This window comes from Marmota monax, unplaced genomic scaffold, assembly GCF_021218885.2.
Source record: "Marmota monax isolate L192 unplaced genomic scaffold, Marmota_monax_Labrador192_F-V1.1 WCK01_AAM20220418_F8-fsc00023, whole genome shotgun sequence".
NCBI lineage: Eukaryota > Metazoa > Chordata > Mammalia > Rodentia > Sciuridae > Marmota > Marmota monax.
The window spans coordinates 21697822-21837196 of NW_026692907.1; the positions used below are offsets into that span (position 1 = coordinate 21697822).

The 139375-nt window shown below is 32.8% G+C and overlaps 1 protein-coding gene across 1 annotated transcript; it reads right to left on the reverse strand.

Annotated features, from left to right (window-relative positions):
• Positions 1-24179: 24179 nt before the first annotated feature.
• On the reverse strand, positions 24180-120837 carry LOC124096884 (leucine-rich repeat and IQ domain-containing protein 3-like). The gene is made up of 4 exons (XM_046450917.2): positions 120237-120837; positions 92200-92329; positions 32711-33434; positions 24180-25417 (listed from the first exon to the last, which is right to left on the reverse strand). Exons 1-4 carry the CDS (start codon positions 120456-120458, stop codon positions 25261-25263), a joined length of 1233 nt encoding a protein of 410 aa, XP_046306873.2. The 5' UTR covers positions 120459-120837; the 3' UTR covers positions 24180-25260.
• Between the last annotated feature and the right edge of the window lie 18538 nt (positions 120838-139375).

The window sequence follows — 139375 nt, forward strand, 5'->3', positions numbered from 1 at the left end:
ATGCAAACTAAACCTGCATATTCATGAAAACACGTGCACATGTATAGAGACAAGCACACACAGAGGCACATTTTATGTTTTAGCTTTTGTTTTTCAGATAGTAAGATGACATTGCAATAGAGACTTTTACCGTGTATCAGATAAAGAAGGCTAGTTTCTACAAAGCTGCACATTCTGGTACACAGGCCATCCATTTTTATGAGGCTTGGTTCAAAAGCTGTACATTGTACTTTAGGAAAATAAGCTAAACTATTTATGCCTGTGCTGATGGATTTTTTTTTAAGCTAAAACTGTTTCTTTAAGAAAACCAATGTCATCTGTATGATTACCAGGTAGAATGCCTCTTTCCAAAGTACTTTACTGTGTGTCATGAGAGTTGTAGAATGGGAGGGATCTTGAATGCCCTGTTGGACTAGGAGGATGACAGCAGGAGGGGAGAAAGCAGACCAGGAAGAGTCTGGCTAAAAATTATGCATGCAGGTAGTCTGTTGAAAGTCTTTCTAAAGCAATGATAAAGTACTTCATTCTTTATTTAACTCTCATAATCACTCTTTTTCTTTATCTAAAGAACCACACTTTTAGAAGTAAAACTCTATAAAAAAAAGTTAGCTTTCAAGTTTTTTTTCTCCCTTCTAAACGTAGGGGGAAAAAAAGAGAGTAGGAGGTTTTTGAAATTACTATAAATGGGGCTTTTAATCTAAAGATTGATTCCTTACCAGTTGAGGAACAGTCGAGAGAGTTATTCAAAGAATAATGCAGGAGGAAGTTTCTTTCTTGAAATTCTAGTGGCACTGAATGTTTATGTCTAAGTTTCATTAAACTGTAAAAGTTATTCATCAATTTTTGACTCTACACAAAACATGAAATTTTAATAAATTCAATTAAAGATTTAAAGGGTAATCTTTTGTTTTTGAAACCACTTCAAGGGCTAAATACCATACACAGAAAATTTTAAATATCCCTTTTCCTTGACTTGTCAAGAACTGGGGATAATAAAATCAACAAAATACAGTGAATAAACAGTCAAATAGGTAAAGAAAAGTATAATTCAATTGCTGTAATGTATGTAGTAAGTACTCTCATGGGAATATGCACAGAAGCATCATGAGGAAATACTCAGAGGGCACAACCTATGAACTCCAGGAGATCAGTGGGAAGTTCTCCAAGCAAAAAGGGAATGAGGGCACATGAGAAAGGAATCTGAGAACTGTGAAGAGTCTGATAGTAGAATAGAGAGTTTGAGAGGTTTGAAGGAAAAAAAAATAGAAAGGTAGGAAGTGGCAAGATCATAAGAGTTTCTTTTCTGGTAAGTGAATAGGGTATTGACTTTAACCTACAGCAGTGGGGATACTATCAAAGAGTAGATTTGTATTCTAGAAGGATATGCAGAAGAGATTTGAGGAAAAATAATAATAGCTGAACTAGATTTTGTTACTGGATATTCAGAGTAGAAGAGTTTGGAGAACCATACAATAAGAGGATGGATAATATATGATTATCTAAGGAATGAAACACCGAGGTTAGAGATTATGCACATAAATCAGGTTCTGAAAAGAAAAATCCTGAATTTATTTTGTAGTATATTGAATTTGAGTGTAATGTGGGACATGCAAGTGAACATGTGTTGTGGATTGTAACAAATGTATCCAGAGCTCAAGGGATGCTGTTAGGACTTGCTACTTACTATACATGTGATATCAAAAACTGAAGCCCTGATCTGGAAATATGTACAGATTTAAAAGTAGGCTGTATGGGGAAGAATGATGGAGCTGTCATTTTAGGCTGCCATAGCAGAAATGCAACAGTTCTGAAGACTGAAAAGCCCCCATCAAGGTGCTGGCAGATTTGGTGTCTGGTGAGGGTCTGCTTCCTTGTTCATAGATGGCTATCTCCTTGCTGTGTCCTCACATGACAGAAGGCGTGATGGAAGTACCTGGGGCTTCTTTTATAAGGCTAGAAATCTCATTCATGAGGTCTCCTCCTTTCTGACCTTATCATCTCCCAAAGATCTCATCTCTAAATGCTATCACATTTGGAATTAGATTTTTTACATATGAATTTTGTGGGCATACAAAAATTCATTCTACAAACATAACACTAAGATTTAAGGAAAAGAATAACAGGGGCCAAAAAAATGTCAGAAGGGCAATGAAAAATAAAAAGAGCAGCATGTGATATCATGGAAATTAAGGTGGGAAATGTGTCTAAGAGAGGAAAATTAATAAGATCAAATACATCTCAGAATTCTGGATAAAGAAGGGCAAAAGAAGTTTCATTTAGCAAGTAGGAGGTTATTAGTTGTTTTGTTGAAGGTGTTTTTACTGCTGTGCCATAAGATAGAATGGCAGTCTGACTTAACAGGGTCTACAGGTAAAACATAAGATAGACTGTTTGTATACCTGAGATTGGAATGACCTGAGAAACTGTGCATTTAGCTGAGAAGAAATCAGTCAAGATAACAAATGAGATAGAAAACTACACAAAAGAGGGAATAATTCAAGAATTTCAATATGTGCATTTATAGTGGAAATGGAAAAAATAATAGTTTTGTTCTTGTTCTTTTGTGATATAGGTGCTAAGAAAAATCTCATTTAGTTACTAACTAAATCACATCCAAGAGAGAAAGCAGTACATTTTCTTTGAGGATCACCTTGCTGTTTAGGACACTGCCTGAAAAAAAACATTGAAAAAAGTTGTTAAAACATTTCCTGAACATAAGGATTTTATAACCTAACTGTGGTGATTAAGCAGATAGATGTGTAGAATGAAAATAGGGTAAGGTGAGTGCCACAGGCTGTATACTCAGCATTAAAACTGACCCTAAATTTAATGTATATTTAGATAACAGTGTCTGATGCATTTCCTTCCAGTCTTCCCTATAGTAGAGAAAAACCACAGTTAAGAAAATGATTAATAATAATAGCAAACATATATCTAGAACACATTATTGCCCTAGCACTGCTATGAGTGCATTATAATTCACTAACTTCTAAAAATTTGTGATTAATATTGTTATACTCATTTGGCAGATGATAAAGATATAAGTCTACTGTATGAACTTCAGAAAAATATTTCACATATGAAATGTAAGTTTTATTGAGATGAATGAAATATATTACAATTCTTATTCTTGCATTCAACTGAGACCATTGCCAGTGAGAAAATTAAAGGTATAGATAGCTTATGGCCAAGTGGTTTCCTAAAGCCAAAGAAAGCCCCAAATACTATTTATACTATTTCTACTGACATATACATCCTATGATAAAGTTTAGTTTATAGATTAGGCAGAATAAGAGCTTGACAATAATAATTAATAATGAAATAGTAAAATTATAAGAATATATGATAATAAAATTTATTTGAATGGTATGTCTTTCAAAATAGTTTATTATAGGGTTATAGATGTAGCTCATTATATTTGATAAAGGGGCTAAAAGCATGCAATGGAGGAAGGATAGCATCTTCAACAAATGGTGCTGGGAAAACTGGAAATCCATATGCAACAAAATGAAACTGAATCCCTTTCTCTAGCCATGCACAAAAGTTAATTCAAAATGGATCAAGGAGCTTGATATCAAATCAGAGACACGCTGTCTGATAGAAGAAAAAGTTGGCTACGATCTACATACTGTGGGGTCGGGCTCCAAATTCCTCAATAGGACACCCATAGCACAAAAGTTAATAACTAGAATCAACAAATGGGACTTACTCAAACTAAAAAGTTTTTTCTCAGCAAAAGATACAATAAGAGAGGTAAATAGAGAGCCTACATCCTGGGAACAAATCTTTACTCCTCACACTTCAGATAGAGCCCTAATATCCAGAGTATACAAAGAACTCAAAAAATTAGACAATAAGAGAACAAACAACCCAATCAACAAATGGGCCAAGGACCTGAACAGACACTTCTCAGAGGAGGACATACAATCAATCAACAAGTACATGAAAAAATGCTCACCATCTCTAGCAGTCAGAGAAATGCAAATCAAAACCACCCTAAGATACCATCTCACTCCAGTTAGATTGGCAGCCATTATGAAGTCAAACAACAACAAGTGCTGGCGAGGATGTGGGGAAAAGGGTACACTTGTACATTGCTGGTGGGACTGCAAATTGGTGCAGCCAATTTGGAAAGCAGTATGGAGATTTCTTGGAAAGCTGGGAATGGAGCCACCATTTGACCCAGCTATTGCCCTTCTCGGTCTATTCCCTAAAGACCTAAAAAGAGCATGCTACAGGGACACTGCTACATCGATGTTCATAGCAGCACAATTCACAATAGCTAGACTGTGGAACCAACCTAGATGCCCTTCAATGGATGAATGGATAAAAAAATGTGGCATTTATACACAATGGAGTATTACTCTGCATTAAAAAATGACAAAATCATAGAATTTACAGGGAAATGGATGGCATTAGAGCAGATTATGCTAAGTGAAGCTAGCCAATCCCTAAAAAACAAATGCCAAATGTCTTCTTTGATATAAGGAGAGTAACTAAGAACAGAGTAGGGTCGAAGAGCATGAGAAGAAGATTAACATTAAACAGGGATGAGAGGTGGGAGGGAAAGGGAGAGAGAAGGGAAAATGCATGGAAATGGAAGGAGACCCTCAGAGTTATACAAAAGTACATACAAGAGGAAGTGAGGGGAAGGGGAAAAATAATATAAGGGGGACAAACGAATGTCAGTAGAGGGAGCAGAGAGAGAAGAGGGGAGGGGAGGGGAGGGGAGGGGGGATAGTAGAGGATAGGAAAGGCAGCAGAATACAACAGACACTAGTATGGCAATATGTAAATCAATGGATGTGTAACTGATGTGATTCTGCAATCTGTATATGGGGTAAAAATGGGAGCTCATAACCCACTTGAATCAAATTGTGAAATATGATATACCAAGAACTATGTAATGTTTTGAACAGCCAACAATAAAAAATTAAAAAAAAATAAAAAAAATAAACACAACTAAACACACACACACACACACACAAAATAGATGTAGCTCAGTGTTTCCCTAGTATGTGTGAGGCCCTGGGTATAATCCCCAGTAACTTGTAATAATAATAACAGTAACAGCAAAATAATAACTTATTGTACTTTTATCTTCTTGCTTAAAGGAAACAATCACTTCTAAGTAAAGCAAGAGTTATAAGAACACAAACATTGCTGTACTGAAATTCCATGTAAATCCCTGTGATAACTGAGATAGCTACTAGGTAACTAATGGATGAGTAGTAAATATATCATAGACACACTGAAAAAGGGGTGATTCCCACACCTGGCAGGATATAGCAGGTAGGCATAAGATTTTATTATGCTACTCAGAATGGCATCCAATTTAAAACTTATATGAGTTTTTTGTTACTGGAATTTTACATTTAATATTTTGGACTGCAGTTGATCCTGAATAACTGAAACCCCAGAAAGTAAAATTGTAGACAGCAGAAGCTCAGAAAAGACAATGCCACAGAATGATCATCTCTTGGACTGTAATCACCAGAAGTTTGTTACTGCCACTATTGAACTCAACATCATAGTAAATGACTCAATTGTTCTTAGTGTTGGTGTTGCTCCTTTACAATTAAAAGTGCTATCAGAAACAGATGACTGATTCTATATGCCAGAAATTTGGATGAAAATTATTTGATTCCTCTAAAGGTTTGTTAGGACATGGATCATTGGTCTAAACATGACTTGGCCAAAGAATATTATCTCCAAAGAGGACATTCAGATGATTTGAAAAATAAAATATAGCAAAAGAAAAAGAATCTGAAAAACTCCACTTACATTTTTTTTTCTGATACTACTGCCTCTCACTACCCCTAAGAGGCATTTCAATCTTAGCATAAATATTCTTTTCACAAACATAAAAACCATACATCTATCTTCCTAATAGAAATAATTCAAAGTCTCATTAGTTACTACATCCAACTGGAACCTAATATCACTGAGTGATATATATTAGTATTTAATTCAGTTACAAATTTACACTAATATCATATAGATAAGAAATGGAAACTGGAGAGGAAGGAACAGGAGATGTTTCAAGATAGCAGAATAGAGCAGGTCACTTTCCTGGCTACTCCATGGTGTGAAACCAAAAAAGCAATCAGGCAACTTCTCAGCAAGGTGGGTGTATAAAAAATAAAGGGGGGAGGGTTACTTGAATTTAATGCTGAACAATCAAATTAGATCAGGGATTCAGGAGGTTGGATATAATACAATAAGAAGAAATCTCCAGCACCACAAAAACCATTGCTGCAGCTGGAGGCACCAGCCAGAGCAGTCCCTCCATGAGTACAGTGGAGAGATAAGAAAATTAAATGAACCTGAATTTTTATGGGGTATGAGGTGTGTCTAGGTACAGGGAGTTTAGATATGAATGACACTGATCAAGTAAACTGAAAGACACACTGCACAATAGCCTTGTGTGAGAATGAGACCGTGGAGTGCAAAGGTCAAAAGAAGGAGCCATTTTTCAGCAGCAGCATGTGAACCAGCAAGCAGCTGAGGGAACTGAGTCCTAGGAAACCCGAGTGTGGCCTGAAATGAAGGCCTGACAAACCCACACTGCAAAACATAGAATGTGCCTAAATATACAGGAGAAAATCAAACATGGGGAGAGGTTTACACAGGGGGCAACTGTTCATGACAACCCACCTGTCTGTCCCCCTTCCCCTCCAATCTGGCTGCCTTCAGGACCAGTTGAGAGAGATGTACCTGGCCAGGAATTAAAAAGGACAGGGGCAGAAAACACTGAGTTTGGAGACTGCACCATGATCAAATGGGGTTCACAGAGGGATGCTTGGTTCAACATACAGAAATCAATAAATGTAATTCAAATCACATCAATAGACTTAAAGAAAAGAATCATAATCATCTCAATAGATGCAGAAAAACCATTTGACAAAATACAGCATGAATTCATGTTCAAAACACTAGAAAAATTAGGGATATAGAAACATACTCCAACATTGTAAAAGCTATATATACTAAACCCAAGGTCAACATCATTCTCAATGGAGAAAAATTGAAAGCATTCCCTCAAAAAAACTGGAATAAGACAAGGATGCTCTCTTTCATCACTTCTATTCAACGTCATCCTTGATACTCTAGCCAGAGCAATTAGACAGAAGAAAGAAATTAAAGGAATATGCATAGGAAAAGAAGAGCTCAAACTGTCCCTATTTGCTAATGACATGATTCTATATTTAGAAGACCCCAAAATTCCAATAAAATAATTTTAGAACTCATAAAAGAATTCAGCAAAGTAGCAGGATATAGAATTTACACTCATAAATCAATTTCATTCCTATACATCAGTGATGAATCATCTGAGAGAGAAATTAGGAAAACTATCCCATTCACAATAGCCTCAAAAAGGAAGTTAAATATTTGAGAACCAATATAACAAAAGAGATGAAAGATCTCTACAATGAATATTACAGAACATTAAAGAAAAAAATTAAAGAAGACCTTAGAAGATGGAAAGAACTCCCATCTTCTTGAACAGGCAGAATTAATATTGTCAAAATGGCCATACTACAAAAAGCACTATACATATTTAATAAAATTCCTATTAAAACTCCAATGATATTCTTCATAGACATAGAAGAAGCAGGCATAAAATTCATTTGGAAATATAAGAGACTTAGAAAAGTCAAAGCAATCCTCAGTAAGAAAATTAAAGCAGGAGGTTTCACAAAACAACATCTTAAATTATACTTCAGAGTTATAGTATCAAAAATTGCATGATATTGGCACCAACACAGACATGTAGATCAATGGTATAGAAAGAAAGCACAGAGAAAAACCCACACAAATATAGTCATTTCATACTAGTCAAAGGCTTTACAAACAAACATTGCAGAAAAGACAGCCTCTTCAACAAATGGTGCTGGGAAAACTGGAAATCCATCTATAATGAAATAAAATTAGGCCTCTATCTCTCACTATACACAAAGCTTAACTCAAAGTGAATCAAGGACCTAAGCATTGGACCAGAGACCCTGTGCCTACTAGAAAAAAAGTAGGCCCAACTGTCCATCATGTTGGCTTAGGAACCAAATTCCTCAATAAGACACCTAAAGCACAAGAAGTAAAACTCAAGAATCAATAAATGGTATGATATCAAATTAAAAAGCTTTTTTAGAGCAAGGGAAACAATCAAGAACCTAAAGAGAGAGCCTACAGAATGGGAGAAAATTTTTGCCACATGTACCTCAGTAGAGCATTAATCTCCAGGATATACAAAGAACTCTAGTTTAGTCCACTTTGTTGTTGTTGTTGTTGCTGTGACTAAAAGATCAGAACAACTGTAGGGGAGGGAACGTTCATTTGAGGGCTCATGGAGGGCTCATGGTTTCACAGGTTTTAGTCCATAGAAGGTCAGCTCCATTCCTCAGGGCTCAAGGTGAGGCAGAACATCATGGTGGAAGAGTGTGGCAGAGGGAAGCAGTTCACATGAAGATCAGAAAGAGGAGAGAGAGAGAGTCTCCACTCTCAAGACACAAAATATATACCCTATAGCCAGGCCCTAATTCCCACCTCCTCCAGCCACACCCTACCACTTCAGTTACCACTCTGTTAATCCCTATAAGGGGATTAATTTACTAATTGGGTTAAGGTTTTTACAACCCAATCCTTTATCTTCTGAACCTTCTTGCATTGTCTCACACATGAGCTTTTGGGGAATACCTCACATCCCAAAACTTATACACAAAAAATAACCCAATCAATATCTAGTCAAAGGTACTGAACAGACACTTCACAGAAGAAGAAATATGATCAGTTAGCAAATATATAAAAAAATTTCAACATCTCTAGCAATTAGAGAAATGTAAATTAAAACTACACTGAGATTATATCTCACTGAAATCAGAACATCAATTATCAAGAATACAAGTAACAATGAATGTTGGTAAGGATGTGGGGGAAAAGGTACACTCATACACTGCTGGTTTGCCTGCAAATTGGTATAATCCCTATGGAAAGCAGTATGAAGATTCCTCAGAAGATTTGGAATGGAACCACCATTTGAGCCAGTTAACCCACTCTTCTGTTTATACCCAAAGGACTTAAAATCAGCATACTATAGGGACCCAGGCACATCAATGTTCATAGCAGCTCAATTCATAATAGATAAGATATGAAACCAGCCTAGGTGCCCTTCAACAGATAAATGGATAAAGAAATATGGTACATATACATAATGGAATATTAATCAGTCATAAAAAAAATGAAATTATGGCATTTGTTGGTGAATTGGATGGAACTGGAGACTATCATGCTAAATCAAGTAAGATACCTCCCCCAAAAAGCCAAATGTTATCTCTGATATGTGTATGACGATTCATAATAGGCAACAAGGAGGGGAAGAGGTCTGGTTCATGGTATTGGACAGGGTGGAGTTGGGGGGAGTGAAGGGGGATGGGAATAGAAAAAAACAGTAGAATAAACCAGAAATAACTTTTCCATTTTCATATATGCATACATGGCCAGTGTAACTCTACATCATGTACAACCACCAAAAAAATGGGAAGTTATACTCCATATATATATGACAGGTAAAAATATTTTCTACTTTCATGTATACATAAAAAGAACAAATAAAAAAATTATACAAACATATTTATGATACAACATGAAGGCTAAATAAATGAGGCTGTAATCTTTATTTCTATGTATATTAATAAGGCCTTAGTTAAAATATTTAACTTCTTCCTCTACCACCCACTACTCATTGTCTTCAGCCAAAACTTCACTAGGATCATAAATTTTACCTTGTAATGTTTACTCAAATAATCATTCCTGAAAAACACTAGCTCTTTCTTGTACAGTGCTACACATACTTTCCTATTAACTTAAATCCTAGACCTGGAAGTTTGAGAAGATATTTCAGAAATGGCTGGAGCTCTCTATCTCTACTACTCCGTGTTCTTATTGCATCTCGACCATTTTACTTCCTTGATAGTCAGAAATATATTGGGAAAAGAAAGCCTGAAAATTCTCAGATTAAAGTATGGGCAGGAATTTAGAGTTTATGAAACATGAGGCAAATTGAGATTACACTATAGAAAGAATCTCCTAAGAAGTTGTGGTATTGCTGCCATAAAGAGATAGTAGCTGCTGCTTCTGGAATGTTGATGTTACACTGGCAGTGAATAATTCATCAACTATCCCTCTCTAAGCAATACTTCTTCAAAATTGAGAGTTCTGAGCAAGAATAAATACTCAGGCAAGTGTCCTAACATTAGCTGACAGAATAGGAAATATTTCAGCCCTTTAGTCTCTATTGTGGAAGATGAATGTCTTTCTTCCTTAAAAGTCTGCAAAGCTTACCAATACTTTTCCTTTTCAAATAGAGAAATCTCACTTGCCTAAAATAAGGAGAGAAGAAAGTTGAATCCCTTCCTACTCCACTGTTGCATCCTGGTTCAAACTCAAGATTCATACCAGCATAAAAATAGGATCTGTCTTTCACGATATTTTTGTGATGCTATTTGTACTATCTAGAATTATGCTAAGTCACCTTGTACATATTTATCCATTATATTAGTTATAATAAAGAAATTGGCATAAATATGTATGTTTGGATATCAAAGATGGTGAATATATTAGCCTAGTTTATTTTATATATGAGAGTTAGAGTTATGAGTGGAGCCAAAGACAAGACCCCAGTTAAAAGTTGTGTGTCAGGGACCCAGAGACAGGACTAGGTAGAGGAACAGGGGGGGGGGGGCGGAAATTAGTGAACAGGACAACAGACATACGTGCACACTAAATCTGAAAAGAAACAAGTTATTCACAAGGGTGTCCAAATTTGCTTTACAGTGGACTTCTCAGAATCCTGAAAAGCCAGAACAGAGTGGCATGAGATTTTCTCAGTAGTGAATTTTTTTAGAAAAGTAAAGAAGAGCTATAAACTAAGAATGTTGTACCTTGCAAAACTATCTTTCAGAAATGGAGAGATAAAGCTACTCCCTGACAAAAACTGGGGGAATATGTCTCCACCAGATCTATCCTATGCCAGGCCCAGTGGCAAATGCCTGTAATCCCAGTGGCTCAGGTGGCTGAGGAAGAAGGATCTTGAGTTCAAAGCCAGCCTCAGCATAAGCAAGGCTCTAAGCAATGTAGTAAAACCCTGTCTCAAACCAAAATACAAAATAGGGCTGAAGATGTGGTTCAGTAGTCAAGTGCCCCTGAGTTCAATCCCTGGTACCCCCCCCCCCCAAAAAAAAAAAAAACCCAAGAAAAGAAATGCTAAAGGGGATTCTTGAAACTTAAATAAAGAAATGCTAGTGAGTATGAAGAAGACATAGGTATGAAACTTGTGGTAAGAGTAAATACGTGGACAAATTCAGAATACTCACACGCAATGCACAATATTATTATTATGAAGAATAGAATAAAAAATAATTAAAAATTAATATTATTCTGAAATGTTAAGAGACAGGTAATATAGACAGATATACAATGAGATATTAAAAATTCAAGATGTGGCCTGTAATCCCAGCAATGTAGAAGACTGAGGCAGGATGTTTAGGGGGGGGAATCAAAATATGACAAGCAGTGGGATAAAAATATAAATTTTAAAATATTTTTGGTACTGATTATTGAACCCAGGGGTGATTTACCACTGAGCTACATCTAAAACCTTTTTTGCCTTTTATTTTGGAAAAGGTTCTCATTACATCTCCCAGGCTCACCTGATCCTCCTGTCTCAACCTACCTAGTCACTGGGACTAGAGGCATATGCCAACTGTACCTGAAACACAAGTCTGAATTTTTTGAGTGTTTTTTCTCTTTATTGTTTTGTTTCTTTTCTTTCCCATCTTTAAAATAAATAATAATTTGGTATCATACTAGAATAATATTTTATAAACAAAAGATATTTTCATAAAACTAATTATAAATACTTGGCACAATTTACAACAGACAGCTTAAACATAATAAGCAAGGATTTAAAACACACTATAAGACCAAATAAGTTAACTACAAAAGATGACTCTAATAGAAGGATACAAAAGCCTGCATCTTCAAAATGATAAACAAAATAAGCAAACTTCTTGCTAGACTAAGTAAAAAAAATGATTGAGGACTGACATAAATAAAATCAGAGATGAAAAAAATAATAACCAATGACATAGGAATACAAAATGATCGATAGAGATTATTGTGAATAAATATATGCCAACAAATTTGATAACTTAGAGGAAATGGACAAATACCTAAACACATATACTTTACCAAAAATTATATCATGAAGAAATACAAAACCTGAGCAGACTGATAGGTAACATGATTAAATCAGCAGGAAACAGTCTCCATCAATGAAAAATCCTGGGTCAGATGTCTTTACTGCGCAAGTCTATCAAAGATTTAAAAACCTAGGACAAGTTCATCTTAAATTCTCCCAAATATTTGGACAGGAAGGAATTCACTCAAACTCTTTCTGTCATTATTCTTATACCAAAACCAGAAAACAAACACACACACACAAAAATACACTCACACACATGAAATAAACCTACAGGCCAATATTCTTGAAGAACATAACAAAATATATTCAACAAAATCCAAGAGTATGTTAAAAGATTATTCATTACAAAAAAGGAAACAGGTGTGTGAAGAGAGAACCCATAAAATGAGAGAAAATCTTTGCCAGCTACTCTTCCAGTAGAAAGCTGATATCCAGAAATACATAGAAGTCAAAAAACTTAACACCAAAATAAATAAATAAATAAATAAATAACACAATCAATAATTTGGCAAGTGAACTAAACAGACATTTCTCAAAAGAAGAAATGTAAATGGCCAACAAATATATATTTTAAAAGTTCAATATTTTTAGCAACCAAAGAAATGAAAATCAAAGCTACACTGAGATTTCATCTCACTCCATTTAGATTAGTAATCATCAAAACTATAAATAATACTAAAGGCTGATGAGGACGTGAAGACAAATGTACACTTATGCATTGTTGGTTGGACTGAAAATTAGTACAATCACTTTGGAAAGCAGTATGGAGGTTTTTCATAAAGACTAGAAATGGAATGACCATATGACCCACTTATCCCACTCCACAGTATTTTAAAAATTTTTATTCTACTTTGTTATATATGACAGCAGAATGCATTACAATTCTTATTAAACATATAGAGCACAATTTTTCATATCTCTGCTTATACACAAAGTATATTCACACCATTTGTGTCTTCTTCACACATGTACTTAGGGTAGTGATGTCCATCTCATTCCACCATCTTTTTTTTCTTACCCAATTTCCCCATCCCTTTCCTCCCTCCCCTTTGCCCTATCTAGAGTTTGCCTAATCTTTCCATGCTCCCCCTTCCAACCCTAATATGAATCAGCCTCCTTACAACAGAGAAAACATTCAGGATTTGTTTTTTGGGGATTAGCTAACTTCACTTAGCATCATATTCTCCGATTCCATCCATTTACCTGCAAAGGCCATGATTTTGTTCTCTTTTATTGCTGAGTAATATTCCACAGTGTATATATACCATATTTTCCTTATCCATTCATCTACTGAAGGGCATCTAGGTTGGTTCCAAAGTTCAGCTATTGTGAATTGTGCTGCTATAAACATTGATGTGGCTGTGTCCCTGTAGTATGCTATTTTTAAGTCCTTTGGGTATAGACTGAGGAGAGGGATAGCTGGGTCAAATGGTGGTTCCATTCCCAATTTTCCAAGAAATCTCTATATTGCTTTCCATATTGGCTGCACCAGTTTGCAGTCCCACAGCAGTGTATGAGTGTGCTTTTTCCCCACACCCTCGCCAACACTTACTGTTGTTTGTATTCTTAATAGCTGTCATTCTGATTGAAGTGAGATGAAATCTTAGAGTAGTTTTGATTTTTGTTTCTCTAATTGCTAGAGATGTTGAAATTTTTTTCATATATTTATTTATTGATTGATTGTATATCACCTTCTGAGAAGGGTCTGTTCATGTCCTTGGCCCATTTATTGATTATTTATTTTTTTTGAAGTTTAGCATTCTGTGTTCTTTATATACCCTAGAGATTAGTGCTCTATCTGATGTGTGTGTGTGTGGTAAAAATTTGCTCACAATCTATAGGTTCTCTATTTACTTCATTGATTGTTTCTTTTGCTGAGAAGAAGCTTTTTGGTTTAAATCCATCGTATTTATTGATTCTTGATTTTAATTCTTGAGCTATAGGAGTCTTATTAAGGAAGTGGGATCCTAATCTGATATGATGGAAATTGGGGTCTACTTTTTCTTTTATTGGACGTAGAGTCTCTGGTATAATTCCTAGGTCCTTTATTGAGTTTTGTGCATGGTGAGAGATAGGGGTTTAATTTCATTTTGTTGCATATGTATTTCCAGTTTTCCTAACACCATTTGTTGAATAGGCTATCTTTTCTTCAATGTATGTTTTAGGAACCTTTGTATAATATAAGATAACTGTAATTATGTGGGTTAGTCTCTGTGTCCTCTATTCTGCACCACTTATCAAAATGTCTACTTTGGTGCCAACATCATGCTGTTTTTGTTACTATTGCTCTGTAGTACAGTTTAAGGTCTGGTATAGTAATGCCACCTGCTTCACTCTTCTTGCTAAGGATTGTTTTTTGCTATTCTGGGTCTCTTATTTTTCCAGATGAATTTCATGACTGCTTTTTCTATTTCTATGTGGAATGTCATTGGGATTTTGATGGAATTGCATTACATCTGTATAGTGCTTTTGGTAGTGTGATCTTTTTGCCAATATTAGTTCTTCCTATCCAAGAACAAGGGAGATCTTTCCATCTTCTAAGGACTTCTTTAATTTCTTTCTTTAGTGTTCTGCAGTTTTTATTGTTAGAGGCCTTTCACCTCTTTTGTTAGGTTGATTTTCAAGGTTTTTTGTATGTTATTTTAAATGAGGTAGTTGTCCTCATTTTTCTCTCAGAGGATTTGTCACTGATATACAGAAATGCTTTTGATTTATGGGTGTTGATTTTATATCCTGCTACTCTGCTTAATTCATTCACTAGTTCTAAAAGTATTCTGGTGGAATTTTATGAGTCTTCTAAGTATAGAATCATATCATTGGCAAATAGTGCTAATTTCAGTTTTTCTTATCCATCTGTATCCCTTTAATTTCTGTCTAATTGCTCTAGCCAGTGTTTCAAGAAGTACATTAAATGGAAGAGGGTGAAAGAGGGCATCCCCATCTTGTTCTATCATTCTCCATTTAGAATGATGTTGGCCTAGGGCTTAGCATAGGTAGGTTTTACAATGTTGAGATATGTTCCTGTTATCTCCCACTTTTTCTATTGTTTTGAACGTGAAGGCGTGCTGTATTTTGTTGAATCTCATTCTGTGGCTATTGAGATGATCATGTGGTTCTTATCTTTAAGTCTATTGATGTGATGAATTACATTTTTGGTTTCTATATGTTGAGCAACCTTGCATCCCTGGGATGAATACCACTTGATCATGGTGCACTATCTTTTTGATATATTTTTGTATTTGATTTCCCAGAATTTTATTAAGAATTTTTGCATCTATGTTCATTAGAGATATTGGTCTGAAGTTTTATTTCTTTGACATGTCTTTTATTTTGTAATCAGGATGATATTGGCCAAAGAGAATGAGTTTGGAAGTGCTCCCTCTTTTTTCTATTTCCTGAAGTAAATTGAAGAGTATTAGTATTAGTTCTTCTTTAAAGGTCTTGTAGAACTCGGCTGTGTATCCATCTGGTCCTTGGCTTTTCTTGATTGGTAGGCTTCTGATGGCATCTTCTATTTCATGGCTTGAATTTGTACTGTTTAAGTTGTGTATATCATCCTGATTCCGTTTGGAAAAATAATGACTCTAGAAATTTGTCAGTGCCTTTGATATTTTCTATTTTATTTGAGTACAAGTTTTCAAAATAATTTCTAATTATCTTCTATATTTCTATAGTGTATGTTGTGATAATATTTCCTTTTTCATCACGTATGTTAGTAATATGAGTTTTCTCCTTCTTTTCATTAGAATGACTAAGGGTCTCTCAATTTTATTTATTTTTCAAAGAACCAACTTATTATTTGTCAAATTTTTCAATTGCTTTTTTTTTGTGTGTGTGTGTGTCCATTTCATTGGTTTCAACTCTGATTTCAATTATTTTATGTCTTCTACTGCTTTTGGTGTTAATTTGTTCTTATTTTTCTAGGGCTTTGAGATGTAATGTTAGGTCATTTATTTGTTGATTTTTTCTTCTTTTAAGGAATGAACTCCATGCAATTAACTTCCTCTTAGTACTATTCTTCATAGTGGCCCAGAGATTTTGATACATTGTATCTTTGTTCTCATTCACTCTCAGTATTTTTAATCTCCTCTTAGTAGCATAATATTTAGTCTTCAGTTTTTGGAGTACATATTATTTTTTAATTTTTTCATTGATTTCTAATTTCATTCCATTATGATCTGATAGAATGCAAGGTAGTACTCTACTTTTTTATATTTGTTAATAGTTGCTTTGTGGCATAATATATGGTCTATTTTAGAGAATAAAGTGTATTCATTCCTTGAAGGATGGAATATTCTATGTAAGTCTAAGTGATGTATTGTATTATTGAGTCTTATAGTTTCTTTGTTCAGCTTTGGTTTGGACGATCTCTCCAGTGGTGAAAGAGGTGTGTTAATGTAGCCAGAATTATTGTGTTGTAGGCTATTTGACTCTTGAACCTGAGAAGAGTTTGTTTGATGAACATAGACACTCCATTGTTTGGGGCATATAAATTTATTGTTGTTATGTCTTGTTGATGAATTGTTCCCTTAAGCAGTAAGAAATTTCCTTCTTTATACCTTTTGACTAACTTTGGCTTGAAGTCTACTTTATTTGATATGAGGATGAAGACCCCTGCTTGTTTCCACAGTCCATGAGAGTGGTATTAATTATCCCAACCTTTCACCTTCAGACTGTGGACGTGTTTTCCTATGAGGTGAGTCTACTGGAGGGAACATATCATTAGGTCTCTTTCAAAAAAAAAATCCTATCTGCTAGTCTATGTTTTTAGATTGGTGAGTTTAGGCCAGTAACCTTCAGGTTTATTATTGAGACATGATTTTTATTCCCAGTCATTTTTTTTTTTTTGGTATTTAACTTGACTTGGTTTCTCCTTTGATTAATGTTTTCCTTTCGTGTAATGCTTCCCTTTGCGGATTTTCATTTTTGTTTTTCAATTCCTCTTCATGGAATATTTTGACAAGGATGTTCTGTAGTGCAGGCTTTCAAGTTGTAAATTATTTTAACTTTTGTTTATCATGGAGGTTTTTATTTCACCATCAAATCTAAATATTAATTTTGCTAGATATTAGATTCTTAGTTGGCATCCATTTTCTTTCAGAGTTTGATATATGTTCTTCCAGAATCTTCTAGCTTTCAGGGTCTGGGTTGAAAAATCCACATATAACCTAACTGATTTCCCCCTATATGTAATCTGATTGCTTTTTCTCATGGCTTTTAATATTCTCTCCTCATTCTGTATGTTAGGCATTTTCATTATAATGTGCATTTGTGTGTATCTGTTGTAATTTTGTACATTTGGCATCCTGGAAGCTTCCTGAATCTGGTTTTCCAATTAATTCTTCATGTTTGGAAAATTTTCTGATATTATTTCTTTGAATGGATTGCTCATTCCTTTGGTTTGGAACTCTATTCCATTCTCTATCCCAATAACTCTTAAATGTGGCCTTTTTATGTTGTCCCACATTTCTTCAATGTTCTGCTCATGATTCCTTACAATTTTCACTATGTTGTCTACATTATCTTTAAGATTATATATTTTGTCTTCATTGTCTGAGGTGCTGTCTCCCAAGTGATCTAATCCGTTGGTGAGGCTTTCAATTGGGTTTTTAATTTGGTTTATTGTTTCTTTCATTTCATGGATTTCTGGCTTTTTTTTTTTTGAACCTCTATCTCCTTATTGAACTTTTGCTTCCTGTATTTGTTTATGTAGCCTTTTGTCAAAATGATCTTTTGCTGCCTATATTTGCTCTCTTATATCATCCATTAATTCATAGAACACTTTAATCATGTACATCCTAAACTCCTTCTCTGTTATTTCTTTTGCTCTGCTTGCCATGGATTTTAATAATGTGGTATCTTTATATGTTTGGGGGCACTTTCTTCCCTTGTTTCTTCATATTACATGTGTCTTCCCTTCTATCACCATGGATCCGAGAGAGGCATTACCATTTTTACCCTATAGGCTTATAGTGCTTTTGTAGGGATCCAATACCTCTCCTTTGAGGTGAAGGACAATGTTATCATATCTCCATATAAACAGTATACACCCTAAAAACAAATATTTGATATTAAGATGTTTATAATTAGGTCACAATGTACAGAAATGGTGAATTCAATTATTATCTACAATATACTCAGTAGGTTTGTAAAAGGGCCTACAGTTTCTGATGGTGGACAAAGAACTGGGGGTGAGGAGTAGGATGATATGCTTAGGAGGTCGGAGGTGAGGATACAGAGTTGTTATATCTTAGGAAGTGTAAAAGAGAAAATCTAAAGAGGAAGATTAGTATCAGGAGAAGGGAGAGGAAGTCATGTTTGGTAGACAAGTAAGAGGGAAGACAGTAGAGTACATAAAACACACATATATATTAAGAAAAATAAAAAATGTTAAAATAGTAGAAATTGGTGGGATAATAGAAACAATATATAACACAGCTGTAATATACTACTCAGATGTCCCTGTCCTCATGAAAATCCTAATTCATGCAAAGTACTTGGTTTCACATATGTTTGGGGATGTGAGGGTGGAAGAATAGAGAGGGAGAAAGAGAGAAAATAATCTTGAAGAAACAGGATGGCAATCCATGTCTTTCCTGCTTCTCTTCTCATCCAATAGGTGGGGATATCTGTTGTTAGCTGTATCTCCGCCCTCGGGATGGTGAAGGTAACCAGGGTGTCACTGTGCCAGGGTTGTGGCTGCTGGGGAGAGGGGGGGAGTTAGAAACTAAGTACCTGGCAAGTTGGAGACACAAAACTGGGAGTTGCCCCCACTAAAGACGGTTATAAAGGTGGCCCAAGGTGGAGACACCTGCTTTCAGTGGTGGGCTGTTGGGTTGGATGGGGGGAGTTGAGCAATGGCATTGGAGGATGAGTTCAAATACGAGCTCTGGGGTTGCAGTGTGGGGCTTTCGGTTGACTTCAGAGCCTGTGTGAAGTTCTTGGGTGCAGGCGGGCTACTGCACATAGGGGACTATCTCTGTTGTTGCAGAGTCCCCAAGATGGCGGCAAACAGGGGAGCCCCACGAGGGTAGATGGGGGTCCACACGGGAGTAGTGGGTGGGAAGCTGCCAGGTGACTTGCATGGGAGTGGCATTGGTGATTTCTGCTCGGGTGGGTAGCCAAAAGTTCTGCACAGGTATTGATGGTCCCGCTTGGGTACCTGATAGTCCTATGTGGGTGAGTAGTTGTGAGACCTACTCTGATGCTGAGGCCTGGAGCACTGGAGGGGACAGTGGCCATGATTCCCATGCAGGAGCAGTAATTTTGCTCACAGAGAAGCACTATTCTCACAACTTGAGTTCCAGGTCACAGAGCAACACAGAATGCTGCCTCCCTCTGGCCCGCCATCTTGGATCTCCTCACTTCACAGTATTTATCCAAAAGAACTAAAATCATCATAGTAAAGTGCTACATGCAGGCTGGGTTTTCCTCAATATATGACCAGATAAAAATATGGCATATATATACATACACACACACACACAATGGAGTTTTACTCAATCATAAAGAGTGAAATGATGCCATTGCTGGTAAATGGATAGAACTGGAGAATATCATGATGAATGAAGTAAGGAAGATTCAGAAAGAGTCATTTTTTTATTATATGCATAAGCTAGAGATAAATAAAGAATTAAGAAAAGGTTAGAGGTCTCAAAAAATAAAAGGAAGAACAGTGGAGTATAGAAAGGAAAATGAGGAGGAGGGAGAGAGGATGGGAAAGGGGAGAAACAGCAGAATGAAAGTAACAAAACTATGTCATGTATGCGTATGAATATATCACAATGAATTCTACTTGAATGTATAATTAACTATAGTGCACAAGTTTTAAAAATGACAATAAAAACAAAAATCAATCAAATCCTGTTTTTAAATGGGTAGTAAAACTAGAGAATTCTCAAAAGATGTACAAATGGCAAACAGATTACATGATAAAATGCTGAACATACTAATCATCAGGAAATGCAAACCAAACAAAACACCATGAAATACCACCTCAACCTAGTAGATATTTTAGGTTTGCGTTGGTATTTTTCTGTAATTTCAAGACCCATTACTCTTGACAGATAAATAAGTGATTTTAGAAAACATTATCTTCAAAGAAGAATACAAAGCCAAAGATATCAAAACACCAGGAAAGTTTTAAAACCAAGGGTCATTTCTTAATAACTGGAAAAATATCTACTGCCTTCCTACCTAGGTATCATTATCATAACTGAATTTTTCTTAACATAACATAGTAATGCCCAATATGTTTTATATAGTTATGTCATTTACAAATGAAGAAGATCTTCATTGATTTTCCCAAAGTCTTACAATTAGTAAAGTGGCAAAGAATTCAAACCCATTTCTTTTTAAAAGCCTACACTTTAAAGCATTGCTTTCTATTACCACAAACTACACAATTTGGACTAATATACTGATCACTGGACACCATATAAGATTTACTTTTGGTTCAAAGGACAGAAAAGGAAGATAATGTTGATAATTAACTTGTTTTAATTTCTTTCTGAGATGCTGTTCCTGTAATCGCTGAAAGCTGGTTCAGTATTGCAGTGGCTACTGCTTCACCTAAGTACACTCTAGGAAGGGGTAAAGAACACTTTTCTAGTACCGATATCTCATTCTTCAAAGAAAGAGGGGTCACACACAGTATGTATTCTATCTGGTTCTAATATTTTTTTTTCAATAACTTTATTTTTTATTCTAACCTGCCGCTATTTCATTCTTTTAACTTTGGCTTCAGGATGGCACTTTGTTTCGTAAACCCATTTTGTCCAGGTAATTATATATTTCTTTCATGATGAGTTATTTTAAAATACTTCAGTATTATTATTATTATGTGTAAATAAAATTATATTAATCTACAGCTACACTTGAGGGGACTTTTATTAGTATAAGAAAAATTTTAGTAGTCATTTATTTGAGAAATTTGTTATATTTTAAGGTTTACATAAGATTGGAAGAGGGAACGCATCACCATTCAGAAATAAAATTTAAAAATATGCAAGTTCATCTATCAATAAACAGAATTAGAACTATTACCCATGTATCAAATCTGGCTGGTACTCTATTTTGTAAATAAAATTTTATTGCAACATCAGTTTGACCGATATTTCTATTGTTTAAACCTCAATCATGTGCTTCAATTAATTGCAAGAGAGGCTGTGAAATATAATTAGTTGCATCTTATAGAAAGTGAAAATAAAGTTGTTGAAAAGGTAGTCACTTTCCACCATAGAGAACTTTTATAGTTAGATTTAATTAGGTATAATATTTAATAAGATGTGATAGAGTAATAAAATACTCAAAGATATCTTCTAAGTGAATCCATGTAGATGGTTATATATCTAGGAGTGCTGGGAAATACAGAAGGAAAAGCAAGATTTTGGAGAATAAGATAATAGTATGAATATATAAATGAATTCCACTTTAATGTACAACTTAAAAAATGTCAGCTTCAAAGTAGAGGTGTTTGGCATGCATTTTGGTACTATAGGATGCATATCAGGACTGAGATACAATCCAGAGGTACAGGGTTTGGATTATTCAAAACAAACAGTAAGTGACAGTAAATTTCATGAAGTTGACTTGAGACATTACATAAATAAGAGAGTTATAAACATTAAAAGCATAGTAAGTAACATATTTGACTCAGGAGAAGTAATAGAGACAAAGAAACAAATAAAATATCCTTTGCCTTCAAGAAGCTCACAGTTGGCTGGCAATAGTCCAAAAATACTGTTGATTGCCTGTTGTGTGGTAAAAGCTATAAAAGATTCATGGCATGGAATGGAAGCATAGAGGAAGGGAGCAACAAACGCTCAGCAAATGTATGGATTAAATAATGTGTTCCAGATACATCACACAAATAAGCTCACTATTCCTTGGTGGTTCCCCTTCAGTCTCACATAAATAGTTAATTAATCCTCATATAATTACAGAGAGGATGATTTCTGCTTCCACTCTGCACACTTAACCTTTATTAAATGCTTACTTTGTTGAAAATACTGTGATGCTTTAATTATATGGGATTATCTTCAATTAACTCTCATAATAATGCTATCTGAAATGGATCATTATTTTCATTAAAGCCCCGAAACATATTCATTATTTCAAAACTGGAATAGAAAACTGGATTAGGTAAACTTGCTTTAGTAAAGTTAATATCTGTTATACTTTCTACCACCCCACCATCCCCATGATATCTCCCTTTGTTCTTTTTGAAGAATACTTAGAAATACCAATATGACTTGCTCAATAGTTATATGCTAATTAACAGGAAAATGAGAGCTGGTGTTATAGATTTAAATAGCTATTATTCCAATCAAAATCCCGATGGCATTCCTCATAGAAATAGAAAAAGCAATCATGAAATTCATCTGAAAAAATAAGAGACCCAGAATAGCTAAGCAATCCTTAATAGGAAGAGTGAATCAGGTGGCATCACTATACCAGACCTTAAACTATACTACAGAGCAATAGTAACAAAAACAGCATGGTAGTGGCACCAAAACAGGTTGGTAGACGAATGATACAGAATAGAGGACACAGAGAATAACCCACAAAATTACAATTATCTTATATTAGACAAAGCTACCAAAACATGCATTGGAGAAAAGATAGCCTCTTCAACAAATGGTGCTAGGAAAACTGAAAATCCATATGCAACAAAATGAAATTAAACCCCTATCTCTCACCATGTACAAAATTCAATTCAAAATGTATCAAGGACTTAGGAATACAACCAGAGACCCTGCATCTAATACAAGAAAAAATAGGCCCTAATCTCCATCATGTGGAATTAGGCTCCAACTTCCTTAATGAGACTCCTATAGTGCAAGAATTAAAACCAAGAATCAATAAATGGGATGGACTCAAACTAAAAATTTCTTCTCAGCAAAAGAAGCAATCTGTGAGTTGAACAGAAAGCCTACATCTTGGGAGCAAATTTTCACCCCCCCCCCACATCAAATAGAGCACTAATTTCTAGGGTATATAAAGAACTCAAAAAGCTAAATACCAAAAAGCAAATAACCCAATCAATAAATGGGCCAAGAACATGAAGAGACACTTCTCAGAATAAGATATAAAATCAATCACAAATATATGAAAAAAATGTTCATCATCTCTAGCAATTAGAGAAATGCAAATAAAAACTACTCTGAGATACCATCTCACTCCAGTCAGAATGGCAGCTATTATGAAGACAAACAACAATAAGTGTTGGAGAAGATGTGGGCAAAAACGCACACTGATACATTGCTGGTGGGACTGCAAATTGGTGCAGCCAATATAAAAAGCAGTATGGAGATTCCTTGGAAATCTGGGAATGGAACTACCATTTGATCCAGCTATCCCTCTCCTCGGACTATACCCAAAGGACTTAAAAATAGCATACTACAGGGACACAGCCACATCAATGTTTACAGCAGCACAATTCACAATAGCTAAACTGTGGAGCCAACCTAGATATTCCTCAGTGGATGAATGGATAAAAAAAATATGTAGCATATATACACAATGGAATTTTACTCAGCAATAAAAGAGAATAAAATCATGGCATTTGAAAGTAAATGAATGGCACTGGAGAAGATAATGCTAAGTGAAGTTAGCCAATCCCAAAAAAACAAATGCTGAATGTTTTCTCTGATTTAAGGAGGCTGACTCATAGTAGGGTAGGGAGGGAGAGCATGGGAGGAATAGATGAATTCTAGATAGGGAAGAGGGGTGGAAGGGAAAGGGAGGGGGCAGGGGATTAGCAAGGATGGAAGAATGTGATACAAAGTACATGTATGAAGACATGAATTGATGTGAACATACTTTATAAACAAACAGAGGTATGAAAATTGTTCCATATGTGTAATAAGAATTGTGATGCATTCTGCTGTCATGAATTTAATAAAACCAATAAAATAAATAAATAGACACTTGTTATTTTACTGAAAATTAAGAAAATACTACCAGCATTTGATAGCAGTCCAGCATAGAAGCATGAATGAATAAGCTCTGGAAATTGATAAAATTAGAGAATTTTTAAAGCTATGCAGGCTTAAAATATATGTATCTAACTGATTAATATAAAACAGAAATTCTGAGTGTTATTACTTATATTGTAATGAGTGATGTCACAATTATAGTGGTGTATTTATCTTCCTTAGATAAGTGAAAACACATTAAAAATTGATAAAAATTTTAAAAAGGATTTTTATATTTTTAATGTTTTTCTAGTTTTCTACCATCAGTATTAAGCAGACTTAAAATTAATTTATGTCATTCTACGTACTTTATGATCTCAATTACTTAATTATATGTATTCTTTCCTGTTTCTCTTTCTACCTTTATTTCTCTTCCATGCCTCCACATATATGCAAAAAAAAGTCAAACACATCAAAAGTACACCAAAATCTTACAACCTCCAAAAAAGGCAATAAGATTATTTACTTTACATCATTTATATTTTCTAAATATTTATGAAAGTACGAATCACTGATACAATGCTGAAAACCCTACTTTGAAAAAAATAAATCCAGAAATTGTTTTAATAAAATAAACAGGAAATATAGTTAAATGTATGAAATTAAGTAATGAAAGAAGTCAAATAAGCAATATCTTAATAAAAGTCAGCAGTAGGGGCAAAAATTACTATGCTAACCACCTTGCCAGAGAAACTGAAAATACCTTACATATTGCTACACTCAGAAAGAATATAAAAGAGAATATATACAGCATCTTTTCAATATTGCCTGTAGTAATGAAAATCTGTTTTAATTGTTCCTTGGGAATCTGGATATATAAGAAAACTTTTAGTGCTGCTAAGTCAACTTGATTTAAATTATGATCAATACAAGAAACACTCTATTCTTTATATTTTTAAAAGATTTACATATAAATCCATCTTGTGACACAGAGCATTTCTTTCAGAGTATCATTTCAAAGTCCATTAGGTAAAAGTAATGGACTAAACTTAAGATGATCATAGAATGTGATCTGCCATTGGTTCATTTTGACATTCCATTGGGAATATTAAAGACAAAATTTGTTTTCACAAGTGCAACTCTAGATTTAGCTTCTTGATATCTCTCAACATCTTTTTGAAAAGTAAGCATATCCATAACAAACTTTTCTGCACAGTGTTTTCTGTATATTTCTTGAGCCCTAAAAGGAAAAAGAAAAGATTATAAAATGTGATGGTTTTAGGTTATTAAAATAGTAATAATTAGATTGTTACTTAGGTTATTAAAACAGTAACTATTAGATTGTCACTAATGATAATTAGATGGCTTCAAAACAGACATAATCAAATGGGAAAAAGAACTCCTTTTAGAGCTTGGTGCAGTGATGCAAGCCTGTAATCCCAGGGGCTCAGGAAGCTGAGGCAGGAGGATCGAAAATTGAAGGCCAGCCTTAGCAACTTAGGAAGACCCCATCTGAAAATTAAAAATATAAAAGGGCTGGGATGTATAGTTCAGTGGTTAAATTCCAAGTTCTCTCTACCCAAGTTTCTTCATCTTTTACAAAGGGATAATCCAACTCATAGAGATTAGAAGAGGATTAAATGAGTTTTTACATTAAAAGTTTATATAAGAATTCCTGACATTTAAAAATTATGCTTTCTGGATGAATAATAGTGGTTTTCATCAGACTAAGAAATGTAGGAAGAGCAAAAAGATGGGAAAATTTAGTTTTGTTTTGTTAACATTGACCTTCAAGAACCTTGCTATCCATGTCATGACTTCCAAGGAGCTGAATATAGAGAAACAATGGATTGTTATAAGAGTATAAGGCAGTAAAATCATTCTTTCGGGGTTTAAAATCCAGCACTGAAACTTAAGTATTGTGTAATTTGAATGAGTTATTTAAACTTTCTGCCTCTTTTCTTCATCTTTTTGAAGTTAGGCAATCCAATTCATATGTTTAGTAAGAAACAAGTAAACTAATATACATAAAATCCTTAAAGGAGTTCCTGTAATTTAATAATTATTCAATGAAAGGTAGTTGCTACTATTTTGACTCGGGAGTTCAAGTAGTCATATGTGGATGCATAGTAGAGTAAAATTAATGGCCAAAAAAATTTTACGCATAAAATTAAGGGTACTAGTTAAGAAAAATATTAAAATAGCTACCTTAGCAGATAAAAACTATTTGGAAAATGTAAAAACAGAATCTAGAATAATTGAAGAGTGAGAAACACAAAATAATCAATTATTTTTATATATACCATAATCAAACAATTGGAAAATGAAATCAAGAAAAAAACTTCACTTAAAATATGATCAGAAAAACATAAGGTACTTAAACATAAGTTTGATAAAAGTTAGGCAAGACCTATACTTGAAAATAATAAAATATTGCTGAGAGAAATCAAAGAAGACCTAAGTGAATGAAGTGTTATGCCGTGTACAAGAATTGGTATAAGCTGTCAATTCTCTTCCAAATTAATACATAGAGTCAATAAAATTTCAATTTATATGCAAAGATTATTTGGGGTAGAAATGAATTATCATTCAAATTTGTTTTGAATATACATTAGATTTAATTTACTTATTTTTAATGATTAATTTTAATTTTTTTAAATTTGTTAAAAAATTTATAGAAATTCAAAGGTCCTCAGACAATCAAAGCAATCTTATGGAAAGGAGAACAAAGTTGGAATTTCTGTTTCACATCCATAAATAGGTTGACTTATAATAACAATCTTATATTATCTCATAGTTCTCATGAGTCAGAAGTCCAGGCATGGCATGTCTCATTTTTTTCTCATGTTTTTTTTTTTTTGTTTGTTTGTTTGTTTGTTTCTCCCTCCATCTTTAAGTTACCAATCTCATGTCAATTCCTTCTCATGTAATCCCTTTGACTTTCTTTTTTGCCCTGAATTTAAAGGCTAATGTAAATACATTGGGTCCACCAGGATAATCCAGTATAATCTATTTAATATGGACTAATTAACATTCTTAATTATATGTGCAGGGTTCCTTTTACTATCACATTTACAGGTGTGGTATCTCAACTTATTCATAGCCCTGGAGATAAGAGCAGGACATCCATCTTCTTGGGGGCCGTAATTCTGATTAATGGAGAGATATTCATTCTATAATTTTACAGATTACTAAGAATATAAGTAGAAAGATTATTAGCTTCTAACAGAAATTGGAAAGCTAATCCTGAAATAGTAGGGAAAAAAGTAGATATATCCATAATATACAGAATTTTATAGATATGGATATACTAAATTGAATGAATTCAAGCTGGAAGGTCTAAATTTTTTTGGAAAATAAATTTCTTTGTGATAAATTGGCTTGCTGAGAAGTAGATCATAAGTGGTGTTGGACAGAGTGATGGTTTCAAATTGCTCTCATAGCTAGTGGGTAAAGAACAAGCTACTACTAGGGATGTGGCTCAAGCGGTAGCGCTTGCCTGGCATGCGTGTGGCCCAGGTTTGATCCTCAGAACCACATACAAACAAAGATGTTGTGTCCGCCAAAAAATTAAAAAATAATTATTAAAAAATTCTCTCTCTCTCTCTCTCTCTCTTAAAAAAAAGCTACTGAGGGAGCAGCTAAAGTCAGAGGTCATAAAATTAACATTGGCATAAATGTACAGGTCAGTTATTTCCTCTTCCCATTTTGGTCTAACTTCAAGAAATAAAAATAGACAATTGGATTGTTCCCACATAGGAGTTGATGATATATATATATATATATATATATATATATATATATATACATATATATAGAAAGATAGATAATATTCACACATATATATTTAAAACTATATATTTGAAAATGTGTGTTGTGAAAGTAAAGGAAAAAATTGAAAAGATAGATTTTAGTCACAGATAAATAAGTATATCAAAATCTAAAATTTCAGAAGTGGGGCAGTTCCAAATGATGGGAGAGTCTTTTTGTGTCTATAGATATGAGTTTATTAATGTAAAGTACAATAAGGATTGTTGGAATCCAAAATGGTTAACATTAGGTTTGGTAATTTTTGATGTTAGGTAATTGTTGATTTTAGGTAATTTGAAAGTTTACCATGATTTTGGCAGTGGCTGGTTGGAGAAAAGCTTTATGATTCAGGATAAACTTCTTTAATTCACACTTAGGTACTCCTGTGGATATTTTATCAACTTACTAAATTAGAATTTTCTTTTTCCCTGTTGTTTTTTCCCCCTTTATTTCACATTGCAGGATCAAGGAGCTACATTCCTAATAACAACTTCACTAATTATTGAGATTCATTTAGACTTTCTAAGTCAAGTGATTGATACTGATACATTAATGAAGAATCAACAGCAAAAAATGTATCAGGATTGGAAAACTTCTGATGTCTCTAGACAAATTTTATTTTTTATTTTTTTTGTGTCACAGTTCCTTTCTGTTTATTAATACTCAATTTTTGTTTTTTAAGAAAAACAGTAAAACTCAAAATTTGGTGAGTGTTGGGAGGGAGAATACTACTGACATAAACAACACTTTCAAGGATATCTTTTCAGACTTAGAAGATAATTCAGTTAAGATTCATTACAAAGCTCATTTGATTCTGCATCTTTTTTGAATTAAGTATGATTAGATATGCAATTTACTGTGATTAAAAATTAAGCTTATTAAATTTATCCAATGTTAATTTGCACTAGACATATTTTGATATAGCAAACTAGATTTCATTGTATTTTCCAAGATACATTTTTAATACAAATTATAAATTATTTTCAAAAATTACACACACACACACACACACACACACCATACATTAAAAGATTTTAAATTTGGAGAGATAAAAACATAAAATACAACTCTACAAGTTATAATTAGTAAGGCAAATGTTTCTTGTTTATACAAATATAAATAAATTTTGTGTGGCATGAATATTTCCCAGTGGGAATGAATATATATATATATATATATATATATATATATATATATATATATATATATATATATATCAGCATTCTTATTTACACATACACACACGTGAATATATATATGCACACTTCTTGCATTTTCATTTTAACTGGTTGTAACTTTTTACTGTTTCTTCTTCATTATTCTGTTAAATAAATTTTTGCATGTGCTAATTTTATATATGTATGAGTCGTGTTTTTATTCTCTTAAATATATCCTTTGACAACTACTAAAATTTAAATTTGCTATACATAGATTAAAATATTTTGAATCAATATTAATTCTCAGAGCTTCTACAACTCAAAAATTTAAATAAAAATAAAAAAGTCTTTATGGCAAAACAATTTACCTTTTTTTTTATTTGTTTGAAACAGATTTGTCAAAAATCTCTTCTGGGATCACCTTCCAATCTATTTCTTGAAAAGAAGGTTTTGTGGTAAAATGCATATTTAAAATGTATTCTGCACCTCAGTTGTCTCTTCTGCTTTTATCTATTCTGAACTTTTCTGCTAATAATGGTCTCCCCTTTTCCTCTGATTTTTCCAAATTCTAATAGATAATCATAATTTCCTCTGCTTTTTGTAAGAATTCAAATATTTGCTTATGTTTGTCACTGAACTCTTAGAGAATTAAGAATATTTTAATTCCTCTTTGTATGGCAGAGCAGAGGAAAATTGAAGTGAACTAACACTGTGATGTTTAGTTAAAACTTAATTTTGAGGTTTTGATGGGATGTGGGAAATGATACCCAAAATATGGCAGCTTAGCATTCTGAGTATTAAGCTGAAGGAAATTGAAAAAATTGTAGAAGAAGAAAGCTCTCTGTGAAGTTCTCTTGCCCCATTTCCTTTAAAGAATCTAATGTTCTTTTTTTAAAAAAAATTATTTTTTACTCTAGTTTATTATATATGAGAGCATAATGTATTACAATTTATATTACACATATACAGCATATTTTTTCATATCTCTGGTTGTGCAAAAAGTATTTAGGACATCTTCAGATGTCCTCTCCTATACCTGGAGGGAAGGAACATTACAGCAAGAGGACAAGAATAATCTGAATACACAGGTCTCGCCGAGTTCCCTTCAGTTCATTATTATTTAGGTCATATCCCCTTTTTGTCCAACCACACCTCTGTACAACTATGCACTCTTCATCAATCCTAGGCATAAAAATACCGTTTTGCTGGGCCTCTGATTCTTCATTTATAGAAGTTTCCATGTCATGTAAATTTTGTTTTAATAAGGTTATTGTGTTTTTCTCTAGGTAACCTGTTCTGTTATACAAGTGTGAGTCCTGAATACTCTGATAGGTAAGGTATAAAATATTCTCTCCTCCAGTTTTCAATATTACTGCCACCTACTTATTATTTACCAGAAATTTTCATTCTGTCTCTTAGTACTACTTGTATTATTACTTGTATTATTATTTAAATGTAGTAGTCTTGTTGTCTTTTTTGCCTACCAACTATCTAGAGTTTCAGTTTTTTGGGGGAAATGACTTGCCAGTCCCCACACTGCCTGTGATAGGAATCTCTGAGAGCTAAACTTGAATCACTACTTGAGTAATTTGAACTGAAGATAAGAACCTATTGATAGAAATATAATGGGGGATCACTGAGGGAAAGAAAATAAGAGTATATAAATTTATTGCCATGAAATAAGCACTTGTGCTAAGATGGATACCTATTCTAATTGATAGCAAAGCTATTTTCACAGCTTGCTAAATTATATTTTTATATTTTATTTAAAAATTTAGGCTTGGATTTAGCTCAATGATAAAGTATGCCAGAGGCCCTGGGTTTGATTTCCAGCAATGAAACAATTCTGATTACATATCTTTATTATATAAACATTTGGAAAATGTATGCATTATTTCTCATCTCAATGGCTTAAGTATTGAGTAAAAATATATAAAAAACACTCAGAGTTCTCAGAGGCAATTACCTGACTTAAATGAAGTAATATACAATCACTGATAATTGGGATTCATACCTATTTGATACTTATTCAATAAGTATTTATTGAATAAATTTTTTTAACTAAGCACTGTACCACACACAGAAATGGAAAGATGGGCCAAATTATTTTACAAAGGATTTCCCCAGTTCACTATGATAAAGACTTGCCTATCACAATTGCTAGAATTGACATTTAAATAAAGTGTTATGGAATCACCAAAATATTAAAAGACCAATTTAGACTGGAAAAGTAATTGAAGAGAAGTTAAAATACCATTTTAGTTGGCTGCTATATGGTAGAAAATAAAAGAATGAGGTTTGCCATTGGTTGTGCAGCTCACGTACTATATGATGGAAAATAAAAGGGTGAAACACAGCCACATACAGCTAAGCATCAACTACTTGTGATATTTCCTTAGAGGACAGAGTATAGTTTGCATCCCTGTACAGAAATCACCTCACCACTAATTTGAAACACCAAAAGCATTCTGATTTTCACAATAACAAAGAGACTTTTTTTTGCATAATAACATATAGTAACACTGTGGGCTTATAGTTCCCCAGTAGGGTCATATTTGAGAGAAAAGGAAATAGTGTGAGAAAAATCATTGGAATAAGAAAGTGCAAAGTTGTGTAGGGAATGGAGAATGAGTTTGTCTAGAGAAAAAAAATGTAATTAAGAATAGAGGGTAGACACTCTAGGAGAAAATTTAGTGTGATATGACTAGATTTAAACAGAGCATATTTTTTAAATGCTAAAAAGATTAAATTTCATTATTTGGGCAATTGAAAGCCACAAACTTAAATAGACATAATCAGAACTTTATTTTTAAAATACATTAGAGGCTGAGGGAGGAGGATCAAGAGTTCAAAGCCAGTCTCAACAAGGGAAAGGTGTTAAGCAACTCTGTGAGACCCTGTCTCTAAATAAAATACAAAATAGGACTGGGGATGTGACTCAGTGGTAGAGTTCAATCCCTGGAATCAACACACACACACACACACACACACACACACACACACACACTCATTATATGTCGGCAGTGAGGTAGACTGATTTATAAGACTAGTTTCTAGCACTGGTCAAGAGGCTGATGAAAATACTATCTATGACAATTATAAATTAAGTAAGTTTTGAAGGCTAGCAAAAATACACAAGTTGAAGAAAAGATGGAGAATGGGAATGGCAATCTCAATTAGAAGAATAATGTGAATTATTAGGGCGATTATGAGATTTGGGAATGAAAAGATCTAGTTGAGACTTCTTTCAGAATAAAAATAATTAAAAAAACATGTTACATGTTGACAGGGAGACTAAGTTGTAAGACTGGTTTTTAGCACTAGTTAAATGCTGTTTATTACACATATTAATTAATCAGGTTTTGTTGTCTGAGGTTGAGATAGGGAAAAACAGTTGTTGTATTATCTATTCTATGATAATATAGGAATGCATAATTGTCTTTTTGTTTCCATTTTCCAAAGGAGAATGCTATAAACAAAATACTACTAATCAGAATTCAGCATTTAGTATGTAATATTTATATGTAATTGACTTCAAAGCTTCTGTCATATTAAACCGTACCCACCTATGTTCCTTCATTTGGTTGAGTAAATTCTTTTGGTATTTTTCTTCTTCTATTTTTTTCTGAACACTCAGCCATTTTTGTCTTAGGATAGCATCATTCCTCTTCAGTCTGTCAATTTTAATCATTCCTTTGGTCAGAATAGTACGCTCATTATTTAGGGTTTGAACTATTAAATGTTCTTCAGCCTTTTGGTTTTTTCCTTCTAGAAACAGAGTTCTTCTCTCTTTAACTTTCATAAGGTATTTTAATTTGTCTTGCCAAAGTTGCTGTAAACTTTTCTGAATAGTGTTATGATCTTTTTCAATTAGTTTTTTTATAGCAATTTTTTTCTTATTTATGCTTTCATGAACAGTTAAGCCAACTCTTTTTTTGTCAACTTGTGCCCTGGATACAGCTGTTATTTTTTCTTGATGGAGATCCTGCTTCTTTTGTTCAGCATAATATTTGTCAATATCTTTAAGGGTTTGGAGTTTTATACCGGCTCTCTGTGTTGTAAAAAACTGTCTTAAATTTGTCTCAGGTAGTGTGCCTTTTTTAATTATTGGTTTTGGATGGGTGGTAGGAAATAGATGGGCATGTTCAGGAAAATAATCTTGTTTTTTCTGTTTTAATATTGCATCATACTTCAATAAACCTGAAGTATATAAAGGTAGTTTGGATGCTGATATCCTAAAATTGGTATCCAGTACTTCATCTTCATTTTCATCTCCAGACTCCTTCTGACCTATATCATATAACAGACAAACATATATATTACAACAAAAGTTAAACTTACTTTCTGTTCAAATTGTTTTGAAGGGTATATTAATAAAGTTGATGAGAACATACTATTTACTTCACTAAGAAGCATTTTCCCCAAATTGCTTTCCAATTTTGTGATTTTTGGAGAGAAAAATCACTATTAAAACATTTTAACACAGAAATAAATTGAATCTGATTCCTGTTTTCATTGTTATTTCTCACAATTATTTAACTTGGACTGACTCAGCAACAGCATCTTATCTTATCCTTAGCACTTATAAATAGTATTTTTCAGTTAGTTTGCCGAAAGACAAACCTTAGACAAATTAAACAGAATTTAAATGAGCAAAAACAGTTTATGAATTGGGCAGGGTCTAGAAGAGTGGAGGTTCTGACAGCCCCATTCCAAAACATGAGCAAGGATTATTATAGACACAATGTGGAAGTGACATACACAGAAACAATTTGATGGCTTATAGCTCAATGTTTTGCCTTATTTGGAAATAGTCTGATGAGTTGGTTGCCTATGATTAACTGAAGTTCAGTTGCTATGATTTTCTGTGATTTAGCTATTTGTTACAAAAATATTCTCCAAAGTTAGGCTTTTAGTTTTTTCACATATCAAGTTAACTTGCAGGTTTTGTTGTTGTTGTTGTTGTTGTTTTAATATAAGGGATCAAGGTATGGAAGCAGTTTAAAGTTAAACTTAATTGCATTTTACAAACTACTATCGTCTCATATTTTCCAATGATACACACTGTAATTAGTTTTACTTTATTTTTCTTAACTCTGGGGAAAACAAATAGCTACCATTTAAACTGTTTTTTTCCCTCTTTGTTAGACAAAGAAACTAAATTTCTCATCTTGCTTTGCTATTTTGTGTGACTATGAGCTAAGTCTCTTCCAGTGGAATGTGAACAGAAGTGTGATGCATCATTTCTTATCCAAGTCCTTTAAGAAATAAATAAGTCTCCTTTCTTTTCTTTTTTACTTCTGACCACTGCAGACATGAGAGATGGTGGAACCACAATACTGAAGAAACATTGGTCCTAAATCATGTATTGAAAAAATAATTCCAAAAGAAGATTAGCTAATTTGGACTGTTATGGAACCTGAAATAATTAATAATTATGCTTAAAATAAGATATATGTCTGGGTCTATTTGTTACTATACCAATTTAACTAATACAACTTCAATCACCTTGTTGCTCACATATCTATTTTTTGACAAGCGTTGATGAATTTAGGATCTAATGGCAAAAAGAAGCATAGAAGTCAAGCTTAAACGATTCACATTTGACTAATTTTCTCTACCTATTGAAATTACATACCTGCCTATTCTATAAGGATTTTTTATTCTCTAATGGAAGATTCACATAATATCATTCTATGTCAAATGGTGAAGATGGAAGTGAAGATGGCCATGAAGAAGGGAAGGATCTGTGGTATAGACAAGTAGTAGGAAGGAAGTGAATATCCAAAGTTTTTATAAAGGCCAAAGGAGAATCTGCATTAGAAAAATAAACAGTCTTTAGCAAAGTAGGAAATAAAGTCTAGAAAGTAAAAGTGGCAGTTTACCAGAATATAAAAAGCAAAGTGTCCAAAAATAGATATTAAAAATTTGGATCTGAAGCAAGACACTGGAAAACAAAGGACAAAAGCCAGTCTCTCATTAGTTGTTTGAATATAATCCCACTATCAGTTTTGAAATTCTATTTTTTTCTCTACATTCCAAAATCTCTGTTTTAAAAAATCACTAATTGCTCTAATATGCATCTTCCAAAAATGAGAAGTTATATCATGACTTATATCTACACAAAGAAAAACAAAACGTTCATGGTTCCTATCCATAAGACATAACATAATGTCATGTTTTAGACTGGGTCATGTATATAGGAAAAAAACCTCAGTTATTCCCTTTTTAAAAAATTTTCCTTATACACACACCACATCTTCCAATGTTTGGGTCTTTACATGTGTTATTTTACATGTTGTCCCTTACATTGTTTTCCCTATTATATGCTCAAATTCTATTCACTCTTAAGGCCTTTGTACATTATCTTTTATATTATTGAAATAAAATAGATTTTTTTAGAACTTTCATATCAATTACTTCCTTATATACTTTATCAAATTCCACTTATATTAAAGCTCTATGTAGCAGTCCTTAGCTATAATACTAAGCTAGATATAAAACTCCTTAAGAGTAGGAATCCTCTTTGATCCTATAAATGTAGGCCTCCAACCTACTACTTTGCACAGGATTTGTTTTATGGGACAATCAGTTAATTAAACAGTATATGCCTGATAAGTATATTTGTTGGATAGACAATTAAACAAATAGAAGAGTAAATCTGTTTCTCAAGAGTAATATCACTCAAAATGGTTAAAAGCTTTGAATTTGGAGCCAATTTAAACTGAGTTCAAATCCTACTTTTACCACTGTGTGGTCTAGGAAAGTTATTTTATTCTTTGTGTCTGTTTCCTCACTGTAAGACAGATATTATAATACCTGATTAAAGGGTTCTTATAGAGTTAAATGAGTTAATAAAATATAAAATGTCAACAAAGTATGCTACCTAAGTATTAGAATAGTTTCTGACAAAGAAAAAGATATATAGGTTAATTGTTATTATCTTTACCTTTATATTTTGTATGGAAAATAAAGGGCTTATTTTATCTCTTAATTCCATCAATAACATGGTGTTAAAAGAGTCACAGAATTTAGTAATAAATAGAGAAAATAATGAAAAGCACTTTTGTCATACTCCTCAACCTCCAATAGAAAATGAAGAACAAAATATACAGAAGAGCATTCTTGTTAACCATATTTTGTTCCAAGACTTGATAATATTGTTTATTCTTTCTTGTTAAATGTGAACCCACCAATGGAAATACTTTCTTCTTACTATACCAAACTAACAAACATGTCTGTGTGTTCTCTGATAAAATGATCTCTTTAATTAATTAATTAATTAAATTAATTAAGTTAATTAATTAATTAATTGTCCTTAAATGCTCTTATGATAAAATTCAAACTCCTTGCTATTGTCTATAAAGTTCATATGCTTTTGCATTGGTTTAATGAGCAAATATAAACTTCCAACTACTTATGATCACATTTATTATTCTATGCCCAAGACATGAATTAGTTCTGGGGGTAATTACCAGGCAAAATTACTGAGTTTCAGGGCTATAAATAACCAAAAAAAAAGTCAATTCCTTTGACTAAAGTTTTAAAAGTGAAAATTTGATATAGCTTAAAAAAATTTTATCTAATTTCACTCAAGGTCTTCAAAAAATGAAAATGGTACTGTTTGTCTGGAATATTACAGTCTAATGAAGGAGAAAAAGCTCGTAACTTCAAAGTATTGTGGAAATTTTTAAAAATACAAACATAGAAAACCTTGGAGGCATAGAAGAAAGACTATTTCATTTCAGTCAAAATAAATGATTTGGTACAAAAATATTCCAGAGAATGTTGACAAAGATAATTTTACTAAATCTGAATCAGGCCCCTCTGAGTTTTCCTGACTAATTCCTCATCCTGGGGTCTCAGCTAGGTCTGTTCAGTCTAGTTTTAGCAAGAATTCTACTGATTCAGCTTATTCTCATAAAATTCCTTATCCTCCAAACTATATCTTATCCTGGACTGTCTTCAGCATGAATTTTGTGGAATCAATCTAACAACAACAAACAAACAAAAAACCTACTGCATATCCCTGTTATTGGTAGGGCTGTGTACAGAGATATCATACAGAAGGGGAGAGAGATTAGGTTTACCTCTGAATATAACAAGGACAAATAATGATTTATCCATTAATCAGAGTGGGATCAATAGATGACAAATTACTAAGAGAAATCATTAAGTCTAGAAGGATTCTTATCCAGAAAATTCTTACTACAGACAGGCCAATGTGATAAGATAATGAAGTCAGTGGATTAGGACAGTGGACTCTGTTAGCAAAAGATGAAAATTTGGGGTAAAGCAATAGTCAATGTAATGTGCTAGATAAATAAAATATGAAAAATAAAAAAATATGTAGAATCATTGCCTTAATGTGTAAGTTTCTAAATAAATTACTATTTGCAAAAGAAATTGATGTATGTACACACTTCATTTTGCCATGGGAAGTCTTAACTTATACCTATGACACTGGTGACTTTATTAATAGCAACTGCTATCAGTCTTAGAAGGGGCTAAGTTTGGAAGACAAATCATATAGTCACCTTAGCTACAGGAACACAGATGAATAAATAGAATAAAAATAGAAGAGTAACATCATGTTATTTGTATTATTTTAAGTTAAAGATCCTAATAGAATGTCCAAGACTTGGTAGTTACTTAATAAGAGCATTTTTTTTTTCAATTTAAGGTTGGTTCTCAAAGTCTTTATGAAAGTTGAGATTGTGTCTGCTTGCTCACCATTGCATGTCAAGTACTTAGAATAACATTGGGTACATGGTAGCCTCTCAATAAATATGAACTTAATTAACTTTTTTTTCTAAAGGCAGCTAGACAAATTCAAATGTAATAGTCACTAGTTCTGAATTGTAATTAGATACTTTTACTTCTTATCCTTGACTCAGGCTTTTCACATTTATTAAAAAAGTCTCATTTGCATCACCATCTAAAATAAAATTATTTATCTTAAAAAATATAAATGTTGTCAATTACTTAGCCCTTACCACTTGGTAAGCACTGAGATAAATTATTCACATTAATATTACCATTTATTTAAATACTAGTAACTTGTAAAATTAGATATTATTGACCATTTTCAGAAAAAAAAAATAGGTTTACCTAAGTCAAACAGCTGTCACACTGCGATAAAATACTAATATTTGGCTAACATGATAAAAAAATTAAACAAAATCCAAACAAATATTTGAGGATAGTGAAGAATGCACAAGAACAAGTACATGTTAGTGGTCTGCTAAAACAAAATATCTACACTCTTATAACAGAATTCAAAGTATCACAACATAATATTTACGGTGTCCAAAATATAATCCAAAAATATAATATTAATGAAATTACATTATAAAGAAAGGTAAGTGTAGGTGGCTAATTGGCCTACATGTTATCTGATTTCCATATTTTATATGAAATATATAAAACTAACAGTAAGTAGGTTGAAGAAAGTGAAGGATTTATATTGTATATCCTAGAGAAACAAAATATATGATGCAAAGAGCTTCAGTTAAAAATCCAACAGATAAATCAAGGTGCATTTTTTAAAAAAAATATTTGAATGAGCTTTAAAACATAGAAAAATAAAGGAAACACAAGGCATTTAACAAAGAAGAAAACAATAAAATGATATACCTATGCTACAATAATCAATATAATTAATCAATAACTAAATGTTAGTAGCCTAAATACTCTTAATTAAAAAAGCAAAGATTATCAGAATGGATTTTAAAGAGTTAAAGAATTTCATCAGAAATCTAAGATAGGGAAAATAAATAAAGGAAGGAAGATGGCGGCGAGGGGAGTGCATTGCCCCCGTGTGCTGCTTCACTGTGTGGGAGTATGACAAGTCAGGACGGCTAAAGGATATCTTGTTAGGAATTTCCAGCAATAGTGGGGTGCTCCGGAACCTGGAGGAAGGATTTCCATCGCACGAGGATCGGCTACGGGGACTCAAATGCGAGAGGTTTGTCGCACGGTGGGTAACACTGCTTATTCAGCAAATCGCCCCGCAGCTAGAGTCTGCAGCGCGCGCTGGGAAACGAGGAGATAGCGACGCAGGGATACAGCGCTGCAGTTTCTGCCAGCCGTGCAAGCACCGTACTCAGGGCTGAATTCTGGGTTCGAGACGGGGGAAGGAAGCGGTCCATCTCGGTTCTCCACACCGGTCAGACCACAGAGGAGGCCAGCAGCCACCATGTTGGAAAGCTGACGTCACCATCCCTGTTTTCGACTGACCGCAGCTCATTCAGCCATAGAACAGGTAATTTCAGGCTGCAATTCGCCTGTGGCTTGCAGACAGATTGCTAGGGTTCAGTGCCTGGGTGCTTCTTAAAACCTGATCTTATCGGAGCGAACACCGAGCGCGGGGCGGCCGAGTTCCGGCTCCCGGAACCGTCCCGGAACCGCCCTGGCCCAGGGTCACGGAGCCTGCAGAGGACGCTTCTTGGACCCTGCTCCTATCAGAGCATACACCAAGCACTAAGCGGCCGAATTCCGGCTCCCGGAACTGAGCCCGTGGGGACTGCTTCTTGGAGCCTACACTTATAGGAGCTTACACCGAGCACGGAGCGGCCGAGTTCCGGCTCCCGGAACTTCCCTGGCCCAGGGCTAGGAGCCCACGGAAACTGCTTCTCGGTCCGGGTCCTGCTGAGGGCCGGTCAGGACTCACCCGTTGCTTTGGTTGCCAGGCAAGGGGAACGAAATGCTGCCATTCGCATAGGATACCAACATGGCAGAGATCTGATGTCATCAGAAAGCGGCGGAGGAGAGAACTTCATCAATACCAGCGGTGACATAAACAGTTGGTCTCCTGGTAGGGGGGGTGAGGCACAGACACCCGAGTCTCCTCAATTTGTCGTCGAGCCAGAGGGGAAGAGCCGGGCCGCCGACAGCGCCCGGAGCAGGCCCAGTAGCTCGCCAGCGTGGTGACCGCGTGAACCCAATTGGAGAGGGGGCGGAGTGGAGCCGCCACCTGCACCCGCAAGGAGGGCAGACCCACGACCCAGTGGTACATGGGCGTGGTAGGAGGGGCAGGGCAGAGCCGCCGTTCGGGCTTGCAAGGTAAACAGACCTGTGACAGCCTGGCGGGTCAGGCCCAGTGGCCTGCCAGTGTGGTACACACTCAGGGGCAGAGCAGATCCTTCTCCCATGCCCGGATCAGGCCCTGCCGGGGTGGTGGTCACGTGACCCCAATTGGAGTGGGGGCGGAGCGGAACCGCCACCCGTGCCCGCAGGGTGAGCAGACCTGTGACCAACCTGCAGATCAGGCCCAGGGGTCCGCAGGCGTGGTAGGAGGGGCAGGGCGGATCCGCCGCCCGCGCCTCCAAGGTAGGCAGACCTGCAACAGACCGGCGGATCAGGCCCAGGAGCCTGCCGGCGTGGTACACACACCACCCTAATTGGAGTAGGGGCAGAGCAGAGTCGCCACCCGTGCCAGGAACAGGCCCAGTGTCCTGCAGGCGGGGTAGTCACGACACCCCAATTGGAGTAGGGGCAGAGCAGAGCCTCCACCCGTGCCCGAAAGGTGGGCAGATCTGCGACCAACCAGCGGGACAGGCCCAGTGGCCTGCCGGTACGACAGACACGTCACCCCATTTGGAGTAGGGGCAGAGTAGAGCCGCCGCCCGCGCCTGCAGGGTAGGCAAACCTGCAACCGACCGGCGGATCAGGCCCGGTGGCCTGCCGGCATGGTACACTCGTCACCCCAATTGGAGTAGGGGCAGAACAGAGCCGCCGCCAGGGTCCAGAACAGGCCCAGTGACCTGCCGGCGTGGTAGCCACGACACCCCAATTGGAATAAGGAGAGAGCAGAGCCGCCGCCCGCGCCTGCAGGAAAGATACGCAAGCAGTATGAAAAGACAAGGAAAGAAAGGACCACAAGCAATGCAGCTCAACACAACTTTAGAAGAGGTAACAGCTGCAGCAGATGGAATGTCAGATAAAGAATTCAGGATATACATGCTTCAGATGATCTGGAGTATCAAGGAAGACATTAAACAGCAAAATCAGACAACGAAAGATCACTTCGACAATGAATTACACAAACAAATCCAGGAAGCAAAGGATCAACTATACAGGGAGATAGAGGTTATAAAAAACAAACAAACAGAAATCCTAGAAATGCAGGAAGCAATAAACCAACTTAAAAACTCAATGGAGAATACTACCAGCAGAGTAGAACACTTAGAAGATAGAACATCAGACAATGAAGACAAAGTATTTCAACTGGAAAAGAACATAGACAGCTCAGCAAGACTGTTAAGAAACCATGAGCAGAACATCCAAGAAATATGGGATAACATTAAGAGAATCATTGGGATACAGGAAGGTACAGAGCTCCAAACCAAAGGAATGAGCAGTCTATTCAATGAAATAATACGAGAAAACTTCCCAGACTTGAAGAATGAGACAGAATCCCAAATCCTAGAAGCCTACAGGACGCCGAATGTGCAAAATCATAAGAGATCCACACCTAGACACATTATAATGAAGATGCCCAACATACAGAATAAGGAGAGAATTTTAAAAGCTACAAGAGAAAGGAAGCAGATTACATTTAGGGGTAAGCCAATCAGGATAACAGCTGATCTTTCAACACAGACTCTGAAAGCTAGAAGATCCTGGAATAACATATTTCAAACACTGAAAGAAAATGGGTTCCAACCAAGAATTGTGTATCCAGCGAAATTAAGCTTCAGGATGGAAGATGAAATTAAAACCTTCCACGATAAACAAAAGTTTAAAGAATTCGCAGCTAGAAAACCATCTCTTCAAAACATCCTCACCAAAGCATTACAGGAAGAGGAAATGGAAAATAACAATGAAAACCAACAGTGGGAGGTAGGACAGTAAAGGGGGGGGGGAAATAATCAAAGAGGAAAACAAACCATGTTTAGTAACAGAAATAAACAAATATGGCTGGAAGAACAACCCATATCTCAATAATAACCCTAAATATTAATGGCTTAAACTCACCAATTAAGAGACACAGGCTAGTAGAATGGATCACAAAACAAGACCCAACAATATGCTGCCTACAGGAGATGCATTTGATAGGAAAAGACATACATAGGCTGAAGGTGAAAGGTTGGGAAAAATCATATCACTCATATGGACTTCGGATACAAGCAGGAGTGTCCATACTCATATCAAATAAAATAGATTTCAAGCCAAAGTTAATCAAAAGGGATAAAGAGGGACACTACATACTGCTTAAGGGAACCATACACCAACAAGACATAACAATCGTAAATATTTATGCCCCAAACAATGGTGCAGCTATGTTCGTCAAACAAACTCTTCTCAAGTTCAAGAGTCTAATAGACCACCATACCATAATCATGGGAGACTTCAACACACCTCTCTCGCCACTGGACAGATCTTCCAAACAAAAGTTGAATAAGGAAACTATAGAACTCAATAATACTATTAATAACCTAGACTTAATTGACATATATAGAGTATACCACCCAACATCAAGCAGTTACACTTTTTTCTCAGCAGCACATGGATCCTTCTCAAAAATAGATCATATATTATGTCACAGGGCAACTCTTAGACAATATAAAGGAGTAGAGATAATACCATGCATCTTATCTGATCATAATGGAATGAAACTGAAAATCAACGATAAAAGAAGGAAGGAAAAAGCATACATCACTTGGAGAATGAACAATAGGTTACTGAATGATCAATGGGTTATAGAAGACATCAAGGAGGAAATTAAAAAATTCTTAGAGATAAATGAAAACACAGACACAACATATCGGAATCTATGGGACACATTGAAAGCAGTTCTAAGAGGAAAATTCATTGCATGGAGTTCATTCCTTAAAAAAAGAAAAAACCAACAAATAAATGATCTCATACTTCATCTCAAAATCCTTGAAAAAGAAGAGCAAAACAACAGCAAAAGAAGTAGAAGGCAAGAAATAATTAAAATCAGAGCTGAAATTAATGAAATCAAAACAAAAGAAACAATTGAAAAAATTGACAAAACTAAAAGTTGGTTCTTCGAAAAAATAAACAAAATCGACAGACCCTTAGCGATGCTAGCAAAGAGAAGAAGAGAGAGAACTCAAATTACTAGCATACGGGATGAAAAAGGCAATATCACAACAGACACTTCAGAAATACAGAAGATAATCAAAAACTATTTTGAATCCTTATACTCCAATAAATTAGAAGATAGTGAAGGCATAGATAAATTTCTTAAGTCATATGATCTGCCCAGATTGAGTCAGGAGGATATAGAAAACCTAAACAGACCAATATCAATTGAGGAAATAGAAGAAACCATAAAAAGACTACCAACTAAGAAAAGCCCAGGACCGGATGGGTATACAGCAGAATTTTACAAAACCTTTAAAGAAGAACTAATACCAATACTTTTCAATCTACTTCAGGAAATAGAAAAGGAGGGAGAACTTCCAAATTCATTCTATGAGGCCAACATCACCCTGATACCTAAACCAGACAAAGACACTTCAAAGAAAGAAAACTACAGACCAATATCTCTAATGAACCTAGATGCAAAAATCCTCAATAAAATTCTGGCGAATCGGATACAAAAACATATCAAAAAAATTGTACACCATGATCAAGTTGGATTCATCCCTGGGATGCAAGGCTGGTTCAATATACGGAAATCAATAAATGTTATTCACCACATCAATAGACTTAAAAATAAGAACCATATGATCATCTCGATAGATGCGGAAAAAGCATTCGACAAAGTACAGCATCCCTTTATGTTCAAAACTCTAGAAAAACTAGGGATAACAGGAACATACCTCAATATTGTAAAAGCAATCTATGCTAAGCCTCAGGCTAGCATCATTCTGAATGGAGAAAAACTGAAGGCATTCCCTCTAAAATCTGGAACAAGACAGGGATGCCCTCTCTCTCCACTTCTCTTCAACATAGTTCTCGAAACACTGGCCAGAGCAATTAGACAGACGAAAGAAATTAAAGGCATAAAAATAGGAAAAGAAGAACTTAAATTATCACTATTTGCAGATGATATGATTCTATACCTAGCAGACCCAAAAGGGTCTACAAAGAAACTATTAGAGCTAATAAATGAATTCAGCAAAGTGGCAGTATATGAAATCAACACGCATAAATCAAAGGCATTCCTGTATATCAGTGACAAATCCTCTGAAATGGAAATGAGGACAACCACTCCATTCAAAATATCTTCAAAAAAAATAAAATACTTGGGAATCAACCTAACAAAAGAGGTGAAAGATATATACAATGAAAACTACAGAACCCTAAAGAGAGAAATAGAAGAAGATCTTAGAAGATGGAAAAATATACCCTGTTCATGGATAGGCAGAACTAACATCATCAAAATGGCGATATTACCAAAAGTTCTCTATAGGTTTAATGCAATGCCAATCAAAATCCCAACGGCATTTCTTGTAGAAATAGAGAAAGCAATCATGAAATTCATATGGAAAAATAAAAGACCCAGAATAGCAAAAACAATGCTAAGCAGGAAGTGTGAATCAGGCGGTATAGCGATACCAGACTTCAAACTATACTACAGAGCAATAGTAACAAAAACAGCATGGTACTGGTACCAAAACAGGTGGGTGGACCAATGGTACAGAATAGAGGACACAGAAACCAATCCACAAAACTACAACTATCTTATATTTGATAAAGGGGCTAAAAGCATGCAATGGAGGAAGGATAGCATCTTCAACAAATGGTGCTGGGAAAACTGGAAATCCATATGCAACAAAATGAAACTGAATCCCTTTCTCTCGCCATGCACAAAAGTGAATTCAAAATGGATCAAGGAGCTTGATATCAAATCAGGGACGCGCCGTCTGATAGAAGAAAAAGTTGGTTACGATCTACAGTCGGTGGGGTCGGGCTCCAAATTCCTCAATAGGACACCCATAGCACAAAAGTTAATAACTAGAATCAACAAATGGGACTTACTCAAACTAAAAAGTTTTTTCTCATCAAAAGAAACAATAAGAGAGGTAAATAGGGAGCCTACACCCTGGGAACAAATCTTTACTCCTCACTCTTCAGATAGAGCCCTAATATCCAGAGTATACAAAGAACTCAAAAAATTAGACAATAAGAGAACAAACAACCCAATCAACAAATGGGCCAAGGACCTGAACAGACACTTCTCAGAGGAGGACATACAGTCAATCAACAAGTACATGAAAAAATGCTCACCATCTCTAGCTGTCAGAGAAATGCAAATCAAAACCACCCTAAGATACCATCTCACTCGTGTAAGATTGGCAGCCATTATGAAGTCAAACAACAACAAGTGCTGGCGAGGATGTGGGGAAAAGGGTACACTTGTACATTGCTGGTGGGACTGCAGATTGGTGCAGCCAATTTGGAAAGCAGTATGGAGATTTCTTGGAAAGCTGGGAATGGAACCACCATTTGACCCAGCTATTCCCCTTCTTGGTCTATTCCCTAAAGACCTAAAAAGAGCATGCTACAGGGACACTGCTACATTGATGTTCATAGCAGCACAGTTCACAATAGCAAGACTGTGGAACCAACCTAGATGCCCTTCAATAGACGAATGGATAAAAAAAATGTGGCATTTATACACAATGGAGTATTACTCTGCATTAAAAAATGACAAAATCATAGAATTTACAGGGAAATGGATGGCATTAGAGCAGATTATGCTAAGTGAAGCTAGCCAATCCCTAAAAAACAAATGCCAAATGTCTTCTTTGATATAAGGAGAGTAATTAAGATCAGAGTAGGGACGAAGAGCAGGAGAAGAAGATTAACATTTAACAGGGATGAGAGGTGGGAGGGAAAGGGAGAGTGAAGGGAAATTGCATGGTAATGGAAGGAGACCCTCAGGGTTATACAGTGGAGGGGGTAGAGAGAGAGGAGGGGAGGGGAGGGGAGAGGTGGGGAGGGGGGAAGGTGGAGGATGGGAAAGGCAGCGGAGCACAACAGACACTAGTATGGCAATATGTAAATCAATGGATGTGTAACTGATGTGATTCTGCAATCTGTGTATGGGGTGAAGGTGGGAGTTCATAACCCACTTGAATCAAAATGTGGAATATGATATGTCAAGAAATTTGTAATGTTTTGAACAACCCACAATTAAAAATTAAAAAAAAAAGAAATCTAAGATAGCTAAGAAAATTTCAAATATTTGGATATTAAACAAAGATTCTAAGTAATCCATGAGTTACACAAGGAAATTTAAAGAAAGAAGAAAACACAAGGAAATTTAAAATTAAATAATAATAAAAATGAAAAACACTGAAATTGGAGGGATGATGCTACAGTAGTACTTGCAGCTTTAAATTCTTATAGAAATCAAATTTCCAAATTCTAACAGGGAATAGAAGGAAAAGTTACGATTCATATCCTACTCCATTTGACCATACTATTAGTTATACTTTTTTGTTTCGATAATCCTAAATTAATATTTTCTCTTTTCACAAACATCTTTCTGTCACTTAAGATATTAGAAACTGAATATCTATGTACCCCTCTCAAATTCATATATTCACATCTTAACCTCCAAGCTGATGGTATTAGGAGATGGGGCTTTTGAGAGATGACTATGTCATGAAAATGGAGGTCTTATAAATGAGAATAATGCTCTTATAAAAGAGGCCCGAGAGACATTCCTTGCCCCTATCACTGTGTGACCCTAACCCAGAAGGTACAGACTATAAAAGTGGATTCACTGCAATTACCAAATCTGTGGTTCCTTAATCTTGAGCTTATAGTACTATAAGAAATAAATACCTGTTGTTTATATATAGTATTAATTTATAGTATTATGTTATAGCTAATTGAATGAATTAAAAGTTCCAACCTCCAGAGTGGCTAAAAAGTAATTAAGGTTAAGTGATATAACCTTAGGGTATGCCATTGGTTCAGTAGAATTAGTGTTCTTATAAGAAGAAAAAATATAATTCATTTTCTGTTTCTGTGTAAATAGATGGTGATATTCTATAAAACAGATAACACTCAAGGGAAACTGACCATGCTGATATCCTTATCTCAGACTTCCAGACTCCAGAACTGGGACAAAATAAATTTCTGTTGCTTAAACCACCCAGTCTGTGTTGTTTTCTTATGGCAGTTTGAGCACAGATACAAAAGAACTTCTCTCTCTTCTAACCTTCTAAGCAGTTTTGAGACTTGTGTACCATGGCACACTAGTATTCTATAAAAGAAGAAGAATGCCCAAAGACTTTGAACACCTTGGTAAGAAATAGGATTGCTGGGCTGGGGATGTGGCTCAAGCAGTAGCGCGCTCGCCTGGCATGCACAGTGCTGGGTTCGATCCTCAGCACCACATAAAAATAAAATAAAGATGTTGTATCCACTGAAAACTAATAAATAAATAAATATTTTTAAAAATTATCTTTGAAATAAAAAGAAATAGGATTGCTGTAGCATCTAAGATCCTATTTGCTATAAGCTTTACCTTTGAACCTCAAGTGGAATCCAGTACACTGTCTTTCATTCAAGATAACAGAAGAGGATGGGGACTCTATCACTTGAAAATGTAGTTAAGCAGTAAGTTACAGTGGGTGTTGCCTACTATAGGCAAGAGACTCATAAAGAAGGTGTTTCAAAAGCATGTCATACTTTCCAAAATATAGCTAATCTTGGGTGGGTACTCCAAAATTCACTATATATATGTATGTATATATATGATATATATGTGTGTGTGTGTGTGTGTGTGTGTGTGTAATATTTATATCCATTTTTGTTTGATAAAATTTTTTATTGTATCTAGCTGTGGGATAACTGCTTTTGATACATTTGCATTTTATCATTCTTTTGAAATATAGAATGATATAAATATTCAATTAGATATGAAGTCCCTTCATATTTTCACACATATACAAAATCAATATTACACTTATAGAAAAAGATTATCAACTGTTAAAAATTTCTAAATGATCAAAAAATCGCTTAGAAGTTCAGAAGAGAGAGAAGTTATTTTGTATGTAATTTATTATTGTAGACAATGAAGATTTTATAAAATTAACATTCAAACCTGAAGCACCAGATATTTTTATTGCTAATTAATAAATTACTCTAAACCAAAAAGGCTTTAAATAGTAAAAAATTATTATTTAACAGTTCATTTTTTGGCCAGAATTCAGGAGTAGCTTATCTGGGTAGTTGTGTCTTAGAGTTTTCTATGATTTTGCAATCAAGATGTCAGTCACAGTCACAGTCATCCGAAGGCAAGACTAGAGCTGAAGGATCCCATTCCAAGACGGTTTAGTCACATGACTATTTACAGAAACTTTAAGTTTCTTATTGGCTGTTGATAGGTGGCTTCAGTTCCCTGCCACATGACCCTTTCAAAAGGATTTCTTGAGTGTCCTCATAAGATGGCAGCTCACTTCCTCCAAGACAAGCCCTGAGCAGGACACAATCAATGCTTTTTATGACCTAGTCTTATGAATTACAAATCATTTCTTTTATCATTTTCTGTTATATGTAAGTCAGTATGTCTATCTCATACTCAGAAAGAAGAATTGGACTCCACCTTTTAAAGAGAAATGTTGAAGGTTGTATGGAGATATTTTACATTACTATACCTGATATAAAACCTTTACATTCATGGAAACCAAGTTCAAGCTTGTCAATAAAATAATTGTACTTTATTTAGAAGTTTTATATAAATTCATATTTTCTATTTTATCTAAAATTTATGTTCTATTTTTATTACTATAAGTGAATAATATAGTTAGAATATTAGTGTGTTTATATCTATCTATAGATATCTATCTATATGAAAACATACATATACACTAATTAAAAACTTCCTCAAATTTCCATTCTGGATATTCTGAAAATAATATTATTAATATGTGCCATGAATGAGTAAGTTTGAAGACACTATATCATAGTAGGAAGGAAAAAAAAAACACTCAGTGTTTGTAGAGAACTCTGTTTATATTGTGGGTGCTCATCTTAACTCCCTGAGTAAATTTCAGGTTTGGAAAGATAGAAAATATGTCTTATATGTTTTTATCCTCTACAATCAGAACAATGTTTTGTATTTTTTTGGTATTTAATTTAAAGTTTCAACTATTTATTAAATGTGAATACTTATACTCAAAATTACAATTTTATTTATTTTAATGTGTATATTTTATACAATATGATGTTTTAATATACAATTACCCAATCCCTTTCTTACAAGACACCTTTTCACCCTGCCTGCACCCATCCAAATTCTTGACAAATTACTGATGTACTTCCCTTCAAATCTGTGGCATTTGCCTTTAGAACTTATTTTATGGGGTTGTAGTTCAGTGGTAAAGACATGCTTAGAACATTTGAGAAGTTTGATTTGATCCTCAGCACCACCTAATAAAATAAACAAATAATATAAAGGTGTTTTGTCCACCTTCAACTGAAAACACTTTTTAAATAAAGAACTTGTTTTAAATTCATAAGACCCTGGAAGACATGCTAAATGTGCCTGAAATTGTGTATCCTGATTTGCAATTCTGATCAGCCTAAACAAACTTCCTTTCTTAACCAATTTATGCTCAGTTTCCTTAAGCTCAATAGTACATTTTAATACATCATGACAGCACCATTTCACCCTTGTCTTTTTTCTGGCAACCACACCATTCTATTTTTAGTTTCCACATATTTAGTTTTAGTTTTAGTTTTAGTTTTGTTTTGTTTTTTTTTAATCCACATGCAAGTGAGATTTTGCAGTACTTTCCATATCTGGCTTATTTCACTTAGTATAATAGCCTCCAGATTCATCCATGTCATCAGAAAAGGCAGAATGTCCTTTTATTAAAGCTGAATAATATGTGTGTGTATTTCATATGTTTTTATAACCTCCTATGTTGAAAGATACTTGGGCTGTTTCCATATCTTAGCTATTGTGGATGAACAATGATCCAATGAACGTAGGAGTTCAGACAGATATCTCAGAAGATGCTAATTCACTTCCTTTAGCTACATACTTAGATGAGGAATTGATGGGTCATATGATAATTCTATTTTTAACTTCTAAGAAACATCCTCACTGTTTTCCATAGTAGCTATACCAGTTTACATTGTCCACAATAGTGTATAGAGTTCTGTTTTCTTTTCTTTTTTTAATATATTTTTAGTTGTAGGTGAACACAATACCTTTCTATTTTATTTATGTGGTGCTGAGGATCCAACCCAGGGCCTCACACATGCTAGACCGCTGAGCCCCAGCCCCAAGGATTCTGTTTTCTCCACAGGCTCAGACTTGCTACTTTTATTCTTTTTGATAATTGTTATTTAAATGGATGTGAGATAGTGTTTTGTTCCAGCTTTAATTTTCACTTTTCTAGCAATTATTGTTGTTTAACATATTTTTTCATATACCTGTTGACCATTTGTATACAACTTTTGGGAAAAAAACCCAAAAACTATTCAGGTCTTTTCTCCACTTTTTAGTTGGGTTATTTGATTTTCTGTTATAGAACTATGAGTTCATTATATGTTTTGCGTATTAAGGATTTGTTCTGTATATGGTTTACAAGTGTTTTCTATTATGCTGTAGGATGCCTTTTTGTTTTGCTGATATTTTCTTTTGCTATGCATACACCTTTAACATTGAGGTAGTCTCATTTGTTTATCTTTGTTTTTGTTGCCTGGTTTTTTTTGTGTCAGTTTAAAAAAGAAAATCATTGCTAAGATCAATTTCAAGATTTCCCGTGTCTTTTCTAAGAGTTTTGTAGTTTCAGGTCTTTAATTCATTTTGAATTGATTTTTGTGCATGGCATAAGATAGTTGTCCTTTCCTCTTTTTTTCTTTTTCTCTCCTTTTGCAAATGACTATCCAATTTCCCCAATGCCATTTATTAAATTTATTCCTTCCCTATTATATATTTGGTGCTATTATGAGTTGACCATATATGTGTGGGGCTTTATTTCTGGGTACTCTATTCTGTCCCATTGGTTTGTTTCTTTTTTTATGACAGAAAAGTTTTGAAAATGCGTGTTCTGCTGCACATGAACTACTTTTTTCTCAAAGAAACTATGTATTTTAAAAGCAGGATCAAAATAATCCCACAGCAATATTTAGATATAAAAGACTGTTGAGCACTTTGACAAAATCAATCAATCAACCAAACACACACCTAGAAATAAATTTAGCCAGACGTAGAAGATATATACAATTAAAATTATAAAACATTGATGAAAATAATTGAAAATATTTGCTATGTACTTCTTTCCTCGTCTTATTACTTGTTCTTTCTATTTTTCCCCACCTGACAACTTTCACCTGTTTTTCCCATGGCCTTTTGTTTTGCTTCACTGTCAATGGCATCAAGAGTCTCTTAACTCTTTAATGTTCTGAATCTGTTCCGGCTCAGAACATTAAAGGCGAAAACAGCAACTATATTAGTCAGTAGGTTGCAAAGTGAATTTCTAATACAATAATCACAATGTCTACAGGTATAACAGCTTTGTACAGGTGATATTTACCATATTTCTTCTACATTATATACAAATCAGTCATCATCATGATCATTATCATCATCACCACAGCCCCCAATAAACAAATACAAATCTTCAAGGTAGACCTTGATCTTATATATAAGCAGCTATTTATGGTCTAGAATGGCTCAATAACTCAATAACTAACAATTTTTTTTTTCAGTAACAAGTCACAAAGTGCTATTTATGTTTTTTAAATTAAATTATTAGTATAATTTGTTATACACAATAGCAGAATGCAATTCATTTCATATTTCACATATAAAGCACAATTTTCAAGTCACTGATTGTCCACAAAATGTTTTCACACCATTCATGTTTTCATATATGTACTTAGGGTAATGATGTCTAACTCATTCCACCATCATTCCTAATCCCTTTCCCCTTCCCTTTCCCACCCTCCCCTTTGCCCTATCTAAAGTTCCTCCATTCCTCTCATGTTCCCCTCCCATCGCCATTATGAGCCAGCATCCTCACATCAAAGAAAACACTGGGACTTTGGTTTTTTGGGATTGGCTTACTTCATTTAGCATTATATTCTCCAACTCCATCCATTTACCTGCAGATGCCATGATTTTACTCTCTTTTAATGCTAAGTGATGTTCCATTGTGTATATATAGCAAAGTTTCCCTTTGCATTCATCTACTGAAGGGCAACTGGATTGGCTCTACAATTTATCTAATGTGAATTGTGCTGCTATAAACATTGATGTGGCTGTGTTCCTGTAGTATGCTGTTTTTAAGTCCTTTGGGTATAAATCGAGGAGTGGAATAGCTGGGTCATATGGTGGTTCCATTCCCAGTTTTCCAAGGAATCTGCATACTGTTTTCCATGTTTTGAATTAAAAAATTGACAATAAATGTAATTCAAGTTAAATAAATGGGTGAAAGGTCACCTGTCTGTGTATGCAAAGCAATACTATCAGTGGTATCACCTTTGTATAAGAAAGGCATTGACATAAAGTAATGCAAACTGTCATATCATGGCAAATAGAAAAGGAAAAAAGTGACATGAGGTCATTTTGGTTCTGCATCCCTGAACTAAGATTACTGTAGAAAAATGTTTTTCTACAATAATGCATGTTTTCAAAACAAATTCTCAACACTGCTATGGTAATAGTCCTTTACCTAACTTTCTGAGTCATGTGAGACAAAGATGTATATAATTATAGTTAACATTCCTCTATATAGCAGTTTTCAATTTTCAAAAAAATAAATAAAATTAGTTTTTTGAATTGTAAGCTTATAAAGAATAAATACTAGGCCAATGACTTAAAGTAGTTCTAACATTGTATGAAAATAAGATTTTAAAATAGCTTTGAGTTACAGTAGGCCGAAAGACCATAGTAGGGGTTTATAATCATAATGGAAAATTGGTAACACATGTACATGTTCTCAGAAACCCTTAGTTAGATCCTTAATAGACAACAGTCTTCTATACTCACCATAAAATCTATGACTTTTCCTGCTTTTTGGCTATACAAGTGATATTAACAAAGATGTTAAACAAATAATATAAAATGTGAAAACTCCCCATGCAAAACCTATGCTTGCTTGTTTTTGAATGCTCCTCCCCCAGCCCAGATAGGAAGGAATCTGCCCATTAAACTCTTCTTCAGTAAAATAATGAAGCTGTGAATGAATGTCATGACTTTCAATGGGTTCTATGTCAAATATGTTAGAAAAGAACCTAAAAGAACCTAAAATCCTTCATGCTTGGAAACAGAACCTCCATTGCAAGGGAATCTTTGCTATCTAACATTCTCTTGCCCATCCCCCACCAAAAAGTTCGGTATTTAAATAAGCTCAGAGGATTTCCTGTTTCTTTGGTTTTCTTTTTCCCTTTTGTATTTCTTAAAAAGAGGACTAACAACAGTATACATAAAAACAAAATGATGAAATGTTCTTTAATACCATTTTTGGTAGGTAACAAAGGGACATTACAACAATATTTGGTAGGTCTCAGTAGGTCTCTGTGTTACTATTTTAAAATCTCTAACCCAACACTTATTTTAAAAGTACAAAGTTATACTAGGTCACAAAATACATCCCTCCTTCTTAAACCTAGTAAGTATCAAAAATGCAAATAATAATGAGAGATTTATTTTTGTACTCTCTACTTTCACCCCAATATTCTTTTGGGGTTTTCTACTCAGTTGAAATATACAAAGCCCTGCCAAACCCACGGAGCCCAGGACAGCCCCGAGGACACAAGCAGAGACTCATACTGGGTTCAGAAGCAGCCAACAGCCACATCACTGCCTGTAACAGAGCTGTATCGTTGACCACAGTGCTCAAAGCCACCACCAGCCACAACCCCCACCTGACCAGACACTCCACTGCTAAAAGCAGCCACCTCCATCTTGGAACACCTTCACTGCCATCTTTAGATGGGGCAATTCCAAGCTTCGAAGATCATCTGGGCAGGTACCAATAGTCCCCAACTCTCCCCCTCTCCTTGGCTGCGGATAACCCAGCACAGTGACTGCCAAATGTAAAACAGCTCTCCAAGACAGGTGCACAGCCTGTAAATGTCTTAATAGCAGCTATTTAGTTTAAGGTTGTATATTGTTTGTATTGGGATCTGCTAACATTGTTCTTCCCCTCAAAGGAGAGGTATCAGAACCCTGCAGGGCATTATAAGCCTACGGGGTAAAAAATGACAGCATCTTGGATCTGCATTTCTAGAAGGGAAGACACATGCAAACAACATGAAAAAAAAAAAAAAGGAAAAAAGTGTGCCAAAGAAATCAAGATCTGCATTATTAGAATCCATGGGTAGCACAACAGAAGAAATGACAGAGAAGGAGTTCAGGCTGTACATAATTAAAATGTTCTATGAATGAAATGATCATATAAGAGAGCAAATACAGGCAGCAAAAGATCATTTTGATAAAGAGCTACATAAGCAAATTCCAGAAGAAAAATATTACTTCAATAAGGAGATAGAAGTTCTAAAAAAGACCAAACAGAAATCCTTGAAATGAAAGAAACAAGAAGCCAAATTAAAAGCTCAATAGAAAGCATCACCAACAGATTAGACCACTTGGAAGACATGACCTCAGATACTGAAGACAAAATATATAATCTTGAAAAGAATGTAGATCACACAGTGAAGATGGTAAAAAACCATGAACAGATATTCAAGAAATATGAGATAACATAAAAGACCATATTTAAAAGTTATTGAGAAGAGGAAGGCATAGAGTCCCAAACCAAAGAAATGAACCATCTATTCAATGAAATAATATCAGAAAATTTTCCAAACATGAAAAATGAATTGTAAAACCAATAACAAGAGGCTTACTGAATACCAAATGTACACAATCACAACAGATCCACACCAAGGCACAGTATAATGAAAATGCCCAACACAGAGAATAAGGAGAGAATATTAAAAGCCATGAAAGAAAGAAATCAGATTACACATGGGGAAAACCAATTAGAACATCAGCAAATTTTTCAACCCAGACCCTGAGAGCTAGAAGATCCTAGAAAAACATATACCTAGCTCTGAAAGAAAATGGATGCCAACCAAGGATCTTATATCCAGCAAAATTAACCTTTAGATTTGATGTTGAAATAAAAACCTTCCATGATAAACAAAAGTTAAAAGAATTTACAACTAGGAAGCCTCACTACAGAACATCCTTGTTCAAAATATTCCATGAGGAGGAATTGAAATGCAATGAAAATCAGCAGAGGGAGGTATTACACTAAAGGAAAAACTAACCAAAGGAGAAACCAAATCAAATTAAATACCAAAAATAAGCAAAAAATGGCCAGGAATACAAATCATGTCTCAATAATAACCCTGAATTAACATGGCCTGAACACATCAATCAAAAGTCATAGACTGGCAGACTGGATTTGAAAAAAAAAAAAAAAAACCAATAATATGCTGCATCCAGAAGACTCATCTCATAGGAAAAGATATCCACAAACTGAAGGTGAAAGGTTGGAAGAAAATATACCACACAAATCGACTGTGGAAATAAGCAGATATCTCCATCCTCATATCAAATAAAGTAGACTTCAAGCCAAAGTTAATCAAAAGGGATAAAGAAGGACATTTCATACTGCTCAATGGGACCATACTTCAACAAGACAGAACAATTATAAATATATATGCCCCCCAAACAATGGAGCATCTATGTTCATCAAACAAACTCTTCAAGAGTCAATTAGACTGCAACACAATAATTCTGGGTGGCATTAACACAATTCTTTCACCACTGGATAGATCTTCAAAACAAAAGCTGAACAAAGAAAGTAGAGAACTCAATAAAACAATCAATAACTTAGACTTAACTGACATACATAGAATATTTCATCCATCAACAAGTTAATACACTTTCTTCTCAACAGCACATGGACCCTTCCTCTAAAATTGACCATGTATTACGCCACAAAGCAACTCTTACCAAATACAAAAAAGTAGAGATGCAACCATGCATTCTATCAGTCATAATGAAATTAAATTATAAAATAAAAAATACAAGCTACTCCCACACCTGGAGACTAAATAATAGGCTATCGAATGAACAATGGTTGCAAAAGACATCAAAGAGGAGATCAAAAAATTCTTACAGGTAAATGAGAACACTGATACAACATATCAAAGTCTCTGGGACACTATGAAAGCAGTATGAAGAGGAAACTTCATTGCATAGAATGATGACCTAAAATTACATCTCAAAGCCCCATAAAAGGAACAAATCAGCACCAAAAGCAGTAGAAGACAGAAAATAATTAAAATCAGAGCTGAAACCAATGAAATTGAAAGAAACAAAACAAGTGAAAATATTGACAAAACAAAAAGTTGGTCCTTTGAAAAAAAATAAATAAAATTGATAAGCCCTTAGCCATGCTAATGACGAGAAGGAGAGAAAAAATTAAACTTACTAACATCTCTGATGAAAAAAGGAAATATCACTACACTACAGAAATATCGAAAATAATTAGAAATTATTTTGAAAATTTGTACTCTAATAAAATAGAAAATAGCAAAGGCATTGACAAATTTCTAGAGTCATATGATTTCCCCAAACTGAATTAGGATGATATACACAATTTCAACAGATCAATTTCAAGCAATGAAATAGAAGACTCCATCAAAAGCCTATCAACCAAAAAAAGCCTGGGAACAGATGGATACACAGCTGAGTTCTACAAGACCTTTAAAGAACTAATACCACATTCTCCTCAAATTATTTTGTGAAATAGAAAAAGAGAAAACACTTCCAAACTCATTCTATGAGGCCAATATTACCCTGACTCCAAAACCAGACAAAGACACATCAGAGAAAGAAAACTTCAGACCAATATGTCTAATGACATAGATGCAAAAATTCTCAGTAAAATTCTGGGAAATCAAATACAAAAACATATCAAAAAGATCGTGCACCATGATCAAGTGGGATTCATCCCAGGGATGCAAGGTTGGTTCAACATATGGAAATCAATAAATGTAATTCATCACATCAATAGACTTACAGGTAAGAATCATATTATAATTTAAATAGATGCAGAAAAAGCATTTGACAAAATATAGCACCCCTTCATGTTCAAGACACTAGAAAAAATAGGGGATAACAGGAACATATCTCAACATTGTAAAAACGATCTATGCTGAGCCCCAGGCCAACATCATTCTAAATGGAGAAAAATTAAAAAGCATTCCCTCTAAAACCTGGAACAAGACAAGGATGCCCTCTTTTACCACTTCTATTTAACATACATCTTGAAACACTAATCAGAGCTATTAGAGAGCCTAAAGAAATTAAAGGGATATTGATAGAAAAAGAAGAACTCAAATTTGCACTATTTGCCAATGATATGATTCTATATCTAGAAAACCAAAAAAATTCCACCAGAAAACTTATAGAACTAATAAATGAATTCAGCGGAGTAGCAGGATATAAAATCTACACATATAAATCAAAGGTATTTCTGTATATTAGTAACAAATCCTTTGAAAGAGAAATGAGAAAAACTACCACATTTACAGTAGCTTAAAACAACAACAACAACAAAAACAACTTGGGAATTAACATAACAAAAGAGATGAAAGGCCTCTACAATAAAACTGCAGAGCACGAAAGAAAGAAATTAAAGAAGACCTTAAAAGATGGAAAGATCTCCCTTGTTCTTGATAGGCAGAATTAATATTGTCAAAAAGACCATACTACCAAAAGTACTATACAGATGTAATGCAATTCCGATCAAAAAATCCCAAAGACATTCCACATAGAAAAAAAGCAGTCATAAAATTCATCTGGAAAAATAAGAGACCCAGAATAGCTAAAGCAATCCTTAGCAGGAAGAGTGAAGCAGGTGCCATCACTATACCAGACATTAAAATATACTACATTGCAACAGTAACAAAAACGGTATGGTCCTATTTTAATTTTATGATCCTATTTTAATTCTTTTTAAATAATCCTGCTATATTCTGAACTTTGTGAGCATTTATGTAGTCTCCAGTTTCAAATCTCAATTTGAGTGTTTTATATAGACAAAATCTTCCAGTTGCAGCTACTTAAAATCACATACTGTCTCAATGAAAAACTAAATAGCCTCTAGCATCCTAAAATAATTTTGATTCGTTCATCAATTTATCATTTATCCTTCCAATCATCCATTCATATTTACATTAGTTTTCAAATTCAGGTGATACTTAATGATTTCCAATATAAAATTATTTATTCAATCTCTTTCTAGTTCTTAGTTTTTTTTAATAAATTTTGTTTTCACTTTGGTTTGGTAATTATTTGTTTTCTATACATATCACTAATCCCTCTTTCATCAAAACATTTTCTTTGCTAAAAATAGCAATTTTATAGAAAATATTATACTTGTGAAAAGCGTATATATAATATTGAACATTTCCCATGTGTTGGGTACTTTTCCGGATGAGGAAGGTAACTTCTTTACAAAGAAAGATATGTCCCCAAGTCTCATGAAATCACTATTCTATTGGGAAAAAAAGATTATAAAATCATAAACAAAATATGTTCATGGGATAGGTTCTATGATGACTATTAATCAGAAAGACAAATGGTAGTGAGAGGATCTAGGAATTTGGGTTGAAAGAAAGGACTTTCTAAGAAAAAATTTGATTAAATTTTGGAACAGAAAAATAAGAAGGAACAAGTGGTAAGTAAATCAAGAAGGTGGTATTAGATATAGTCAGAGAGGTAAGTCAGCGGCTAGATTCTATGGGGCATTATAGCTCAAAGAAAAATAAATGTTGAGATTTTATTGTGATATTTGGAGCCCTTTCAATAGACAAGATATATGATATGTGATTTCTACCATGGAGAAAATGGATTTGAATATGGACCATAAGAATATGAGGGAGACTGCTCAAGAGACAGCTAGCATTAGGCAAGGCATAATCACATGTAGAGCTCCCACAAAAAGCAATGAAGTTTAAAAGAAGTAGAAAAACTTGTACTAATTTACAAATTTAGTCAGTGGGGCTTGCTGATAAACTGTGTGGCATAATGAAGAAATTGCACCTTTGTATACTTTTTATTAATATTACCATATAAAATTTGAGGTACAAATTCTCATTTCTCACTCATAGTTTTCACAAACAAATATTTTTAAATTAAAGGCAACACAATAACTTTATTTGAATATAGATTTCTTACAGAAATAATTGTTTGCTAAAAAGAAATTTTCCTTATATTTGTATTTCACATACTTTTCTATTTGAGATCAAAACAACTGGATCACATTACAGTTAACTTATTTGCACTTGTCTCCACATACAGTTTTAACAGTCACATGGATGTTTCAGAACTGAGAGGAACACAGAAGTCAGTATCATTTGTGGTCAACAGAGCTTATGTGGTTCTTCTAAATGTATCACAGACTTGTCAACCATCTGTGAAGAAGAAAATTGTCTCAGCCTATTTATAATCAGTGTAGCTAGGATCTGAAGGTTCAGAAATGGGTTTGAAGTAGCTGCTGTCCTCAACACTTGCCCAACATCCAAACATAAGTGAATGACCTTGTGCAGTACATAGACTTCAAGGTAGCTTTGAGTTCAAGTGAAATAAAGAATAGAAGTTTGGAGGGAGGAAAATGAAAGGAAATATAAGAAAGCAAGCAGTACCATCAACTTCTATCATGTAGGGAGTTTTCTTTGATTTGTTAGACACAAAAATGTCATTGACATTATAATGACACAGGTCCCATTTTATTCCTATTTTATTAGTGACAACCCAAAAGTGTTTGAGTGAGTTCTTCTCTCAAGTCCATTACATATAAATTCATACTGTGGTATAAGTGGATAATCTAAAGCATGATCCAAAGTTATCATAAGAAAGTTTATCAAAAATCACACTTTACATGTGACAGCTATGTTGATTAAATAGGATATGAAGGTACAGAAATGCAGAAAAATTATCTCCCCTATCAATATCATTAATCTATTTCTGAAAATTAATCAGGGACTGTTGGATAGTGATTAGGTACAAAATACCAGGAGCTAACTTACATTGATCTATGAAATATCACATTCTAGCATTTCAGAAAAGTGTCATTAAGAAGTTATTTAACTTGACACCATGTATTTGTCTATAAAATAGGGGAATGCATATGTTATACATGTCCTATAAAAATGAAGATAGAATGAAAAAGATTTGGTTCATAAGAATAATTTTTAAATGTTAGCATCTTAAAATATATCAGCTGTCAAATTCATTTTGAATTTATTTAATCTCACTTCCTTAATGATGAAAGACAACTCCAACACTATTCAACATAAAAACTCAGACCCCAGTATAATATTACTGGATAATTTCAACACACCTCTCTCACTGATAGGTCATTCAGACATAAATTAGGTAAAGACTCTTCAGATATAAAAGCTATGATAAATAAAATGGACTTAAGGACACCTAGAGAATAGCTTATCCAAGAGCCAAATTCACTTTTGTCTTAGGTACACAGATCATACATCCAGTTACAAAGCAATTCTTAGCAAATACAAAAAATCAATATAATCTGTTACATCTTATTGGAGCATAATAGAATACAGCTAGAAATTAACAAGAAGAAAACATACAGAAAATTCATAAACACATGGAGACTGAACAATACAGTTTTGAATGATCAAGGAGCAATAATTGAAAAAAATTGGAGAGAAATTTTAAAATTCCTATAGTTAATTGAGAATATAGATAAAACATAACACAGTCTCTGGAATACTATAAAGGTGGTTTTTTTGAGGAAACTTATACCTATGAGTATATATACTTAAAAAATTAGAACTATTCCAAATGAATATGTTAATGTGTATCTAAAGATCTTAGACAAGCAAGAACAATCCAACTCTAAAATTTATAGAAAGAAGTACCTAATTAAGATTAATGTCAAAATCAATGAAATGGACAATAAAAAAATAGGAATAATCAATAAAACAAAATATGGGTTCTTTGAAAAGTCAAGCAAGTTTGTTAGAACTTTAGCCAAACTAACCAAAAAATACCAAATAAAAGACCAAAATTAATCAAGAGATGAAAAGGGAGATTTTGCTACAGATATATCTGAATTTCAGAGGAAAATTTTTGAAAACTTACATGGCAATAAAGTGAAAAATACAGACTAAATTGACAAATTTATAGATGCATATGACTAACCAAAATTGAACCAACATGATATAGCAAATGTAAAAAGATCAATAACAAGCAATGATTCTTATTAAGTTTTAAGGAAATAATAAAAAGGCTCCCAACACAGAAAATCCTAGAACCAAGTAGATTCCCGGATGAATCCTACCAGATCATTAAAGAAGAAATAATTCCAATATTCCTCAAAGTGGTCCATGAACCAGAAAGGGTCAAGGAGTGGATCTCCAAAATTCACAGTATGAAGGCAGTACTACCCTGACATGAAAACCAGATAGGGACAAATCAAGGAAAGAAAACTTCAGGCCAATAGTCCCAATGAATATAGATGCAAAAATCCTTAAAATATTAGCATTTTATATTCAGAACCACATTAAAATCATGATCAAGGTGGGTGCATTCCAGTGACACAAGGATAGTTAAACATATGCAAAATAATAAACACAATTCAACACATAGATAGAATAAAGGACAAAAAGCACATTATCATTTCAATAGATGCAGAAAAGACTTTGAAAAAAACAGTACCAATTCATTTTTAAAACACTGAAGAAATTAGGGATAGAAGGAACTTATCTCAACATTATAAATGCTATTACATGTAACAAACTCAAAGCCAACATCTTACTGAATGGGAAAAACTAATAGTTTCCTCTAAAATCAGAAACCAGACAAGATATCCACCTTCACCATTTCTATTAAATATAGTACTTGAAATATTAACCAAAGCAATTAAGCAAGAGAAGGAAATTAAAAGGAATTCAAATAGGAAAGGGAGAAATCAAACTATCACTATTTGCAGATATGAACCTATAATTAGAAGACCCAAAAATTCCACCAAAAGACTTCTAGAACTGATAAACAAATTCAGCAAAGTAGCAAAGATTCAAAACCAACATGAAAAATCAATAGCTTTTCTGTAAACCTATAATGAATATGCTGAAAAAGTGACCAAGAAAATAATTCCATTCACAATACCTCAAAACAGAAATAAATAAATACCTGGTAATAAATCTAACCAAGGAGGGGAAAGACCTCCACAGTAAAAATTATAGAGAACTGAAGAAATAAATTTAAGAAGACATCAGAAGATGGAAAGACAGTCCATGCTCTTGGATAGGCAGAATTATTTTTTAAATAGACATATTGCCAAAATCATTCTACAGATTTAATGTAATCTTCATCAAAATACCAATGACACTCCTCACAGAAATAAAAACAATAGTCTAAAATTTATATGGCAGAATAGGAGATCCAGAATAGTCAAAGCAATTCTAAGCAACAAGAGCAATGCATGAGTTACCACAATATTCAACTTCAAATTATACCACAGATTAACAAAATGCTAACAAAGACAGTATGGTACCAATATAAAAACACACAGAGACCAATGGAATAGAACACCCAGATACAAACACATACAGATACAGCCATCTGATCCTTGACAAAGATGTAAAAAACACATTGGCGAAAGGAAAGTCTTTTAAAGAAATGTTGCTGGGAAAACTATATATCCATTTGTAAAAGAATGAGACAAGATCCATATCTCTCTCTTACATAAAAGTCAAGCGAAAGTGGATCAAAGACTAGGAATTAGACAAGAAATGTTGCAACTTCAAGAAGAAAATAGGGCCAACACTCCAACATATTGGCACTAGTATCAACTTTTTCAAGAATTTTGGGAAATGAAACCAAAATTTAATAAATGAGATGAAAGTGAACTTTAAGGTTTCTGCAGAGCAAAGGAAACAATTTAAAGTGTAAAGAGAGAGCCTACAGATTGAAAGAAAATCTTTGCCAGCTACTCTTCTGACTGAAGATTAATATACAGAATATATAAAGAATGCAAAAAACTTAACAGGCTGGCGATGTAACTCAGTGATAGAACATTTGCTTAGTATGTATGGGGCCCTGGGTTTCATCCCCAGTACTGCAAAAACAAACCAACTATTAACATCAGAAGAATAATAAATAATTAATAAAGGGACAAATTAAGTAATCATTTATCTCTCAAAAGAAGTTTAAATGTCCAACTAATGTACAGAAAAAAATGTTCCACATCTTTAGCAACAGGAAAATATAAAGTAAAACTATACCGAGATTTCATCCCACTCCAGTAAAAATGGCAATTATCAAATACTCAAGTATTAATAAATACTGGTGTGTATGTGGCAAAAAGGAAAGCTTATATATTGTTGATGGGAGTATAAATTATTCAACCACTATGGAAATCAGTTTCTCAAATGAGTAGGAATGGAACCATCATGTGACCCAGCTATACCATTATTTGGTATTTATCAAAAAGAATTAAAATAGCATAATATAGTGATACATGTGTACCTGTGTTCATGGCAGCACAATTCATATAGGTGTTCCATAGATGAATGGATAAAAAAATACTCCATATATACATGATGGAGTTTTACCTGATTCTAAAAAACAAAATTATATTACTTTCAGGAAAATAGAGGAAAGAAAGAACATGATGCTGAGTGAAATAAGCCAGACTCAGAAGGTCAAGGGTTACATGTTTTCTTTTATATACAGATCTAGAGAGTAAAAGGGGAGAAAGAAGATCTGATGAAAATAGAATGGAGACCAGCAAAGGATAGGGTGTTATTGGGAAATGAATTAGATCAAATGATACTATGTGATGGTATGAATGTATCACAATGTAGCCTACTACTATGTATAATTCACCAATAAAACAAACAAAAAACTCAACAATAAGAAAATAAGCAACCTTATTACATGGGCAAAATATCTGAACAGTTACCTTACAAAAAAGATGTACTGATGTCAAGTAAGCATATGAAAAGATAAATCCACTTTGGAAGGTTATTTGGTAGTTTTTACAAATTATTCTCATCATAATATCCACCAACTGTGCTTCTTGGTATTTATCCAAATAAATTAAAAACCAATATCTATGCAAAAACTCAAATATAGATATCTATAACAGCTTCATTCAAAATTTCCAAAACTTGAAAAATAATTTACTTTGGTAGGTGAACAGATAAGCTTGTGTATGTCCAGAGCATGGTATATTATTCAATATAGAAGAAAGTAGCAAGCACATCATGACAAGGCTTGAAGAAAACTTAAAATCGGATTACTAAGTGAAAGAGGCCAATCTTAAAAGGCTACTTGGTATATAAGGACAAATATAAGACATTTTAGAAAAGGTAAAATTCTGGAGACAATAGATCAATGTTTGCTGAGAGTTAAGGAGGAAGGATGGATGAATAGGCATAGCACAGAGGTTGGCTTTCTGTTTTGTTTGTTTTTTCCCAAGATGTGATCTTGGTTGCCCAGGCTGGCCTCAGACTTTTGGGCTCAAGTGATACCCTGGCTTCAGTCTCCAGAGTAGCTGGAACTATCAACATGTGCCACCATGCTTGGCTCACAAAGGATTTTAATGATACTGAAATGATTCTGTAATAATGATGTAATGATGGATATAGGTCATTACACATTTGTCAAGACCCATAAAGTGTACAAAAAGAGTGAACCCAAATGTAAATATAGGTTCTAGTGATGATTGTCAGTATAGGTTCACCTACTGTAACACATACACCACTGTCTTATGTAGCACTTTGTTGTGGGATATACACAGTGGAAAGGAGGTTATATATGAGTGGGACGGGGTATAAGGGAACTCTGTACTTTCTCTTCGATTTTGCCATGAACAAAAAATTGCTCAAAAATATAAATTAATTGCAAAAAAGGAAACTAAAATATAAAAACAATAAATTCAGTGGCTTTTCATCACACAATAATGTGGTCATCATGACTAATTTAAGAACATTTTCATCATCCCCCTTCAAAAGAAAGTAGGTACTCATTAGCAGTCACTTATTGTTACTGCTTATTCCCAGTCTTTGACAATAACAACCCTTCTTTTTCTCCATGCATTTTCTTGGTCTGGATATTGCACATAAGTGGAACAATAAAATGTATGACATTTGTTTCCATATTCTTTTTTTAAACTATGTTTGCAAGGATCAACTATGTTGTAGCAGCATCAATATTTCATTTCTGTTCATTACTAAATTAAATTCATTATGTAGACATAACACTTTGTCATCATCAACTGATGGATATTTTATTTGCTTCTTCTTTGGGGCTGTTATAAAATGCTTCTTCAAATGTAAGGGTTTTTATTGTTGTTTGTTTGGTACCGGGGATTGAATCCAGGGGTACTTAACCACTGAGCCATATCCTCAGCCCTTTTTGTATTTTATTTAGAGACAGGGTCTCAATGAGTTACTGATGTTGGCTTTGAACTCAAAATCCTCCTGTCTCAGCCTTCGGAGAGGCTAGGATTACAGGCACACACCACTGTGCCCAGCTCAAATGTAAGTTTTTATGTGCATGCATGTTGACAGTTCTCTTAGGTAGACCGCTAGGAGTGCAATTATTGACATGATAAAAACTCTATGCTTAACATTTTGAAGAACTGCTAAAATATTTTAAAGAATGGTTATTTCATTTCACAGCCAGCAATGTATGAAAATCCATCAGCAATGCATGAAGATTCTAATTTATCCTCAATCTCACTAATACTTTGTACTGTCTTTTTTTATTATTATAGTAATCTGAATAAGTGTCTTAGTATGTTTTATTCTCCCAAACAAAATACTACAAACTGCATATTTAATAATGAGTGTAAATTTACTTATTATGTGGAGGCTAGAAATTCCAAGATAACATTGAGAGGCCACATCTGGTGAGGGCTTTCTTTGATGTTTTTGTTCTATCTGACCCCCAGCAGATTAAATGGTGCCCACCCAAATAGATTATAGATCTTTCCCTATTCAGTCTACCAACTCATAAACCAATCTTTTCTGAAAACAACCTCACAGACACACCTACTATCATGTTTTGTCAGTTCTCTTGGTATTTCTCAATTTCTCTAAAATTAACCATTATAGCAGGTATAAAATGGAATCTCATTGAGGTTTTTATTTGCATTCCCCAGGTGGTCAAAAAATTTGAGAATCTTTCTATGTGCTTATTGAATAGTTATATATTCTTAGGATAAACTTATACTCAAATACTTTGCCTATCTTGTAACTTGAATATTTTCCTTTGTATTCTTCAGATATAGAAAATTTTTACATATTCTGAATAGAATTCCCTTAGCAGATATGTGATTTGCAAGAAAATGTTTTCTCCCATTCTGTGAGTTGTCTTTTAATTTTCTTAATGTATACTTTGAAGTTCAAAAGTTTTTTTTTAAGTCATGATATACTTTAATCTTTCTCAATCTTTATCCTCCTTCCCTTCTCTCTCATATATAAATACATTTTATATATATGTATACATATATATGTATATACATATGTATATACATATACACATATATGAGCATTCCTTTTCTTCATTTTCTCTCTACCTTTTCTTATTTTTATTGACATGTGCTTTTGGTGTTCTAACTAAGAAGCGCTGCTTAAGTCAATTTTAGAAAGAATTAATTGTATGTTTTACTCTAAAGGATTTACAATTTAATGCCTGTGTTTAGGATTATGATCTGTTTTAAAATTAATTTTGGCATACGGTGTGTTGTGAGTAGGGATCGAACATCATTCTTTTGAATGTAGACATTACATTATTCTGGATGCTTTAAGAATCCCCAGCTATAACTTGTGGTTTCAGTATCAGAGAGTTTATCAATCCTGCCCTAACAGAAAATTAAGGGGAACTGGATGTCAGTGTTTTTACTGAGGCTTTCATGGAATAATTCTTTACCCAGCATGCGGACTAATGCTTCATTGTCCAACTCATGAACAAGAGAATCTCTCACTTGATAGGAAACTTGATTTTAGCAGAAAATGCCATTGTGGTCTTTATCTGTGCCCATGTCCACTTTATCTGTGCCTAACCATCACTCTAATGCTGGAAACTCATCCTTGTTTTCTCTTCTGTGACCCAGGGAAAACCCAGGCTGGAGAAGCCCTGATTCTTTGGATAGAAGGTATAAGTTCAATAAGCCACCACTATATGAAACAAATTCAAATATTTTAACCTACAGATCCCAGGCAGGGAGGATACAGTGAGTTGAGAGCAAGCCTGTCTTCCTGGTTCAAGCAAGGAAGGAATGACAAGTCAGAGAGAGAGAATGTATTCAGTGAGCAGTGTGTATATAGGAAAATAGTTTGAGGTTGCTCTAAGTTGACAGGTAAATGCTGAAATGATCTGTTAAAGGAAGTAGCAGGAAATCAGGGAGCCCAGTTTGTTAGGCAGGAAAGATGTCTCTAACAACTTATCTTTGGCTAATGACTTGAGTTACTTGGATGTGGTATAGAACCAGAACGTATGTCAAGGGTGACTGAGCTCTTTTTTTTGTATAAGTAAGTTAAAACTGTATTAAAATGGATGCCAAAGCAATTGAATTCTTATAAAATTATAAGAATTCACTACCCTGGTACCTTTTTTGTTAAAGACACTTCTTTATTCATTGAATTGACATTCCTGTCAGAAAAATAAATACTACTATAATAATCCCTATATTATATTAATCTAAATGTCTCTCCTTATGCCAATTTCACATTGCCTTAACAATGATTATAACTTTTAGTAAGTTTATGTACCAGGAAGTTTGAGTCCTACAATTTTAGTGTTCAATACAAAGTTTTTGTTTATTTGTTTTGGTTATTTGGAGACCATTGCATTCTATATATTATATATTTTAGGATATGCTTTTCCATCTTTGAAAATAAATCACTAGGAATTTGATAGGGATTTTTTGACTCTCTAGATTGTTTTCAGTAATATTAACATCTTAGCAATTTTAAGTCAACCAGCTCAAGAAAATGAATGTCTTTCCATTTACTTAGATCCTCTTTAAATTCGTACAGCAATTAAAAAATATATATATAGTATAATTTTTCACTTCTTTGTTATATTAATTCCTAAGTATTTTGCTGTTTGGTACTATTATAAATAAAAGTATATTCCTAAATTATTTTTAGTTGGTGGATACTAATATATAGAAATGCAATTGATTTTTTAATATTGATCCTTAAAGTTTTCTAAACTTGTTTATCAGTTCTAATAATTATTAGTTTTAGTGTCCTTAGATTTTATGTGTAGAACATCATGACATCTGCAAATAGAATTTTATTTCTTTCCTAAAAATTAAGTTATGTTTTCTTTCTTTTTTTTTTGCTTAAATTTCCTAGCTACACTCTCCAGTAATATTGAATAAAAGTGGCATGAATGAATACTCCTGTCAAGTAACTTTGAGAGAAGGCAATTGGTTGTTCAATATTAAGCATAAAGTTAGTTTTTCTGTAGATCCTCTCTATGTGATTGAAGCACCTTCTCCTATTCTGGGTTTGATGATCAAGAAGAGGTTTTGAAATTTCTCACCTGTTTCTTTTCTTCATCTATTAAGATATTCATGAAATGTTATCCATTATTCATTAAATATTCATTAAATATACATTAATTAATTTTGTATGTTAAATTAACCTTTCATACTTTATTATATTGTTGGATTTAGCTCACTAGTATTTTTTAAAATTATTTTTAGTTGTAGATGGATACAATAGCTTTATTTTATTTATTTATGTGGTGTTGAGGATCAAACCCAGAACCTCACATGTGCAAGGCAATTACTCTATAACCCCAGCTATGATCCCAGCCCCTCGTATTGTTTTTGATGATTTTTGTGTCTATATTCATAGATATTAATCTTTAGGTTGGTTACTTAATTTTCATATTGAAATTATACCAGTATCATAGAATGAATTATATAGCATTCCATCTTTTCCTTCTCATTTTTTATGAAAATTTTCAAAGAATTGGTGTAATTCTTTAAATGTAAACTCACAAGTAAAGACTTCTGTAATGACTTACCATTAAAAACACCAGGTTCTCATTACTGGGACCTGTTAATATTATCTTATTTGAAAATAGGTTCTTTGCAAATGTGATTAAATTAATGACCTTGATATAACATAATTCTGAATTACCCGGAAGGGTCCTAAAATCCATCATAAATGTTCTTTTTCAGGGGCTGGGGGGCAACTGGGAATTGAACTTACAGGTACTCAAATACTGAGCCACATCCCCAGCTCTATTTGTATTTTATTTAGAGATAAGATCTCACTGAGTTGCTTAGCATTTTGTTTTTGCTGAGGCTGGCTTTGAACTCACAATCCTCCTGCCTTGGCCTTTCAAGCCACTGGGATTACAGGTATGCACTGTTCTTATAAAAATGAGAAAGTAGTGTGAAGATGTAAGTAGAGAAAGCACTGAGGCATTCTCAAGCACAGGAATGATGGCAGCTTTCAAGCTGAATGAGTCAAGAATCAGATTCTTACAGATGCTTTAGAAAGAATGTGACCACAAAGACAACTTTGTACCATCCTAATGAAAGTTATGTCAAATTAGTGCTTCACCATGTCTGTGAGAGAATAATATTCTGTTATTTTAAGCCACCACCAAATTTGTGATAATTATTATAGAATCTATGGAAAATTAATGAGACATGTGTGCCTGGATTTTTCTCTGTGGAAAAAAAAATCTAAATAATTAATTCCATTTATTTATTTTTTATATGTTTCCTCAGATTTTCTATTTCTTCTTAAGTCACTTTTCTTTTACATATTTGTCGTTAGTTAATTTCCTCATGTTTTTGAATTTCATAAATTTCCTTTTGTTATTGATTTCTAATATAAATGCACTGTGGTATAAAAAACAGGTTTTATATAAAATTCTTTTAAAATTAGTTAAATTTTGTTTCATTCTAACCCTATGGTCTGTTCTAGAAGATGTTCTATGTTCTTTTGAAAATTATATGTATTGTCCTGTTGTTCAATGTTTTATTAGCTCTTGTTGTTTCCAAGTGTTGCTCAATCCTTCTTGTTTCATATACATACTCTGCTTAATTGTTTTATCAGTTATTGAAACTGGAGTATGGAAATTTCCAATTGTTATGGTTGTATTGTCTACTTTTCTTTGCAGTTTGGTCATATTTTGCTTTCTCTCATTTGGGATTTTCTACACTTAGGTGAATATATGTTTATATTCTTAAAATATTGGGAGTTTACTATTAAGAATTATATATTTTTTTTTATTTCTAGCAGCATTTTTATTATAAAATTTATTTTTAACTGATATTAATGTACTCATTTCAGTTTTGCATGGTTGCTGTTTACATGGTATCTTTTTCTATCATTTTACTTTTGATTTATATAAAACTTTAAATATAAAATATGTTTGTTTCACAAAATACATAGGTAGATATTGAGGTTTTTAACTCCAACTTAGCAATTTTTGCTTTTTGATTAGACTGTACATCAATACATATTTAATTTTATTTTGATATGGTTGGATTTAATCTGTTATTTTACTTTTGTTTCTTATAAGTCTCCTAGCCTATTCCCCCTCCTTTGATTCCTTATTACCTTTGTTTTATGTTAAATATTTTTTTTGATGACATTTTAATCCATTTAATAACTTTTAATTATATGCTTAATATTTTCTCTGTGGTTATTCTAGGGCTTTCAATAAATACATGTTAACTTGTCAAAATCAACTACAGATTATACTAACATTAATTCTAGTGAAAACCTTATGCTATTCCCCATTTTGTATATGTATAATAAATAGTATAATGTGTGTACAGTCAGATACTATAATGTTTGCATACTAAGAGCCAAACAATAGTGTTTATAGCATGTGTATAAAAATGTCTAGAATGTCTATATGTTTAATATATTATATATTTTCTATATATTTAAATATATACTATTAAGTAAAAACAGAGATAATACCCTGCATTCTATCAGATCACAATGGAATAAAATTAGATATCAACAATAAAATAAAAAATACAAGCTACTGTAACAAATGGAGCCTAAATAATACACTATTGAAGGATGATTGGACGGTAGAAGAAATCAAGAATGAGATAAAAAAAATTCTTAGAGGTAAATGAGAACACTGATACAACATATTAAAATTTCTGGGACACTATGAAGGCAGTACTAAGAGGAACGTTTATTGCTTTAACCACATTCATTAAAAGAATAAAAAGCCAACAAATAAATTTAAAAGTTTCTTATCAACAATCGATAACATGAAGAGAGAGCCTAAAGATTGGGAGAAAATTTTTACCATATGCGCCTCTGATAAAGCATTAATCTATAGGATATGTAAAGAACTCAAAAATCTTAACACCAAAAAATATATAATAATCCAATCAATAAATGGGCCAAGGAACTGAACAGACACTTCTCAGAAGGTAATGTACAATCAATCAACAAATATATGAAAAATTTTTCAACATCTCTAGCAATTAGAGAAATGCAAATCAAAACTTCTCTAAGATTTCATCTCACTCCTGTCAGAATGGCAATCATGAAGAATACAGGCAACTATATATGTTGATGAGGATGTGGGGGAAATGTACACTCATACATTGCTTGTGGGACTGCAAATTAGTGCAACCACTATGGAAAGCAATATGGAGATTCTTGAGAAAACTTGAAATGGAACCACCATTTGACCCAGCTATACCACTCCTCAATATAAACACAAAGGACTTAAAATCAGCATACTATACTAATACAGCCACATCAATGTTTAAAGAAGCTCAATTCACTATAGCTAAACTATGGAACCAACCTACGAGTCCTTCAATAGATGAATGGATAAAGAAAATGTGGGATATATAGTCAATGGGATATTACTCAGCTTTAAAGAAGAGTGAAATTATGGTGTTTGCCAGTAAATGGATGAAGTTGGAGAATATCATGCTAAAGGAAATAAGCCAATCCCCAAAAACTAAAGGCCTAATGTTTTCTCTAATATGCAGATGCTAATTCACAATAAGGTGGGGGGCACTAGAGAATAGGGTTACCTTAGATTAGGTAGAGGGAAGTGATGCAAAGGGAGAGGAGGGATGTGGGGTTAGGAAAGATAGTAGAATGAAACAGACATTATTATTATATGCATATATATGATTGCATTACCGGTATTATTGTACAACACATGTACTTAGAAAAATGAGAAATTATATCCCATATATGTATGATACATCAAAGTGCATAAATGCATTTTAATGCCATGTAGAACTAATTAAAACAAAGAAAAATTTTAAAGTCTATATTGTCCGTATATTTAAATATCTATATACTAAGTAATGCCTATGTATACCTATGTTTAAAAAGTCTAGAAATTAAAAAGCAAACAGTAAATTTTTGTCTCTATATAGTCTATATATTAAACCTCCATTATTTCTGGTGAAGTTATTAATCTCAATGAGTTTCTGTTGTACTTGATGAATTATTTTTATCATACTTATTTTAATAATATTATCTTTACTTTGGGAGCTATGAATAACATTTCTTCATATTTGAATATGAATGAAAGCATTATACTTAAATTACAAATATTTATGAATAAAAAGGAGTACCACAGTGTACACTGATATGTTGGAATGCTTTTGTTTAAAAGTTTCTTCCTGTTTTTTTTCAAATTTGTCCTCCTTAACTTACTATGTTCTAGTTATGAAAGACTTCATATTTCTTCTCAAGCCCCTGAAGCTTATTCTCAAATTGTGACTTTTGTAGTTTCCCTTGCCTAGGATACTCCCTACCATCTTCATGTGAATCATTCCTTTTCATTATAGAATAAATACTATTTATTCATATATGGATATACCTATTTAAAGTAAAAAGCCAGTTATAAAGGTTATGTTAGCTAAAATACCACATTATACTTCCCTATACTTTTTATTTCTATGGTTTTTTTATAGCACTTACTACCATTTAAAATTAGTTTGTTCATTTTTTGTGGTCTTGCTGTGTTTAGGAATGTAAATCTCATGAAAGCAGGGAGTCTGATTATGTATTCAAAGCAACTAGATCAGTAATTCTCAAATTCTTGGGTGTAAGAACCCTGTATAACCTTTAACAATTATCAAAAACCTCAAAGAACAATTTTTGTGTGTAAAGATATCTATGATACATACCATATTATAAATTATAAATATTTTTAAATATTAATCAATTAGAATAAAATAATACATGCTAAAAACAGCAATGCCATCATCACATATTATGTAGCATCTACAATGCTCTGTTTTATGCCTGTGAGAGAATTAGAGTGTAAATGACCTTAGCCCAGAGGTGACACACTTATTTTGAATCATAATCTATTGACCAGAAGTAAATTATTTGACCAGGCACAGTGGTACACACCTGCAATTCCAGCAGCTCAGGAGGCTGAGGCAGGCATGAGTTCAAAGAGGATCATGAGTTCAATGCAAGCCTCAGCAAAAGTGAAGCACTAAGCAACTCAGTGAGACTCTGTCTCTAAATAAAATACAAAATAGAGCTGGGGATGTGGCTCAGTGGTTGAATGCCCCTGAGTTCAATCCCCAGTACCAAAAAATAAAGATTAAAAAAAAAATTTGAACCCGACCAAACTTGAGGATAGCTGGGAAATGTAGAGAAACAAGTGAGTTATCTACACACAAAGTCAGCACCAAAGGTCCTCAAAAAAAAAATCCTCTGAAATCCCACCAAGGCCAGAATCCCTAGATGTCTGCAGTATTGCTCAATAGTCTGAATAAAATTTTAGTATACAGACATAAATTAAAAGACAAGTCATCTGCCTCCTGCCCTACCTACCATATACATATTAAATATGTAAAGGAAGAGTAATGAAAACCTAACTACAAATGGAAAGAACAGTAGATGTATAGGCTATGCCTACCTTCAAACAGAAATGACTTATGGTTGAATCCCTGACTATTCTGAGTAATTCTTCTTTCTTCTGAAGGTTCTTGCTTTCTCAGGTGGGAGATTAGGAAACTGACTACTTTGGAAGCTTCAAAAGCTTTCTCTCTCTGTACTTCTTAATGCTGAAGAATACAAACTCAAGTGTATATGCAAGTTTTGAATTGTCAAAGGTATTTTACACTTAAGATGCTCTGCTAGTGCTCTTCCCTTATAATTATAGATACTTGGTCTATTTTCTTGTCAATTCCATATTCCATTAGCCACAAAACAAATTCTTTTGAAATCATACGTAGCACTTGGGTCTTTTATTTTTCTTCCCATAACTTACTAACGACTTAATGAAAGTTATCACAAAGCTATCTAGAACAATATGTGGGAAGTCCACATACCTAATCTAAATTCCAATTTGAGTCATTATTTTCAACTAAGAGGTTAGGCTTTTGTCTCAAGTTTTGTTAAATTTAATGACTTATTTATTATTTAGGATTGAGAAAGAGACCACTTTTTCAAATGTGCAAGACCTTGATTTTGGAACATTTCATTCTCTTTTAGTTTACCTTGCAAACCAGTTACTTTCCTGATCTATTCTTTATTCCATAAGGTAACTTGCCAAATATAATCAAATCCAACTAACATACAGAATCACTACTCCATCTTCCAACTTCCTCCTCTAGAGCCATAAATTTTTACACACATAGGTTACCTTCCAAGTTATCATAGAAAAAAATGCTTTGCTACTAAAAAGGACTGAATTGCCATCTTTTCAGTCTGGTATATTTTTCTCACCTAGTATGACTGATTACATAGATGTGACCATATTCAAAAGTTTTATTGCTGCTATTGTTGTTGTTATGGTATTAATTTCTATATTTATTAGCATAATTTATCTTCCATAATAGATAAAACCTGAAATCTAAATACTTTAGCATAGTGAACATTTATCTACTTTTCATCTAAAAACCAATTTTGGTTAGGAGGACCTTGCAGCTATGTTAATGGAACACATATCCTTCAAGTTCTAAAAAGCAGGGAAATAGAGTGAGTCTCTTAATTGCTTTTAATCTGAAGTGATAAGTTTCAGTTTTGCTCAGAGTCAATTGGAGAGACTGCTCACATAATTCCTACTTAACTGTACAAGAAGTTGGGCAACACAGGGAAACATATGCAATATGTGGCATTAGTGCTTAAAATTAGCAAATAAATCCAAATATATATATAATTTGAATTTTGCCTTCCTCTTTCTCTTCTTGGTAGTAAAGATGTTAAAATTAAAGTTAAAGCAATTTGAACAATTGTATAAACACAATATATACACATACATATTGCTTTTAATTTTAAATCTTATATCCAAGATGTCATTTTCAATGCATAAGTATACTCTAATTATTCATCTGAAGTAACTTAGTTGATGCTGTTTTTATGCTGAACTAAAATTCAAGTCATTTCAGCAAGCAATTTAGAAGAATAGAAAAAGAAAAAGCTCTGTTAAAATCGCATAGAGACAAGTGGGTTGAATTCAGCAAGATACGACAAATTGGATGAATTTGGAAGAAAAATGTTGGAGGCAGAAAATGTAATGTGTTTCACTGGAAACCATAAAATCTCCTTTAGAGTCTTCATTTTAGATTTGAAAGTGGATTGGGAGCAAGACAAAGTATGTAATGGAGGAAAATAACTGAAGATTGTGTAAATCTAATCACAGACACTTTGATATAATGACCCTCAAATAATTAACCCTTTGACCTTATATTCAGACTAGAAAATGTTCTCAGAAATATATTTTTTTTTGTAGCAGCTGGCACTTTCTGTAAAAGATTTGAATTTACTTATTTATAACTATATCTGAAACATAAATGGTGTTCTGAAATAACTAGAATTTTGGCCTATCCTCTAACTATATTTACAATAAAGGATCAAAAAAATTAACATAGCATACACTGTCAGGGTTCTAGTATCAGTCTGGTATACCATGTTTTTTCAGTATAAATCAAGAAATTTTACATTTAATTTCTAATACTAAAGATCTCTTGTTTATAAGGTAAAATAGGCCTTCATGAAATACAATATTACTTTAGAACCTCTGAACCACAGTGATATATCATTTTTACTAAAAAAGCTAATTTATTTTCTTGGGTAATATAAAATAAAAACTAGAAGTAATAATAGTTTTGGCTTAAGATAAAGAAGATAAAAGTGTATCTATTGATTACTAGGTAATTAATAAAACAGGAATGTTGGATACTATTTACAACAAAAGCGATTAGCATCTAAAGTGTCATATTTAATACAACTATTTGTTTTTTAATATAAATATTATAATACCTATCCTTATTTGCAAACTACATATAGGTACATACAGATTTTTTTACCTCATATTCTCATGCATTTTTACTAAAACGTATAATATCATCCTTATTCAAACATAATAGCACCATGAAAGTAGGGATATTTTGGTCAGTTTTACTGTGAATTTTAAATGCCTAGCACTGATAAAAAATATTTATATAGTAATAACTTAAATGTAATAAAGGTAAAACTAAGCGTAATAAATATTCTCAAATGTCAAAAATGTATTGGATGTGTGGAAAGAAAGAGTTAAACTGTCTGGACAGTAATGTACTGATTTTATTTATAAAATATACCTATGAAAAAGCAAAAAAGGCAAGTGATCTTACCCAATATCCATATCAACTGGAACTCCAGAAAAAAATTAGACAAATTACATTTCCTATGAGGAAAATCAAAAATTTTTCTATTGAACGCTTGTAGCAGGATGGTTCCTGGCTAAAGAATTGCTCATAATTAAATAAAACCAGGCAGCTGGAGCTGTGGCTCAGTGGTAGCACACTTGCCTGGCACATGTGAGGAACTGAGTTCAATTCTCAGCATTGTATATAAATAAATAAATAATAAAGGTCTATCAACAACTAAACAAAATATTGCACTTTCAGGTAAATGAATGGCATTGGAGAAGATAATGCTAAGTGAAGTTAGCCAATCCTCCCCCAAAAAAACAAATGCCGAATGTTTTCACTGATATAAGGAGGTTGACTCAGTGGGGTAGGGAGGGAGAGCATCGGAGGATTAGATTAATTCTAGACAGGGAAGAGGGGTGGGAGGGTAAGTGAGGGGGCAAGGGATTAGCAAGTGCCGCAGTCTGGCTGGGGAAATCCACGTTCTCTGCCCAAATCCACCTCCACTGGGCTTCTGTCTCCCAAAACAATACTGTCTATATCCCGTGAGAACTCAAGGGGAACTCAGGCAGCAGGATACGCCCTATTCCCAGCAGGAATAACCTTAAACCTTAAACCTGGAACCTAAACCGGAACGCCCTAAACCTGGATCCGCCCTGGTCCTTGAGCAAGGTCACCTACATGCAATGTCACTGCAAAATGTCCTATTTCCACGAGTCCTCCCACTAAGCAACATGGGGTTCGCTGGCAAGGAAATTGTCATACCTACTTGGCTAATGGCTCCCAGCATCCAAGGATGGTGGAATGTGATGGACATCATTTTACAAAGTACATGTATGAAGACTTGAATTGGGTGTCAACATACTTTATATACAGAGATATGAAAAATTGTGGTGTATATGTGTATTAAGAATTGTAATGCAAAAAATACAAGTATATGTATAAAGGCATAAATTGGCGTGAACATACTTTATATACAGAGATATGAAAAATTGTGGTGTATATGTGTATTAAGAATTGTAATGCAAAAAATACAAGTATATGTATAAAGGCATAAATTGGCGTGAACATACTTTATATACAGAGATATGAAAAATTGTGCTCTATGTGTGTAATAAGAATTGTAGGGCTGGGGATGTGGCTCAAGTGGTAGCACGCTTGCCTGGAGCGCTCGATCCTCAGCTCCACATACAAATAAAGATGTTGTGTCCGCCGAAAACTAAAAGTTAAATATTAAAAAAAATTCTCTCTCTCTCTCTCTCTCTCTCTCTCTCTCTCTCTCTAAAAAAAAGAATTGTAATGCATTCCACTGCTTTTGTGTATTTAAAAAAATATAAAATCAACAAAAGATAAACAGTTAAATATTAATAATAACAATAATAATAAAAATAAAACCAGAGTCTGTGAGGTACACTTCCTGGACAATGTTATATACATTGAACTTTCTGGAATATGTAATAGAAATAAATTTTATAATATAAACATTACCTCTTTGTGAATTAACATATAAAACTCACTAGAACTTTATGTTTTTCTGGGCCATATGTGTACATTCTTCAAGGAAAGAGAAAACCTATAGAACTAGACACTATGTCCCAGTTCTCTATCTGCTTCATTCAAGTCTCTTGATTGTATCCTTAAAATTAGTAGTAAAGTTTGACACTAGAGTAACATTTCCAATTGTCTGAATCTAATTTTACAATTCAATCATGTTAAAATGACCTATGAATGAGAGATAATGAAGATGTCTCACACTTTTATTACCATACATTATTCAAAATGGGACGTATTCAAGATTGAAAGACACTTTTACACACCAGGACAACAGATAGTAACAGACTTCCCAGGGCAAAACTGGGGCACAGTAGTCATGCTACAAATAGCCATGAGTCTTTCACTCATTTGTTTATTTACTTATATGATAAAGGTTTAAATATTTCTGCCAAATTTGAATGTTCAAGGGAGAAAATGAATGATAAAATATAACTTCATGCAGGAACTGCAATATTCAGTGATATATGAATTATTATGAATGATCTTATATTAACAATATAAGGGTCAGAACAAATATACAATATAGTATATTATTTCTAATTAAATATTAAGAAATAACATATTACTGCTATTGATTACATATATCTGCAGAAATGTATGTATTTAATAATAATATCTTAAAGTTGGAATGACAGTAACAGGTGATATGAATAGCATTCAGACTAATTCGTAGCTTATTAGAAACACTGAGCACCTCAAATGTCTTAAGTGAATTTTATATAATGTCTGATGTTTAGAAGTTGCACAAAGCACAAAGACATAAAAACAATATGTTTAATTGATGATACACAAACATTAACTATACATTTTAGAGGTTTGTAAAGGAGCACAGAATCTTCTATATGTAATTCCTGTTTTTGTCAACTGATTTAAGCACCTCAGATAGGACTTTGAAGAGTCAATGAACCCCTCACAACCATAAATGAAATTACTTTGTGGTCATGTGTGCATTTTTAGCAGTGGGAAGAAGTTGAAATTTTTATCAAATTCTTCAATTTCTTCAGTTATGTATATGTGACGAAAGAAGCAAAAAAAAAAAAAAAAAAAAAAGAATCAGTGCTCAAGAGAAATAGTATCTACAGGATAGCTAGCTCCTATAAGAGATGACCTATGACCTATATTGTGAGGCAATAATTGCTCACACTCACGCTCTGATTAACATACAGATTTCTGCTCTACTTGAAACAAGCTACCTATTAACAAATATACTATTTTGGAAAATATTAACCCATAACCATCCACTCAAATTACCATAACCTATGAAGAAGGAATAGTAATTGTCTGACCAACCATCTTTATAAGACTCCCCCTCCCTGGCTTATTTACCAATCTATATCTCATAAGATATTCAGAATTAACTTAGGTAACTAAATTTTTTATTGTTAAAATATTATAATCATAATGTTCTTTCATGCTTTATATACAATAAATTTTCAAAGTATAAATATAGTAAAATATTCATAACATAATAACTTTGGATCATAATTAAGCATATCTTTTATTCAAAAGGTTTTCTTTTTTTCTTTAAGTGCAATAGGTTACTAAGAACATGAAGGCTATAGATTTTAAAACCCAAGAAAGTAAATATTGACAATATTTTTACTACTTAGTTCAATTCATACTTAATCTTCTCCAACATGGTTTCTGCTTATCACTATTGAATTTCTTCTAATAAAGGTCACCATTGGTTTCAATGTTTCAAATTCAAAAAACACTATTTTGTTGTCATATTCTAAGACTTTTCAGTTTTTGTTCAATTGAAGTGAATAGTATGTTCTTTTTTAATTAATTTAATTTTATTAAATTAGTACATGTATGTATTCTTACAAGTATCATAAATCACACAATTAAAAATAAATTTTCTCAAAACAAGATCAAAATAAAAAAATCAAAATTCAGAAGTCTTTATCAGAAATGGTATATATTTTTTTAAGCATCAAATTTGACATAGGGGCAGGGGATCAGTTCAGTGATAAAATACATGCTTAATATATACAAGGACATAGGTTTGATCCCCTGTGTCATATAAAAGCAAACACAATAAAAAATAATATAGAAGCTCGAATTCATAGAAAAAAATACAGTTTCTCATTAAAAATATTGGAAAAAATCTTATCTATAAGAAATAAAATACATATACACATATGTATTTATGTGTATATTTATTCCACATACATATTTTCTAATATACTATATTTTACTTTCTTGTCACAATTAATGTAACAAATAATTTTCTTACCACACCTCATACAAATACTCTCCAAAATCGTTCAGTTTGCCTTAGTGTGCCATACAGATTTTATTATTTTTAGCATATATTCTTATTTTAGAAATGTTCAGAACACAGCTATATAGGCTTGCTGTATGACTGTGTCTTGAGTACACATAGGTACTCAAAGATGACTTATTGAAAAAATTAGCAAATCCACAAAAGTTGTGTTTCAGAACAAGGAATAAGAAATTACGACAAACAACATGCTTACTTATTGCCAGGCAATGTATCTTTTCTAGATATAATTTAGTATTTATTTATTGAAGATCATTTACAAAAACTCAGGACACAATGCACTCTCAAATATTACAAGACAAAAGAGAAAAAAAACAATGACTGTTTTCCAGATTTTCACATTTTGGCACAGGAAAATTTGTCAAAAATAATCATAACAAAAGGAACAAATAAGGTCTTATGGGATGAATAAAAATAAGGCATTTATTTGGATTATGGAGGAAACTAAGTAAAATGGAGAATATGAATATAATTATAGTATGAAATAATTTTCAACAGGCAACAATGAATGCACTTCCACATATTCCACATAGAGAGGAACATCAAGCATATAGAAATAGTTGTATATTCTTGTAATTACAAGTATCAGGAACAGTGAATGAATGAACCATTGTTTTGAACTGTCCTGGATAGTAGTGACACCTTCATTGGGAATTTCTGGTACGAAAGTGACAAGAAAACTGCCCATTTGAGGTAGTCCCTGTTAAGAGGAAATATTCTGTGCCACAGGAAAAAAAATTGTTCTGTAAACATTGGTTATTTTTTTAAAGTTTTAAAGCAAGGAAATAAAACAATCATATATAATTTATTGGTAATTAGAAGTTTAGTTGGTAGTAACTGTAGACAAGAAAAAATTATTAGGATGAGGATATAATCTATTGATCGATGGTAGACTATAATCCAGGTAGATATCTTTCTAAGGTTTGGACTATACCTGATCCAAAAAAATGTTTGGTATGATAATACCAAATGGGAATGAGTTATTTGTAGAGTATGGCCTTTGCCTTAAAGTATATTTCTTTTCCTCTTTATGAATTTATTGGACAGGCATAGATTAGAGTGGTTACTTGCAATTTCCCAATACACATTATCAAAAACAGAAACCAAGAACTCCAAGAATATGACCCCATAAGCTAAAATCAAACAACTTTCATAATAAAAAATCTATTGGAATCAATATTAGATAGAATAAGAATTTAAAATAATAAGAATTTAAAATTATTTAATAATTAATAAAATTTCCTTTCTCTGTACATTATATATAATGTACAGAGAAAGGAAAGGGAAGAGAAAATAATATGAACTAAGAACAAAAAGTGATAGTCAATTTTTTTAAAAAAAATCAATCTTAGGTAGGCAGACAATACAAACAGTAAACTGAATTCTGCAACAGAATATTGCATGAGTCTGAAGATCAAATTGAGGAACTATCCCAGAATAATCCTGGGAAAGATAGAGATTCAAAATATAAGAAAAATGTTGAAAGACATGGAAGATAGAAGTAAGAGTACATAGTACATATCCCAGAAGGATAAAAATAAATAAATATTAAGTATGTGAGGAAATAATTGAATATTTGACAAATAAAAGAGAGTAAGATCAAATATGCATACAGACACTGACATGCATACATACTGAAATTTTGAAAGATAACTTTAAAAGATTCTAAAGAAAGATGGATCAAATAGTATTAGATTTTTCAATAGCAATACTTACTGCAAATTTTAGCAAAAAAAAGGTACAATAATATTTTTAAGTATTAAAGGAAAATGCTTTGCCCATAGGCTTCAAAAATTTAGCCAAATAATTGTCCAAATTTGAGAATGAACAAAAATAGTTTGGGGAGAACAAAAACTGTTCAATGAGAAGGTTTCCTACTACAACCTCACGTTAAAAACAGTTGAAAAAAAATCTCTGAAATGTTGCAAATTATTTTAAAAAGTTGAATTAAAAAGGTTTATATTTGCTTTGAAGTGTTTTTAAAGGTAAAATCAAATAAACAGAAAAATTACAGTTAAATTGTAAGGATAGGGAATAAGGTGTCTGAAAAAATAGATAAAATGAAAATCCTACACTAAATTTCTAAGAACTGGGTGATTCTTCTTATGTCATAGGCAGAATATCAGAGAATTCTTCTTCTGGAAAAAACACTGATATTTTTGCTCACAGAATTGAAAGTCTAGACACCACCTCATTCTCATACACTAAAAGTCAAAAGTTGAGGGGCTGGGCTGTTGCTCAGTGGTAGTGTACTTGCCAGGCATGTGTGAGGCACTGGGTTTCAATTCTTAGCAATGCACATAAATAAATAAAATAAAGGTCTATCAACAACTAAAACATATTTTAAAAAAAAGATCAAAAGATTTTAAGGAAACCATACATATATAAACGGAGTTTCCAAAGATTATTTCAGAAACTTATACTTAAATATGGGTGAACAAATAAGTATCATCAGCATTATTAAAAATGCTCTAATTAAAATGTAACTTGGAAGGAAAATACAATATGTAGAAGAGCCATCCATAAAAATTCAATAACTATTTATGACAAAATCACTCAAAAATGTAGAAATTGAAGGGAATTACTTCAACATAATAAATGCCAAATAAGAAAAACCCACATCTACCATTATATTCAATAATAAAATATCTACTTGCCTTTTTTCTTTAAGAGTAGGACTAGGACAAGGATGTCCATTTTTACCACTTTTTTGTAATATAGTAATAGAAGTCCTCGCCAGAGCAATGTAAAAAGAAATAAAACATACAAACTGGAAAGGTGAAGAAGTAAAAATAATCTGTCCACAAAGAACATGATCTTTATTGAAAACTCATAATGATTTTCACACACACACACACACACACACACACAAACACACACATTCATAAAAACACACGGAATAAATAAGCTTGAATTAATGAAGTTGCAGGATGTAAGACCAAACCACAAATATCAATTAGTTCTATATAAACAATTCAAAAAATCAAAATTAAGAAAGTAATTCGATTTAGTGTCAAAAATAGAAATAAAAGCTTGACAATAATTTAACCAAAAAGGTGAAAGAGTTATACATTAAAACCTACAATACTTTATTAAAAGAATTAAAGAGACAGAAATAAATGAAAAGATATCTCATGTCCATGAATTGGAAAACCTGAAATTGTTAAATACTACCCAATGAACCAACAAACCCAATGCAATCCTTAACAAACTCCCAATGGCATTTTAGTGGAAATAAAAAAAAATTCTAAAATCAAACCAAATGTCAAGCAACAACAGAGTTATATATATATATATATATATATACCTATATATACTATATATACACGTATACGTATATACTGTGAGACCAGTAACTTTTTAATTTATTTATAAAAAAGTTACTGGTATCACAGAATCTGGTTTCAAAACTTACTTCAAAACTATGGTAATTAAAACAATTATGATACAGGCAAAATAGGATGGAAGTAAAATTCTCTACTGATAGCTTCCACACAAGCTAACAAGGTTAACAGTTAACTACACTCTAAACTACCTTCACAAGAGCTAAGAAAATTAGGTGAGAGACCACAGTGACTACTTGTAGTATAACAAAATAAAGAGAGGTCTTGAAGAAGGCAGACAGGAGAGTTGCCAGAGTCATCCCTCCCCCAGTTCTAATAATCCCAGCATGGAGAGAGGCACATCTCTGCTTCAGGAAGGGAGACAGCATTAAGTCCAGGCCTTAGATTTGACACCCAGTGCCAGGTTTGCTGTGGTGATTCCCACTGCCAGACATGCCAGATAAATTTCATTAGCCTTGCTGCCAGGCCATTTCCCATGGTCTGAGCTGGAACTACTACAGGCCAAGGACTGACTGCTTCCTCCTTCCATTCTCCAACCTCTAACCTCCAGAGGCAGAACAGGAAATAAGACTCCACCTGCTCTTGAGCAGTGCACAAAAGAAACATAGGGCTTTGTTTTAGAGCTCAGTGGGGTGAGAACCAGCACTCACTATAAAGTGAAGACCAGCACTAGATGAGAACCAGCACTCACTATAAAGTGAAGACCTGTATGTAGGCCAGAGCCTACAATCAGAGCTAGAACAGGTCACCCGGTGACTTGTGCACCACTAGGATAGAATCAAGTTTTTGCTTGAATCATTGCTAATCATTAGGCATATGTTCCCTCCTAGACTACATTTTTCTATGGCTGTGAGACTTGTAAGTAACCAAGTTTAACATGAGACTTGGTAGCTAAGGGAATGTCTCTACCACCCATCCCTCAACCTTGAGCAGAACAGTGTGGTGAAAGACCCCATTCACTGGGTACAGGATATGATAGAAAGCACAAGATTCAGTTAAGGAACTTAGTGGTAGTTTGGTAAAACTTAACACTGGGAGAATCCTAATGGACCATCTAAAGTTTCCCCTGACACATCTCCAGTGCCAGGGTAAGACATATGCATGACCCCAATCTATGAGATTTGCATTTCAGTTAGCATCATCTGAGGCTGAATGCAGTAATTTTGAGTCATACATGAGTCTGAGAAATAGGCAGCCCATAGATAGCAATGTGAGCCTTGAGCCTAGCTCAGTTTTGTTCTGGTCTTCATATGCTATGGGATAAGGGTATAGCACAGTTTGTTGGCAATGGTGACCACAGGTATTATATAGGAGCTGAAGCTGGTCATTTATGATGACTCTGCCCAGACAGAGTTGGTCAGAATCCCCAATGTCTGACCTCAGGCTGGTTATAGAGGAGGCCTAACCAAGTCCTAGGGAGAAAGCTTGTGAGAACAGACTACTCTTTTTATGTGCTTTCCTAGTTCATTCTGGACAATACGCCAAACAGTGTATTGGAGATAGAAGTAGGCTTAAATTTGTCTCAAGTACTGAAATAATGACAACACACCAAGAGCATGCACATAGATATTATCCAGTGCTGAAGCAGCAGAAATGATAAGGAGCTCAGAGAGAATCAGTGGCACGGTTAGAATTTCTGGAGAACATACACGTACACACACACACACGCACACACACACAAACACATACACACACAATAAGCAACAAGCATCAAAAGCATTCAGATCTTTTTTTTCTTGAGATGCTGGGGACTGAACCCAGGCCTTGTGCTTGTGAGGCAAACACTCTATCAACTGAGCTATATCCCCAGCTCCCATCAGAAGCATTCAGGAAACCATGATCTCACCCAGTCAAATAGTGTACAAGAAAATGACCAGAAAGTAATCAGTATGACAAAATGCTCAGAGGATTTAAAACAGTTGTTTAAAAAGAAATTCAATGGGCTTGAATGAAAGACAGAGAAACAATTCAATACACTAGTAAGGAAATTTTATAAAGAGATGGAAGCAATATTAAAAATCAAACAGAAATTCTTGAGCTGGAAAATACACTCAAGAAAATTAAAAATATAATAGAAGTTATCAATAATAATAGATGAAACAAAAGAATTAGTGTACTTGATGACAGGCTAATGAAAATACAGAATTGGATGAGAAAAATGGAAAAAGAATGATAAGAAATAAAGAAAGCATGCTAAAAGAACAAATATTTGGCTTCTTGAGGTACAAAAAGGACTGTGAATGTCAAAAAGGTAGAAAATTTATTCAAAGAAGTAATAAAAAAACTTCCCAAATCTAGAGAAGGATAACGTATAAACGTTAACGAATTGGAAGGTCAAAGGTCATCATTTTAACTCAGCCAAATCTATCCCATGACATCTTACAATAATGATCTCAAAGGTGAAAGATATAAAAGATTCTCAAGGCTACAAGAGAAAAGAAACAACACAGAATGGTATCCCAATTCACCTTGTAGCCAACTTCTCCATAGAAACCTGGCAGGCCAGGAGAAAGTATGGCAAGATTTTCTTAGTACTGAAGGAAAAAAGAAATCTGTCAGCTGAGAACAATGTACCCAGCAAAGCTGTCCTTCAGAAATGAAAAAAAGATAAAGATGTTCCCAGATGGAAAAAAAAAAAAAAAGCTAAGAATAACAACCTCTGGCAAATCTGTTCTACAAGAAAATAAAAGGCAGTGCTTCAAACAGAAAGAGATACTGAGAAATAAGAAAAAAACATAGAAGACATAAAATTCTCTAGCAAAGTAATTACACAAATTCATAATGTTCTAATATTTTAAAACTGGTGCATTAATCATTCATTTCTCTAGTATGAAGTCTAAAAATAAAACAATTAAAAATAATAACTATATTAATAAATGCAATTAATATGTTAAAAGAAAGATGTAAAATTGGATACCAAAAATTTTAAATATGGAGAGAAATGGAATGAAGGTGTAATTTTCTCATATATTTTCTCTTATTCTTGTTTGTTTCTGTTCTTATCTTTAAGATAATGTTAAGCTGGTATCATTTCAAAATAGTTTTCTGTAATCAAAAATGTATTTTTGTAAGCCTCATGATAACTAAAAAGCAAAAATCTATAATAGGCAAACTAAAAATAAGTAAGTAATTAAAGCAAACCAGGAGAGCAGATCATTTTAATGCAAAGGAGATCTATAAAACAGAGAAAGAAAAATAAACTAAAAAAACTAGAAAACAAGTTACAAAGCAGTGGTATTAATACTTAATCATCTTGAGTATAAATGGATTATATTCTAAAATTTAAAAAATAGAGTAATTGAATAGATTAAAAAATAAGACACAACTTTACGTTGCTTACAAAACACAAAACAAAAAACAAACAAACAAAACAAAAAAAACACTGCACCTCTAATGACACATAAAGATGAAAAATGAATGGATGAAATAAGATATTCCATGCAAATTGAATCCAAAGGAAAACAAGAGTAACCATACTTGTATAGAATTAACTTTAAACAACAATCAGTAAAAAGAGATGTACATTATTATGTAATGATACAGGGGTCCATTCAGCAAGAGAAAATAACAATTTTCAATATGTATATACACACTATCACAGCATCTATATACACATATACAAAAATCGCTCAACATTATTAATCATCAGAGAAAAGCAAATCAAAACTACAATGAGATATAATTCTACCCCAATAATAATAACTGTTTTTAAAAAAGTTTACAGATAACGAAAACTGGCAAGTATGTGGAAAAAAGGGAATCATTACACACTGTTGTTGGGAATGTAAGTTAGTATAGCCATTATGGGAAACAGTAAGAAGGTTTCTTCAAGTAATTAAAAATAGAACTATTAAGATTTAGCAATCTCAGGACTGGGGTTGTGGCTCAGCAGTAGAGTACTCGCCTGGCATGTGCAAGGCCCTGGGTTTGATCCTCCGCACCACATGAAAAAATAAAAAAAGTAAAATAAAGGTATTGTGTCCAACAACAAAAGATTTATCAATCCCACTCATGGATATATATCCAATGGAAATTAATTAGTATTCTAAAGAGATATCTATACTTCCATATTCATTGCATCATTAATCATAATACCCAGGAAACAGAAATAATTTATGTGTCCATCACCTGATAAATGGATAAGGACAACTTGGTACATTTATATGGGAATACTATTCAGTCATAAAAAGAATTAAGTCCTGTCATTTACAATAACATGGATGGAAATGAAGGTCATTATATTAAGTGAAATAAAGCAGGTGCAGAAAAACAAGTACTGCATGATCTCATTCAGAGGTGGAACCTAAAAAAATCTAGACTGGGGGATACAAGATGCAGGGAGAGTGTGGTAGGGGAAGGGAAGGAGAAAGATTGATCTATGGTTACTAAATTCCAGTTAGATAGAAATAAGAAATTCTGGGGTTATTGTAAAATGATAACAATAATGTACTGTGCATTTCAAAAAGCTAGAAGAAAGGATATGAAAAGTTTTCACCATGAAGAAATAATTAATGTTTGAGAAGATATATATGTTTATTTAAATATTACACTATACATATTTGTTAAAATATATCATGGTATCCCTTTTATATGTACAATTTTATGTTTTATACATAAATTTAAAATGAATATATTTTTAAAACAACATATGGAATAACAAAAGACATTTATACCAATAGAATAGAATAGACTGCCTAGATATAAACTATTTCATATATGGTCAAATGATTTCCAATAAAAATTTCAAGAACATTCAGTGGGTAGGAAGTCTTTTTTCACAATTAGGGCTTTGAAAACTGAATATCCACATGAAAATAAGTGAGTTTGAACTCATATTTTATATAAAAAATCAATCCAAAGTGAATGAAGAACCTAAACATTGAGTTAAAATTATAAAACTCACTGGGTACAAAGACTCATGTCTATAATCTCAGCGGCTGGGGAGGCTGAGGCAGGATTTGAGTTTAAAGCCATCCTCAGCAACTTAGCGAGGCCCTAAGCAACTCAGCAAGACTCTATCTATAAATAAAATATTTAAAAAGGTCTGAGAATGTTGCTCAGTGGTTTAGTTCCCCTGGGTTCAATCCCTGACCCCCCTACCACCAAAAAAGATCATAAAACTCATAAAAAATAGAGAAAAAGCTCCAAGAGATTGGTGTTCTCAGTGATTTCTTAGATATGACACAAAAAGCATAGGAAATAAAATTAAAAGTAAATAATTTGGACTTAGAATGCTTTTGTATGTTACAGACACTACTAATAGAATGAAAAGGCAATTCACACAGTGGAAGGAAATCATTTTCAAGTCATTTACTTGATAACAGCTTGGTATCCAAAATATATAAGAAATCCTACTATTAGCCACATTTAAAATAAACAATCAAATAAGAAGATTGTTACTTGCTATGTTGGCACATTCCTGTACTACTGGGAACTCAGGATATTGAGGCAGGAGAATTGCAAGTTGGAGGCCAGGTTTTGCAACTTAGTGACAACTCTTTATCAAAATAAAAAATAAATAAATGAATGAGAAATTAGTTAGTTACAAGTTTTGACCAAGATGTGGACCAATTTGTACAATTATATACTGGTTTGTGGGAACATAAAATGGTAAAGCTGCTATGGAAAATAGTTCCTGAAAAAATTAAAAATAGAATCATCAAAGCTGGGTGCAGTGGCATGCACCTATAGTCCCAGTTACTTGGGAAGCTGAGGTTGGAGGATCACTTGATCCTAGGAATTTTAGAACATCCTGGACACCATAATGTGATCCCCATATCAAAAAAGAAAGAAAAAGGAAGGAAGGAAAGAAAGAACATAGATTCACTATATCTATATCTATATATATCTATATATATATAGATGATATATATATATATATATATATATATATATATATATATATATATATATAGAGAGAGAGAGAGAGAGAGAGAGAGAGAGAGAGAGAGAGAGACACTAAGCGAGATCCTCCCAAAGCAGGGGTTCAAAGACATATTCCATACTCGTGTTCATAGCAATATTATTCACAATAACTAAAACATGGAAGAAAATCAAGTGTCTATTGGTGAAAGAGTGGATAAGCAAAACAGGCTATATACATACATAGAATTTTATTCAGCCTTAAAAAAGAGAGAAATCCTGATACATGATACAGCACAGATGAAGGTTAAAAACTTAATCCTTAAGTGACAAAAATCAATTACGCAAGAACAGATAGTGTATGAAGTCTCTTGTATGAGATAATTAGAGTAATCAAATTCCAGAGAAGAAAAGTAGATGGGGGTGCCAGGAGGTGGAATGCCAAGGATGATCAAAGTAAATGTATAATGAGTATGGAGCTTCAGTTGAGGAAGATGGAAAAGTTCTGGAGATAGATGGGTGATTATGATTGTTGCACAATAATATAAAAGTGCTTAATATTACCAAACTGTAGAATTAAGATTATGTTATGGATGTTTAACAGCAAAATGATATAAGAAAAATGCCCAGAACTGAAGGACAAAATTTTTCAGATTGAAAAGGCACAATAAACTGAATAGAGAGAAAACCCAGCTAATCAAACTAAAACTGAGACAAATCACTTATGAAATAGTTGAATACCTGACATAAAAACTGCTTATTTACAGTGAAAGGTGACAATCAACAACAAACAGAAGTTCACACACATCAGATCGAGAACTAAATGGCAATGGATGCCAAAAGTAACACTGGTATCCAGAAAGCAAGAAAGTAATTCTAAAAAAAGAAATAAAATTGAAAAACATTCTGTATTTAATTGCACTTAATCACATCATCGACCAAATTAAGTGTGGCATAAAGACAAGCTTAGGCTTTTAAATTTTAAAAAATTTAACCTCTATGCATAAGTTCTCAGTAATAGAGAAGGCCTCTCATTAAAAGAAGAAAATAAACCAAGAAAGAACATGATATAGAATCCTGGAAACAAGGGTTTCAACAGATTAGAGAGACAGATAAACTCTCAAGATCATGGTGGAAGGGAAGTGCCAAGATAACAGCTATCATAGGAAGTACAGCAATAAAATTAAAAGAGTAAAAAGATGGGATCCAGAAGGATTATCTTTTTTTTAAAAATGTGGGTATATTTGAATTGGCAGTAGTTTGAATGGTGTAAGAGATTTGAAAACACATTTTCAACAAAAAACTGCATAAAAAAACAAATTCATTCCTAAAATAATGTGGCCCAGCTGTGAGCAGTATTTACTTAGTCAAAATAAATACAAATGAAATATTAGTTAACTCCAAATAGTGATGTTATAATTCTATATAGAGAGAAGGTTATAGGTAAGTGTGTGTGTTAAGGAGAATTATAAGAGAATAAAATCTCAATATTTCATAGTAGAAACCTATAGATTAAATCTAAATTTGAAAAAGAGATTTTCTGATTAAGCTCAAATTATTTACTTTTAATTTTAATATAATAAAATTATTGAATTAAATGGCCTTGGAGTAGTAAAAGGAATGAGTGGAGGGGTATGTGGCATGGGAATCCTATTTTTCCATTTATTCCAGTTTGGTTTATAAGCCTAAATGTTTAAAACGTCATATAAAAATAAAATTACATTTAAATAAAAGACATAGAGCTTTATGAAGTACATGAAAATAATGATGTACAGATAAAATAAGCAACAAGTCACTGACAAATGTGGATCTAGCAGAGTGACCAGTTTTACATGCAAGAAAAGAAAATAACCAAGATAAAAGATACCAACATGCAATTTTATAAAATAGAAAGAATTGAGTATTTGAGAATTAAAGAGGATCCCTTGAGATAACTGATTTTCAAATTAAAAGGCTTTATAATATTTCTATGAAAGATGATAGAAAAAAGAATGTCTCATAACATTTTCTCATTTTAAAAAATCTTTAAAAATAAAAGAATGCATATTAACAACCAAAATTTAATAATATTCATTTATATAACAAAAATAATTACAAAGTTGAAGTAAATTTAATATCACTTTTTAATTTCAAAATTTGTGATTAATCTGATACTTCATATAGTTCTCAAAGAAGGTGTAATACTGACAAAAGCATAAAATAACAAAACAATCAGTTCAGTGTGATTCTTGCTATACAATTTACCCACTTCCAAATATCTACACGAAATTAGGTTCTTGAAATTCATGGAATTTCTGAATTTGTATATTTCATTGACTCTTGTATTTATTTAGAGTTCAAATTATTATTCCCAATGGGTAGTGCTTTACTTAGTGATCAAAATATATTCTTTAAATATAATTTAAATTTATATAACTTACCTTCTTGAAAGAGGTAACTTGATTTTTTTGATTTCCTGCCAATATCTTTTGTTTTTAATCCATAGATAACAGGAGAAACATTTTTTATCTGTCCACTAGCTTTTTTAAGATCAACAGAAGAATAAATATCCTGTGAAAATAAAATAAAAGCACTGATAGCATCTTATATGTTTTAGAGTTCCCAAAGAGTTTTCATATGCAATATATAATATTATAATTGACTTTAATTAAAAATAAATCTGGAAAATAGGCAGAGTTAAGAAAAAAATTTAAAAATCTCCCTTTCTGTAATATTTTGATAAACTGTCCTTCTATTAAGAGTTAATAATATACCTTAGATAAAGCTACAAAAGAGATGGAGGATAAAGGAGACCTGTCAGGAGAATGCTATAAGGAGACAACAAAGAAACACACTATAGTGTTTGCTCAGAAAGTCTAAAGGAAGATTCAGAGAAAGAAAATTTATTTCACAGAATAATGATGGCAGCAACATAAGCTGGAAAAGGAGGAACAGTAACACAAGAAGAATGTGGTGGGGGTGGTCAGCATAATTACAAATCTGAAAAATACAAGTGGATCAAATATGACTGGGAGGAATAACAAGTTGAAGAGGAGCTTCATCAAAAAATGGGGGCATTGTCAGTGTAAACTGTATTTCTGTATTGTAATGTTTTATTAACCCTCTTCTCTCTTTTTCTCTTCAGAGTCCAGCCAGGACTATTCCAGAGGTTTTATCAGGTCATGAGGGAATCATCTCTATTTTATTGCATGCATTGCTTCTATCCTCAAAGTTCTCTCATCATTCCAGAGAGATTCTAGAGCTCCAAACACCTTGTCTACATTTCAGTCTGGAAGATGGAAGAAGAGAAAATTTAAAAAGTGCACAATCATATTTCTTATCTCTTCTCAGAGATTCTACTAATATCTTCTACTAAGATCTCATTGACCACTCACAGTTACAAAGGAGAGGGTAAGGAATATGGCCTTTAAACTAGGGAAAAAAAGGAGGGGGTACTGGAATAAAATTGAAGGCCTCTTACTAAGAAGAAGAGAAGGGGGAACAAAGGACAGATAACAATGGGCAAATAATTATCTCTGTCACAGGTAGAAAAACCAGGACCATAAAAGGATGTATATGTTTGTACATTACAACTTTTGAAGGATAATGTGCTTTCCTTGATAATAAACACTGATCTAAATTCTAAAAGCTTAGCAAATATTTACCTAAAGCTAGATGTTTTCTGAGATGTTTGCTTTTGCATATTTGTATATATAACATTTACATAGTTTATCACCTGCCATTATTTTAAGCTCTTTACAGATATTAGCTCATTTAATACATAAAAAAAAACAGGAGGTGAGCTTTTTCACCCTGCAAGCTCTCATAGAGATCCTTATGTCTATGAGAATTAAAGAGAATTAAAGTCATAGAAGAGGATTTCAAAATAGAGAAATCATTCTCATATTTTCATCAGTATTTTTACTTGTCCACTGATTCAAACCTCGTTTATTCTTTTATTCTACCTTTTAATAAAAACCACTTGGATATGTTTTCTCTCTACACCACACAATATAGATATATTTAATGAAATCTATATAATTATTATTAGAAATCTATATTATTAATACATGGTATTCTCTAATTTATCATATTGAAAACAAGTCTCTGCAATGACTCAAATTCCTAGGATGTTTTATTATTCATTGCAGGTACTAAGTATTATCTGTTCATGAATTTATTGTTCAATGAAATAGCTTTCACTCATCAACTCTAAGATAATTTCTTTTAAGTCTTTACATGACAATATCACTAGTTTTTGCTAGAATACAAATAAGCAGGGTACTTTAGACCTCAAAAATGGTCTTTGTACTTTATATATTTAACAATTTTTCTTAAGGTTACCAAGAATGATTATAACTCATAATATCAAAATGTGATGTGATTTTTAGGTAATGTTGAGTCTGTTTTCATTTAAATTTACTTTTATATTAAATATGACAAAAATAGCATAGAACACTATGTTGCAATTAAGTCTGTAAAAAAATTGTCAAATGATTTTCCACCTCAAATTTTCTATAAATCCTTATCAAGTTACAGTATGATTCTTGTATCTTCCTACTTCTGAGAATTTTACTCTATTTTGATAACTTCCCTATCTTTTCTTGCTGACAATACAATTCATCACATGTGAAAGAATCACTTCAAACTCCATTTGAATCATAGAAATAGTCTTTTAGATGCCACATTTTTATCCTACCCATAAGAAAATAATGCATGTTCTCAACAATTCGGTTTTCACAAGTATTTATTCCTTTATGTTGCCTCAGAATGATAAAGAAAAAAACACTACATCAAATCTGAGATGCATTATCTCTATCATAGTTAATTTATAGAATCATGAAATTTAAAAGGCTAGAAATTAAATAAGTAGCTAGCAAATTTCTTTTCAAAATATCATTTCTTTAGTTTCCCCCATTTATCTTTTATCATGTATCCAAACGTCATTGTTTGTCATAATTTAAAATAGTTTTCCTTGTTTACTTTTAGAAAAGAAAAATTTATTACCAAGATTTCATACTTTAGAGTGGAATAAATCTGTCGTAAGATAATCAGTCTAGATCTCTAAACAAACCTATTTCTATAAGCTAAAGTCTCTAAATTAAAGCTCACACAAGCTACCAACATAATGAAAATGTACTTTTCTGTTCTATATATTTCAAAAAGAAAAAGAAACAATGTGACCATTTAATGATTGATCTATGAGAGCATGGAGAAGGAAAAGTTATCAGAAGACTAAGAATGATCTACTAAACATTTTGTTTTCAATAGCAAAAGCATATTCTATTCTCTGTAGCACTCTAATCCTCACACTGGTATTCAATAATTTTAGAAACTATTTTAAGAATATTTGATAACTTTTGACATTATAAGTTGACAACAAATTAATTGCATTAGATATAATTTAATTTTTAACAGGCTCAAGGTAATTCAGTTCAAATATTTGTGTATGGTAAACCTAAAGTCAGTAGTATATTTGATATATCTTTCTTTACTTATAAAATAACAATATGATTAGGTAAAGCACTTGAGTGATCACATGGAAAAAAGTGAGAATTAATAAAATGATACCACTCTGAAAGAACATCTATAATTTCATTATAAACAGATCTGTTCTCAATCATATCTTGATCAATATGTGTATGTATGATTTGACTCAAAATATAAAAGAAATGTTTATCACATTTTCAGAGAAAATGGTAAAAGAACAAAATCTTTGAACACCAGACAGCAGTCTAAAACATGGCATATCCACAGACTGGAGCAGTGGGTCAAATTAAATAGATGAAGTTAAATAGGAAGAGATATTACATTTGGGCAAAAATACTTAATTACTTGAATACATCATATGATTTAAAGGATGAATGATAAGAGACCCAAGATATTTAAGAGTAAACTAATTAGAACCCCTTTGTACAATTTGACCCTAACTTATATTTACTTTAGAAAGGGAAAAAATGGCACTCTTATCCTATCACTTCTGATCAGAACAATAGTTGGTATATTGTGTCAGGACAGAGAAACATGTTTAAAAGTTATAGAAAACCAGGAACATGAAAAGATAGAAGTTTACCCACTAAATTACTGTGAAATTAAGCAGTGTATAAGTCACGTTTAAGCAGAGAAAACGTAACAGAGATTTGGGCTCCACTTTCTTATGACGTACATCTTCCTCTTCTTGGAAAATACCATTCTCCTGTTCAAATCAGAAGAACTTTGTTCTGTAACCCTTTTATGAAACTGTATATGTAAGTCATGAGCATTCTTGGCAAATTCAACATCCAAAATAGGTCTCAAATCTGTTCAACTTTTTGCATTTCTACTGTTATTTCTTTAAAGTTATAATTATCTCTTCCCAGTCAAGGTCAATCACAAATATCTTCTTTTAGTATATACAAGATACATTTACATGGTTCAAGTTGTAAAACTGATTATATTTCTTTTTGACTTTAAATGTGATTTAAGAATGCTAAGTCTTTACTATGAGGTACAAAATCTCAGTAAAATGAGGCCTCTGACTATATAGCTAGCTCATTTATCTCATGCTACTCTTGACTTAGTTCATTATACTTCTGTCACTCTAGACTTCATTCAGTCTCCTGAAGGAATCTCAAACAAAAGAAGCTATTGCTGTGTTCTGCTGCCTATCCTATCCTCTACTATCCCCCCTCCCCTCCCCTCCCCTCTTCTCTCTCTACCCCATCTACTGTAATTCATTTCTCCCCCTTGTTTTTTTTTCCTTTCCCCTCACTTCCCATGATATGTAATTTTGTATAACAAGTATGAGACTATGTAAAAAAGTGGATGTGTAACCGATGTGATTCTGCAATCTGTATACGGGGTAAAAATGGGAGTTCATACCCACTTGAATCAAATGTATGAAATATGATATGTTAAGAACTATGTAATGTTTTGAACAACTAATAATAATTTTTTTTTAAAAGAAGCTATTGCCTGCCTCTAGTCTTTATGCAAACTCTTCCCCCTGCCTGGAACACTCTCCTTCCCATACTTCACATGATTAGCTCCTACTCTTCTGGTCTGAACTTAAAATATTATCTCCTCAGAAAATCCTATAACAACCTCGTGAAAAATAATCTCCCTCCTCTACTTGTTTTTTTTCTTTATATTATTTTTTTGCAGGGGAGGGTATCAAGGGTTGAACTCAGGGGCACTAGACCACTGAGCCACATCACCAGTCCTTTTTTTTTAATTTTATTTGGAGACAGGGTCTCACTGAGTTTTTTAGTGCCTCACTTTTTGCTGAGGCTAGCTTTGAACTCGCCATCCTCTTGTTTCAGACTCCTGAGCTGTTGGGATTGCAGGCATGTGCCACCGTGCCCAGCACCCTGTTTGTTTTGATTATAAGATTTATCACAATTTTATTTGCTTGTTTGCTTGGGTTACATTTCCCCGCCTAGAATCTAGTTCACAAGGATGTACTGTTTACTCATTACTGAAAATGGTCTATGGCATTCATCAAATAGATGAATTCTAGATAGGGAAGAAGGGTGGAAAGGAAAGGGAGGGGGCAGGGGATTAGCAAGGGCGGTGAAATGTGATGAACCTCATTATCCAAAGTACATGTATGAAGACATGAATTGGGTGTTAACCTACTTTATATACAGAGATATGAAAAATTGTGGTATATATGTGTAATAAAAATTGTAATGCAAAAAGAACCCCAAAGTACATGTATAAAGACATGAATTGGCATGAACATACTTTATATACAAAGATATGAAAAATTGTGCTCTATATGTGTAATAAGAATTGTAATTCAATTTGCTGTTGTGTATTAAAAAACAAAATCAATTAAATTAAAAAAATAAAATTATTTGTCAAATTCTGAATGAACAGTGCCAAAGAGAAATATATACAAGAAAAGTGAAAGTTTAGGAACTTTATTTCAATATGATATGAAATGGACCTCCATGTTTTGGAGAAAAACCAATAACCATAAATAATTTTAAAATAAATTTATAGCTTTTATTTTTATATGACTTTATCCCTATGACACTTTCAGCATTCTTTTATTTCTGAATTATTTCACACCTTACATTTACTCCAAAGCTTTTCACTTAGCAATTCTTCACAACTCTCACATTTTTCTCCTAAGCTCTTTATCATGTACATCAACTTAGACTTGCCAGAATTTTCTAGGATCTCTTCTACTTTACCAATTCCTGAATTTGTCACACGCACACAAAAGCATAAACATAAGCATCTGGTAGGAATAATTTTATCTTTTTCAGACACATATCTCTACCCATTCTGTTGATTCTATATCATAATAAGCCAAAGAACCAAAATAGTATTGAAGAGCTCTTTCATGGTTTAGAGTGGAGAAGCTAAGAAAAAAAAATCATCTATAAAAGGTTTGGAAGTGGGAGAGACATGCATATATTAATATATCTCATCCAATTGTAATAAGAAAAAAATTTAAGACGTTGCTGAAAATTGGAATAGATTAACTGAGGATTAATGATGTCCCATTAACTGACAAACTACGTATGTACCCAGTTGTTAAAAAAAAAAAATCCAATGGATGCTTGTACTAGATATTTTTCCCCTAAGAAAGATGATGATTTATTATTTAAAATCTGAGAGTGGATGACAGTGGTAATAATTCCCTCTATCTTCTTTCTAGACCAAGAGTATTATTTTATACTGAACTCTTCTATCTCCCAAACTCAAGGTATATTTCAACTCTTCATGCTTTGTTTACCAACTTATCCTAATGAGAAATCTATTGTATGAAATGACCCTAACATTAGTATTCACTAACATTGTAGTTTTTTATTTCATTGTATGTTACACAAATCACAATGCTTTCACTTTTTGATCAAAGCAGTTTAACAAAGAACCACTGTTATACTATTCCTGTACTATCTATACTATTCTATGCCTAAACAAACATTATACATTTCTCATTACAAATAGGCTGTATTTCAGAGATCATCTCAGAAACCTCTTTAGAATCACAGTAATTCTAATTAGGATCCCATTCTTTTGGTTGTACATGATGTGGAGTTTCACTGGTGATACACTCATATGTGAACATAGGAAAGTTATGTGCAATTCAACTGTCTTTCCTAATTAGAATAAGTTATATTCCATGTATATATAAAATGTCAAAATACACTCTACTATCATGTATATCTAAAAATAACAAATACAAAGTAAACCATTAAAAAATAAGCTAAAAAAAAAAAAACCACAGTAACTCACAGTCATTGGGTATCCTATCTCCTGCTTTTTTTTTTTAATTTCTCTTTCCTATTTTCAGACAATACATCCTTTTTTTTTAAGTGCTAATCCAGATCTTAGGTTTTCCAGATAATACTCAAAGGGATAACCCTGGGAGTAAAACACAAATTCAACTGTTTGTTTTATTTGTCTCAGTGGAATTTTTAGCTCTACTGTTTGGCATCAGTCTCTAATGAAATTGGAAAGCAAAGCTTTCAATATAAAGGAGGCTGATGTATAGTAAGTAATAAACTTATGAAAAGAAGATAGAATTTTCCTCCAAGTGGTTAATTTGTAGGGTGGCATTTGGATCCTACTTTCAAGAGTCAATGCTGTTTAACAGGAAAAAAAAAACATAAAGAAAGGGACATGGTTTAAAAATAATGTTTTATGAGAATAATTACTTTTGAAGATATTACTCTTTAAGTAATTTGGAAGGTTTAACTGACTTGAAAAATTTTTACTACCTTGCATGTGACCCTAAACTTAATTTATGTTAACAAAGTAGACTAGAAATTATAACACTCTCAATGTATGAGGAAGAGACTTCACAAAGGAAGACCTAGATATAAAGAGAAATGTGACAGTTTATTTCTATACAAAAAGTAATCAAGAGAAATGAGGTTTCCCAAATATGTTTTCCGTAAATGTCCAGTTTAATAACACATGGAGGAAAAAAGAATAAGAAAGCTTGTGCCTCCTCAGTTCAAAAAATCTAAGGTCCAGCATTACCAATATTAGAAATACCAATATGTACATCACTGTAGCCACTCTTTTCTATGGTACATACTTAGTGGTAGCAGATGTAGAACCCAGTAAAAGGCACTAATATTTCCATGAGATTTTAGAATATAATTTCAAGTTCAGAATAATTAATGCTAGTTTGTGAATGTAAAATAATTGGTATCACATAGAATAAGTTAAAAAAAAAGATACGAGGAAATTTCAGAGTGTTAGAGTTTTATTGAAAACTCAATTTTTTTTTTTGGAAAATCTCTCCAGAAAGGCATTGGATTATATTTATCTATATGGAATGCAATTCCATTTACAATCCTACCTTACTTTTTTCTGATACATTCATCACATTGTCTAATAGCCTATATTCTTTGTACAGGATGCAACCTTGTCTGAAATGTCTGGGACTAGAAGTGTTACACATTTTGGAATATTTGTGTAAATGTAAAAAGCTATCTTATTGAATAAGTCTGAACACAAAACTTATTTATTTTTCATAATACCTCATATACATACCCTAAAGTTAATTTTATACAATATTTTAATGCAATTGAATTTTGACTATAATTCATCACAAGAGATCAAGAGTGAAATTATACTTGTGGCATCATTCAGATGCTCAAAAAGTTTTGAACTTTGGTATATTTTGGAATTGTATTTCAGATCAAGGATACTCAAACCTCTGAAATAACTGAGACTTATTCAAAATACTTACTGCAGAGTATTTATTGCATCTTTCAAAGTATTTATTGCATCCAGCCTTATGTCAATCATGTATATTTTTCACCTACAGGAGAGTTTTTTTTTTTTTTTTGAGGACTGAGTCTGTGACTTAATTATCTCAATATCCCTTTAACAGTTTGATTGGATTCTTTAACTTCTGTCGTACTATAAACTCAAAAATAACAAAAGAATGAAAAATCTGATTATTTATTTACAAAAGGTGTATCAAGTGCCAACTATCTACATGGCACAATGCTAAGGCCTAGGTATGAAGCTAGTTGGAAGATTTAAATTCAATTCTTCTCTTAATATAGATGTTAAAAGCATGAAAGGAAAAGAGTATTGAAGTTGAGAAAAACAGTAGAAAGTGGACTAAATAGTAACAAAACTCCTGATAAAAGCAGGCATTTTATTAACCTGATATCTTAGCACACTTGGTTAGAATAATACTTTTCAATTGGTAAGTCTAATAATTTTGAAGTGAAATGAAAAAATATGTTAATACTGCTAAGGAATCTTCAAATAAGACCAGTTCATAGGGTGATGTAAAATTTAATGATAAACAATAAAACAGAATTTTCAGTTGAAGAAAAAAAAAATGTTTCCTTAAAAACAAACTATGTAGCTTGAGAGACTATATCTTAAGGTATATTTGAAAAATATTTTTATTTATGAAAACAGAAGAAAAGAACAGTAGTTTGGGGCTGCCAACATTTTGATGATGTTTAGGTTGTTTTTCTTTAACCCAAACACTTAAAGCAAATCTAGTACTTTAGAGCTTATAGGCTTTAAACTGGAGTTTGAATCTCAGGAGGGGTTTATATTATCCATAAGGAAAACATCTCAATGAATTAACATGGTATCCATATACATAATTATGTTTCCAAAGTAAAGCATGGTACAAGATCCTTGAATATGCTTTAGAACTGCATTATTGATAAACTACCAAATTGACTCATATTTTCTAAAATTGAGGTTTCATAATCCTGCAACTTGGAATAATATACTCATTTTGAAAGTTTGAAATATATGTAAATGCTTCTTCACATTGCTTTTATTACAATATTAAGGCCTAAAAAGACTATTTTAAAAAGATTGCTTCAAATGTAGTGTAATTATGATTCTTCCCACTAAATATCACATATATCCCAGGAACTGCAGGAACTCTTTTGATCTAAAGGTAGATTACATAAAAATGTGAAACAGAGACACACAAATGTGTGTGTATTTGTGTATGTGTGTGTGTGTGTGTGTGTGTTAAATCCCTGAGGCTCAGTAAAGTGTTCAGTGACCCCAGATATACATTTGCAAGTTTCTGTGCAAATCTCAATCTGTCCAATATAATAGTTTATTCACCACAATTTCTTTAACAGCCTCAGGCACGCAATTCACATAAGAAATATTTCAGCAAATGCCAATATGTAAGTAAGTTACATGCAGTCCAATATCCCTGTAACTGGATAAAATGACTCAAAACTATAGTCGGTAGCAGAATTAAATGTCAGCTGAGTAATATCCTCTAGCAACCATCTTCAATACCAAACTACTTTCACAAGAGGTTTGGATATCAGGTGAGAGATCCTGGTGCCTGCTTTTAGTATAACAAAAAGAAAAGACATAACAAAGTAATCAGGAGAGAAGGAGTTGCCTTCATCACCTCTAAAAAGCAATGCAAAATATCCATGAAACAGTGCTGGTTCTTTGAAAATCTAAGCAAAAGAGAAAAACTTTTACCTAAACAAATTAAAAAAAAAAAAAAAACAAAAAACTTCTAGAAGTCTTATATAAAATCAGAGATAAAAATGAAGACATTACAAATGACACAACAGAAATAAAATCATTAGAGGTTTTTATGAACAAATACATGCCAACAGATTGGATAACCTAGAAGAATTTCACAAATTTCTAGACACATACTAATAGCCAAGACTAAACTATGAATAAATAGAAAAGCTGAATAAACCAATCAATAACACTTAGTGGATTCAATCAATAGTAGAAAGTATCCCAATCAAAGAAAAGAACAGGACCAGATGAATGTACTGGAGAACTCTATGGAACAGTTAAAGAACTAATATCATGTCTCCTTAGGACATTCCAAAAAGGAGAATAGGAAGGAATTTTTCCAAATAATTACCCTAATAAGGATATAATCCAAAATAGAGAATTATAAGCCATTTTGATGTACCTGCAAAATTCCTCAAAAACCAGGAGCAAGCAAAATCCAACAGCATATCAGAAAGATCATATACCTTGATCATGTGAAATTCATCTGAAGAATGCAAGGATGGTTCAAAATATACAAATCAATTAACAAGATTTACTATATCTACAGGGCAGACACATATCATATAATCATCTCAATAGATGCAGAAAGGGCATTTGATAAAATTCAACATTCATCCTTTATAAAAATGCTGAGCAAAGTGGTATAGAAGGATTGTATCTCAACATTGTAAAGCTATTCATAAAAAGCCAATGGCTAAAATTATATAAAATGGGCAAAAGCTGAAAGATTTCTAAGATCTAGAACAAGTCAAGGAGGCCAACTTTCAACCCTTCAACATAGGGCTGAAAGTTCTAACCAGGGCAATCAGGCAATCAAGCAGAAAACAGAAATAAAATGTATCTAAATTGGAAAAAAATGGTTTAAGCTGTCACTGTTTGTATAAAACCTCATCTAATAAGTTGATAAAGACTACAACAAATAAACTATTAGAATTACTAAATAAATTTGCAGATTACAAAATAAACATCCCCAAATCAGTAGCACTGTTATAGGCCAATATCAAATTCTCTGAAGTTAGATAGAAACAATTTAGAATAACAACAAAAACAAATAAAATGCCTAAGAATAAATTTACCTGAGAAATTTAAAGCTTATTCTAATGAAAATTATAAAATATTTATTAATTAAGGAGAATGAAAGAAAGCTACCTCATGTTCACGCATTGTAAGAATCAATACAGTTAAAATATCCATATTATCCAAAGCAAGCAAAATAGCAGGATATAAAATCAACACCCATAAATCAGAAGCATTTCTGTATATCAGTAACAAATTCTCTGAAAGAGAAACGAGGAAAACTACCCCATTTACAATATCCCCAGAAAAAATAAATAAACAAAACACTTGGGAATCAATATAATGAAAGAGGTAAAAGACCTCTACAATGAAAACTACAGAATGCTAAAGAAAGAAATTAGAGAAGACCTTGGAAAATGGAAAGTTCTCCCTTGTTCTTGGATAGGCAGAATTAATATTGTCAAAATGATCATACTACCAAAATCACTATACAGAATTAATACAATTCCAATCAAACTTCCAATGACATTCCTCATAGAAATAGAAAAAGCAGTCATGAAATTCATCTGAAAAAAATAAGAGATCCAGAATAACTAAAGCAATCCTTAGCAAGAAGAGTGAAGCACATGGCATCACTATACCAGACATTAAACTATATACTACCTTGCTTCTGACACTTCTCAGAAAATGTATTACGATTGCAATAGTAACAAAAATGGCATGGAATTGGCACCAAAATACACTTGTAAACCAATGGTATAGAATAGAGGACACAGAGAAAAACTCACACAAATACAGTTATCTCATATTAGACAAGGGCGCCAAAAACATACATTGGAGAAAAGATAGCCTCTTCAACAAATGGTGCTGTGAAAACTGGAAATCCATACACAACAAAATGAAATTAAGCCTATATCTCTCATCATGCATAAAACTCAACTCAAAGTGGATCAAGGACCTAGAAATTACACTAAAGACCCTGCTCCTACTAGAACAAAAAGTAGGCCCAAATATTCATCACATTGGATTAGGCCCTGACTTCCTTAATAAGACTCCTATAGCACTAGAATTAAAATAAAGAATCATTAAATGGGATGGATTCAAACTAAAAAGCTTCTTCGCAGCAAATGAAACAATCATTGAAGTGAATAGAGACCCTACAGAATGGGAGCAAATTTTTACCACACACACATCAGATAGAGCACTAATCTCTAGGATATATAAAGAACTCAAAAACCTTAACACCAAAAAACAAATAACCCAATCAATAAATGGGCCAAAGAACTGAACAGACACTTCTCAGAAGACGATATACAATCAAATCAACAACCACATCAATGTTTATAGCAGCACAATTCACAAAGCTAAATTGTGGAACCAACCTAGATGCCCTTCAGTAGATGAATGGATAAAGAAAATGTGGGATATATACGAAACAGAATATTACTCAGCATTAAAAGAGAATAAAATCAGGCTTTTGCAGGTAAATGGATGGAGCTGGAGAATATAATGCTAAGTGAAGTTAGCCAATCCTCAAAAAAAAAAAAGCTGAATGTTTTCTCTGATATAAGCATGCTGATCCATAATGAGTATGGGGGTGGGGTGGGGGGAACATGTGAGGAATAGAAGAACTTTAGATAGGGCAAAGGGGAGGAAAAGGAAGGGAGGGGGTTCAGGCATAGGAAAGATGGTGGAATGAGACAGATATCACTATCCTGGGTACATGTATGAAAACACAAATGGTGTGACTCTACTTTGTATACAACCAGAGACATGAAAAATTGTCCTCTATGTGTGTAATATGAATTGAATTGCATTCTGTTGTCATATACAACAAATTAGAATAAATAAAAAAAAGAATCTGTTTTTAAAATGGGTAATAAACCTGAGTGAATAGTTCTCAAAAGACAACAAATAAATGGGCACCGGTATATGAAAGAATGCTGAGCATCACTAATCACCAAGTAAATGCAAATCAAAACCACAATGAGATATCACCTCACCCCAGTAAAATAAGTTATTTTCAAAAAGACTAAAGATAACAAGTGCTGGTGGGGATATAAAGAAAAGGAAAGCTTCCCACCCCACTGGTAAAAGTATAAATGAGTATAGCTATCATGAAAAACTGTATGGAGATTTCTCAAAAATTAAAATTAGAACTACCATATGAGGCAGCAATCAGACTCTTGGGTACATATTCACTGGAAATGATGTCCATGTGTCAGAGATATCTACATACATTCATTGCAGTACTATTCACAATTCCCAAGATATAGAACCAGTATAAGTGTCCATCAAATGATAAATGGATAAAGAAAACTGGTATATATAAAGAATGAAATACTATTCAGCCATTAATATTATTCATCCATTTTTTATAACATTAGTGGAAAGTAGAGATCATTATGTTAAATGAAATAAGAGAAAGACAAATACTGTATGATCTCACTCAGATGTTGAATCTAAAATAGTTCGTCTCAGAAGTTAAGAGTAAAATGGGGATTACCAAAGAGCAGGGACAATGGGGCAGGTCAAAGGATAGGGGAAAGATTGATAAATGGGTCCTAAGTTATAGTTAGATCAGAACAAGAACTTTTCACTATAAAGGCATGATAAATTGTTTGAGAAGACAGGAATAATTAATATGTTTTAAACATTACCCAGTGTATATATGTACTGAAGCATCATATGTTTCCCAACAACATGTGCAATTTTTATATTTTTATATACCACTATAAAATAAAATTAATTATTAAAACCAAGCTGTAATTGAAAAAATTTGCAAAGACACAAAGAAGGTCTACTTAGGGTTTCATAAACTATTGAAATATTGATTATCAGAATCATGTATATTTTATTAATCAATATTTAAATATAAAGGAATCCCAACTGTTTACTATGAGTCTCTACAGGCTTTCTAGGTGAATATTGTCATCAAAACCCCTGGTTTAGATGGAATATTTTGCAAATTACTTTAAATACATAGAAGCATCAATGTGATTTAATAGTTAATATTTTCTTCCTAAATCATGCTGGCTGAGTATATTTTATGAATTTTTAAAAATATTTATTTTTTAGTTGTAGTTGGACACAATACCTTTATTTTATTTATTTATTTTTATGTGGTACCGAGGATGGAATGAAGGGCCTTGCATGTGCTAAGAGAGTTCTCTACCGTTGAGCCACAATCCCAGCCCCTTTTATGAAAATTTAGTGATGTTGATGTATAGAGTTATCATGAAACAGGAATAATCCTATTCAAAGCATAGTTCAAAATTGAAATACGGTGAAATAGTAAAAAAGTTTAGTTTGAATAAATCAAGATCAATTCTAAGTAAATGGTAAAGAATGGCTCTTTTATTGATTTTGTAATCTTGTTTATTAGAATACGATGGACAGCTTAAAAGTTGTGCATTAGCAGTCATTGCAACACAATATTTGTATGATCATATATTTCATTCAATTTAAAAATTGTGATCAGGTGTTTGAGGAAGAAAATGATTTCATGAACATCTGTATGTTAAGTTTTAGTTTCTTAAAATATGCTGAAATGGATGTATAACTATGTGTATTTCTCTTTTCAATTTTACACTTATCTTATGTGTACTGCTGATATCCCTAGTATTGAGTCAGAGACAGATTTTCATCCTGTTGTCCAGGCAATGATGTGCACAATTCCTTTTGACATTGATGAAAGGTGAATACACACATCCAGCCCACTTCAGTGAAAATTGACCCATAATTTTGTTTTATCCTGAAGAAAAATACAGTAATAAAGTTTAAAGATAGAAAAAAATGTTTAACTCTTCAGGTGAACCATTAGTTAACAACAGTTCACAAACATTACACTTTGTCTTAGGACAGTGAGCTCAAGCTTTGTTTTTAGGTATTCATTAATTCAAAATATTATGGCTCTCTAAATGATAGCAAAATATCTAAAATTGAAATTTAACATTTCAATGAGATCAAAAGCTAAAGGTCAAAAGGAAAGCATGTTTTTACATCATTCTATCTCTATTGTCCCTTAAGATTTTTCATGTGAAATAAATGTATATATTTCCTGTAAATATTTAGTAGTTGAAAATAAATACTTATTTCCCACAAGATGACTATGCAACTAAAGGTGTGGATCTTGCATAGTCTACTGATTATATATATAAATTAATCAGTATTTTCAAGAATATACCAGAATCCTAAATATTGTAGGAAAATGACAGAATGCTGATTCAGATCGATTGCTCCAATCCCAAGTTTCTTATCTCTACTAGTAAAAGAAACATGATATGATGAGTTAAGATTATCCACCAAAACATTTTTGTTTTCTCTAGTAATCTTTAAGGATCTACTACTACTCATTAATTTAACTATACCATTTAATTTCAGTCTGTTAATATCATCAGGCTATAGAATTTCTAGAATGATAACCTTTACTGTAAAGACTCCAGAATGCAATAAATGCTTTATCATTTTTGTCTTTGAAGGGTATCTAAGTTCTAGTATAACAGAATCAGCAAGAAAATCGGTTTTGTTTCCATAATTTATAACTTTATATCATTGTTTTGACTTTCATCTTATTTTAAACTATCTTCTTTCAATGATGGCCTTTATTCTTCCTACTGACATAAAGACATCAGTGATGAGTTGCTGTTAAATACTATTTCCATCATAGCACAGCAAATTAATATTCTCATAAAACTCTGAGTTATAAGTTATAACCCAAAATAATTTACATAGAATTTGGATTATGCTTCTTTTAAATAAAAAGAGAGTATTTCAAATAAATATTTCTTGATTGCCTCCTATGTGCCTATCACTGTGGTAGGTAAAGGGTAATTAAAAACAAATAAAATACAATCTGCTATAAAGTGCTTTGTATTCTTAAAGATATTGACATAAAATAGTCATCTTTGAAGAAAGTAGGGTATAAATGAACTTTAAAAGTCACATGCAAAGATAGATATGAATCGCAATATCATAGGTAAGTCAGAGAAACTAATTTCCCCTAGTAGTAAAAGAGAACTTTATTAAAAAAAAATCAAACCTTTGTTCCAGTTTACATCAGGAAATGCATCCTTTTATATAATTTTGTGAGCTAAACTAAAAGGAAAACAGACAAAGGGATGCATTCTAGAAATATTCAGATTCCTAAATAAATGGAAGGAAGAATAGGTGCCAGACCTTGGAGCCAAAACAAGTGAAGGCAGGTTAGTGCCAACTGTGAGATGACAACTTATTCATAATCATAACTGTAGAATAAAGGCAATGTGGCAGAATGGAGGTGAAGTAGAAGAGAACACAAAATGATGCTTTTCTACATTAGGCCATATGACGATGAAGAAACTTGCTCTCAATAAATGGCCATCTGATTCACAGGAGTTAAGGTCAATTATGGTTGATTCTAATAAATTTAAATTCTTATACTGGAATCTCTCATGATATGAAGGTATGGATCTCTTTTGAGGGAAAAGCTTCTGAAATAAATATGTTCTTTTTCTGTTTTATCCTTTTATTCCTTTGGAGTTATTAAATCTTCAACATAGCAAAGCCCATTCTCTTCTAATTATAGAACCTGCCACAAGAGACAACTAAATTTCCAAATACTTAGAATTCCCTATTAATTTCCCTTTGCTCATAACCTAAATAATCATGCTGATATTTAGATTTCTGACGTAATTTGAGTCTCATATTTTTCTGCCTTTGCAATATTTCCTGTTCTCTTGTGCTTTGACATTTCCCAACTTGCCATCAATCCATCCAGTCTTTTAGGTCCAGTTTTCTTCTAAGACAGTATGTAAACTTAGTGTCTATTTCTATATGTTGTATCTCATTGTAGATATTTTTTTAAAAACGTGAAGTTGACAACATTGTCTCAGTAAGTTAGAATTATAATGGAATGTCAAAAACAAGATATCAAAAATTCTTAACATAATTGAGATTAGAGAAAAATAATTAAAATTTTTATGTAATCCAGAATTCAAGTAATTAAAACTACAACATTCTTTAGTGTTTCTCATGAAAATTCAACAATTAATGAAAAGTAGATATTCATTTTTCTATTATTTTACCATTTGATAAAACTGAAATTATCTAAAATAAAGAAAACAACACATCAGTATTAATTATAGTACTCCCATAACTTTCATTTGAACTTATTAATAGTATTTTTGTAAGTTCCATCTCTCTTTTTGAATACAAATATAATTTTTGTGACATCTATGGAGTCATAATAAATCAGGTTTCAAGCTAGATTACATATAAGTAAGTATCTACAAACTCATTAAAAAATAAAACTAAGTTAAAATTCTTTTATGGTTTATCTGGAAGAGAAGAATACAATTAGTAGGATCATGTTTTTTCAAAAATCAGTTTAGTTACTTCTTCAGATCTCAAGAAATAATGTAAAATATATACACAATGGTAGTAGTAAGAATAAGAGACAATTGTGAAGTAATATTAACATTTGACCTTATTATCAACACAAAATAAATCAAATTTTAGTCTCCAATACACTCTTAAAAGAAGAGAAAATCTATAAGGTAAAAAATTTGTAATATTAACCACTGAGCCACATTCTCAGCCCTTTTTATATTTTGTAACAGAAAGAAAATCATTGAATAAGAGAAATAAAATTTGGACAGTAGAGGAATCCACATCTAGGATTGGTAAAATGCAATTGTGCACTAAAATCTCATAAAATGCTGTGTAAAACATGTTTTTAAAATCTGTTGAAAATCAGGGAACAATATCAAGGCAGGATTTTTCAGGTTAAAATTTATTAGAAGGCAAAGTCCCAGAGAAGTAAGTAATCAGATGCTTTTGTTCTAAAAAAATTTGCAGATCAGAAAGAAACATTTTAAAAACTGGACTATAGCACTGGTGACTCAAAATCTCAGGAGTCAAAAATCAAAGCCCACAATCACCCAGAGAGCACCCTTCACTCATTCAACTGGAAATTCCAAGAGTGAAACAATACATGTAACACAGAGTAAAAACAACCATAACATCAAGTGTAAAATGAAAAGTCTATAATAAACTTCAAGCTTTGAAAATTTTTTGTGGTTCAATATTGGTGGGTGATCCCTAATTCCTAGCAGTAGGAAATTAAAATATTATTTGGAGGAAAGTATCTTCATTTTAGAGTCCAGGATTTCCACACATATTTAAAATATAGGGACGAGTACACAAGAACCAAACTAGTGAAATTAATAGACATAAGAATTTTGCCTTCCCTCTATGGTTCATTGATTTAGAGAATTTACTTTTGGAGCTACTATTAAATTGAAATATAGGAATTTTGGTAGAGAACAAAAGCCAGGAAGTAAAAGATCAAGGTTTTCAAGATTATAAACTATGCCTAGACAAGATCTTTATAGTTATTTAATCATAGAACCCAGGTAGATCAAATAAATTTGGAGACTACCAGGTTTTTTAAGAAAATGTATTACCAAATAAAGTCCATTCCAAAAATAGCTGTGTTTCCTGGTTTGTTTTGTTTGTTTGTTGTTGTTGTTGTTGTTTTGGTACCAAGGATTGAACCCAGGGGTGCTTAACCACTGAGCCACATCCCCAGTCCTTTTTATATTTTATTTTGAGACAGGGTCTCCCTAAGTTGCTTAGCACCTCTCTAAGTTGCTGAGACTGGCTTCAAATTCACTGTCCTTGTGCCTCAGACTCCCAAGCCATTAGGTGTTTCCTATATTTTTCTAAAGCAATCCAGAAGTCCCAAAATCTCTTAAGGCTATGAAACTGTGCAACACCCAAGAACAAATTTGCTAATGTCTAATTCTAATGTGGAGATAAATAATAATAGGTAAAATGTTTCAAATGGAACATGTAGGAGATGGTCCAAATGTTACAATGATTCTATTTTAAAAGAAAGAAGTGTTCATCATTCCTATCAGATAGATTTGGTAATTATTATGGAAGAGTGGTAGTTATTCCCACTATCTTCCTTTTCAAAGGGGAGTTTTTATTGTGGTTATCCAGTTTCTATGTCATCTTATATGCTGGGTATATAGAAGGTGGACACTTTACACTTTAACTTGTAGATTGCTAGACCATAAGGTATTACATCTCACTTTAGTGAGTAAGACTGGATAATCTATTAGTATACCAATTCAAATTTAATTTTGGCTACATGTAGTGACATATTCAAGTGTTATGGTTTAGACAGGAGGTATCCCCCAAAAGTTCATGTGTATGATAATGAAAGAAGGTTTAGAGGTAAAATGATTACTTCATGAGAACTTTAACCTAATCAGTGGATTAATCCACTGATATGGATTAACTTGGAGTGTAATTAGGCAGGTAGGTTATGGCTGAAGGAAGTAGGGCACTGGAAATATGCCTTTGAGGTTTATATTTTGTTGCTGATGAACAGAGCTCTCCTTCTGCTTCATTTTTATCATGTTTAAGCTGCTTTCCTCTAACACACCCTGATGTTCTGCCTCACCTCTGGCCTAGAGAAGGGAATTGGCCATATGTGAAATGAGACCTCTGAAACCATGAGACTTAAATAAACTTTTCCCCTTCTATATTGTTATTGTCAAGTCTCTTGGTCACACACACACACACACACAAAAAGTAAAAAAATAAAAAAATAACCAACTGAGTAAAACACCAAGATGGAAGTCCATTTCTATTTCACATGAACATCCAATTGTAAGAAGTCTAGGACTAGTAGGACAATCTCACAATCATCTTTAATCAGGGTATTTCCAGCTGTTCACCACCCTAAGTGTGGCTTTCATTCTATTATAGTCTAAAAGTTCTGGCCATGGCATGCCAGCAACAGGATGGAGGAAGGCAAAAGAAGAGAGAAAAGGCTTTACCAATTGTCTTTTAGGAAAACTTCCCCAAGTCTGCAAAACAATACGTTCATTGATGACATGATATGGTATGCAATAATAAAGGCTGCTGTGATGTCTATATCATAAAATCTAGAAACTTGTGAAATGTCACATTTTATGTTAAGTTTTTTTTTTGGGGGGGCAGGGTGGTTTCAGAAGGTACCATTAATTAGTGACTGAAACACAAACATATTTTCTTACATATATGGAAGTTAGGTTTAACATTAAAATTCTGGCTAATAGAACTTTGGTGAAGGTTGTTACTGGCTTGTAGATGGCAACCTTATTATTGTGTACACATAGAGCAGGATAGTGGGGATTCCCTATTGTCAGTTTTTGTAAGAATGCTAATGTCATCAGATCAGAACCCCATTCTTATGACCTAATTTAATCTTTATTACTCCTTTTTTTTTTTTAAGCAGCAAAGAGGTGATTATTGCAAGCTAGCTCAGTCCTCGTGCACACAGCAACTGGTGACGCTGAGAGGCCCCAAGCCCAGGGTTTGCAGCAATTTTATATACTCTTTGGGGAAGGCAGGGACTTCACATACATCATAGCATCTCTTAGCAAATCATCACACACCACGCGAAAATAATAAAACAACTCTAAAACATGATTAGCAAATGCACTGGCAGGAACAAGTTGGGTAAGTGTGATTGGCTAGTACAAGAGGGGGATTCTTTTGAACAGATTGGTTTAAGCCACAAGGGGAGTATGTGCTGAACTACATGGTTTCCCAACATGTTGTCAACCACCATGAACTACTGGGAGGGTGATCTAGCATCCAAGGTATTTTCCCTATCTCATGCTGATTGGTGGTTGCTAGGTGGTTGCTATGGGTCCCCACCTACCCTGACTGAGTCAGGGATGCTTAGCGCCGAAGATTTCTCCTCTCCTATTATTTGTAGATAAACAACTAAGCAGGGTGGGTATGTGCCTAGGAGTGCTCTGTGTGTCTTTCCAAGGACAAGGGTCATGCCCCCTTCCTTGAAGAGGCTTTGCTCTGAGGTAGAGACTGGTTTCTCATTCCCCCCTTTGTCTGAAAACTTGGGAACCAATCATGGTTCCCTCAGCTGGGGGTCTATTTGGGCTCTACATCCTGGTAGAGTAAACAGTAACCCTTAGGGGACAGTCTTCAACTTCCCAGATTCACTCAAAATTGGCCTCCAAGATCCAACCTGACTTGATTTACCTACTACACTGTCTATCTATTTCTGGCTTCATTCCTCCTCTAATTTTAGGAACTCCTTATTGCTGTAAGGAGAAGGAGCGATGGCTCATTCTGGCTGCTTCAGAGCTGAGAGGGGGCATTGAATGTGAGGGGGCTCGACAAGGACAACATAGGGGATGACGTCAAGGATGACTTGGCGGACATGAGTTCCCTTTTAGAAGTCAGTTCAGTTTGAAGTCTGGTTGGGGAGGAACAGGTTGTAAAGTCATCTGGGGATGAGTGCTTCTATGAGAGAAACAAAAACCATGAGTACTAAATAAATGTTGCAGCAGCTGGAACATGTCACTGTATAATAAACGTTTCCTCACCAGGATTTAACATCCCCAGTTATCAGGACTGTAAACATAACATTTAACTTTTAGTGTTACAGATGTCCTTTCCCATAGGATACATTTGTGTCCAAAAGTTGGTTTTTGTCAAGATTACTAGGATCTCAAACAGGGGATATAATGTATAACTCTGCCAAAGTTCAAGGTAGCTATTACACGAACTAAATATGTTTTTACTCTTATTAATTTTATTTTGTAGTTTTCTTATAAATGGTCTAAAGATTGTCTGTTAATGTTTTGCAGAAGTACTGCTTTAAGAATACACAACCTGGGTTAATTTAGGATAATGAGTTATCAACTACAGGATAGAGAGATAGACATTAAAGCCCAGTACTCTTAATATAAGGCTGTTGAAATTTATTTGCTGGATGTTTAAGATTAAGAATTAAAATTAAAGTTAAATTAAAAGGACCAAGAAAACCAATATTTGGCTCTTGCCCTCTAAGTCAGTCTGAATCCAGGAAACAGGGGACTTCTCTAAAGAGCTTTGCAACTCTGGGCCACATAACCTCCCCATCAGGGAGATTAATGAGACCATTGGAGAACAGAAAGCCAATCAGTGCATTTGCTATGAAGAGGAGGGTCATCGGAGAAGGGAGACATCCCTGATGCTTCCAAGGGAAGCCACACGGTCAAGCAAGACCTGGACCCATCCTAGCGCAAATGGCACTAGCCGAACTGAGAAGCTTCTTCAAAGTTCCCCCAGGATTCCCATGGAAACTCAGCTAACTATTAACAATAGATAGAAATGAAAGTCAGTTTGACTGCTTCATCTTAGCAAAGACAGTTAAAACCAAAACACAGTTATTTCTGGGCATTTTAAATAATAATAATAGTTAAATGTGACTTAAGGTATACACCTTGTGTTAGCCCACAAGAATAAGTAAGACTGGAGGCTATAAAAGAGATTCTTAGGAAGGAATGCCTGATAAATATCAAAAGAAACTATCAAGAGGAACTGCCAGGGTAATTTTAGTTTAAGGCCTACAGATATTCCTAACCTACACAGGTAGGCTTGGTGTTTGCTAGTATGATTATGCAGCCCTAAGTAACAGAATTAAAGGTTTCTCTATTAGACACAGAGGTCATACTAGTAAAAGGATTTTGCAAGATCAGATGACATAAAATTATTAAACTGTATCTTAATTACTTCTTTAGATAACTGATCTCCAAATATATCTACACTGGAAGTTGGGGCTTAATATATGAAATGCATGGGAATACAAATATTCAAGCCCTAGCACCTTGTATGGCACAAAGAACTTTGAGAGTGTGATTAATGACCTATGAAGTTTTTAAATGAAATATATGAAATATAAATTAAAATCTCTCCCTAAAACACCTGTGGTCCTTGAGATGGGTTAATTATTGGGATGGGTCAAATCTAATAACAGAAGTCCTTATAAAAGGGAAAGAGGTCATTTAAAAAGAAGTAGAAAATGGGATAATAGAAATGAAAAGTAGAGTGATATGAAGTAGGGATCATAAGACACAGAAGGCAGGCAACTTCCAGAAGCTAAATAGGCAAGAAAACAGAGTTCTCTCCTGGAGCCTCTGGAAGGACAGCCTTCTCAACATCTTGATTCAATAGCAGAAAGAGTGAAGAACTCTGACAACATTATGATGAATAGTTGCTATACTGGTAAGCATTATTTATCTCCTTTTATAAAAGAGAGAAAAACAATCTGTTTTGTGTAAATCAATACCAATCAGGGTAATAATTCCCAGTCCTAATCAATGCACTCCCATTTCTTTTGTATTTCTAACAGAACTATTCATTTTTATTTTCAGTTATTTTTAGATACATATCCATGACATGTATAACAGAGTTCTGTCTTTAAAATATAACATTGGTGCAATTATTTAAAGATGTATGTGTTGTGAAGTATTTTAACTAAGAGAAATAGAAGATACTTGTTAAATGCATGATGGCCATATGCATTTCATGAGCAACTGACACCAAACACAGGTCTCCTAGCCAATGAAAAAGGACTCTTCTTTGTGTAGACAGCATATTCAACATTGAATATTTTTGTACAGTAAAATGTAGCCATGTATAAATACACCAGAGTTACAGGAGGCACAGCAAATAAAAAATATACAAGTACATTTAGGTCATTATCTTTAACTGATATATTTGTACAAACTATACCTAATTTAATTGTTGCTTTATCATTATAGAGTTATGAGTTACATTTAAAAAGATAGTAGCTAGTGGAGTAGAGGTTTAGTAGAAGTTCTCAAATTTTTTGGTCACCAGACTCCTCTATTTTCTCAAAAGTTGAAAGGCTACAAAACATTGTGTGTTTTATTATTTCAATATGAATCATATTGGAAATTTAAAATATAAAATGTTTTAAATATTTATTAATTTATTTTAAATAACAATAATAAATGCATTCGATATTCACATAAATTGCATCTTTATAAAATAACAACATTTCAAAAACAATGAGAAGAGTGGTGGGATTATTCTACATTTTTCAGAATCTATTTAGTGTCTAGCTTAATAAATGACAGATATTTTCATATCTGTATATGTGCTCAATCTCTTATATCACATATCATGTAGTCTCTAGAAAAACTTCATGATATGCTCATGAGAAAATGAGAATGGCAATTATCAAGAATACAAGTAATAATAAATGTTAGTGAGTATGTAGGGGAAAAGATTCACTCATACATTGCTGATGGGACTACCAATTGTTGCAACCACTCTGGAAAGCAGTATGGATATTACTTAGAGAACTTGGAATGAAACCACCATTTGAGCCAGTTATCCCACTCCTTGGCCAGTTATCCCACTCCACCCAAAGGACTTAAAATCAGCATACTACAGTGCCTCAGCCACATCAATATTTATAGTAGCTCCATTCACAATAGCTAAGGAACCAGCCTAAGTTCCCTTCAACAGATGAATGGATAAAGAAAATGTGGTACATACACACAATGAAATATTACTTAGCCATAAAGAATAAAACTATGACATTTATTTGTAAACGGATGGTACCGGAGATTTTCAGTACCAAAATGCTAAGTGAAATGAGCCCATTTCAAAAAACCCAAGGCCACATGTTCTCCGTGATACATGGATGCTAACATATAATAAGTGTGGGGGAGGGAAGAATAGAAGTTTATTGTATTAGACAAAGGGGAATGAAGACAAGGAAGGTAGGATGGGAATAGGAAAGACAGTAGAATGAATCAGACTTAATTTTCCTTTGTTTCTGTATGGATACACAAGCAGTGAAACTTCACATCATGTACAACCACCAGAATGGGATCCTAATTAGTGTAAGTTATATTCCATGTATGTAAAATATGTCAAAATATACTCTACTGTCATGTACCTCTAAAAAGAACCAACTTTTTTAAAAAGAAAGTATGATTTTGGAAAAGGAAGAGAAAAATATTCACTTTCTAATGCATACTTTGAAAATAGAGCAGAATCAACTGAAAATAATTTTATTCATAGGTTACCAATTAGAAAAGCTGATATACTTTTTCATTAAAAAACTAGCCTGAAATTTTAATTCAAAATATTTTAAATTCTCAACAAAGATCAAAATCATTTGTAGTAATACTATATATACAGACACTATGTCAATCATACTAGACATCATAGTGAAATCCAAAGAATAAATCAGTGAATGGAAGTACATATATATCGTTATTCTTATTTAGATGATCCAATTTGTCATTATTATTACATGAAGTTTTTAAACATAATGCCACTAAAATTCAAATATTTATTATACTAATTGAATTTAAATTTTATTTGAAGGTATAGAGTACAAGAGTAGCCAATAATAATGAAGTGACTAGCCTTATCAAAAATTAACATCATAAAACTAGAATATTAAAATGATGCTGTTTTCAACTAAATATAAGAATATCTTAAGTGATAAAGGTATTATTTAAAATACATGGAAGAACAAGTGATGTTGGCATAATGTAATTACTGTATACAAAAATATACAGTTTTATCTTTAGCACAATCCAAAATTAAAATAACTTTCAAATAGAATAAGGATTTAAAATTAAAAATAAAAACAGAAAAGTGTTAGAATAAAAGACTTCATCTTTTACTAATCCTAAGGTTGGGAAGGACTTTTAAAATCATTATGTAAAATAAAGAAACCAACATACTCAGTGACTTGATCTTATTAAAATAAAATTAAAATTTTCTGAATAGCAAAAGACACCTACGATGAAGACAAATTTAGCTGAAATTATCCTTTCCAAATTAAGTGGAATAAAACCCTACATAGCAACTCCACATTAATAGACCAATGAAAAAAAGTTTATAAATGAATGAAGAAACAGACAAAGACTAATCACAAAGGAAGAAATAAAAATGAGCAATACAAAAAAAATACCTTCACTAGTGTTAAGTATGCTATGAGTTTAATCTTCATGCTCCTGGTAAAAATCATTTGGTTTGTTAGTTTAGTCATTTCCAAAGGAAGTATATAATCAAATATATTTAAGTTTTAGAAATACTTATTTAAATCTTAGAACTATTTAAAAATTGAACTGTGAAAAAAGAGGGAAAAGAAAATGACCCCTGAGATTTTAAATGGACAATTAATTGTTGGGTAATAGTGGAAGTAAACAATATAGTAATAGGAAAGGGTTTATTAGAAAAAGAGCCTATAACAAATTTAGTTCATTTCTATTGATGGATAAGGGGAATAAAAATGAGAAATATCTGGAAATATGTAATAAGTGTATGGTTTCAGAAGTATAGAATGAAGACCATCAGAATGCCAGAAAATCTGTCTTTAAATAAGAAAGAGTGAGGTTAGGGTATGAAGTCTGGAAAATGAGGTAAATGAGAATAAAAACGTATTTATGTGAGCCATTTGTTTACTTGATATAAAATTAGCCATCCCCTTCCAGTTAGTTGCACCAAAAAAGAGAAAAACACTGAGTACTGACGGGAACTAAGTTAAAGAGGATCAGGTAGGTTTCTACCCTCTCCATGCTGAATTCAGGCAAGAATATTGTTACAGTTCATGGACACAGTGCCTTTACACACAGAACAAATGATTACTTTCAAGTTGTATGCTTATCAAAGGTCTAGGACTACTCTGCCAGTGTTTCCTAACACGTTCCAGAAGACCAAGGAATGCAGATATGTAAGTGTTCTGTGTGAAACATAGCTCAAAATCAGTTATGAAATATCAATAATATTTTCAAGGAGAGAACACTCCTGTGTATAAAGCATGCAAAAAAATCAAGTAGCATGCTCTGAAATAATGAGCTTCTATTTTACAGGGAGGGGCATAAGAAACTTAATATGAACTTTACAATTTCACAGAGTATACTATCAACTGGAGTAAAGTAATACCATTGCCACTGAGTACCAATGTGAAAAAGGGTTTTAGTGAAATATATTTGCCTTTTGAACTTGTGTTATTAATGAAAGGATAACTTTTAAGAGATTTAAGGATTTATGAACATTCCTGTGCTATACATCTAAAATACAAGTTCTTATTTATTTGAAATTAAAGTATTGGTATTCTGGACATTTTGCAGTCACTTTTTATGATGGTAATGTAATGGAAATATTTGTAATCTCCCTCTACTCAGGAATAAGTCCATGTATGAAGGACTTTATCACAAACACACTAGAAATTTAAAAATTAGCTGGGTGTGGTGGCCCATGCCTATAATACCCATGGTTCAGGAGGCTGACGCAGGAGGATCACAAGTTCTAAGCCAGCCTCAGCAATTTAGCGAGGCCTAAGCAACTTATCAAGATCCTGTCTCAAAATAAAAAATAAAAAGGGTTGTTAATATGGCTCATTGGTTAAGTACCCTGGGTTCAATCCCCGGTACCAAAAAAAAAAAAAGGAAAGTATAAAAAAAATTTACTCTAGTTAATTCCTCTATAATGTTGAGTCTTCATTTCTACCATTACCTAAAGTCCAAATCAAAACGAAGTCCTAAAGAGAGACAAGCACAAACTTTGGTGTCAAAGACTTGTAGTCAAAAGCAAGCTATATCACTTAACTGTGACTTTTTAAAAGTCAATTGACATTGCTGAGCTTTAGTTTCTTTATTCATAAGATTAGATAAGAATATATCACATTGTTGTGGATAATAAACTGCACACCACATGCACAAGACCTTTTAGCACAGTTCCTTGTACATAGTAGGCATTCAACTAGTGTAAGTAAATTTCTAACTATTTCCATTTAACCTCAAAGCAAGTTGTGATTTATTATAAAACATTAAATGAATATACTATACTTTAATAACCTAAACATTTCTTTTTTGCTTTCATCTGAGTTTTATGTCACTATTATTATTTCAATAATTAAATAGATTAATATATTAAAGCACATATTATTAAATAATGATGATGTTATTAATGTAGTATATTATAATGTAGTAATTAATTATATGAATTTTCTCATAGTATAAATAATAATATTAACAATATAATGGAAGATATTTAAGATTCAAGAAATTTTTACTAATGCTTCATAATTTAGGACTCTACTATCATAAGGAAAAATATCTCAAAATAATAAACTAACTATACTTACATGTTTCCAATGGGTAAATTCTTCTTTTATATTAGTTTCATCCTTGAAAATGATATCCTTTGGAAACCCGTCCTCAGATCCTTTGGTTATGTAAACCCATTTTGCCTCATAGTCTCTAAAAATTTTTTCCCTGTGTCTTTTACACAAGAAGAAAGGACTTATTATAAAGGAAGGAAAAAAATCCATTAGGTTTTTGCCAGAAAAAAGGTAAAAATTACTCATAAATTTACTACATCTTAGATAGTATGCTGATAAATTCAATGAAATATTTGTTTTTCCTTAATACTATATCATTCTATGTAGGGACTGAGGATGTGTTTGTCAATATTCATCAAGGGATGAATGTGTATGAGAAATTTCTGCTACTATGAATGTACAAATGATTTTGTACTTATATAAGTCTATGATTTTTAAAATATAATGGCAGGAAGAACACAACTAAACTATCAATAGGAATATAAGACACTAAGTGTGAAGTTGGATTTTTCTTCTCCAGTAAAGAAGTGCTGTAAGTACTTACTACATCACAAAAATTATATTTGTACTACATTATACATACTAGTACTCTTGATCAGTACTAGCCACCACAATGTAATTCTAAATTTACTGTTGTACAGCCTAAAAAACAATAAAAATAAATAAGTGAGGTTAATTTTGATACTATACTTTACCACAATGTGTCCAAAATATTACCCAATGAATAAAATTTACAAACTAAAACCATACTTAATGGTAAAAACTGAATGTTTTACCCTCTAAGATCAAAAACAAAGGAGGGATATTCCCTCTCATCACAATGAATATTTCACTAGAACTAGTGCCTAGTCAAGTAAGGCAACAGAAAGAAACACACAGAATGACTCATCTTTGAATACAGGTGCAAAATTTTTGAATATTAGAAAAAAGAATCCATGAAAGTAAGCAAAGTATAAGAACACTGTGCTCGTGCGTTTCATAACTCATTGTATCAACAAATTGATGGAGAAAAAAATGTAAGGTTATATAAATAGATGCAGAAAAAGCATTAGACAAAATTTTTTTCAGGAATCTTTATTTAACAGTCTTTGTAAGAAAGGATCAACTTAAACCACACCCATACCATAGAAACAGCTTACCAAATATCAATAACATCCACTCAATGTGACAAAACAGCAAAGTTATGTAAATTCAAATGATGAACCAGGTAAATTTATTGTTACCATTATTCCTTTTTAAAATTAATTTACCATTATTCCTTAATAGCAGAAGTACAACAAAAATTATCTAAGAGAAGCAAGTCCTACTTCTCATATGTCTTAAGTGGGCACCATTTCTTAATTCAAACTACTTTCATTGGTGACCCAGAAAATAGGGTAAGATGTATTAAGAGAGTAAAATTTTTAATGATTTAAAGAAAACAGAAGTTTACTTCTCTCATGAACTGTATAGGTTTATGGGGTAGCCCGGTCTCATGAACTCATTCAATCTCATAAACTCATTCAAGGACACTGTCATTGGTATTCCAGCTCAATACAAAGGGAACACATAAAAACAAGTGAAACATAATAACCATTTAAGCAAGTAAAGCAGAAATTGTACTCTTTACCCCTGCTCACTTGCAAAAGTAACAAAAATGTAATCAGATAAACACATGTAACACTAGAGAAACTTTTAAGATAATATCTACAGTTCATTCAACTGACAAAAGGAAAGAAAATAATGGATTTTCAAGCAAAAAATAGTATCCTGCAAATGTCCTATAAGTACTGGGTACTAACTGATTGTGCCACTGGAGCTCCAGTATCCTGCAAGTGTCCAAAATGTACTTTGTAAAGAAAACTAATAAGTAGAGACAGATCATGAAGAAATAAAACATTAAATATATATTAAGTGAATTACTTTTTACATAGGCTAATCTGAGATAATATTGCTAAGAAGAGACAATAGCATCTCAGGGAAACATTCTATCTAGAGCAAACATCTAGTGCAAAAGTCCGGGAAGGAGTATCCTTGGTGAGGCAAGACTGCACATGCATGTTTGAAGAACAGAAGGAAAGTCATTGAGATGGGAAATCATTGCAGAACTTTAAATAGAAAAGTGGCTTTGAAAAAGATCACAATGGGAAAAGGAGTTCTGGAATGGAGATATAAATAATTCTGTGGAAACTGTCCTTGATGAAACAACCATAACCAGTGCAAATTATTATTTTTTTAATTTAAAGATGTCTGGAAATTCTCCAAAGAAAGTGCTGCAAAAGGAATAAATATTTATTCAAGAAAATCTATTCCCATTAACTTAATATTTTCATTTTCTTAATATTTTCAAAAAATATATCGAGTCTCATAACAATGAGAATCTGTACCATTTAAACCACAACTTGCTCTCTATTCTTCCCTTCTTTCTTTTCATCCCAGTTCAGCATAACAGAAGTTCTATTGTGAATAGGTACATGCTGGAACACAGAATCCCTCTTCCCTCAGGAAGCTCAAGTATCTCACCTAAAAGAGAAAGGCACCACATTTATCACATCTTTGCCCTAGTTCCATATTTCAGAGGTATTATCCCAGGCAAGAATGGCTGATGTCTGAAACTTTCTTTCCCCACTTCAGTTCCCACTCAGGACAAAAGCTCTAACCTAGGTGCAATACCTACAGAACACAGAAACTGGAAATCCATATGCAACAAAATGAAATTGAATCCCTATCTCTCACCATGCACAAAAGTTAACTCAAAATGGATCAAGGATCTAGGGATTAAACCAGAGACTCTGCATCTAATAAAAGAAAAAGTAGGCCCTAATCTCCATCACATGGGGCTAGGCACCAACTTCCTTAATAAGATACCTATAGCACAAGAATTAAAATCAAGAATCAACACATGGGATGGATTCAAACTAAAAAGTTTTTTCTCAGCAAAAGAAATAATATGTGAGGTGAATAGGGAGCCTATATCCTGGGAATAAATTTTTACCCCTCACACATCAGATAGAGCTCTAATCTCTAGGGTATATAAAGAGCTCAACAAGATAAGCACCACAAAAACAAATAATCCAATCAATAAATGGGCCAAGGACCTGAGCAGACACTTCTCAGAAGAGGATATAGAATCAATCAACAAATATACAAAAAAATGCTCATCATCTCTAGCAATCAGAGAAATGCAAATTAAAACTACTCTAAGATATCATCTCACTCCACTAAGAGTGGCAGCCATTATGAAGACAAACAAAAACAAGTGCTGGTGAGGATGTGGGGAAAAAGGTACACTCATACACTGCTGGTGGGACTGCAAATTGGTGCAGCCAATTTGAAAGCAGTATGGAAATTCCTTGGAAAACTGGGAATGGAACCACCATTTGACCCACCTATTCCTCTTCTCCAAATATACCCAAAGGACCTAAAAACAGCATATTACAGGGACACAGCCACATCAATGTTTAAAGCAGCACAATTCACAATAGCTAAACTGTGGAGCCAACCTAGATGTCCTTCAATGGATGAATGCACAAAAAAAAATGTGGCATATATACACAATGGAATATTAGCAATAAAAAAGAATAAGATCATGGCATTTGCAGGGAAATGGATGGCATTAGAGAAAATTATGCTAAGTGAACTTAGTCAATCCCAAAAAAACAAATGCTGAATGTCTTCTCTGATATAAGGGGTGGTGACTCAAAATGGGGTTGGGAGGGAGAGCAAGGGAGGAAGATTACCTCTAGATAGGGAATAGGGGTGGGAGGGAAAGGGAGGGAGAAGGGGAATAGCATGCACGGTGAAAGGAGACCCTCATCATTATACAAAATACATGTATGAAGATGTGAATTTGGTGTCAACATACCTTATATATAATCAGAGATATGATAAATTATTGTATAATGGTGTATTAATAATTGTAATGCAAATAAATAAATAAATAAATTTAAAAGAAAAAAAAAAAGAATTCAGAAACTTTGATTGCTCTTACCACAACTCACTTGTGGGGTGGAGAGTCATGTGGAATTGTCACAGTTCAGCACTTTGCTTATGAAAGAAAGGTGTTACTGAGAGAACTATGCCACTGACCCTCCCCCTGCTCTACACAAGTGGCACAAGGGTTCTACTCAGGAATGAATACAGCATATCTGGAGCCACTCTGACCTTACAAAGAGAACTGATTTTATGGAACAGAGTATCAGGGGAAGTTCAAGCCTAAGAGCAATATTAAAACAATGAAATTGTGCAATTAAGAGGAGGCTGGTGGCTCTATTAGAAGAGAAAGGAAACAGTTGACTAGTTTGAAGTTTACCAAAAAGAATCAGGTAAAGAGATAGCTAAGAAGAGCACTTCCAGGGTCAGAACAAACTGCAAAGACTGGCTTCAAAGTTACTTAGTAATGGGGCCCAATTTAGAATGTACCAAACTATAGAGCAATTTATGTCCCACAACAATGTCAGAAACAATTGTGCAATAGAGTGGCAATTAGTGGAGGCTTACTCTGGGTATGGTAACAGAGGAGTACAGAGAATTTAACAGAGAAATCAGGGAAAAAAAAAAGACAAAGAAGGCCCTGCTAATCCCTGGAGTAAATGCACATGGCCAAACATGAACCCTCTAGTGAGCACTCTCAGAAGCTGCACAGTTCGGGAAATATACATTTCACTAAAATAAATGAGCCAAATCATTAAATTAATAAATAAATGAGCAACAAAAATCCTGGGTGGAGGTGCAGTATACTGGTTTGTTTAATTTATAATCTAAAATGTTCAGTTTTCAACCAAAAGTTATGAGACAGGCAAAGAAACAAAAAATGTAAATATAGACAAGACTAGGCAACCAAAACTGCCTATGAAAGAATCCAGATGACAAACTTAACAAAGACTGCAAAGCAGATATTATGTTTTAAGAAAATGAAGCTTTAAGTTGTGGTGACAAAGCCTTTTTCGGATACAGACTATCATTAAAAACAAATATTAAAATAAGAGTCAAACAGAAATTCTACAACTGAAAACAAAAACAAAAACAAATGAAAATCCTAACTAAAGTAGTTCAATAGTAGATATAAATTGGAAGAAGAAAGTATTGGAAAACTTGAAAAGGCTGATGGAGATTATGAAATTTAAAAGAACAAAAAAAACCATTAAGACATATGAACCAACCCACAAACAGTTGTTGGACACTCTTAAGTTCACCAACAAGAGCAATGGGAAGACAGAGGACAGAAATGATGGAAAAAGGTAGAGAAAATATAAGAAGAAATAATGATAAAATTTATGAAACTTGATGAAAAAATATTTATGTGCATATCCAAGAAACCAATGAACTCAGGATTTTTTTAAAGTCACATTCAACACATCATAATAAAACTATTGGGCTGGGGATGTGGCTCAAGCCGTAGCGCGCTCGCCTGGCATGCGTGCGGCCCGGGTTCAATCCTCAGCACCACATACAAAGATGTTGTGTCTGCCGAAAACTAAAAAAAAAATAAATATTAAAAAAATTCTCTCTCTCTCTCTCTCTTAAAAAAAGAAACATATTTCTTAAAAAAATAAAAATAAAAATAAATAAATAAAACTATTGAAATATGAAGAGAAACAAAAAACATTGAAAACAGCAAAGGAAAAATTACTAGTCATATACATAGGAGTTGCCATGAGATTACTGACTTTTGATAAGGCACAAACAGTCCAGGAGACAATAATATGACATAGTGAAAGGGCTGCATGGAAAAAAATCAAAGCCCAAACCAACAAGAACAACCTCAACCAGAATCTTCAATCTGGTAAAACTCTTTAAAAACTGAACACAAAATAAAAATTTTTCCAAATCAATAAATACTGAGAAATTCACTTCTATCAGAGAAGCCTTATAAGAAATGTTAAAGGACGTTCTTTTAAAAGCTGAAAGAAATCACATTGGACATTAATTTGAATTGATGTGAAAATACTTGGTAAACATAATTATATAATTTCTAAATACTATAAATTCATATTTACTTTCTTCTATTAATTTAAAAAATTATATACTTGTATCTCTAATATCATATAAATATATTTGACAGTAACAGTATGAGAGACAGGTGATGGCAAAGCTAACTCAAATTTATAGAAATAAATGAAAAAAAACCTAGAATGATAAATAGGATCATGAACATAACAAATTCTATGAGTATATATATTTTATTTTCGCTCTTCAAAAGGACATAAAATTTTATAAAGTGATAGTCATAATAATGAACTATTGAGTTTAAAACATATATAAATGTAATATATAACATTAACATATTAATGTTATAATATTAGTAGTACAAAACAGGGCAAAGAAATAATGCAAGTCTGAAAAAGGAAATGTCACAACAGACACTACAGAAATAGAAGGCTTTTCTTGGTTGGTAGACTTGTGATGGCGTCTTCTATTTCGCCATTTGAAATTGATCTGTTTAAATTGTGTATATCATCCTGATTCAATTTGGGTAAATTAAATGACTCTAGAAATTTGATGGTGCCTTTGATATTTTCTATTTTATGTAGTACAAGTCTGTATTTCTGTAGGTCTATTGGGACATTTCCTTTTTCATCATGTATTTAGTGATTTGAGTTTACTCTCTCCTTCTCTTCGTTAGCATAGCTAAGGGTCTGTCAATTTTATTTATTTTTTCAAAGAACCAGCTTTTTGTTCTGTCAATTTTTTACTTGTTTATTTAATTTCAATTTTCTTTTTAAAAGACAATGATTTGCATAATAATTTATTTTTATAATGGCTGATAGAAAGTAAAGCCAAACCATAAAAATAGGTCCAAACCATTCCCCAGTCTGTAAATGTTAAAATTTAATTTTACTTTTAGTGAAATTATTTATTCACTTGCTTTTCTATTCATTGTTCCAACATTCTTTCATTCAAATAACATTGTATTAGACTCTGGGGATATGTTGATTAAAAATCTAAGGTTAGTGGTCTTAACATTGGATGAACTTCTCATGGATGTTTTTTTTTTTTTTATTAATATGAATTATTTTAAAAAATAAAGTTTTAAGGAAATAAATTATTTTATATCAAAATATTTTCTTTTTAAAATATATTTATTTTTTAGTTGTAGTTAGACACATGCCTTTATTTATTTCTTTTTACGTGGTGCTGAGGATTGAATCCAGGGCCTCACACATGCTAGGCATGCGCTCTACCACTGAACCATGACCCCAGCCCTCAAATATTTTCTTTATATTTTCATCTCATTTTATTGAGGCTGCTCAAGCAATATTATAAATTGGCTTTTTAATATACTACTGGCCAAAGAATCCGAGTTTTCTGGTTGCCTTGACAATTAAAATTCTATTTATAAAATTGTACATACCTCATGAATTTGAAAAAAATGGATAGTTGTACAAGTTTGTTCTGTCTTTGACAAATATAGAAACAAATGAAAAATATCTTTTAATATTCTTTCTGAACAACGTAAGTCATCCTAGAGATCACAAGACCAAATAAATGAGAGTGAGAAAAGGGAGTCTTGGATCTTCCATGGAATTATTTAGATTGCTTCTAATATTCCAAGAATATAGGCTGTAAAAGAAAAAAAATGTAAAAGCTATGGCACATATCAGAGATTAACTTGGGGATAATAAACTCAATGAATTTGTAAACTTTTATTTGAATGCACATGTACAGGTTATATAAAAATAATATCTATAGATTTTATTATTTTTATTCTAATTTGTTATATGTGACAGCAGAATGCATTACAATTCATAATATGCAAACGGAACACACTTTTTAATATCTCTGATTGTACACAAATAAGAGTCACACCATTTGTGTCTTCATACATGTACTTAGGGTAATTATGTCCATCTCATTCCACCATCTTTCCTACCCCATGCCCCCTTTCTTTCACTCCTCTCCTTTACTCTAGAGTTGCTCTAATCTTCCCATGCTCCTCCCAACCCCATTATGAATTAGCATCCTTAAATCAGAGAAAACATTCATCATTTGGTTTTGGGGATTGGATAACTTCACTTAGCTTTATATTCTCCAACTCCATCCATTTTCCCACAAATGCCATGATTTTGTTCTCTTTTAATGCTGAATAGTATTCCATTGTTTATATGCAATATACAAACCCTTAGCCATGCTAATGAAGAGAAGAAGAGAGAATACTCAAATTACTAACACATATGACAAAAAATGAAATATCACAACAATCACTACAGAAATACAGAAGATAATTAGAAATTATTTTTGAAAACTTGTACTCCAATAAAATAAAAAATATCAAAGGCATTGACAAATTTCTATAGTCATATGAATTGCCCAAATTGTATCAGGATAATATATATATACAATTTAAAGAGATAAATTTCAAGTGATGAAATAGAAGATGTCATCAGAAGCCTAAGAAAATCCCAGGACTGGAAGGATATACAGCTGACCTTTGAAGAAAAAGTAATACCAATATTCCTCAAATTATTTCATGAAATAGAAAAAAAGGGAGAACTTCTAAACTCTAGGCCAGTATCACTCTTATTCCAAAACCAGGCAAAGACACATCAAAAAAAGAAAACTTCAGACCAATATCTCTAATGAATATAAGTGCAAAACTACTTAATAAAATCTGGCAAATCAAATACAAAAACATACAGTGGTTCAGAAGTAGAGCGCTCACCTATCAAGTACCAGGCCCTGGGTTCAATCCTCAGCACCACATAAAAATAAATAAAACAGGGCTAGGGTTTTGGCTCAGCAATAGAGTGCTCGCCTAGCACATGAGAGGCCCTGGGTTTGAACATCAGCACCACATAAAAAAATAAATAAATAAAATAAAGGCATTATATCCATCCATAACTAAAAAACTACATATCAAAAAGTTAGTACACCACGATCAGGTGGGATTCATCCCAGGGATGCAGGCTTGGTTCAACATACAGAAATCAATAAATGTAATTCATCACATCTAGACTTAAAGAAACATATGATCGTGTCACTAAATGCAGAAAAATCTTTTGACAAAATATAGCACCCCTTCATGTTCAAAACACTATAAAAAACAGGGGATAACAGGAACATAACTCAATATTGTAAAAACTATCTATGCTAAGCCCCAGCCAACGTCATTCTAAATGGAGACAAATTGAAAGCATTCCCTCTAAAACCTGGAACAGGACAGGGATGCCCTCTTTCACCACTTCTATTTAATATACTTCTTCAAACACTAGCCAGAGCAATTAAACAGACAAAAAAAGAAATTAATGGGATATGGACAGGAAAAGAAGAACTCAGATTATTACTATTTGCCAATGACATGATTCTATACCTAGAAGACCCAAAAAATTTCACCAGAAAACTTCTAGAGCTAGTAAAAAAATTAAGCAAAGTAGCATAATATAAAATCAACACCCCTAAATTAAAAGCATTTCTATATATCAGTGACAAATCTTCTGAAAGGGAAACGAAACCTTCCCCATTTACAATAGCCTCAAAACAAACAAACAAACAAACAAACAAAAACCTTGGGAATCAACGAAAGAGGTGAAAAACCTCTACAGTGAAAACCACAGAATACTAAAGAAAGAAATTTCCTTAGATTATGGAAAGACCTCTCTTGTTCTTGGATAGGCAGAATTAGTATCGTCAAAATAATCATACTACCAAAAGCACTATGCAGATTTAATGCAATTTCTATTGAAATCCCAATGACATTCCTCATAGAAATAGAAAAAGCAGTCATGAAATTCATCTGGAAAAATAAGAGACCCAGCATAGCCAAAGCAAATGCTTAGCAAGAAGAGTGAAGTAAGTGGCATCAATATACCAGATCTTAAACCGTACTACGGAGCAATAGCAACAAAAACAGCATGGGATTGGCACCAAAATAGATTTTATTATTCTTAAAGGAATATGTGACCACCTTAAAAAAATTAAACTTTGGAACAGATATTAAAATAAAAAGAATGATAATAAACTCAAGAAACTGTATAACTTGAAACAATAAAACAGATGAATTCTCCAAGATAGGAATTTGTTTCACTGTAGGTAGCACTCAATATTAGAGAAATTTGGAAGTACAGAGATAACAAAAAAAAAAAACAAAACACCCACATAACACTGCCCTTTACCTGGAGCTCTTACCCTTGCTTCACTGAAATTAAATAAGGTTTCATTCAGTCTGTTATTACTCTGGAAAAGTGATACTATATATTAAAGTATACTATCATAGCTTGAAATTTGAGACTAGAAAGACATATAAATGAGATTATAATGGATCAGAAACAGTCCTCTAAAATAAAGACATAAACTAGTCAACAAGGGCCAGGTAATAAGTCTTCTCTGACCAATTAAATGTCACAATAAATTATTGATTTAACTATTATTTATAATTGAATACACAGATATTATTAATAATATTGAATATTTTTAAAAGCTTGCAATCTCAAGTTCATAGTTAATTATCTAAGTTCAATGGAAAACTACTGGGAGGTGAGCATAAAAATTCAAAGGAAGTACTGATCATGGTAAGTTTTCAGTGAGAAAGAACATACATTCAGCATACTTTCAAAATATCTACAAAATATTAGCTGCAAAGAGCATTAAAATTTGGATAGTAATGAAAATTTGAAGTCACTGTGTAAGTATTAAGATTTTATGATAATATGTAATGTTCCGTTAATAAATAATAAACTTCATATACATGGAAAACAAAAGAACTATAATTCAAATAGTTATTATTTTAAGGGAATATAGTTGCCCTATTATAGACTTAGACAGTAGCTCTATTTGTCCATAAAAAATTATTAGTTTTCATACTTTCAGTACTTTTCTACTGTAAAATGAAGAAAAGCAAAATAATGAAAAAATTAAAATTACAATCAGCAAAATAAAAATTATCATCTTTAGAACATATGTACCTCAAAAGATTTTAAAGAGAGTTTAACCCAGGAACACATAAAAGATTATAATTTTTTTTAAAGAGAGAGAGAGAGAATTTTTTAATATTTATTTTTTAGTTCTCGGTGGACACAACACCTTTGTTTGTATGTGGTGCTGAGGACCAAACCCTGGCCGCATGCATGCCAGGCGAGCGCGCTACCGCTTCAGCCACATCCCCAAGCCTAAAAGATTATAATTTTAAGGGTAACTTTCACAGTAGTTGAAAGTAAAAATGTAGACAGATACAATACAATTAGAAATACTAGTTTTCAACAGTGCCTTTAAATACTACTTTCAAATGCATTTACCCATGTGTCTCATCCCACTAAAAACTTAATGACAACTATCTCTTCCAGAAACTTTAAAAAAAAGTAAGCAAATTTTCATAAAATCCTATTTCACAAGATACATTAATAGTAGCATTATTACTAGTAGAAATAATAGAAAACATTATCTTTATAATATTAATATACAATGTAATTGTCAATTACTTTTACTAGTAATACAATTATAAAAAACATAATTCTATATACCAATTGCCATGGCAATTCAAATTCTAGAAATTGTTCCAAAAATATTATGCATAAATATTTTAACTGAAGAGGTATCTCCATCTTTTTTTATAATTTGGAGAAAACAGAAACAATATTATTATTCAAAAAGATGGGAGAGATTCAAAACAAATCTTGTTTTGTAAAAAACTACATATATACATGTATATATGCACTTATTTAAAAATGTGTATTTATACACAATTATCAATCATTACTATTCATTCTTCTTATGAATATTGCCAAATCGCCCACTCATACATTCGTTCCATATTTTTATCTTGCTCATATGTATATAAGTTTTTGCTTTTGCTGGTATACACATGGAATTTTGTTACATTCATTTCCTTATAACTATTTTACTACGTTACTGAAATGTTTTAAATTAAACAGATTTTAGAAATAACTCATTATTTTTAACTGCAAAATATTTCTTACTGTCTTTTCATAACAAATTTTCAATGATGGACACAGAATGTTTTCAAAACTAAAAATAACAGTATCTATATATTTTTATTTCTCTCTCCCTTTGCCCACCCCCCTTGTGTCTCACACACATGCACGTGCGCGCGCGCGCACACACACACACACACACACACACACACTTTATCTTTGTAGTATAAATTTCAAGAAGTGTTATTGATGGTGTAAGAATATTAGTCAAGATTCTCCAGAGGAACAAAATCAAAATGAAATAGATATACATAGAAAGGGAGATTTATTTTAAGGAATTGGCTCACACCATTGTGGAAGCTGGCAAGTCTGAAATCCACAAAGCAGGCCAGCAGGGAAGAATTGATGTTGCAGTCTTACTACAAAATCTGCAGTTTTAGAACTCAAGCAGGGATTCTATGTTGCAGTATTTTGGCAGAAACACATCTTCAGAAAACCTTAGTATTTGCTACTGATTTGATGTAGCCCACTCACATTATGCAATGCAATTTGCTTCACTCAAAGCCTATGGATTTAAATGTTAATCACACCTAAAACAATACCTTCACAGAAATATCTAGACTGGGATTTGACCAAACAGTTTAGCAACATCACTCAGCTGAGATGACACATAAAATAAATTATCCCAAATAGTGTAACATTTTTTATTATTTTAAATTTAAAAAAATCTGCCATTTTGCTTCTTAAAATATCTGTAGCAATTTTCACTGGTAGTATAATTCCCCTTTCCTTAAATCTTCCTAAGAATTATAATCACACTTTAAAATATTTTTCAATTTCTTAAGGAAAAGTTGAATCTCATTAGTGCTTTAATTTGCATACCTTGAGTGTTGATCTAGTTAAAAATCTTTTCATAAGCATGTGGGTATATTTTATTTCTTCTTCTCTGAGGTATCTGTTCATATAATTTATTTTTCTTTTTAACTTGTTTTGCTTGATGAATTTATATAAGCTTTTTATATGTTAACATTCTTTAATTTCTATTGTCATATTCTTTCTAACATAGTTAAATATCTCCTTTATAGCTTATAAAAACTATGAAAGGTCTCTCTCACAATAAGGTTACAAAAATATTTAGCAGAATTATTTTCTAAAGTTTTACATCTAATGCTTGAACCTATTTGAAATGTCTTTCATGGTACATGATATACAAGCAGCAAAAAAACCCAAATTTTGTTCATAAAGGTAACCAATTTTGCCAACACCAATTATTAAACAAACCATAATTTCCATATAAAGTTCAAATACTACTTGATTACTTTGAAATCTCTTTATGCACATGGCATTATGATTTATTAATGTTCAATTTTGAGTCTATACATGTTCCTGATACAGGACAAAAATGTTCATTTTCTTTACAACATGTTAGAATTAAAATTATGTAAACCTTATAAAATGGTGTTTTAAAACCTTTTCCAATAGATAAGACTAGTCTAAACACTATTATAAATTTGTGTATTAAAGACTAGATAGAATTTAGCAATAAAATAATCTAGAAAGTGTGGTTTTTTTCAATGGTAACTTTTAATTCTATTGTTTGTTCATTGGTCTATAGAACTATTAAATTCTTTTTGGATCAATTTAACAGTTGTATTTGCTTAGATATTATAGTCATTCTGGTAAATAGGTGCCATCAAAAATTTCAATGTTATGGAAAACAAAGAAAATGATTTTCTTGTTTACTATTGAAAACAAAGCAAGTTGTATCTGGAAGTGATGTGCCAAAGGCTCAGGGAATTATGGCTACCTCAGGTCTACCCTGGCTGCTTACTCATTACCATTTATGGAAGTTATCAATATGGCACACCAAAGTGGTTAAATGTTTTACTCTAGATTTTAAATGTTGATGATTTCATGTCTAGTGAGTTACATGATTTTAAACTTATTTTTAACTGTGGATATAGGTCACTTCTTATTGGTTTCCTTATATATTTTTACTGGACTGGGCCTATCTATTTTATTAGTCCTTTCAGGCAATAAGCACTTATTCCAATGAAACTGCAGACACTTTCATACTAAATTAAAAATAATAAAAGATAAGTTATAACTATGAGAAATATACAAGAGAAAGTTTAAACTTTTGTTTTATTTGTTGCATGCCATACAAGCACTATTCCACTGAGCTACATATCTAACCTGACACTTTAAAGTAAAAGAATAGAGAAAAATATTCCATAAAAAGAGTAACTGTATACTATACTAACATTAGACAAAACAGACATTAAGTTAAAAAATGTTATTGGAAATAAAAAGGATAGTGTTATATTGATGAAACAATCAATTTTTCAGTTATACTTAACAAATCAAAACACATACCTAACAACAAGGCTCCAAAGCACATGATGTAAAAGCTAATACAACTGAAGAAAAAAGTAGACAATTCAACAATAAAAGTTGTAGACTTAAATATCACATTTTCAGTAGTAGGTGGAATAACTCCAGAGTAAATAAACAAACATATAGAAGATTATGAGAACACTATCAATCAACTTTATGTAACTGATATTTATAGAATTAGTCCATCCAATCACAGAATAAGATTTCTTCTCAAACACATGAGACATTCTTTAGGATATATCACATAAATAATGCTATAAAATAAGTATCAACAAATTTTTAAAAAAACTGATATCAGTAAAATATGTTCTATGATCATGATGAAATTATACTGGAAATTAAAAATGAGGGGAATTTCAGAAAATCAAAAATAGTGGAAATAAATAATTACTTTCAATAATTCTGAGTTAAAGAAGAAATCATAAAGGTAGAAAATTTTTGAGATGAATGAAAAGTAAACATATCAAAATTTGTGAGAAGTACCCCAAAAAATGCTTGGATGGAACTTGTAGCTGGAATTGGTCATGTTAGAAGAAAGATCTCAAGTCAATTGTCTAAGCTTCTATTTGAGATTTTTATAAGGAAAAACAAAAGAGTAAATTAAATATCAAGCAAAATGAAAGAAATAAAGAGAGAAAAATAGTGACATAGAAAACCAAAGAAATAATTCAAAAAATAGTGAAATAATTGTTTCCTTAAAAATATAAACAAAAGTGTCAAATCTCTAGATAGGCTCATCAAGAAAAAAGAGAAGTCATAAATTACTAAAGAACTACATTATTAATGATTTAATTAATCATTAATTAGTCATTTATTTTCTCAGGATACTTTTAATATCTTGAGAAAATATCCTGAGAAAATTTCAAAAAATAGTATTATCCCAATAAACTGGAAAAGACAAATTACTCAAAAGTCAGAAATAAACAAAATTAGCATAAGAAGAAAGTCGAACTACTTCTGTAATAAAAAGAGGAAATAAATTTATAATTTAAATTACTATAAAGGAAAGCTTCAACCAAGATAACTTCACTGATGAGTTTTACCAAATATTTAAAGAAGAAAGAATACAAATTCTTTATATTCCTTTCCATAAATGTAGGATAGACTATTTCCCAATTCATTTTATAAGGCCAAAGTTTTTTGCCAGCCTCCTAGATGCTGGCTTCACTTTTGGTAGCACATCAGTGTCCCAGAGGAACTTTCTGGCATCGTAGTGGGCCTCTTATTAGTAATCTCAAGAAAAAATAATCCTACAGGAATCTGTGAAGCATAAATAGATCTAATAATATATACATATTTTAGAAATAGCAAATATTCCTCAGGATTTCTGGTTATGTGGTTGGTATTATTTCCTTATTTTGAGCAATAATGAGTAATAAATACCTTCTACCCATTTCTCACAATATCATTTTACTTTTATTATTCCAATTTCTGAAACGCATACTGGGAAAAGTGTTCTTAGTCATTATTTTTCCTGACTGTAAACACAAAACTCTAATATCCTTCCTTCTATTTCCTCTCTTTAAAATCCTTCAGCAGAAACTGTCAAAGATAAAGGGGGAAAATAGTTTGTTCATTTTCATACTGTAACGCAAACCAAAAACTGTTGGAATAAGAAATATTTAGAGTCTTATTTTTGATCCTCAATCTGATTCCTCATTTACTTTTTCTTTAAGCACTAATAAAGTTTGTTTCCCTTCTTATTAAAATATATTAAGAATTATTAAGGCTGGGTACAGTGGTGCATGCCTGTAATCCAGCTTGGGAGGCTGAAGCAGGAGGATAGAAAGTTCAAAGCCAACCTCAGCAAAAGTGAGGCACTAAGCAAATCAATGAGACCCTGTCTCTAAATAAAATACAAAATAGAACTGGGAATGTGGCTTAGTGGTTGAATACCCCTGAGTTTAATCCCTGGAATGCCCCCAAAAATTATTTTTAATATAATATTTATGTTTTGTTTTTGCATTCATGTTTGCTTTTATTTCCAAACGACAGCTCCTATAGAATAGAAGATATCTGTTTTCAAATATCTGGAAATATATCACATATATGTAATAGAACATATATCTAGTATAACTATAAGGAAAAACATCTTTTGTTTAAAATTTTGTATTCTTTGCCATCCTATTCATGACATTTTTTGTAGTTAAATTATCAACCAAACAAAGTAGCTTACTTACTAAATTCCTACAGCAGCTACCATACAAAACCAGTAACTTTGTATGGACTATAAAATTTTATATGTAAATGAAGGAAGGAAGAAGAATGGGAAGGCAAAGGGGAAGAAATTAAAGGTGAAGAGAAGTAAGAGTGGCCACTCTCCCTGCAGTTTTATAAATCAAAATCATTACTGTCATCCACAAAGTAGTCCTTTATTCCTGTCACAATTACTGCTACTGAATTGCTCATCAATTTCTCCCTATTTGTACACTAAATACATTTTATTCAATTTTTTTCTCTGTAAATAGATTTTAAACTGTTGCTTGAAGAATAATGACAGAAAAAGTCTGTAAATGTTCAATACAGATGCATATTTTTCTAAATTTTGGCCTGTGGTTGTTATTGAATTTGGGGACAGAACCCATGGATATAGAGCCCCCACTGTACTGTTACTGTAGGCAGGTAACAGGAAGAATGTAACATCTGACTATGCAGTCCCACTTATGTAGGCTCACATTTGAGCTTCTCAGATACATTCATTCACCTACTCATTCTTTTTTATATAATTTTTTATTTGTTCTAATTAGTTATACATGACAGTAGAATGTATTTTGACACATCATATATAAATGGAGTATAACTTCTCATTCTTCTGGTTGTACAAGATGTAGAATTACACCAGTCATTTAATCATATATGCACATAGGGTAATAATGTCTTATTCATTCTACTATCCTCCTTACTCCCACATCCCCGTTTCCCTCCCTTTAGTCCCCTCTGTCTAATCCAAAGTACCTCTATTCTTCCCTAGCCACCCCCTTATTGTGAATTAGCATGCAATCCAGGCCCTTATGACTCATCTAAATTCTTTTAGTAACCTAAACTTGCTGCTTATAGTCTTCCTTTGTTGCAATTTTCACTCTAGATAACTTATAGAGTGACATCTGATGATTATCTTGTGTTTGCTTAAACTTTTATAATGGCTTGCCAATATCCATAAGAATGGACATTTTTTAACTTTTTAGTGAATATTAATTGCACAATGAATGAATTGCATTGTGACATTTCCATACATATATATAACTGGCTTTCATCATATCCACTCTCTCCCCCTGAACCTCTTCTTCTCTAATAGTCCCCTTTTTACTTTCATTTTTTTTAAAAATCAGAAATATTTCTTGATATGACAGTTGATTGCATAAAAATAAGAATACCAATGTCTTTCATGACTCAGAGATAAATAACAATACATGTTGCTATTATAGTGTGATCTTAAATGTCCATCAAAGGTCCATGGAGACTAAAGACTTAGTCCCCAGCCTATCGCTATTTGAAAGTAGTGGAAACTTTAAAATGTGAGGCCCAGAAGGGAAAACAAGTAGAAATAGAGTCTCTCCACCTCACAGAGCTTACATTATATCTGGTGATACAGATAATTACATAGACAACTGCAGCACTGTATGGTAAGTGTTTGTGATAACCAAACTGTATGATATCACTTGCAGGATTTTAAGTAAGTGAATACAATGATCAGACATCTATTTTTGAAAGATCACTCTACGCTTCCTATGGAAAATATAATTGAAAGGGAGCAAGAAATCTAAGGAACTTATCCCCCAGAGTCAAATAATGCAGACAACACCAAACACAGCAACAATGATGATGATATTTTTTAAATAGCAGCTAATGAGAATGTAATATCCACCTTTGCTAGGTGGTATGTGCATTATATTTATGATTTCAATTCCCACAAGCAAATAGAGAAATAAGTGCTGCTATTAGCCCCTGCTCTTTACAGTTTTACAGATGAGGAAATTCATGTTCAGAGTAGTTAAGTAATGTGCTCTTAATAGAACAGAACTTTAAAGAAAGCAAGAATTTCCAATCAGTCTGTCTTGAAACGCTGTGATGCATTATTATTACTGATTTCTCTCCCCACAAAACTCATTCAAACTATTCACTCATGCTGAATGCCCTTAAAGAAATTGTGTCACCCTTCTGTGCTATCTTTTGTATCTCAGTCATGACATGAATGGTTTTGCTCTGTCACATGTTCCTATCATTATATGCTGCTCCCTCACTGGAATCTACCAGCAGTGGGGTCAACCAATCTCAGACTGAAACTTCCATAATTGTGATCCAAACTAAACCTTTTTCTCTTTGTAAGTTGATTTGTTTTAGTGACAGAACTATACCATACCACTTCTTATAAGGAACTTGTGCATCCATGGATTTTAGTAGCTATTGAAACAAATCTACTGATACTAAGAGATGACCTTATGCTGCCTACCTCTTAGTCACTTTATAGCCATCTTATTAATCATATCAACTATCAAGGTTTGGCAAAGTTTGTGTTCAAGTACCCCTAATTTTACTTCATAATGTCCTAAAGTACAAAAGTAGTGATGTTGGGAAATTTTATTACACTTTATTGTTATAATTGTTCTATTTTCTTATTTTCTTACTTTATGCTGCTATAACAGAATAACACGAATTGGATACTTTATGAAAAACAAATATTTAGTTCTGAAGTCTGGGAAGTCTAAGATTGGAGGGATGCATTTGATGAGGGCCTTCTTACTGCGTCATAGGTTGGTAGAAGTTGTCAAATTACCAAAAATGATATCAGAGTTTCAACTTGCAGCCTCAAGCCCTTTTTCTAAATAGAGTTTAATTCATGCATGAGAGCAGAGTCCTCGTGACATAAATATATCCCACTCTGTGCCGCTTACCAACACTGTGCACTAGGGATTAAATTCC

Coding starts and splice junctions, on each gene's coding strand:
- LOC124096884 (XM_046450917.2), bottom strand. CDS start 120,458: ATGAGTAATTTTTACCTTTTTTCTGGCAAAAACCTAATGGATTTTTTT. Junction 92,330..120,236: donor AATTTACCCATTGGAAACAT/GTAAGTATAGTT, acceptor TTATTTTCACAG/GATATTTATTCTTCTGTTGA. Junction 25,418..32,710: donor AACCAAATGAAGGAACATAG/GTGGGTACGGTT, acceptor TTTTCCTTTTAG/GGCTCAAGAAATATACAGAA.